General features: G+C 41.2%; 1 protein-coding gene and 1 long non-coding RNA gene across 8 annotated transcripts; one reads left to right on the top strand and one right to left on the bottom strand.

Moving 5' to 3' along the window:
* Window positions 1-5,352: 5,352 nt before the first annotated feature.
* Atp1a1 (ATPase Na+/K+ transporting subunit alpha 1) lies at window positions 5,353-33,255 on the bottom strand. Its single transcript, XM_004853808.4, has 23 exons — window positions 33,003-33,255; window positions 23,189-23,299; window positions 22,637-22,696; window positions 20,757-20,963; window positions 20,069-20,182; window positions 19,631-19,765; window positions 19,333-19,450; window positions 18,628-18,896; window positions 17,920-18,118; window positions 17,521-17,630; window positions 15,820-15,954; window positions 15,138-15,330; window positions 13,559-13,734; window positions 12,380-12,516; window positions 11,611-11,761; window positions 10,860-11,028; window positions 10,566-10,720; window positions 10,097-10,220; window positions 8,746-8,891; window positions 8,503-8,633; window positions 8,247-8,348; window positions 6,077-6,168; window positions 5,353-5,707 (listed from the first exon to the last, which is right to left on the bottom strand). The coding sequence occupies exons 1-23, from the start codon at window positions 33,012-33,014 to the stop codon at window positions 5,679-5,681; spliced, it is 3,075 nt and encodes a 1,024-aa protein (XP_004853865.1). The 5' UTR covers window positions 33,015-33,255; the 3' UTR covers window positions 5,353-5,678.
* A 6,543-nt stretch (window positions 33,256-39,798) lies between these two features.
* Window positions 39,799-95,117, top strand: LOC147827745 (uncharacterized). 7 transcript variants are annotated; one of them, XR_015452052.1, is made up of 6 exons: window positions 39,799-40,898; window positions 60,233-75,245; window positions 91,186-92,090; window positions 92,194-92,298; window positions 92,828-92,983; window positions 94,070-95,117. It is a non-coding gene; the product is annotated as an uncharacterized LOC147827745 (long non-coding RNA). The 7 variants fall into 7 exon arrangements; XR_015452049.1 differs by having other exon boundaries at window positions 60,233-66,747; window positions 74,839-75,245; window positions 91,186-92,983; XR_015452050.1 differs by having other exon boundaries at window positions 91,186-91,222; window positions 91,894-92,983.
* The last annotated feature ends 49,062 nt before the right edge of the window (window positions 95,118-144,179 follow it).

Genomic DNA, 144,179 nt, shown 5'->3' with positions numbered 1-144,179 from the left:
CAAATACTTTACCTACTAAATCAGTCGCGTAACACAATCAAAGTTAATTTTTCACATACACCAAAGTCCAACATGGGTATTCCTTCCACACTGCCCTGCTGTGAGCAGCAAATCAGAGCCACCTCTTTTATCTTGGGGCTCACTTCCCCTAGGGTAGCAATTCTCAGACTTCATTGTGTACCAGAATCACCCAGACAGCGTAACACACAGTTCTCCAGAGTTTCTGATTTGGTGTGCAAGTTCCCACGTGTCGGATACTGCTGGACCAGGACACATTCTGAAAACCACCATCTAAGGTGCCTGGTGCCTGGATCCCATTCCCAGAGATTCTGATTTAGGTGGGCTAGGTGGCAGCCTGAGCATCAGATGTTTAAAAGTTCCCTATGTGATTTCAGCGTGTAGCAAGGAAGAGAAACTGTGTTAAGGGCCTGGCCATTTCTTCCTCCATTCAGCTGGCAGGTGTGGAAAGAAAATGATCTGGTATGGAATGGAGTGTGGAGCCCGGGACCTGTGGTCAAGCTGGGTGCTCCAGAACAAAAGGGAAATGGTTTATTAATAGCTAGTAAGTTGCTCCCTGACTACTACTTTATTGTTTTGTTTTGTTTGTTTTTTTTTTTTTTTTATAGAACTGGAGTGTTAACCCAGGGCCTTGTGCTGAGCTGTATCCTCAGCACTTTTTTTTATTTTTTATTTTGAGTCAGGATCTCTCGAAGTTCCCCAGGTTGGACTCAAACTTTTGATCCTCCTATCTCAGCCTCCCAGTGTGGGGATTATAGGTAGAATAAGTATACGTAGATGGATGCCCAAGTGTATGGACCCTTATGTGTCTGTGAGCTTACATTAGCAGGTAGGAGCCTCTGGCCTTAGGGTGAGAAGGTTAAAGTAAAAACTACCAATGGCAGGATGGGATGCTTTTATGTCCCCAAGTGGGAGGCTGCTTGCTAGGGTGGAAAAACCCAAGGCTTATAGCTCTGTGCTCAAACATTTCCTTAGTCACTTTGAACAAGTTGCTAAACTCTGAGCCTTTTTCCCCCCTCTGCAAACTGGAAATCCTCCATCTATCTATCTATCTATCTATCTATCTATCTATCTATCTATTGCATAGGATTAAATGAAAGAAATGTAAAGCACCAAAGACAAGGCTATAATCAGTAGTATTTTTTGGGGGGGTACTGGGAATCGAACTTGGGTCCTTGAGCTTGCGCAGCAGGTGACGGAACCACTGAGCTAGATCCCTGGCCCTGTAATCAGTAGTATTTGTTCGATGAATGTTGGTGGTCTTCTCTTAGAAAACTTAGCTGACACCAGTGGTATGGGAACTGCGGCGGGTGGCCTGCCGGGAGGGACTCTGGGCTTCTCTCCTGGCACACCCACTGGGACCAAGGGCTGGCTTTGAGTATTTTGCAGCCCTATCTTTAGGAGAGAACACACTCATGGAAGACTCATATTGTAGTAAAGCAAGAGAGTATATTTTATACCAACTCTAACCTTCGCTGCTCTTCCTGTTTCTCACAAAAACACCGCCGTTCTCTGGTTCGCGGCCCCTGTACCAGCTCTCTACCATCAAAGCCAACACTTCTTCAGCACCGAGATGTGTCAGGTCCAAAGCGCTGGCATCTCACACTCCAAGCCCAGCTGTCTGGCCTCGAGGCAGACTTGCCCACCTCTGCCACTTACCTCTGTGACTTCAAGCAAGCTACTTCACTTCTCTGAGCCTCAGTTTTCTCTCTTGCAAAGTGGTCATTGCTTAGGACATTGCCTGGGCTGTAACACTCACTGTGTAGTAAGCAGTTCCTTTATGTGGGAGCAAGTTTCCTCCATTAGTGGGGCTCTTGGAGTGCCGATGTGTGCAGCGGTGAGGGAGCTTTCGTTGAACTTTTTTGAAGAACTAGGCACTGGCCAATTCTTTCCACATTTTACTTCATTTAATCTCCACAGCAGCCTCGTGAAGTAGGCATGGAGGTCACCTCCACTTTATGGACAGAAAGAGAGGCAGAGTCAGGCAACTTGCCCCATGGCCTGCCTGAGCAGCCGAGGAGCCTGGCTCATAGCCACTGCCAAGATGCTGCTCTGCAGGCACAGTGGGGAACAGTGAGGAAGAGCCAGCACTTGAACCCTGTGCGCTCCAAACCCGCGCAGCCCCTCCAGCCAGTCTGGGTGCCCAGGAGGCCCCGTGGGCTGAACACCCGCGCAGCAGGCTGCTGCGAAGCTGGCCTTTGCCCCTGAACTGCATGGCATTGTGGACAAGGCTGCGCCCCTCTGGCCTTTTCTTAGGGCAGCAGTGTTGGCTGCTGTGCTAGGTGTGATGTTTCCTCTGTGAAGCACTGTGCTGAGTGCTGGGGATAAAACAGAAAAGCACCGACAGGTTCCCTGGCCTCCCAGAGCTTGCAGATTAATTAGCAGGGCAGAACTGACACTAGTGATTACATAGCCAGCTGAGGAGTAGCAATAGTCAGAATTGGGTACAGGGGGCTAATCAACTATCTAACGAGTGACTCACTGTACTGGAGGACGGGGAGGGTCTCTGGTGAGATCACTTGAGCTCTGGCAGGGACTGAAAAGCTCTGGAAGCCAAGCAGGGCCAGAGACCAGTGTCCTCCTGGCGTCTCTGTACAGATCTTCTTTTTGTTTGCCTAGGTCCCTCACTCAACTCTACTCCATCTAGGTCTACACATGACTCATTCTTAAACTCTGATTTCAAACTTCAGCCTTGACAGAAGGAGAGGCCCAAACTCAGACTGGTGGCAAGCCTGAGCACCAGATTTCCCCTGGGGGAATGTGAGCCCTGGGCCAAGAAACAGACTTGGAGCGAGCATGCAGTGTTAAAATGATGACTGCTTGGGCAAAAGCCAAACAAACAAAAAGTAATGAGTCCTCACTTTCTCAACAAACACTGACGCTGCTAGATGCTGGCGAGTAGTCTGGTCCTTGTCACCACGGTACTCACAATCTACCTGGGAATCCGCAAACAAACAAGAATACAAGTGCCACAGTGAGAGGTGCAAAAACAAGGCCTCACTGAGCGCTCTCCAAGGAGGAAAACCTACTCGGTGTCCAGAGGGTGAGCGGCATAGTCAGGTGAATGAGGCTGCAGGAGAGGTGGGCTGGGGGTGTTCCAGGTGGACTTGCAGGACATAAAGGGTGTGTGGCATATTGGGCCATGTACCAGAGTCTGAAAGCATGCACAGAGAGGGGTCTAAGTGCACAAGGGCCAGAGGGCCAGCAACTTTCAGGTTTTTGGCCTGAGCAACAGGGTGATGGTTGCCACCAGTGTGCTCACGCTTGTGGGCCCTCAAACAGGCTTGTCCTTTTGAGTTAAGACTGAATTGTGCTGTGTGCTTTCTGAACAAATGTTGGTGTCCAGGGCAGAACCAGATGGATAGGTCTGGGGCTCAGGAGTGAGGACCAAATTAGGGTTGGAAAGGATCCCAGGGCTAATATGAAGCAGGGAAGAGAGGGTTGAAAACTTCTCTGCGGAAACGAAAGTCAAAGCGTAGGTCAAGAGGAGCTGGGACCTAAGGAGTGGGCATGAACAATGCCAGAAGGACAAGGGACTATTTCAGGAAGGGAGCGGTGCATGGTGTGGGAGCTGTTGAGACCAAGGGAGGGCAAAAAATACCCATGGATTAACAGTCAGGGCAGTGGTGACCTGGGCTACACAATTCCAGTGGACTGTTGGAGATGGAGGAACTGGGGGATGCCCGGAGGCTCCCATGAAGGAGGGGAAGGTGGGCCACAGCTGAAGAAAGGGGTGGGGTCAAGGACTGAGGAGATGGATGATACTCAAATTGAAATGCTGAGGACACACCAGTAAGGAAGTTGAGGGCTCATATGTTGGAGTGGCTGAAAGGGAAGGTAGTCCAGTCTTTGAAGGGCATTGGTCAGGACAGTTCAGATGCACCTCTGTGGAGAACAGACTGTTACTGAGGGTCACCACAGGGACTGCTCGTCACTGTTCTGGAGTGACTCGGTTACTGCTGACAGGGTCATGTGACAGTGGGAACGCAAACAGGTAGAGCTAGGCCCAAGCCCTGTTGCCTGAGAAAGCTCTGAGAGCTGGTTGTAGTGTTTATGCCTGAACAGCAGGTCACTTAGCTGCTTTTTCTAGATCAGATGAAATGGAAAGGGCAGAAATGTTCTGGGTGAAAAAGGGATGGGAGGCTCCTTTCTGCCTCCCTCCTCCCATGGTGTTTCCCAGAAGGCCCAGGCTCCGTAGCGCAGTTGGAGGGTCCCCATCAGGGCCTCGGTCTCAGGTCTCCACTTCGGGAAACACCCCTGGCCTTCCTCAGGGTAGCACATTCACCAGTCACATCTCCAGGGTGCCAGAGGGCAGACCCAGGAGGCAGAGCCTGGGGCTGTGCCAGTCTAAGGGTAAGGGTGGCCCCCTCCTGTCATCACAGCTGTCACTGCAGGGCAGCAAAGCCCTGAGGGATGTAGTCACATCTCCAGCCTTCTAATCAGGTCTTCCCCTTGTTTCCTTAAAGATGCCCTGGGCGTGGGCAGCATCCCGAGTAAAGTGCCCCAAGAGGAAAGAGGGCAAGAAGCCAGGCAGCTCCTCTTGGGTCCTGCAGCCGGGGCTGGGGCTGCAGGGAGCGGCACCAGGGTTCGGAGTCACCCCACTCCCTCCCCTCCAACAGAGCAGCACAGCAAGAAAAAAGAAAAAAGCTTTTCAGAGAAAATGCAAGGATCACCCTGTTGATAACAATCACTGCTGGTGCCAGAGGTAAGTACGCCTGGCCTGCTCCATGGAGGGTGACAATCTGCAGTGACAGCCAGCAGGGAAGGTAACAGGACTCCAGAGGGATTAAAGACAGGAGAAAGCAGGTGTTCTCAGAGGTGACCCTGAAGCAAACAGATCCCCTCTACCCTTTCTCAGGCCTCCTGGCACACATCCACATCTGGAAATGGTGGAAATGAGCTCTCTGAAGGGAAGCCCCTGTCTGTGGGGGTGTTTGGTGGTCCAGCAAGAATACCTGAGGCCTGTGGTTACAGAAGGAAGCCTCAGCTAAGGCTCATGAGGCTGAGGGTCAGAAATCCCTCTGGTGAGGTTTTGCTCAGAAGTCGGAGCCAAGGCAGCAGGGAGCTGCAGGCATGGCACAGAGGGAGGCAGTGCTCAGAAGAGGGGGGGCCCTCACCTGCTCCAGTCCAAGAGCTCCGGAGGTTTCCTCCTAACCCCAGCCGTCACCGCCACTGCAGTCAGTTACCTGGAGAACTTATTAGCACCCTGCTGATGAGCCTCAGGGGGTCTGGGCTGGCTGCCTAAGGAGCCCTCGAGCCCTCGGGGATGTTGACAGCCAGCATCTGGCCTGGGGCCCCACGCCCAGAGACCCACACACTGGCGCCCAAGACAAATTCCATTATAATAGCCATCTTTATTTGTAAAAATCCAGATATAAAATGTATTCTTTCAAATCTCTCCATGTTTTCCTTTTTTACAAAAGCAAAAAAGCACATAAAAACCTTCCCCGCTGTCATTCCCGTGGATGGATGTTTCAGGCAGCCCTCCCACCCCCTATTATAGCTACATGCTTCATTCCAGGACAGCTGGCTTCCCCCACATGCTCCGGTGCTTTCCTACCAGGGTAAGTTTCTGGACTCCGGGACTGAAGTACACAAAGGGGGGCAGGGGCAGATGCAGAGTGTGCGGCTCGATGCTCGGCGGCGTGCAGGACAGGGGACTAGTAGTAGGTTTCCTTCTCCACCCAGCCTGCAGGTGGAAAGAGAAAGACAAGCCAGGGATGAGGACCCACCTGCAGGTACTGGGCTGGTAGGGTATTACAATCAAATTCAACATGGGACCTCAACTGTGGTCCATGTAATTCTTGTCAGAAATACTGCTAATTGGAAAGACGGTTTAGGTTTCTGACAAGGTGTCACTGTACTACATTCAATTTGCACTTTCAAGTCTAGAATGTGCTCAAATGCTGATTGAATCCCACAAGCTGAAGATGTGACTGCAGCAGCTTACAGGAGCCTCAGTGATCAGACCGACCACTCAGGGAGCCCAGACCCCTCAGGAGTCAAGGGACCCACAGTCCCATCAGCCCCTCCAACCACAGTTACAATGCCGAATTACCGCCAGGGCGCCGCCTGATGATGAGCTTCCTGACTTCATCATACACGAAGATGAGCAGGGAGTAAGGGAAGGCACAGAACCACCAGGAAGGTCTGGAAAGAGAATCAGGCACCAATTTATAGACACATGAACACAATTCAAAGGAAGAAAGAAAAACCACACATCACTAGGAACGTGACAAGGAAACAGTCAAACTAAGTATAGTCACTGCTGGCTGAGTCACTAACAGAACAAATAAAATCACCGTAAGGGCAGGCAGGCAGGCTGCTGCTGTGCGCCCAGGGCGTAGAGACACAGACAGCGGCCCGTACACTTTACACCAGCAGCTCTGCCTGTCTAGGGTTTGCTTTTCACAGGATTTGTTTTATAGGATGACTTGAGTACATTTTCTGTTGACAAGAACAGATGACCAGACACTTTCTTTCTTCCCTTCTAGAATACTTATGAAGCTGTTACTGCCTGCACTGGTCTCAGGTCTTGGCATTTAAAGACAAAGAACTGCATCAAAACAAGTTTATTCACCTAAATTTGGTCTCTGACAATGTAATTTGGGACAATCAACTGTATGTTCTGATTCCCTGACGGCCAGGACAGAAAAAAACTGAGCCCTAACAGAGGATGCGTGTCTTCATGGGGCCTGGAGGCCGCCAGTTCCCAGCCTGGAGGGCTCCGGCAGACTCTTCCTCCCTCTATGTGTCCTCCATAGTGGTGAAAAGGTGGTCTCACTGAACTCAGCCAACAGAGGAACCAAACCACCTTCCACAGCTGGGTAGGACCTGCCAGGAACAAGTTGTCTAGTGGTCACAATGGATTGATGTGCCCAGAAATGGAATGTCCTGAGGCACTGCCCCCATTTAGTGTGATTTTTTCCCCGCAAGCTCTCAGGATGCTCTATATCTCCTACCCCACCCCCAGCCCTGTAAACAACGGCTTTGGCCACTTGGCATATCTTGCCTCTGATGTATGCCAGCTCTGTCCAGGGTACTGGGAAAACAAGATACTGTGGCCCAAGCCTTAATGATTATAATATAGCGGGGAGTAGAAATGGTAATGCCAAAGAAGAGATACAACTGCCCAGGGCCAAGAGGGCAAGATCACATGGAGACGAGCTCCAAGGAGACCAGCCCTGAGGGACCATCAGGATAGAGGAAGGGCAAGGGAAAGTCCAGGGAAAGGAGGGAGCGTCCTTACCAAATACATGGGCAGAGGGGAAGAGAATACTGAACTCACCACAGGCATGTGTGGGAAGAGAAAGGCTAGGCCGAGAGAGACAGACCCTAGATACCAGTCTCCACCTTGCACCACAGCTATGTACACACAGCCAATAAGGAGGGCAAGAGCCAAGAGGTTCTGATTAGTTTAAGGGTGAGATCAATGAACGGAAGTGCTGGTAGTAGGTCAGTTGAGAGATGGTCCAGATGGGTGAGAGCAAGGCAGCAGGAATCTGAAAGTCTGATGCACTGCACTTGTCATATGGGTCCCATGTTCAGTGACTTAGCATGTTTTAATCATGTGATAGCTGCTTTAATCTCAGTCAGTTTCCAGATATCACCAAACACTCAAGTGTTTCACACAGACACAGAGCTATGGTGAACCTTGTATATGAAAATTCAACTTTGACAGAAGGGCCAAGTCATTTGGTGTGTTTAAGGACAGTCTGGATTGAGGGGAAGACTAATGATCTGCTTCCCCTGACCCATTCTATCCATGACTAATGACAAAGCACAGTAGGAGAGAGCTAGATTTGCTTCTTGTGGGAACAGAGGATTCAGAGCCCCAGAAAGGTGAGGGCTTGTGATGGGTCATAGTGACTAGGATAAGCAAATCAGGATTTGAGCTTGGGTCTCCAAAGCCCAAGACAGCCTCAGGTGGCCTCTAAATACAGCTGGACTATGGCTGTAGAGGACCTGAGGACTCAACATGGTAAGCTGCTGGGCAATTCCAAGGAACCAAAAGCCTGTCTGGCCTCACCTGGGACCATATTCTAGGTCTGGGCAGTAGTCATGCTAGTCTGATTTATGTTCAAGGACAAGGTTTTCCCAACTTTGTAATCCACAGGGATTTGTGTACTTGGCACTCTACATTCTGAATTAGTACTCATGAACATCATGAGGGGAAAGGTGGGCTACTATATTTCCACACTTCTTGGAAAGAGGCTCTATTTACTTACTTGAGGGGATACATCCTAAGGGCGACACCCATTCCAGGGCAGTAGGAAAGGAAAGCAGCAAGGGCTGTCTCTTCAAAGAGGCCAAATATTAAGATCTTGTTCCTAAAAGTCAAGAGAGAAAAAACCTTCAAAGATGCAAACAGAGAAGTTTTTCTTCTAATGCTATGTGTTAAATGGCAGAGCTTTTTGCAAAGGGTTTACAAATCACCAGGCTCTTCTTTGAGTAGGAGCCCTTGCCGTGACCTTCATTACTCACTTCATCCCCTGCTGGAAGACGGAATTCCTCCTGGTCTTACAGATGATCAAGTCGGCCCACTGCACCACCACAATACTGACGAAGAAGGCTGTGTGGCAGGTGAACTCCACAATCTTCCTCTGCTCGTAGGTCTGCAACGCAGAGTCACATAAACCTGGGCTCTTCATGCTTGTGGCCAGCGGCACTGTGGCCAGTCTCCTGGGACCTGGACTGGCACTAGCCAGGCAAGAAGCCCTCACTCACCCACTGCTGCCCATAGCTGTCTTCCATATCATTGATCCACCGGTCTTCCCAGTCCAAACGGAGCCCCAACAGGTGAATTGGAAGGAAGCCATTCTCAGCCATAATCACAAAGTAAGCGAAGAAGCCCCCCAGGGCCTGGATCATACCTAGGACACGGGCAAACGCACCTCAATGCTAGAATCTCATGCAAGGCCATCTCCACCCCCTTTATCTAATCGCTACGGCAGCTGAGAAGTCACAAGGTCTTTATCACTGGTTGGGGAACTCTTAGGGTAGAGATGCCTGGCCACTTACGGACTAAGAGTGATGGGATGGAGGACCCTGCGTGCACTCTGAGCTCAAGGCCCTCTCTATTTTGGAATCACTTTTTAGAGCTTAAAAAAATGACACATGGGCCTTGTTTGTAAAACCTCCACTTCTCTTACTTGAACATCTGCTTCTGTCAAGGTATAACCCTGAGGGAAAATCAACTTCCTTTTCCACCATTCAAAAAGTTACACACTGCCTGTTTACCAGCCACTGTGGCATCTTCTGACCCAACACCTTTCCCTTCACTCTCAAGACTCTTCTCTGCTGTCATCCAATACAATCACAACACCCTCACTTCCTCAGGCTGGACCCCAGCCTGCATATCTTGAGGCCTGGTTAGGGTTCCCCGGAGGAGGTCAGCACAGGCTACCAGGCAGTTACTCAGTGGGCAGCATTTCCACGAGGCACGTATCTGCTGTACTTCATTCGATCTGTTCTGTTATCACAGCACAAAGGCAAGAACAAGTGCTTACAGAGGCTTCCCTGGGTTTCCCTGAAGGAGGGCAGGCAAAGGATTTAAAGACAAAATATTGATTGGCCACTTCCTAGACTTCCTATCGGCCCATCACACTCAGGTGTTGGCGGAGACATCAAGCATGAGATGGGGGTTTAGCCAAGACCACCCTTTGGTGTGACCTCGTGACCCAGCTGCCAAATCCACATATTTCTTCAGCATTCAACTCTCCAATCAAATTAGTGACAGGGGAGCCACCTTGATGAGTTAATAATACAAGTAGCTCCTCAGCACCACGCCTGGGGCTTTGCAGGGCTCCATGAGAAAGAATAAGTAACCCCGGGAGAGCTGAGCCCAATCACAGTGTGACTGCACTTCAGAACTAACAGAACTATCATTTGCCAAAAGCTCACTGGGAAGACAGTGAAAGGTTTCTTCTCATGTGGAAGAGAATTTTTAAGAACTCCAGGCTCAACCTGATGTCATCGATCACACTGGATCTGAAGTCTCAACTCCCCCTGAACCTGGGGCAGACCCAGCACTACAGAGCCTCTGAATGAGCTGGCTCTGCTCCGCATGGTGGCTCACCGATCTGTCCATAGGCCATGCTGATCAGCCGCTCATTCACTAGCTTGTCGGTTTTGGGGTTTCTGGGCTGTCTCTTCATGATGTCACTCTCAGCTTGCTCATAGGCCAGTGAGATGGCAGGGACCTGGCGGGGCAGAGAGGGGACTTAAAAGTTATCAATACAAAGCACCATGGTCTTTGTTACAAAATTCTTATCCTCTCTTTTTAAAATCTGTTTTTTAGCCCATGAGATAATATTATAGATGTCATTTTTTTAAAAAGCCAAATTATGCAAAAGGGAAGAGTCCTGTTGCTAAGCAAGTGTGGACTTTTGCCTTGAATACTGATTCTTTCATGCTGAATACCATTCCTCAGAATTCTTCACAACACCAGCTTCAGCCTCGTGGGTCCCCCAAACAAGGTGTGAGTGCGAACGCCAGCACACGAGGGCATTACCACTACCTGACGTGTGGCTGTGACATCCACTTACCATGTCAGTGCCCAAGTCGATGCAGAGGATGGTGACAACCCCTAGCGGTAGTGGAATGTTTGCAATAATAAATATCAGGAAGGGGGTGATCTCCGGAATGTTACTGGTTAGGGTGTAAGCAATGGATTTCTTCAAGTTATCAAAGATCAGACGACCTAGGAGAGCAAGATTTTTTTTACTACCCATCTTAAAGGGAAAGAGTAGAAACTGAACACATGCAGTAGGGGCAGAAGCAGACGCTAAGTACGTATCTGGACAAGTGTTTGGTGAACACTTTATATCCAGTGCTCTCACCTTCCTCTACTCCAGTCACAATTGAGGCAAAGTTGTCATCCAGAAGAATCATGTCAGCGGCTTGTTTAGACACATCGGAGCCAGCAATCCCCATAGCAACCCCAATGTCCGCTTTCTTCAAAGCTGGAGAGTCATTGACACCATCACCGGTGACGGCCACAATAGCACCCTGCCGAGAAAAACAAGGAAGGTGGTTAATAAAACCTGTTTCTTAAAGTGATGGAAATAAGGGACGTTTGCCCTTACTGGGCATGACTACAGGAGCCGCTCCTGTCCCACTTCGTTCAGATGGAGTCTCAGAACCTTTCAGCCAAAGCCCTACACCAAATGACAGAAAAGAGAAGACAACAAATGTATTCTCCTCATCTATTAACGAGGAAGGGTCACTCACAGCAATGACTTTGGTGAGAGGCATTCTTGGAAATACCATTCCTCTGTGCACACCCTCTCGGCTTTTCAAGGTGGAGACAGAATCTCCTGGTCATCCCCATCTCCCCTGTTGATACTGTGGCCCCATATTGTTATTCCAGAGCAGGCACCTGAGGTTCAGGCTCGGGGCCACCTGGGGACCTGCGCCATCAAGTGCTTCTGTGATACTGAATAACAAGTCGCCCTCCTTCCTGTGCCTGGCGGCCCCTCCTGACATATGCACACCGAGGCTGACGAAGCCAGGTAGGTTCCACCGGAAGCCCAGGCACAGAGGTCCCCAGTGCCTGCTGCGGCCTGGCCTGGCCCGGCTTGGCTCACTGACCTGTCTCTGGCAGCCTTCCACAATAAGAAGCTTCTGCTGCGGGGACGTCCTTGCAAACACAATCTCAGTGTGGTGCTTCAAAATGTCATCTAGCTGCTCCGGGCTCATGTCCTTCAGATCACTGCCATGCAAGACACAGGCCTTGGCATCTCTGGAATTGGGACCAAAAACACAAAATGGTTATCTATAATTTCCCAGCATGATGCCATCACCTCGAGAGGGACACACTGCAAACACGTCCTAAACTGAACACACAGAAGCAACTTTCCCCAGTCTCAGGGCTATTCTCTGTGCAAGGCTTTACCAGCTCCAGAGCATTTTCATACAGACCACAGAGTCAGGGATTCCAGCTACCCCTGGGACAGGCCTATCATCTTCCTTTCTCCATCTCTACCAGACACACTGAAACAATATGCAGCAAAGCTAATGAAAAGCCAAACCTCCCTTATCCCCCAAGTAGGGTGAGGTCCTAAAACTTAATGAAACAAAAACGAAAGAAAACAAAGATGAAACTCCTTTATATATTTTATGTTATTGCCAATTTTTTTTCTCCTTTTGGCTTGAACTGTCTAGCTAACTGTCCTCTTCTCATTTTATTGTGTTAGCATGAACCTGGAAATCCTCAAGGGGCTAAGTGCTGGGGAGCATAGCAGTAAACAGCATGAAATCGGGAGTGGACTTAAGACTAAGGAATTTATCACGACTTCACCAGTCCTGAGGCACTCTGAACAGGAGTGATGAGAAGGCTAGTTTGAACTTCCTGCCTCACCTGGGGTTAACCTGGCTCACTGGGATGTTGAGGCGGGCAGCGATGTCTTCTACAGTCTCGTTGCCCTCTGAGATGATGCCCACACCTTTGGCAATGGCTTTTGCTGTGATTGGATGGTCTCCCGTGACCATAATGACCTGAAATAAAACATAATCATTTACTGAACATAGCAGCCAAGCAAATGACCTTAAAAAGTCTTACATGCGAGTAGGTAAGAGTAAACACAGTATTAAGGGCTTGTGAATACCAAATATAAAGCCAAGAAAGTATTAATTTGGCAAAAATGTAAACACATGAATTCACAGAAAAGAAACAAAAAGCTAATATACAGATTTTATCTCGGTACACAGGGATATCACACTGTATACACAGCATCTATTTTTGTATTTACAGTCACATAAAAATACTTAAGTTTACTAAAACTAACAAAAGAAAAAAACCCAACAAAACAGATAAAAATCCAATGCTAGTGGGACTGTAAGGGAGCCACAGGTTGCCAGTTAGCATTTTCAAACTGGCCCCATTTTGAGAAACAGTACTATGTAAAAAGAATTCAAAATTGTTGCTACTTTTTCTGAACCAGGGATTATACTTAAAAGAATATACTTTAAAAGAAGTACAGTAATCAAAGTGTCGGGAAAATAATTTCTGTCAAGCTTTTCATGGCAGTATTACTCATGAGAATGAAAAAATGGAAACAAATCAAATACCTACAGGCTTAGGACACTTACATATTCAGTACTTAAAACAGAAGAATGCCATTTACTGCACAAGTATATTAGATTAATGCAGGCATCTCCGAATTGAAAACCACCTTGGGGCTGGGAATTTAGCTCAGTGATGCACCTGCCTTGAAAGTGCAAGGTCCTAAGTTTGAATCCCGGTACCAAAAAAGCAAAAACAAAAACAAAAACGAAAACAAAAAAAACCTTGTGCTATTTTTCACTTTGCTTAATTTATTTAAAAATTAGCATTTTTTTCTCCTCTAAAACCTCTCACTCTATTTACACCACCATTTTAGTACTATTTGATCTTTTTTGGTTGTATCTAACGTTTTGGAGATGAGAAATTAATAACTCGAGGTGAGGAAGACAGCGGAGCACCTGGGGCAATCAACAGTCACAAAGTGGAATGTCCCAAGGCCCAAGAGACGAAGCCAGGGAGGCAGGTGAGCGCTACCTTAATTCCAGCACTTCGGCATTTGCCCACAGCATCAGGAACAGCAGCCCTGGGCGGGTCAATCATGGAGATGAGCCCAACAAAGCAGAGATTATCCAGAGGGAAATTCACTTCATCAGTGTCAAACTGGAAGCCTTCGGGGAACTGTTCGTCGGGCAGAAGAAGGTGGCAGAAACCTACAGGGAAGACAGGGGGATTGTGAGGATTTCCAGGGCTGCAGGGGACAGAAAGACCACTATAGCCTATTGCCCCTCATCCCTGCCTTCTGCTGGATGTTTAGTTTGGACTTTTTTTTGTATTAGGAATTATTTGAATGCAGGGGTTCTCTACCACTGACCTGTACTGCTCACTCCTCGTCCCTCCCTTTTTTAGATTTTATTGTGAGTCAGGGTGTTGCTAAGTGGCCCAGGCTCGTCTCCAACTTGTGATTCTCCTGCTTTAGCCTTGAGTAACTGGAATTACAGGCATGCACCATAGCATCTGGCAGTCTACAGTATTTCTTAAAAGTCTACTTCTATAACAGAAGGAAGGTTTTAACCTTTAGGAATAATAGAGAGTTATCAAAAGAAAAGAAAATCCAAAGACAGAATCATTTACCAAGGAATAGGAATATTTAATGTGGGGAAGAAAGACTGAATTGCTAACACTAAGTCTGTGCATCAGCATATCGGGGTTTTAGATCTGTCACTGACAGTAAGCTACTTAGCTTTAGCAAACCACTGAAGTATCTGTCTCAGCTGCTCTTGCTGGGAAAGTGGAGGCCACATCTCTGCTCGCTTGTTCATCTAACCAAAATACATGACTGAGCATCAGTGTGGGGATTCATGCTAGCCACTCTGAAGGTCTTTCAGTTAGACAGACAGCTGAGGCAGGCACACCATGGTTACATGGGCAAGGGTATGAACAAGAAGATGAGACCAGGCAATCAGTCCTAAGGTATCCAGTCTAAGGAGAACAGTAAGGATCACATGAATAATGAATTTGCATCTGTTAATACACAAACTATTGTAAATAGCACTTTTCAAATATGTTGGATAGTGGGTAAAAAAGCTTCCAAGTCTCAGTAGCTGTCAGGGTATAAAAGAAAACATTCAGCCTAAAAGTTTACTGCTAGCCTTGTCTGTTCCCATGGAAATGCACAACTATTTTAGGGTGCTCAGGAAAGGACTTCAGTCTAAGTGTACGAAGAATTAATAATTTTAATTTAATTAATTATAGACCATGGCCACAGCAACAAGGGTTAGATGATAAAGCATCTCTTTCCACATCTAAAAAAAAAGAAGTGACCAGCCTGAGACCACAGGTCTAAGTACAAATCAGAAGCAACCCAGCAGGACTGTTTGCCACAGCCCAACACATTGGTCATTGCTTTAGGACTTACTGTTTTCAAAACAATAAATAAGACAATAAGTAAATCAGTAGGATTGCCCCAGAAAAACTCAGAGGAAGGTAGGCAGGCTTGCAGTTAAGGTTAATGGGGTCACTTGTGTCTGTCCACTAGGCGGGGGGGGGGGGGGGGGGGGGTGTGCTCGGCAGAGATGCACCCGGCTTTCCGTCTGTCAGCAAGCTGCCTGCATACCCAGCACTCGCTCTCCGAGGCCACCCAGCTCCAGGTAGGCATTCTGAAAGGCGTCCTTCAGCTCCTCATCCAGGGGCTGCTCCTTGCCATGGAGGAGGATAGAGCTGCAGCGGTCCAGGATCCTTTCTGGAGCACCCTTCATCACCAGGAGGTGTCGGGGCTCGTTCGTGTTGGGGTTCTTATGAATGGATAACTGTGGAGGAGAGTTCAGATGGAAACATCAGATGCTAGCTGTGTGTGACAGTCCATGCAAGAAAACTGGGCTTCACTACTTAGTATTTGTTACAAAATAAACCACCATTTCCTCTCTGAAATTTGAAGTATCTCATACTTCATGACATACTTTGAGTGCTACAGAGAAAAATGAGCACTATGACATATTCATGAACCGCTATGTGAACACCAACACTTTTATATGCACATGTGCACATGTAAGATTCTCCCAAAGGAGATATGGAGACAAAGGGGTTGGTACAGCCTTTCGTATGTATATGCACCTGCTCACACTTCCCATACCCACTCCCCCTATTTCAAACCATAAACAGGTATTCAAATGGCCCGGACAAGTATTTTGGAAGAGGTTTCACTTATACTATTGATATTCAAATAATTGGGGACCTTATATATTATCATGGGTAAAATTTAACATCAAACTTAAACAGCCACTGCAGGACCTCCGGACCTGATACTTGTTGGTGGAGTTGAATGGTATCTCGACGATCTTGGCATATCTGTCTCTCATCTCCTTCACAGAGCCACAACACAGCTCAATGCATTTTAACAGTGCCGACTCAGAGGCATCGCCTGCAACTGCCCGCTGTAAGCAGAAATCATCTGTTAGTTAATCCATGAAGGCTTCCCTGAGGCATCACTGAGAAACAGGAAAAACAGAATGTATTACAACTTTGTCAGAGGTGGGAAAGAGCAGGGGAGGAGGAAGCAGCAGTACCAGGAGTCAATGGAACTCAGACCACTGCTGTTCAGTGCCTCAGACTCCAACTCCCCCCACACATCAGCTTCTGCTAAGAGGGCACACGACGGTGTCACCTGTCCTATCCTAACCTATTCAGCCTACTTCCAGATCCCCTGTCCCTGTGATAGTCAAAAAGTCAATGCTATTCTGAAATGCATATTTGTGGTTATGAACGTGAAAACACCAAGGAAGAAGTAAACATTTATAACACCCCTCACTATCCTAGAATTTAAAAGAAAATGGCTTAGGGTCTCAGGACTTGGCACAAACCGTCTGTAAGGGGGCCAAGTAAAACTTGATATAAAGTAACACTCACACCTTGACTTACTAAAAACACTACCAGTTGTAAACGACTTTTATTCAGGAAAATGTTTTGGAACACACAAGGCTGTGCATGCAGATGAGCAAAAGAATACTCAGAGAACAGCGGCCCTGAGTAAAAAGAAAGGTGGCCACGTATGGTGAGAAACGGAAAGTAAGTGAGGATCACTCTGAAGAAAAATCAAGTATTAAAACAGAATGGGGCTGCTGCCCTCCCCTATTCCAACCTTTTAAGTTTTGGGGTAGTAATGTCACTGATACTAGAATCCATCTTCTGCTACCTTTCTGGGGTTTCTAAATCAGGAAGGACTCGAGACTTGCAAGGCACAATGCTCAAAGCCTAGAGAATTTCCACTTTGAGGTAAGGAAGAAACATGAGGCAAACATCTCAAATATTAGCCCCAAGACAAACAGCATCACTCTTAAGTCAACTGAATGTCACGAAAATCTTTTCAAGGAATAAAGGTGCCCCATCTTCACAAGAGAAGCCCTCTCAGTGACTCCTACGCCATACTTGCTTTGGCAAAATTCTTACTGAAAACTACCACAGGCAGCCCGGCGCCTCACATGGCTCTGTCCTCCTGAGGACTCTGCTCTCATGATCCCTGTGAGACTTCGAAGGCACTAGGGCAATGCAGGAAAATCTTGGTCATTTCACACTGCGTGAGAATTCCATGCACTGAGTTTACTGTTCCCTGATCTTATTTCTGCATCATTAGTAAACAAGCTAAGAACAAACAAGGTAAGAGAAACAGTCAAGCTCTTTAAGAAAATAAATGGCTTAAGGGATTTACTGGAATCTAATGTTTCCTAATACGCAAATATGATCATTGAGTCACTAAAGCTATGTCCTCAATGTTTATTATGTCTTCTTTTTCCAACCAACAGATCATGGGCACTGAAGGTACCTCACATCTACAACCATACAATCCACACAGCAAAGCATCGCACAGTTCGAGAGTGAAATGAGTTGACAGAAACACAGGCAAGGTGCTGCTCAGAAAGCACATTCCTCTGGCAGTTCCTGTTCGGTGGACCCCGCGCCCCCGCCAAGCGACCTACTGGCCAACAACAACTCCTGAGCATTACCTTAAGAATAGGGACGTTTTCCTGGTTAGCCTGAAACACTGCCCTGTTACAAAGACCCGCAATTCTGGACAGAGCAAGCCAGGTGGCTGAGGTCTTGTCGAATGTAACACCTAACAGGAAGCAAGGAAACATGACAGGAAAATGACATATTAACTTTGAATACTATGCTACAATCTCAGTTCTATTAAAGTCTTATAAAAATCTGATGCACTTGCTATATCTTGCTTCCTAGTTATTGTAGCCAACCTAGTTTTAGACATCTTTCTGTCAGGATTCGAGCAAAATAACTTTTCTACTGACATACAGAAAAATCTGACTTCATCAGATGATTATAAAAAAATGTAAGAGCTGTCAGCAACGGGAGCAGGGGTAATAGCGTGAGGGAGTCCCTGGTCTCACCACTCTGATTCTCTGTCGTATCAGCTTCGTGGATTTGATTGTCAAACCACATGTGGGCCACTGTCATTCGGTTCTGCGTCAGAGTGCCAGTCTTATCCGAGCAGATGGTAGATGTGGACCCCAGTGTCTCCACAGCTTCTAAGTTCTTCACCAAGCAGTTCTTCCGTGCCATGCGTTTGGCAGTAAGCGTGAGACACACCTACCGAGACACGAGGGACAAGATCATTCAACCGGGTCGGAATTCTGTACCAACTCCGGCTACACCCTCCTGTGGGAGGCATGTATCCCAAATTTCATCTCTCCAATCTTCTTCTGAAGTCTGAGGGCATAACAACATGTATACGAGTTTCCTTCCTACCCCCACCAAAAAAGCAATGTCCTAAAAAACAAAACAGAGAAAGAAAACCTTGCCAGGATTTACCACATTCTATTCCCAACGAATCCACCAGTTCTTCTTTCTCCATTACACTCTTGTGGATCATGTGTGTGGTAATTTAAGAAAAAAATGTATGTTTGGGGTTTCTGAATAAACATATGCTGAGGTCTTTCTAGTCAAAGCTTACCACAAAACACAGCATGGAGGAAAAAACATAGAGCAACGTGAATGAATAGACTAAGGTGGCAACCCCTCATCAGAGGTACTGGACGAGCCCTGCACCTCGAAAGCTAAGCTAGAGAGGCGACCACAGCCCTGCCCGTGCCTCTTACCGTGACAGTGGCCAGCAGACCTTCCGGCACATTGGCTACGATAATGCCGATGAGGAAGATGACGGCCTCGAGCCAGCTGTACTCCAGGATCAGAGAGAGAATGAAGAAAGACACGCCCAGGAACACAGCCACACCTGTGATGATGTGGATGAAGTGTTCGATTTCTGCAGCTATGGGTGTCTGGCCTCCTTCCAGCCCAGAAGCCAGGGTAGCGATTCTTCCCATCACAGTGCGGTCCCCGGTGTACACAACAATGCCACGAGCAGTGCCTTAAAAAAAAGAAAGGAAAGAATTGTACCAAATTGTACCAAACTAGAAAAACCCTGCAGAATTTGCACCGTGACATAGGATGGTTTCAAAAAAGGGTAAAACACATTTGTAAAGGACCAGCACCATGGCTTTATTTGCTGTTTGTTTTAAACCAGAGATATTGGCAAAGAGATCTCTGCCCACTGGCAGGGCAGCAGAGGGCAGCAGCCCCAGTAGCAACACTGGACTGGTGCTGTCAGTACCAGAGGCACTGCCGGGGTCTAGGGAGGGGGCAAACCAGCCACCAGACTTCCCCTGCCACCAAGTAAACTACCTCTGCTTGGTGCTGACGAAATGGAGCCAATGAAGAAAAACTGTGCCTCTGGTCTTTTTTGTTTTTATTAACACTCACAATAAATACCATGTCATCCTTCAGAGTTCCTGAAAATGGTCTACCTTCCACACAGTTGGTTGAAAAAAAGGCAATGTTCCTCGTCTCCAAGGGATTATCATTTGTGAAATCCGGAGACCTAGTCTGGGGTTCCGATTCACCAGTGAGGGAGGAGTTATCCACCTGTGTGTGAGAAGAGTAAGTAGCATGTGAATACATGGGCTATGTAACGGGCTGCTGTGCTCTCAACTGCATCTGCCCAAGGGCAGAGCTGGCTACAGGAGGTCACACAGCTAGCACATGCAAGGCCCCGGGTTTGATCCCCAGCACTGAAAAAAACAGAGAAAAAGGAAAAAAGTCTACCTTGCAGCCATTTGCAGATATGATTCTGAGATCAGCAGGGATTCGATCTCCTCCTTTGACTTCCACCAGATCCCCCACCACAACACCTTCTGCATTTATGCTCATTTTCTCACCATTTCGAATCACAAGGGCTTGCTTTGGAAAGAAGAGTTTATACCATTAAGTGGATAATGACAGGGAAAAGGGAATGACCAAAACCAGAAAAGCAAATCGCAAATGATCTACACTCCTAATTTCAGGAATACACAGCAGAGATATTACCCATCTTTTGATTTATACAAGACACAAAAGCTTGCTCAATAGTTATCTAAGAGATAATCCTCTCAGATAGTGTGCCTGCTTTTTGGGTTGTGTTTGAATGGAATCACTTCATAAACCTTAACTGTCAAGTCAGGGGCTGTCAAGTCACCTGATGGGAACGGACAAAGCATCACATACCTGAGGGACCATGTTTTTAAAGGAATCCATAATCTTTGAACTTTTAGCTTCTTGATAGTAGGAGAAACAGCCAGTTATGATGACAACAGCAGACAGCACCACACCAAGATATAACTGGAAGGCAAAAACAAGATGGGACCGATGGCTCTTAGGAGAGAAGTGGGAACATTCGAATCATTTTTGACCAAGTGAAAACAGAAAGATCCAGGGTTCAGAAATACAGAACGCATGACTTCGAATTTGTCATTTTAGGGCCCATATACCGGAGGGTCAGAAATGGAGTCAGATGCAGACTCTTAGTCACTAACTCGATAGACTTGTGGAAATGCTCTGGATAAATCTTATTTCTCCTGCTATATTAAAACAAAGGTATTTTTTCAAACAACTTGTGGCCTCACAAGAACAGCTGCCAAGGTGCAGTGTGCCAACATGGAAAGCTGTGCTCCGCCATCTGCTAAGTGGCAGACAGATCTGGGCCAGTACCTCAGCGGACCTGCTTGTTCCCAGCAGCCACCCGCAGGTGGACGGCTCACAGGGAGCCCTGAGTGGGAGAGGGAGGGAGGGAAAAACCTCCCCAGAGGAAAGCGGGAGGGACAGCTGGGCCTGGACGACAGCAGCTGCTATAATTGAAAATAAGTCGTGGAAAATGAGAGGCCAAGATGACACTGTGTGTGGACCTACTACTCACATTATCATTTGATGGCATCTCTTCCATGCTTAAGGTTTCAATGCTATAGGCCAAGAAGCAAAGAACTGCTCCAATCCACAGTAACATCGAGAAGCCCCCAAACAGCTGCCGGCAGAATTTGACCCATTCCGGAGTAGTGGGAGGGGGCGTGAGGGCATTAGGACCATCTCGGGCCAGGATCTCAGCAGCCCGGGCAGAGGTTAAGCCCTGAGGAGTACAGAAATACAAGTAAGGTAAACTGCACCAGCATGTGGAAGGTAACACACTTTTGAGTTTGCCGCAACACTGCAATAAAGGATTCTCGGACAAAACACAGCTGCCAAATTTCTCCATAAAGAATTTTTGGTTCACACAAACAAGAAGTACAAATTTCCTGAGGAACACCCCACATCCCCATTAAAACTCTTCTAAAAATGATCCATGGACAAATCTGAATCTAGCCTGGTTTTTCTAAGTTTTAGATCACAGGACATGTGCCAAATTACATTTTGACCTAAAAGATACCTGTTTTGATGAATCCATTCAGTCTTGCAGATTAAGGGCTTTAAGTTATCTGTGTACTAGCTCTGTCAGGGAAGGGGAGAAATGCTCTATAAACAACAGAGGAAGAAAAGCTTTCTGTAGAAATCCAAAGTCTTACTGGATTTATAGACAAGTTTTAAGGACAGAATTTTATTCTTAGGATGGCCGTAATATGTATGTCTCACTGCTGAGTAGCTTGAACCACCAGTCGTACATGCACGGCTGCCCTATGCTTGACTGAACCACTTGTTCAAGCTGGTGGGAATGTGTTAAAAATTAACCCGTTTAATTCTCATGACAACCCTTTTTAACCTATTATTTACCCTATTTATAAGTAAGGCAATAGACTTGCATTTGAGTAACTGCTTTAGCTCACAGAGAACACACCTCATCAAATTCTAAGAAAAACTTAGGTGAGTCAGGCGTGGAGCTGCATGCTTGTAATCCCAGTTACTCAGAAGGCGGAGCAGGACAACTGCAAGCTCAAGGCTAGCCTGGACAACTTATTGAGACTGTCTCAAAATAAAATTTGAAACAGTGGCTCGGAATGTAGTTCAGCTCTTCCCAGTAGGAGCAGTGGGACATGATAGGTGAAGGGCTTATAGCGGCCTGGCCCACAGTAGGCACAGAGTAGCTGACAGCATGTCACTCTGAGCTTGGCCAAGGCGCCCTCTCTGAGTTCGGATGTCTCTGCCCTCGGGTCTTCTTACAGCCCTCGATGCCGTACTACTGAAACAGTGACACTGAGAAGCTTGGGCTGCCAGTCATTCCTCAGACTCTTTAGTGAGTGTCTACAAATATCAATCCCTTCAGATTTGCTTTCATGTTTGTAGAAAACATAACATCAAAATTCTCTAGATAATAGGGGTACAACACATTTTTTTATCAAAAAGTTTCTTTGAATTTTGTGAAAGTTTCAAACAAAGGATGGAATAACCAAGGTTTTGACATGTTTCAATGAGCTGGCTGGGAAAAGCTTAAAAATTTAAGTTGTTGAAAATCCAACTATCTGAAGTAGTCATTTCAATTTAACAAATGTACAAAAATAAAGGGAACATTTGTAATCAAAGGTCTGGGAATGAGCATGGCTTTGGGGCCAATCTCAAGTCCTCATACTCCCCACTGCTTTGCACCTACTGTAAAAAGGGAAGAAGAAGAATAACATCCTCTTTCAAGAAGTTTCAGGAAAAACAAATGGCAGCATGCAAAAGCCCGAGATCTGTGCATGTCACATAGTAGACACTCACATGGTGGCTGTCACTACACTCTTCCTAGAACCCCCAAGGCCAGATCATGACATGGGACAAAATGTAATAGGAAAAACTAGGATTCTATACAAGTTTCAAACAAAAACATACTCGGCTCAAGTCTGTTCCATATTTACGATGAAGTTCATCAAGGCTAAGTTTATGGTCATCCTATGGGAAAAGAGAAACAGAACAGAATTAAAACATTATAGCATGAAAAATAAAGGATAGAAAGCATCCACATTGCTTATTCTTATCATTAGGCAAATAAGCACAGTTTCTCTTTACTTGGGTACATTTTTAAGCTACTGCCTGATAGCTTAACAACCATAGAGCTGTCTCCCAAGAGTTCTTCACTGGCCACAGTTAATACTGGTGATAGAGGTCCATTACTGCCTGCCACATGAAGTCTGCGAAAACCAGCTGCTCTTAGAGATCTAGAAAGACCTCATTTGCCTCTGCGGTGGCCAGACAGCTCTAGAAGGTTAAATGTATGGAAGCCTCTGGGGCCCGCAGAGGTTCGACCACCCATGTTCAGCATAACCCTGAGCCCACGAGGTTAGCCAGACCTTCTGCAGACCTTCAACAACGTCAGACGGAGGGAAGAGCTTTTCCAACCCTCTAATAGTACTTTTCAGAACAAAAAGCTTCTTCCCAGCTTACCATAGAAACTTCTTTCTTCAGTTCATCCATATCCCTTTCTTTCTTGGCCTTTTTGTTCTTTTTGTCATCTTGTTCTGAAACTGCTGCGGGTTCATATTTATCACGTCCAGCCTACAGGAGAAAGTGAGAAAGGGGTGGTTGTGAACTATGCACAGCACCTGAAAACCAAAATGGGGGATGTTGCTAGTTTTGAAACAGTCAGTGGGATAACATTCATGAAAATGTGAGAGTGCAGGTTTTGTGCACCCACTGTTAATGCTGCCACCATTACTCAAGATGCACCTGAAGGGGCCAGGGATTTAGCTCAGTGGTTCTGCTGCCTGCCTTGCAAGTGCAAGGACCCAAGTTCAATTCCCAGTACCAAAAAAAAAAAAAGATGCACCTGAGGGTCTTCCATGGGAGGGCATGAAGGGCAGTGGGCAAGTCGTGCAGTTACATAATGGCCTTTTGCCAGAGAAACTTGCATTTGGGTGAATGCAGAGACTCCCTTCCTTCACCCTTCTATCTTCCCCACTAGAAGACTGAAACTGTCTTTCACATTACCAACTGGGATACCCAGACCAGTACTGAGGAGTTAACTTGTTCAAGTCCTGGGCTCTACCACTCCCCAGCTGTGCATTCCTGGGCAAATCACTAGCTCTCAGGCATCAACTTCTTCTCCAGCATGGAAATAAGAACACTACCAACCTCATTTGGTATTTCTGAGAGTTAAATGGTATATCTAAATGCTTTTATATTAAATTTTTTTCATATTGTAAAGATAGCATTAGGTATCAAGTGTAAGTATCTTTAGTGTTCATATCAGAACAAGGACCTTTTCCTCTACTTGTATTAAGTCAGCCTAAAAATTCCTAAAATTCTTTGAGACAAAAAAAAAAGAAAGAAAAAAAAATCCTCACTCCATTCAGAAGCCTGAAAATAAAATCCCCAAAATGAAAGTCACTGGAAATGTTTTGACATAAGCAGGATATAGGAAATGCATGTGCACTATCACATAATTCACAGGATCCACCTACACTTCTTGAAAACTGGAAGAACTTTCAGAGAAAATCTTGATTCTATAGTTTAAATTTAGATTGTTCCACTCCCCCAATCCATTCAAATGCTTGAGCTGATCTACAAGGAGCCCGAACGGGGTGCTTCAAAGTCAGTTCAAGGAGCACAAGAGACCTGGCCTCCTACTCCCCAAACTGCCTCCCATATCTACAACTGGGGGGGGGAGGAGGTATTAGTAATTTTCCTAAACGGATGATGATAACAGTGCTATTACTATTATTTTGTGGCTCTCTACTAAGGCGATACCTAGGAACTTGTACTTAAGAGTATAATTTTATTGTGCTGAAATGAAAATAGTACATGTGTTCCAGTCATAACTAATACATGCTTTTTTTTTTTTGGTACCAGGGATCAAACTCAGGTCCTTGTGCTTTCAAGGCAGGCGGCGGAACCACTGAGCTAAATCCCCGGCTATAACTAATACAGCTGCAAATAAAATACAATTCATTTGAATTTGAAAGACTTCAACTTTCTACTCCATATTAGTGGGTGTTGGAGATATTTATATTAGCTACACCATTCAACTCTTGTGGCCATTGGCAGTGTTACTTGACAAATAACATCCAAGAGAGTTAAGGTACTTCAGTTTTCATCTTATCAGTTCAGAATGGTGCAGGTCTAAAGATAGTTGACATTCTTGACATTCTCTCCACTGTGGAACAACCACATTTGTAAGTGCCTCTTTAAGTAGAGCTCTTGGTTCCAGAGCTAAAATGAAAAATAATCACATGCAATGAAAGCAGAGACAAAACAAAAGGGAAAGACAAGAGCTTCTACCTCAAAGGAACGAGTCTAAAATCTCTCAGCCTCATCATCTATATGCTTTGATTATTCACAGACATCCAATATTTTCTACTCCAAAAGAAGGGAGAATTATTGAAGTAGCTAGGTCTTGGACACCTTCCAATGTTTTATCACTGTTTATAAAATAAATGTCTTGCTTGCAAGCTCTATGGCTGGCTATCAATGGTAAAGTTAGCTGGAAATCTGGATTCCTTAGTAGCTCCCCTTTCTTTACCAATTCCTGTTCTATAAGGCATAGTTTTAATGAGGTCTTTTTTGCAAGGTATATGGAAAGTATTAATATGTGAAACTGCCTTTTCTTCATTTTTTCACTAGGCAACTTATACAATTCAGTTCTTCCCATGGGTTAAACAGGAATTTAATACTAGCCTATCCTGGGGCGGTGGGGGTTAAGTAATAAATACCTAAGTTCCTATAAGTCTCAATTATTACAATTTCAAAGCTGAAAAGGGTGTGTGTATTTTTGTGTTTGGTGTGCAGGGTGAAATGGAACGGAGGTAAAATCAAGTGAGACATTTTCTTTGGGGGAAACGAAAGTCATGGCAGGGAGGGATGAAAAATATGGTGCTTCCTCAATGGCCTCAATGGCCCCCACTCAGTCCCCTGGGTGCTGGGGACGCAATTCTTACTTTCTCAGCTAGAGGACTCAGATTGCTCCCCCTACTCCTACAGCAAATGGGGGGGGGGGACCGCCCCACACCATGCGCCACGACGGCACCTCTCTGAGTGTCTCTGAGCAAAAGTACAGGGATAGGGACAGGGCCAGGGCCAGGCGACACCACCCACAAAAGGGCTACTGGTGAAAATGAGGCAAGCTGGGTTAGGGGTTTATCCATTCTGATTCAGGAACTGAGAAATCACAGCAAGGGCAAGGACTCGCCCAGTGTGGCACAGTTTAAGGCCGCGTCACCACTTTATCCTGGCTTCCTAGGGATTCCATCCTCTCAAAAGATTTGCTATAAATTTTACTACTATTTGATCTGGGTAGAGGGAAGAAGATCTCAGAGATGGTAAGAAAAAACTGGACAGGAGGAACCAAGGCTAAAACATGTACAAAGCTGTCATCTAAAAATCTCGGCAGACACAATGAGGAACATATGCCCAAGGCTGTTCAGAATGGAATAAGATGCGCCTTCCTCTTCTTCAGTAATTCATCACTTAAAAGGAGAAGGATGGCGGACAGATATGACAGCTACAGAAAATTATTAGCCAATAAGGAGGAAAGAGAAGCAACCACAAAAAAAGCACAATGTAGTTTGGGAAAGGGGCTTCCTTCCCACAAGTGCAGTTCTTGGGGTCTGTGTAAGCTGCGGCTGCCACCAGCACTGCCCCACAGCCTTCTTACCGTCCAACCACCACCCAGCAAGGCAGCTTCTGAAGCTTCCTCAACTAGGTGTTACTGACATCCCCACCGCATCAGCATCAGTCCTGGGGGCTGAAGGGAACTCTGAGATTTTAGACTTCTGCAATTTCCAGTGAGTATGGATGAACATGTCTAGGGAGTACTTAGAAGCCTGCCTTTCCCCTCACTCTGACAGATCTACTGATGGTTTTTTTATACCTCAGCTCCCAGTCATTTCAGTGCTACCACCTGCCAGCTACATGACCTTCAACAGTTTGCCTCAGTCTCCTTGTCCCTTACAATGAGAATAACACTTGGCACAAGGATGGTCTGGTTAGTCAAGGAACTGACATCAAAAATGAAAACAAAACACCTAAAAACTGCACTGTTTCCAAAACCTACAAACAAAAGCTTCTGACTAGCAAGACAGGCCTCCAGGATGGCAACAGTAACTGCCCTGAATGCAGCCCAATTCACAGCTGGCCAGGAGGATGGTAAGAATGGAACCTCTGAGCTCTTATTTGGCAAATTCCACCCTGGCAGGGAAGCTGAGGGATGGGTTCAGATTGTGATGGTTGCCCTACAGGCACTGCCTTGTTTGAGATCCTGTTAAAAGGGTGAGGACTGGCCGCCTTTCCTGAATCATATGTGATTAAATTATTCAACAGTTACATAAATAAAGGTACTCTCCAAAGTACTTCACAAAAGTTATTATAACTTGGTTCTAATTAACTTACAGATTACTGCCATTCCTCACTTCCTATGAAAATTCCTTAAACCTTTATGAAAACTATACCTTATTTGGGGTATTTTAAAATTTTACTTGATTTTCAAGAAGTGATCAAATCCAGTTTATGACACCTTCATCTGCTCCTAAAACTAAGTGGTTTAGTTGGTATACAAAGAATTTCTTAGCCAAGGATCTGCAAGCTACAAGATGGCTGGGCTAAGGGCGAACAGCAACTGTCAGGACACTGAGACTGCTCTCCGGGCCCAGATGACACCAGTGCAGAGACGTTCTCAGCAGAGGATGGGCCCAAGGGCTCACCACGCCTTCACGCTCCTTCATTCGCCCAAACACACACTGCAGAATATCCTCTAGCAAGGCCAAAGCCGCAGGTCCTTTGTGAGCCTAGCTGGATATGCCACACTTGGCTTGCAGCCCATCCGCCACCAGGGGTCAAGGGGACGGAGCGACAGCTCCTGGGTTGCCTCATCCCAAAATAAATGTGAATTACCTTCCTCTCTAATCCACCTGCATGCAAATTCTCAGCAAACCTGCCATCCCACCTTACTTGCAGGCTGCTTCCATGGTCGTTTGAAAATAAAAATTCTGCAATGTGTAAAGAATCAGTGTGCTTTACATTCAGTACCTCTTGGGCCGGGGATTTTAGCTCAGTGGTTCTGCCGCCTGCCTCGCAAGTGCAAGGACCCAAGTTCGATCCCCAGTACCAAAAAACAAAAAACATACATTCAGTACCTCTTAAAGATGTACTTTGCTTTACCAGTTGTTAAAAACAAAAGGACCCCCTCCCCTAATTTTTTCCATGGGATGGTGCTGCCTCTATGTTGAGCACCCAGAAGAGTAAAAACTTTGGCTTATTTCTTAATAACCTCTACTTGCCACCCTTTCCAATTTTTTGCCAGATTACTCTGGTACAAGTTAACAAATTATGAGGGGATCTAAGCAAGTCCCACTAACTCTGATCATTCCTTAACTGGTAACCTGAAACCTAAGCTAAGAAGTAAAATGACTGCAGTCTGAAAAAGGTAAAGGCATCTAGGGCCTAAAGAAATACAACATGAGCTGAAATACTAAAGCAGGTATGGTGCCCTGGCCCTGGAAGCATCACGGGGAAGACAAAGGAAAAATACAAAAGGATAAGCCCCTAAAGTGCCCTAGGGCCCTGGATACCATCGTCATAACAGACTAAAAATACAAACACCTAAGCCCACTGATCACAAAACATTATCAGGCCAAGCAAGGCAAATCTCAAAGATAAAGCTCAAACCACCATAAATCAATTTTTCAGATCGCCAACAGAGAACATGGGATAGCTGTTACTAAATAGGGGTTGGATAAAACCAGATAGAGAAATAACGTCCAGGTATATTACATTACAAAGTCACAAAGGAACGGAATAAAGTCTATTGGACAAAAATCCTTTGGCTGAGGACTTAAACCAAACCAGAGAGAAAATGTGTGTGGGGGGGGGCGCTCTTTTCTCGCTGACAGAAACTGCTATCCCAAACATCAGTCAAATATAAATGTGAAGAACTTTGTGCGGATTCTTAGCAGATTTCAGCACAACTAATGAGGTGAGTCATATGCAAAGAACAGTCTCTCTGACTCCAGCCAAAGAACACACTTCCTCTCACACTTAATTCATAGCAATGTGAGAAAGTTCAGGCCTGACTTTCCTATGAATCCTTTCCCCAAAATATGTAAGTGAAGGAGAATTTGAGAAAGGAGTTATACACACAGCAGATTTTAAAGTCTTCTTTATTTCACATTATCACTTACAGGACACGTATTTTCGGTCTCATTTAGAACTAGGCAGTGCTGGCAGGGATGGGGAAGCGTTCTGCCTAGTACTTTGCTGTCCAAACCCAGCCACTCTGATTACCCTGAGCCCATCTGATCTGACACTCGTGTTTCTTCTTTTGGGCCGATGGCTGGCACAGGGCCCTGGGCAGCTGGAAGAGGGCAGCCTAGCTCCCACATCAGGCTCCTCCCATCACAAAAGGCTGAAAAGGCCCCTCCACTAAGGCTTCAGTGAAAAGCAATCATGGATAAGGTCTTTCACTGGAAAAGTGAAAGCAGATGGAACCCTAAAATGCTACTAAATAGATCTGCTTACTGGGCAGAGACAGCAATTTTCAGCAAGATCAATGGACATTTCCCCTTTTTTTTTCCTTTGAAGGGCAATTAACAGTATGCCCTGTTATTTCCAACCTTTAACATTAATTTTTTCAGGGGTAAGGAAAACTGTTCTCTGGCTTTGAAGAGGCTTAAGACTAACTGGTAAACAGTAAACTCTGCCTCTGAAGGCCTGATGTTCTCGGTTCCAGTTACTGTGTAAGCCCAGCAACAATGGTCACACTGCACACTGGCACGGCACACACTCCATAAACAGAACAGATTACTCTGCTGGGGTGAGTATGTACCCCGAGGCCAGACCAGAGACTGGAGGGAGCTTCGGGGTGACTGTTTTCAAGTGAAGCAACTATTTTAACTTTTTGATATAAAATCCTTCATAGCTATTTAGGCAAAGCCTCTTTCTCATTTTAAACTTTTAACATATTTAAAAAGAACAGCCTGATTTGAAGAGAAAGTCACTAGTCTGTATAGTTCCTGCTAAAATAATCAGCAAGCAATGATTTCAAAGGGTACTGGAACACATATGAATGCCTAGTTTTTTATTGTGCTTTAAAATGTTGAATTTGCCTTTCATCTAAAATGTGATTTAGGGCTGGGCATGATGGTGCATGACTGTAATCCCAGCACTCGGGGGGTCTGAGGCAGAAGGATCACTGAGAGCTGCCTAGGCTGCAGAGTGAGTTCAAGGCCAGTCTGGACTACATAGCAAGACTCTGTCTCAAAAAACAAAACAAACACACACAGAATAAAAGGTGATGTAGGGCTAACACTCCTGAGAATCTGTATATTCTAAGTTTGAAACCTCACCTGGATAATGGGGGGCACTTGCTTTGTGGCTGCTCTCTATATGCTCAGGGTTATGATGCAGAGCTCCCTTTCCCAACCTCCCGCCCAAAGCTGAATCACAGTGTTACAAACTTACTGGCCAAGAAGACTGCAAATGAACAAACAGTAGGCTACCCAAAGAGGACACACACCCTCAGGAGAGGGTGCAGAGAACCCAAGAGGCCAGAACTGACAGGCAGGGGGGAGGCGACGTCAAGCCCTCTTCTCTGCCCCCCAGGGAGTCACCAATGCCTCCTGCACCCACTCCACTTGCTTCTGGCCAGGCCCAGCAACTCTGCACTAGGACCCTCCCTTACCATGTTCTGAGTCTAAAGTACTAGGTTTATAGCAGCCAAAGGATATTTAGTCACACTTTCAACTTGAGCACCAAAAGGGCAGCTGGATAATTTTACCATACAACCAGGGTTTCTGCTGACATGTGTATCCTGTGTGCAACCGTCACCTGAACTTTTTCCCTACTACTCTTTAAATCTCTACCCATAAGCTATGATTTATTTTCTAGGTAACTAAGTTAATATTCAAACCCAAAACTGCAGTGAAAGGCTCCTAAGGCCCCCTCCCCCGTCCTTTATAAACTTAAGAAAACAGTTTCTCATATTTCTAAACAGTTAACGTGTGTACCTTTGGTGAGCTACTCAGTGGTGGGTGGCAGGCCTAGCTGAGGACTTAAGCCAAGTCACTGGCTAAAACACCCAATAAGAATAAAAGGGACAAAATCCTATTTCATCCAGGAATGATTCAGCAAGAGCTGTTCTTTCGTTTTCCTACCAAATGCTTAGGAATTCGATTTTAAGGACATAAAAAAATCACCTGAAATATCATCAAATCCTAAGCCCTACAGGGGGAAGAAATTAACAATGACCTTAACAATTAGCTGCCGACACACGCGCTTCCTGGTAAAGTTAACCAATTATCAGCAGGGCTTTAGTCACCACTCCACCCACATTTTAATCCTCATGTGGAAAAATCCCAACATTTCAGCATGAAATATTCTGAACATTTGGACTATCACAATAAGTAACCAGAATGGATGGACATGGACACACACACACACACAACCCAGTGTTCGATGTACCAGAATACACAGAATACTAAGTATTATGACAGGGAGCATATTATCTTATGTTAACCACAATCTTGTGTCTGCCAATCAGCAGACATTCTACTAGGATTCCTGAAGACATCTGGGTTGACCCTCCACTAACTACTCAAAATGTGTCACTTCTGTGGTTGTGTGGGGTTATGAGACATCTACATATATGTACATTAGTTACTCAAAACCTGTCTTGTCTACGAATTCAATGTCACAATTATCTGAAGAATAACTTAAGAGCTCTGCTGTAAGATAATGGTTAAGGAATAAATGCAGGTTTAGGCTTGAGGGACCACGGGCCATTCAAAGTCTATTCTGTCACTATTCTGTCATTTGACCTTGAGCAAGTCACCTCACCTTCACAGGCCTTCGTATGTATGCATCTATGATTTCTAAAAAGAACGAGCTTTAAAAGAACTGCTTACAGGAATGGCCTAGGGTTTGATGGCGTGGTACAAACACATGCCACTCACTAAACTAACCCAGGACCCACGGTGGAGAACAAGGAGGTTACCTGGCCTGGTACAGCCCTCCCCTTTGAAAAGTGACACATGCTGTGCATTGCTACTAGCTCCTATTCTCCCTACCCGGCCCAAGCCTTTCCAATTACTGCCTTTAAAATCCACAGTACCCAAAGCTCGAGCCCTCCCTCTGCCCTCACGACTGTTCACAGCCAGGCAGGGACCTGAAGACTTGCAGAGAAAATAGTGGATTCTCTCTCACTTGTATTCTCCTGGTCTGGTGCTTCTTAATCCCATGAATTGGTACTTTTCAGGTCATCCTGGGTATACATATGTATATATATATATTTCTCCCCCAAATGGACTTGGACTCCGGGAATCACTTAAGTGGATATATCGGGGCGTCACAGTATCAGGGTGAACACGGCCTAGTGAGCGCTCCACGCCTGCGCCATTCACTCTTCTGGCCCTAGATCCCTCGTTTCCTTCGGGGGCCACTTCTGAGTGAGTCGGTGGTGCTGGAAACCGGCAAGGCAAGGCCTTCCGACCCACAGCCTCCGGTCCTTTGCCAAGGCTCACGGTACCCAGAGGCCCTGGTGGGTCAGCCTGGGTTTCTTCAAGGCCGGTCCTCCCAATAAACCTGTACACCTCCCCACGGCGAGACGGCCCCAGATACCGGGTGCATCCCGCCGCCGAGAGCGGCCATGACCGCTCCCAGAAGTATACCTTCAAGGCCTCCTATCTTAGGGCGGTAAGGACACACCCTTTCTGGCACCGGCCCGCCCGCCGGGCTACGCGGTAAGGGGAAGCCAGTTTTTATTTTCTTTTTTCCTTTGGGGGAGGGCGGCCGCCTCGGCGGGGAGCTGGCTAAGCCCCAGCGCCTCCAGGAGAAGAAGCCTCGACTCGGAGGCTGCCCCGCCGGCGCCGGGCCTGGGCGGGAGCGGCGGCCCGGGAGGGGGCCCGGCGGAGCGCCCCGGGGGAAGGGGAGGAGCGCTCGTCCTCTGGGAACAGAGGGCGGAGGGAAGGAGGAAGGGGAGCCGCGAGGTGAGGGCGAGCGGAGGGGAAGGCGACCGGCCCGGGGATGCGGCCGGCCCGCTCCGCCCCGGGGCCGCCAGCGACCTCCCGCCCGGCCCGGCGCCCCGCGGCTCCCGAGCGCCGCCCCCGGAGCCCGCGGCCGCGAGCCCTCCCCCGTTACCGCGCTCCCTCCATTTCCCAAGTGCGTCGCCTTCTAACCCGCACCGCGCAGCGCCGCGCCGCTTCCTCCTAGCGGCTGCCGCCGGACGCGGGCGCCCTCTGACTTCCCCTCTGCCCCCGGAGCCCCGCGCACTCACCCCCTTCCCCATGGCGGCGGTGCTGCACCCGGCGCGCGGTCCTGTCGCGGGAGAGCGGAGAACAGAGCAGTTCCCGGCCGAGCGAGTGAGCGAGCTGGGCCGGGGGAGCCGAGAGGAGGGCGCTAGGGCTGCCGCGGGGCGGGAGGGCTGATGCCGCCGCCCAGGCTGCCGCCACCGGGGCCGCTACCGCTTCTTCTGCCACGTGTCCACCTCCTCCCGCCGCTGCTCCGCGCCCCAGACCCAGCCGCAGCTCGAGCCTGCGCCTCCTCCTCACTTCCTAAAATATGCAACCTGCGTGCAGGCCACGCCCACGCCGTACACGTCACCGTTACCGGAGCAACCTGACACCGGCCTCCGGCCTGGCTCCGCCCCCGCCCGGAGGCGGGCCCGGGGCGCGCGTGCCCCCGCCGCGGGAGAGCGGCCGGGACCCCCTCGGGTCCCCGTGGCCCTGCTCTCCCGCCTCGGCCGACCCGCCCGCTGTGCCCGGCACCGAAGGTCCGCCGCAAGCGCGGTTTGGTCTCACACCCGGGCTCTCCCGGTTGCTGCCTACCGGGCACAGAGGCCTCGCGCCGACAGGCTTCTCCAGCACGTCAGGGCTTCCTCGGGGACCGAGGGACGCGCCTGGGTGGGGAGGGGGCTCGCAGGTGACAGCAGCTGGCGCGCGCTGAGGGGGGAGTCGGGCCCCACGCCCACCTGCGGATGGTCTCCGTCAGCTCTTCAGGCCCACTGGTGCCTGCTGGGACCTGGGGTCCTCTTTCCCACTTCCCACTCCGCTGGGAGAAAGGATCTGAGCAGACCTTGCCAGAGGTCCCAAAGGGAACCCCCTTCCGCCTTCCTTCTAGACGCCAGAATGACAGTCCAGAGGGCGACAGTGAATTCATTCACATCACTGAGTGAATGAAGACTGCCTGTCCATCTGGGCGAGTCTACTTTTAGGGGAGAAAACCCTGAAACCCTATCTCCAGCAGGAGAAGGTGATTCACGGGAGAGACATTTGAAGAGTTATCTGCTCCTCCATGCCTCGCACCCATGCAGAAGCACGTCCCGCAGCGCAGCCCGGGTCCTCACCCTCGCCCCAAACACACTCCACCCCATCCGGCCCGGTGCCACAGGGCTTCCCTCACTATGGCTTCTGCTCCTTAGCAGAGACTGCAGTGGCTGATGGGCTCCAGAGTTTAAAACATAGTATTAACAATCTTGTCAGGGACTCAGGTGCACCGGAAAAGCACAGAATTCACAGGAGAAAGACACTCGGCGTCTCTGAGAATTCTTAGGACAAGCAAGGAAAATATTAACTTCCTAAGCAGGTTAAAGCCGACCCCAACAACTTCAAGTATTAATTCAACATGTACAAATAAGGATATGAAGCATGAAAAAGACCGAAGAGGAATAATTAGCAACTGTGTGATTAGTTACATCTCTAGGATAATTCGCATCTCTGTGGAAAGAAACTGTTGCTTATAGGAATCTCTTTCCTCTTGCCAAAGAATGCATGGTTGAAGGCTCATGTCTTCTCCAGTCATCAGCAGACTTGATTGAATCAGTCCAGGCCACAGAGAGCAGAACTGTAAACAGAAAATTATGACTGCCAGAGGAAGAGCACCCAAATCCAGAACAGACATTTGCTTCAACAGAAGGTTAGAGATTTGTTATCAAAGCTCTAGAAAATGCTTCATTTATATGCCTGACAGATCCCATTATTACTACCCTCTGGGTAGCTTGCTAAAGATCTCTTTGTTTAAGATGAATTATCCCTTGGGCCTTTGTCTGAATGAGAAAAATACAACAGCGACAACAAAATGTAGAAAGCACAAGTCTAAACAATATAGGTTCCTCCTACCAGTTGATCTCTTACCCTTCATAAACAAATTATCATTTGTTCATTCAACAAAATAACCCTGACAAACCAAGGGATTTCCAAATCCTCTAGAGCCCTTGCTTTGGCTGAGGCAGGCTGCTAAAGGAGGACCCCAAACTTCAGCTGTGTTCTAGGGTGGAGAAAGGACAAAAATATCAGAACATTAACTAAACTATATTTTGCATTTGGCTCCACAGGTAGTTTTACGAGTACAAGGTCCTGGAATTTTTACATATCTGCAAGGCAAAGAGTGGGAAGGTGGAGGATTCTTTCATGAGGCCACTCAACAAGAGCTTGAGGGAGGTGGGCCTTAAACTGTAAACTGGGAACCATCTTCCTACTTTTTTTTTTGGTACCGGGGATCGAATTCGGGACTTCATGCTGAACTACTGAGGTAAATCCCCGCCCCTGTCTTCCTACTTTTAAGGTTTGGTCTCTGAGATAGGAGCACCTTTCCACAGGAAAGATTGATGGGAAGAATCCCTGCCTGGCTGAAATATGGAGCCCTGGAAATTGCCACAGAACCAAGAAGAAAATAAATCAGGGTCAAACCTGAGGTGCAGGCCTCAGAGGCAAGAGAGACTCCATGAAACATAGGTAATAAAAAATAGAAATGTTCTTCTCTCGAAAAGGGTTCCTTGGGCCAGGGATGTAGCTCAGCAGCACAGCACCTGCCTGGCAAGCGCAAGGCCCTGAGTTCGATTACTGGCACACACACACAAATGCTTCTTTTCTCCTCTTAGCAGAGGTTTCTAAATAAAACTTTAGAAATCAAAGATTGAACATTCTCCTCATTTTATGATGAATAAACTGAGGCTCTGAGAATGATTAACACTGGACATTCTAAGGAGAGCGGCAGGACTTTTAAGTACCTCTTCTAACTCCCAGAACAGTTCAGGGGATGAATATGGATTCTAGAAGAGAAGGAAAGCAATGACTCTCCATTATTTCTTTTCCTGTTAGGTCTTTTTAAGATCCTCGCTTGGGGCACAATTAAACTGCCTGGCCCAGAGACTTAGCATTTACAGACCTCAAGGCTGATCACATTATTGAGTTCCCAAGATCTTTTTCTCCCTTATTCATTTTATTTTCCTCCTTTTCTGTGACACACAGGCAGTGTGCCTCAGTTGCCATTATCATCTCCGTCATCTACCACTTTGCCCTAAACACAGGCTTCCAAATAGCTGGATATGATGAAAAACTGAAATTAAGACATAATTTTAACTCTAGGTCAACATACAATTCCCTAACCCCAAAAGAGTTCAAATTGCGGGGAAGACTCGAGCACTTTATATGGTTTTCCAGTATTTTTGCTAAATAAAACTCCAAATAGACCAAGGACCACTTTACTTCCACTTACCTCAGAGACCAGTGCTTCATGCAGTTCTACTGACTAAAGAAATTTTAAGCCACCTGGCAACCAATCTCACATATAAAGATTGGAATTTTAGAGGATAAAGAAAAAGGAGAGAGAGGCCAAGTTAATAAGTAATTTAGCTTCCGTTGTCCAAATAGCTCAAGTTGAAAGATGTCCCTGTGCCAACAAATCTCAGCTTTGGGTTTTTTGATGAGTCCCTTCCAGCTTGAGGTTTGTCACCTGATGTGGACATGGAAGTAGAGGTGGTGATGGTGGCAGGAGGTGATGGTTGTGGTGGTGAAGGTTCATCAAATCACAGTATCCCAACTAAATGCTTTCTTCAAGCAATAGCATTTTCTTCATCCATAGAAAGATTTTTTTATCTATAAAAATTATATAGTTTAGTAACTATATCATTGTGATGCTCTGAGGAATAATTGATACAATATATATGAAACATTCAAACATTACCTGTTGTACAGTAACTACTCAAAAAGTGTAAGACATTATTTCACTTCCAAGTTCCTACTCAGCCCGGGAGACACAGAGGACAAGAAAGGATGAAGGAATTTTTGGTCTAGAGCAGGAGAGAGTGAGATCAGAATCTGCTTTATGCTGGCCGTCCTCTTCCCCCACCAATCTCTCCTCCAATGCAGAACCTGAGAGCTGAAAGCCAGCCAACTGGGGGCACCAAGGTGGGTGGTAGAGACCAATGAACGTTCCACCTGTCCAAACTGGTCTGGTTATTACCAAATCCCAGGCGAGAACCAGAGAAATAAGCCTACTGAAACATTGCAGCGGTAGCCCTGCGGAGAGGTTTTCATCTTCAGAGTAAGAAGCCTGGAAATTCAGCATCTGCACTGCAGGGGCTGATGCTAACCTGGGGTGGCAGGGAGGAAGCATTGCCTCTGAGTGCAATTTAAAACCTTTTCTCGTTTTCCTTAAAAGGAAAAAAAAAAAGATACCATCTGGTAATGCAATCGTTAATTAGTGAGGGAGAGTTATTCTAGCTTCCTAAGAACAGACCCCAGAGGAGGCTGAGTTTCAGGCCCTTCACTTCTGTTCCAGGAATAAGCAGCCACGCCGGCTGGGCATCGCGCTGGGCTGGAGCTGCAGGGAGCTGGCAGAGGCCAGAGATAGGCTTCCCTCCCATGGCTCTAATCTCATAAACCAGAAGTGCTCAAACTCAATGTATTCTCTTGCCCCTCTCATTTTTCATAACGGAAAAAAAAAAGTCCCAGTAAAGTTTTGAATTAAGAAACAGTTGCCATCTGGGTAATTGAATTCTGCTTGAAGCAGGCCACCTGGTTCACATCAGCAGCTCTCGGCAAGTAGGGAAGTGTCAGCTAAGGCCCTGCGTTGATTTCTAAATACAGGCTGGCATTCCATGAGCCACAAAGAAACTGTCAATTTCAAAACAGTGCAAACCATTTTGTATCAGGTTACCTCAATGTATGCTAGATTTCTTGGGCTGCAGACTTTGAGAATTACAGCAGGAACACTTGCTCTTGTCCATTCCCAGCCCCGCACTGCCTTAAGAAAACAAAATCTGAAAAGCCAGTTCCTTTTGGCTTCCTGTTTGGACATCCATGTCACAGAAATATGTGTGACTTAAATCACCTTGCTCTCCTAAGGATTCAAGAGGCTGAGTGTTTCCAGCTTCTCAAATATTGAAGAGGGGTGGGCAGTTTGAGAGGAAAGTCTAGCCCGACCCTTCTCTGCTGCTTTTGACATTGCTGGCCACTCTTGGGAGGCATGCTAGTGCAGCATGAACCATGTGCAGGATTTGCAGTCCTGTCCCCCAACTTCAGACTCCGCTATGTCAAGAGAACAGCAGCTAGGAGCTTTGCATGCAGCTCACCAGCCAGAGCTGTTTGGGCCAAGTGCATCTTCCATGGACATGTGCAGACAAAGCTGAAGTCAGAATGGCTTGGCTAGGACAAGATACAGCAAGAAACAGTGCTGCCTTGCACTTGAGTGGCTTTGAGCAACTCCTCATGCTTATGAGCCCATTTCTTTCTTTCCTTTTTAAGTATATGTACTGCCGAACTGAGCAGTCTGAGCACATTTCATATATACCTGAAATGTTTATGACAGAATCAACTGTAGTTAGGAGCCCTTATTTGATTTCTGAGTTGGGAGAGGAGCTATGCATTGGATAGAACTCTCACTCACAGGCAGTTTGGGTTTTAAAAGAACACTGAACTTATGGAATGAAGATTCTACACCAGAAATAAGCTGGCCCAACCTCCTCCTTTGGGATGGAATCGAGGCTGGGAGGATACAGGAGCTTTCCCCAAGGTAACAGAGCTGCTGCTTAAGGTCAGCGATGCCCAGCCCATTCCTTTCCAATGCAGCAGGCTGCTTCCTGAGCTTTAGGACAACTAGAAAAGAGTTAATTCTGAAATCAGAAATGTTTTGCTTCTAAACCAAACAGAGAATGAGGGTTATCCAAAACAGGTAATTTAAAAGATCAGTTCCTTTAAAGTAAAATTTTCCGTAATGCCCTGGATATGTACATATATGCCCATCTTAAAAATCCCACTTCACATATTTCTCAAGAAAGCTGTATCTGTGAACACACACACACACACACACACACACACACACACCACTGTTTTCAACATCAGAGAATTCAAAGCAACATGATGTTAAAGTAAAATTAAATTAAAAATCATTTGCAAGATTTCCGGGCTCATAGGAAGACTCTTCTCCCTCCAAGAACATAGGTGCCACATCACACGTGCATGGTGGCTCCCCAGGTTACTGGGCGATGCTACTCAGCGCCATGTCATGACTGTGTCATCTGCGACAGGAACCCGGGAGAATGGAAGGAGCTAGAAGGAGAATTCTGAGGGGCAATAACTTGAAGACCTGGATGTAAAACTGGAGCAAGGCTTAGCAGATACTAGGGAGAGAGCGGGGAGTTGGACGTAGTTAAAGGGCCTCATGTTACCAACGTCTAGTCCCAGAAGTCTCTTTTATGCTCCTTCAGCCTCATGATCTCTTTTCTTAATCCAATAAAGGGCATTTGTTTAAATTTGAAAAGATGACATAATATTATTTCATCCACAATATCCTGTCCTCAAGCATTTAAGTTCATGAATTTCCTTCTCAAAACTAATTTCGGTCTAATAGGGCTCTTTCGATATTGGTCTCAAATCACTCATATTCTAAGCCCCTGAAATGTTATTGTCTCTTTACCCTCTTCTTTCTCTCTACACGGACAGTGTCTTAACTGTCCCCATTCCTTCTCCCATTCTTGTTTCTCTCTCTGATGCCATAGCCTTGCCGTGGCCTCGGTGCAGAATAGTCTCAGATCAGAGAGGACTCTGTCTTCCCACACTGGGATCCGTGCTTAGTGTGCAGAAAATCAGATCCTCCTGCTCTGGAATAGAGTATGGGGTGGTGCTGATTCTAGTTCCAGTTGCCTGAGAGAGAGAAGCAGGAAGGAAATGTGAGTCCCAGTACCGGAGAGACAAAGGCTGTTGTCTTAGCAGCACAACTTCGCTTTCAATATAAGTATCAGAGATCCCTTTGGTAACTTCAGTAACTTCATTCATCTTTTTAAAAATGCTCTTCATCCCATATCCCACTGATAACAAAAGGTTGGGTTTTGTGATTTTTTTTCTAGGTGCTGCCCACAGCCTCTATGAACACAAAAACAGGTTTCCTTTGGAGGGATTGGGACATTAGAAATATATAAAGTATCCAACAATACTTGATTCTCATTGTAGTACATTTCTGGAAACCGCATGGAAAGTCCTAAAACTGATCTTACCCGTGGGATCTGTGTTATAATTGGATGTTGCATTTTTGACCGAAGACTTGGCATCAGATAAATCACAGATACTAAATATGTCATAGAGGCAAAGATTCACAGCTTAAATCAGTAGTTCCCAAACCTTGCTCAACATTAGAATTGTCAAAGGAGATTTGGAAAAATGCTGTGGCTGGGGCTCCACTTGGGACCAGTTAAAGCCAGATCTCTATGAGTGTGCCAGTTTTCTTTGTTTGTTTATCGAGAGCTCAAACTATAAGCAAGAGATAGTTGTGATGCGGCACTTCAAAAAACTACAAGAGCCACTTGAAAGTAAATTACAACTTTTTAAAATTTTTCCAAATGCAAATTTAGAGATCCTCCATTTAATGAATAAGTCATCTCACCTGGCAATAAGATACTGGTTTTTGCATACACTGTCCATCAAGTCAGAATTTGAACTAGTGTCCTTAGGGTACAATGTCCTAAGGCGGATGACTGGTGAGTTAATCAGTATTTATCAGGATTCTACAAGTAAAGTCTGTGTTAAGGATTCTTGAGTAGCCTTTGGAACAGAATAGGCATAGTCCTTGTTCTCAAGTGTTTGAGGAGAGAAGAGCATGGTGATTTTGAAGTTAGGTTTCTCCCAATTTAGGGCCACAGAAATGTTGCCCTTTGCAATAACAGCACCTGTGCCTGAAATGATCTCAACTGCATGGATCCAATTATTTGAAAATTGTGATAACTCACAGGCACATCTCAGCACTCTTCCCTTTCTTTGGCAAAAGGTTAGAAAGCTGACCAGGGGAAGAGGAGCCCAGACTCTGGGCTTCCTTGAGGTGCATTCAGTGGAAAGAGAAAAGCAGCCTCCAGGGGACCTCAAGGAGCAGCCCTGAGCATTTCTTCCTAGACACTGTCTAGGTAAGTGGATGGGGTGGGGCTAGCCCTGCTAAGCCAAGGGTGCTTTTTCTTTCAGATTCTGGATCTCTGCCACAAACCATGTGACTATAGGCAGGGCATTTTATGATACTTTAGTATTTTTGTTTTAAGATAAAGCACTAATGTCAATTTCCTACTTATCTTAAAGACACCTTAAAGATAAATTACCTTGTATTGAAAAGATATCTGATCATTTTATAAATTCTTCCTGATTTAAGAGTGACATATTGATTAAATCCACAGATTACAGAGAAATTGTTACAAAACCTAAGGAAGAAAATAAAACTCAAATGTACTTGTAATCCCATATTCATTATTTTAAACATTATGAAACACAAAGGAAGAGCATTCTTCCTGTGTAGTTTTTATCCTGTTTTTCTATATGTAAGGTTATACAATGAACATTTCTGCATATCTTAAAATATCCTTTAAAACACATTTTGTAGCTGCATGATATCCAGTTTTTGACAGTACTATGATTTGTTTATTCCTTATGAGGTATACAATATAAATGTTTAAAATACATGGGAAAATTAATAATCTAACAAATTTTCCTTCAATTATTTTCCAACAGTACATTTGGAGATTTAAAAAATATACAGACATCAGTAGGAAACAATTTCAGGAGCACAGAAAATGAGATTTAAGAAATAATCAAGAGCAATTTTATTTTTAAAAGGTCAATTTGCTTACAAAGGAAAGAGAGAACATGCAATAAATGCCCATAACTTCATTTCCATTGACTTCTGAGTGGTAATTTTATCTTTAACACCCCCTACTGGTTTGCTTTATGGGTTTAGTGTTATCATTTTCTTCTCCTTTTCCATGTCCTTCACCTTCTTCCTCCTACCCCGCCCCCTCCCCTCCCCTCCTCCCCTCCTCTTTCTTCCTTTTTTTAAAAAGGTGATTTCATTAGAAGTCTGCTACCTCTTTATTCTAGCCCGGAAAAAATAAAGCAAGGGGATCAGGTGTAAAGAAAAAAAAACAATTGATTATAACTTCATGTAAATCTTTCTCCCACATCCTCACTCACCACATGTAATGAAGAGAGGCTAAAGAAGCCCAAGAGAATCAGATCTCCCCAAACTTTCTTTTAAGAACTTTGTAACTCTCTGCAGTACCCATTCATTCAAGACTATTGGCATGAGTTCTATATCTCACATTACTTCAACATAATTGTACAAAGATAAACCAGGAATGTGTAGATTCACAGGCACTTGGGGGTCAGTGTGGGTTCCTCTTTCTTATTGTGAAACTTCCAGGCAGACTGATTTGACTTGTGCTCCTGAGATAGCACTCACCTAAGCAGTTCTTTGTTCCACTAATGGACTTTGTGGCAAGTTCCATCCTTTCACTTTCCCTCCCATTGCAAAGGTCAGCAAGCGCACTTGTACACTGTGAGGAAACAGAAAATAGCTAGTACTCCACCTCTGCTAGACCCAGGCTCCTTCATTCATCCAAATGGCATTTCTTGAGTGTTCCTGGCACTTATCTAGGTGCATGAGCAAGACAGATCAAGTCCTTCTTCCTATTGAATTTGCAGCCTTATGGAAGAGATGAGTAATAACAAACAAATAGATAAATAAATAAGCAAAATGATGTAAGACTAGCCCAAAGAGGAACAGAAAGCGGGGTGGTGTGACCGAGTGACTTAGAGGGTGAGGGGAATTATTTTGGAAGGGTACTTGGAGAAGGCTGCTTTGAGGAGATGCCCAGTCATTGACCCTGAGTCTTTCAACACGGGCACTGCACGCCTGTTCTTCAGATCTTCTCTGGCCCTTTTCTTCCTGCCCTAGATCTCGTGGCTTATTCTCACGTTCTTCCCTCTGTCTTTCAGCCATGAAACCTGGGGAAGGGTTTGTGGGGCTTCCACAGCAGGTCTTAGGCAGTGATGGTGAACCTTTTCGAGCTTTCAGGGATACAAACAGCTGGCTGAGGCACACGTGCAGTGCCATAGGTTTGCCACCACTGCCTTAAGGCATCCCACTTCTTACAAATCCACACTCTGTCATCATCTTTCAGCCCAGAGTGTCCATTGTGGGAAGGTAAAAAGAAGTTGGAAATATGAGGCATTTCTGTTTGTTTCAACCATAGTATTTCCTCCTTATCTGAGGTTTCATTTTCTGAGACTTCAATTACCTCTGGTCAATTGCAGTGCAAAAATGTTAAATGGACAATTTCAGAAAGAAATGATTCATGAATTTTAAATAACTTTTCTTACTATATGTCATAATTGTTTTATTTTATTGTTATTGTTGTTAATCTCTTACTATGCCTAATTTATACATTGAACTTTATCACTGATAGTTACATATAGGGAAAAAAGTATATGTAGGGCTTGGTACTATTGGGTTTTCAAGCATCCACTGAGGGGCTTGGAAACCTACTCCCCTTGGGTCAGGAGGGGTCACTGTATACATGCTTTTAATATGCACAACGTTTGCATTTAAATACAGCTAACTGGATGGTCCTATTTGGGATTCTGCTGAAATTATCTCTGTGCAGAGGAAGAGTTATCTCACCACCCACAGCAGCTCCCTCCTCTACCCAAAGGAATAGATTCCGGGAGAGAATGTTTCCAGGACTACTTTGGGAAGTCCAGGGCCAGCGATGGTCTTCTAGGTGCAGGAGCTTCTCCTTTCAGCCATGACTAATGAATACAGTGTTGTTTAGAGACACAGTTATCCATCGTCTCTGATCTCCTTGGCTGGAGTAAGTTCAGTAATAATTCTTAATCATTGGGAGTAATTTTCAGAGTTCATGATTCTTTTCTCTCACTGCTCTTCTTTAGATTCAAATAGCGAGTCTTGGCTCCCTATGTCAAATTCTGTGCAACACACATCTATTTCCTCAGTGAATTTTTGTGACGACCTCATTCGTCTGTGTTACAAATGGTGAGACTCAGGGGAAATCAGAAGTAGAGGAAGACACACTCAAGCCCCCTGATTCCGGTTCAACAGGGGCCCCTCTGGCTGTAGCTCTCTCCTCTGTACATGTGCACACAGCACTGAACGACACCCTGTGGAGAGTAATGTAGAATGCAAGGGGCAGGTAGCACTCAGAGAAGATCCCAGTCTCATTGGGCCACTGGTTACAAAAGAACCCTAAGGTTGAAGGCATTGAATGTACATGATGTAGGTATTAAACGTGGGTTCAGACAAGAAGGTGAGTCCGTCAGGTTTTGGCTTCTTCTCCTCAAAAGCAACTCTGAAAAGGCCACAGGAGTACAAACAGGAAAACTACATACATTCCCTTTAAATATCTATATATGGAGATACAGTTTACAAGAACCTCAGTGTCTACAATGATACCAATAAAGAATATGCAGGACATTAATTGAAAGTTTAGCTTTATTGATCTATTAAAGGAATAAATAAAAGGCCTAAAGAAATGACTGAGGCAATTTAATATTGTTGTGATATTATTTGCCCCAGATTATTTTATATATTTCATTATGATTCTAATCAAAATCACAGCAGGAATTTCTGGAATTACGATGAACTGATTTTAAATTTGTATGGAAAAATAAAAGCTCTTGAGTAAGTAGCTCTGAAGAAGAAAAACAAAGGGATGGGATCATTCTACTAGAAAATGAGACATTTGTGAAAGAGTAAAGTTGTGACACAGAAGTTTAGGCACAGAATATGTAGAGACCAATGAAGAGAATGGAAAATTCCCAAATCAAACTACACATCCATGAAAAACAAGTACGTGAGACAGTTTAAGAAGCATGTAGAAAATGCATAGGCTGTTTAGAAATACTTTGGAGGCAAGTCTCATTATATGAAGAAAAATACAGTTCCATCCATATTGAACCCATTAAAAACTCAGGAGATAAATATACATATATATATATATATATTTTTGGTACTGGGGATCGAATTGAGGACCTTGTACTTGTAAAGCAGGCGCGGTGCCACTGAGCTAAATCCCCAGCCCCCAAATGAATTAATATTAAAGTGTTAAAGGAAAGCTATAAAGCTAGTAGAAAAGGTAAGGGATATCTGTCTGCCCTTCGGTGGTAAAGGAAATCTTATATAAAGCCCTAAACTCAAGCTGTCAAGAAATAAATCAATACATTTCACAATAATCAAAAATGAGTTAGGTTCAATGAGGGACATCACAGACAAAATTAACAGTGACAAGTGACTGGTGACAGTCTAGAAGATATGTGCAATGCCTAAAACCTTTCAGGTATTAACAGCCAGAATGCACTGGAAATTAATGCCAGTCAGCAATTAAAAAAAGAAAAAAGTAATTAGAAAAAGGCAATGGACATGCATAGGCAATTCACATAACCTTTTGAAGAGATGGATGTTCAATCTCACCGGCAATCACAGAGCACAGCAGAAGACTATTAAGACGGCAGGTACTTCACCTGCATCAGATGGCAAAGATCATAGAGTCAGACAATACCGAATGCTATGAAGTGCAAGTTGCATCAATGCCTATGTGCTACTGATATGGGAGGGCAAACTACTACCGCTCTTCTAAGGAGCAATATGCCTACGCTTACAGCCTATAACTTAGAAATCTCCTTTTTTGGGTACATATGTCGGAGAAGCTGGACAATTAAATAGAAAATGAAAATTTCTCTTTATGGACATTTTCTCTGACTGGCATGGAGAACAGTGTAAATATAGTAAATTCACAAAGATGTTCACCCAGAAGTGTTTTCTTGGATAAGTGTACACCTGGGAATATGTAAATATGTAAGTTTGGTTTGTGCATTTGGTAAAATAGCATGCATCAGGCAGGAATATTAAATTAGATTTATATGTAGCATATGGATATCTCTCAAGAATATAATGATGGAAGATTAGAGTAACAAACCAAAGAAGACTTATATTACAATGTTATTATTATTTATTGAATTTGAATTTGAATTTTTAAATTTTTAAAAATAGCCATATAAACTTTCTTTGAAAATTCGATTGAATTGGCATATGCTTTTGGTACATAACAATTAGATTTCTGTGGGGAACTGTTGCATACATAGACCATATCCTAATCATTTTTACTTAGCCTTCCCCCTCTGCCCTCCCTTCTCACCCTTTCCCCAATTCCCTTCCCCTCTCCTCAAAGTTTACCTTCCTGTTTCCTACTGTCCTCCCTCTTTTATTTTGCTCTTTAAATTATTACATACGAACACTTTCTTATGCATGTACAATGACTAAACAAACCTAGGCAAGTTGGACTGAATGGCTTAAATATATTCAACTTGGTGCTGGAGAGTGAAATGTGGAGATGAAGTGGAGAAAGTCAAGGACAGAGAAGGACCCTTCACAAACTAAGAAAGATGCGCCAAGGAACTGGAAGGGGAAAGCCCAGATTGGTTTGGGAAGACCCCTGTTATGGATTGGGTCTAGATTTCCCCCCGAAGCCTCATACGGTCATAGGTGAGTGAATAATAATTTTGAGAGTAAACTTAGAATAAAAATGTGACAGGAATCCCTCCATATGACATATCTGCATTTCAAATGATATTATATATATTTTCTCTTCCCAAAACTCTCTGTATTTTCTTAAGCAGAAATATATTAAAAGTGGCCATTAATATGGAGTAAAGTTGGAATAACTTGGATTTCACTTGGAATAACTTTTCAGACAACAAATATATATGCCTATCCTGATTATAGAAATGGATCTTATAGATCTCTTACATTAGTTTTATTTTTGAGGTGCTTCTTTCTATCAAATTTTCATGTATCATAATTGAGTGTTTTTAAGGGATGACTAAGAAAGGAATCTCCTGCAATTATGAATTCGTTTTGATTCAGGAAAGATAGAAATTGGAACTGTTAAAAAAATCCACCTTCTTGGATATTTTAACATCCAAAAACAAGTTGCGGAGTAGATAAAATGAAATGAGAAAATTGAGATGAGATATTGTTTTTATAGGTAATAATGTCTAAACTTATAAAAATAAAATTCAACTGAGAAAAATATTAGCTCCAGCATATAGGTTCAATAAAATTAATTGTCCAATAGAACATGCGAGAAGCTGGCTTCACAATAGTCATCGAGAACAGGATCTGGGGTATCCAGTTCACCACAGGCTCACAGTTAGTGGTGTAATGTGTCTGCTGGAAAGTCAGCCCCACATTCTGGCTGCTTTAGGAGAAACGCAGAGTGCAAGTACACACAGCATTGCTCCCTGTGCTCTGTGCTGGCCACATCACCTGGATGATTATGCCCAATGATAGATGTCAAGATCTTTTTGAAAAAATTTAATTTGATTGGTACATTTCAGGTATACAATATAATGACATTCATCATTGGAAATTTGCACCTTTACATAATCTCTCTTGGTTCTTATTTTTCCCCCTTCCCCTGCCCTCCCTTCAACCCCTCCACCCCTCCCTATTTACACACACTTTGTTTCCATTTTTTCATTTTCTCATGTTAATTCCATTTGCTTCTTTCCTTTCCCCTACCCCTCCCACTTCCCCTTTGCCCCTTTTCTTCCTGTTTCACATTATCGATTATACCTTTTAGTCCTTATTTACACTTTCAGTTTCTCACACTAGAGAAACTATTCGGCATTTATACATGTGTGTCCTATTTATTTCACTTAAGAGTATTGCCTCCATGTGCATCCATTTAGCTGTAAAAGTCTCTACTTTCTCATTTTTTATGGCTGAGTAGTATTCCATTTTATTAAAAAACCACATTTTCTTTAATCCAGTCTCCAGTTGATGGGCATTTGGGCTGTTTCCAAGTTTTAGCTATTACAAACTGTGCTGCTATGAACATGTAGCACATATATCACTGTGGTATGATTCTTTTAATTCTTTGGGGAAGATCCCCAGCAGTGGAATAGTGGGGTCAAATGGGACTTCCAGTCCTAGTTCTTTGAGGTATCTCCATACTGATTTCCACAGTGGTTGCACCAGTCTACACTCCCACCAGCAGTGGAGCAGGGTTCCTCTTTCCCCACAGCGCCACCAGCTTTTGTTTTTAGTTGATTTCATGATAGCAGCCATTCTTTCTGACGTGAGGTGGAATCTCAGGGCTGTTTTCATTTGCATCTCTCCAATGACCAGTGATGTTGAACATTTTTTCTTATGTTTATTTGCCATTTTTACTTCTTTGTGTGAGAAATGTCTGTTTAGATGCCCATTTTTGGATTGGGTTTTTGTAATTTGAGAGGTCTGTTTTTTTAAGTGTTCTTTTTTTGGTATTAAATTCTTTTATTGGTACATTGTAGGTATACAACACATTTACATTTCTCATTGGGAATTGTACCTTTACATAATGCATCTTGGTTCTTATTTTTTCCCATTCGAGCCCTCCCTTCACGCCCTCCACCCTTCCCTATTTACAAAGACTTTATTTCCATTTTTTCCATTTCTCATCATTTTTCCTTTCCCTTCTTTCCTTTCCCCTGCCCCTCCCACTACCTCTACCCCTTTGGACCTTTTCTTCCTATTTTACATTATCGATTATTCATTCTAATCATTGGTACATTTTAGGTATACAATATAATGACATTCATCATTGGAAATTTGCCCCTTTACATAGTCTCTCTTGGTTCTTATTTTTCACCCTTGCCCAGCCCTCCCTTCAACCCCTCCATTCCTCCCTACTTACAAAGATTTTGTTCCTATTTTTCCATTTTCTCATATTAATCCCACTCCCTTCTATCCTTTTTATTGGTTGATTTCATGATAGCAGCCATTCTCCCTGGAGTGAAGTGGAATCTCAGAGTTGTTTGCATTTGCATCTCTCGAATGACCAGTGATGTTGAACATTTTTTCATGTATTTATTTGCCATTTCTACTTCTTTGTGTGAGAAATATCTGTTCATTTCAGATGCCCATTTTTCGACTGGATCTTTAAATTTGGGAGGTCTGATCTTTTTAAGTTCTTTATAGATTCGAGATAGTAGGTAGACCTTTGTCTGAGGAAGAGCAGGTGAAGATTTTTTCCCACATTGTGGGATGTCTCTTCACACTGCTGGTGGTTTCTCTTGCTGTGCAGAAGCCTTTTCGTAAGAAGAGATCCCATTTGTTGATTGTTTGTGCTAGTTCATGGGCAACTGAGGTTTTGTTCATAAAATCTTTTCCTACACCCATGTCTTCAAAGGTTCTACCTAACCTCTGTTCCAACTGGTACAGAGTTTCTATTTTAATATTTAGATCTTTAATCCATTTTGATTTTAGTTTAGTGCATGGTGAGAGATACAGGTCTAGTTTTAATCTTTGGCAAGTTGAAGCCCAATTTTTACAGCACCATTTATTAAAGAGGCTATCTTTCCTCCAGTGAGGGTGTTTGGCTCCTTTGTCGAAGATGAGATGGTTGAGTGTGTCTGGCACTGTTTCTGCATCTTCTAATCTGTTCCACTGGTCCTCAAGTCTGTTTCTTTGCCAGTACCATGCTGTTTTTATCACAGTAGCTTTGTAGTATAGTTGCAGGTTGGGGATTGTGATACCCCCTGCCATGTCTCTGTTACCTAGAATTGCTTTTGCTATTCTGGGTCTCTTCTTGCTCCAAATGAATTTTTGGATTGTTTTCTCGAGGTCTATGAAGTATGCTGTTGGGATCTCAATTGGAATTGCATTAAATCTATATAGCAGTTTTGGAAGTATGGCCATTTTCACTATATTAATCCTTCCTACCAGGAGCAGGGGATGTCTGTCCATTTTCTGATATCATCTTCAATCTCTCTTTTCAGAGTGCCACAGTTTTCAGAGAAGAGGTCTTTGATTTCTTTCGTTAAGACGATTCCTAGGTATTTCAGTTTTTTGGATGCTATTGTGAAAGGAATTATTTGCCCCATTTCTCTCTCAGTGAGTCTGTCATGGGTATAGAGGAAAGCTATTGATTTTTGTATGTTGACCTTGTAACCAGTTACTTGACTGAATTTGGTTATGAAGTCTAGAAGTCTTTTGGTGGAGTTCTTAGGGTCTTCTATATAGAGTATCATGTCATCTGCTAATAATGACAATTTGACTTCTTCATTACCTATCTTTATTCCTTTTATTTCTTTCTCTTGTCTAATTGCTGTGGCTAATGTTTCCAGAACTATATTCAACAAGAGTGGTGATAGTGGACATCCTTATCTTGTTCCTGATTTTAGTGTGAAGGATTTCAGTTTTTGACCATTTAGTATGATATTGGCTGTTGGTTTTTCATAGATGGCTTCTATCAGTTTGAGGTAGAGACCATCTATTCCAATTTTTTGTAGGATTTTTATCATAAATGCATGTTGGATTTGTCAAATGCTTTTTCTGCATCTATGGAGATAATCATGTGGTTTTTGTCCTTGGCTCTATTGATATAATGTATTACATTGATTGATTTTCATATATTGAACCATCCCTGCATCTCTGGGATGAATTCCACTTGATGAGGGTGTACGATCTGCTTGATGATCTTCTGCATTCTGTTTGCCATTATCTTATTAAGGATTTTTGCATCTATGTTCATTAGTGAGATTGGCCTATAGTTCTCTTTTTCAGTTGGGTCTTTCTCTGCTTTGGGGATCAAGGTGATGCTTGCTTCCAGGAATGAATTTGGGAGTATTGCTTCCCTTTCAATTTCATTGAAGAGTTTAAACAGTAGTGGCAGCAGTTCCTCTCTAAATGTCTTGTAGAATTCAGCAGTGAAGCCATGAGGGCCCGGGCTTTTCTTAGTTGATAAGTTTTTAATTACATTTTCAATTTCATTGGTTGATATTGGGTTGTTCAGAATTTTTAGGTCTTCTTCGTTCAACTTTGGTAATTCATATGTATCTAGGAATCTGTCCATTTCTTCTGTGTTTTCCATCTTATTGGCATATAGCTTCTCAAAGTAAGTATTGATGATCCCCTGGATTTCTGCTGGGTCTGTTGTAATTTCACCCTTTTCATTCCTAATTGCATGGATTTGGGCCTTTTCTTTCCTTTTTCTGACAAGGTTGGCTAAAGGTTTGTCAATTTTGTTGATTCTTTTGAAGAACCAACTCTTGGCTTCATTGATTTTTTGTATCGTTCTCTTAGTCTCCATTGCATTGATTTCTCCTCTGATCTTTATAATTTCCTCCCTTGTATGAGCTTTGGGGTTGTACTGTTCTTCTTTTTCTAGAAGCTTGAGGTTCAGCATCAGGTTGTTTAATTGGGCTCGCTTGGTTTTCCTAATATGCATATTCACTGCTATGAATTTCCTTCATAAGACTGCTTTCATTGTGTCCCATAGATTCTGATATGTTGTATTGTCATTGTCATTTAATTGAAGGAACTGTCTGATTTCTTCTTTAATTTCCTCTGTGACCCATTGGTTATTCAGAAGTGTGTTGTTCAATTTCCACGTGTTTATGAAATTTTTTTAGTTTCTTTTGCTATGGATCTCTAATTTCATCGCACTATGGTCTGATAATATACAGGGGATAACTTCAATTCCTTTACACTTACTTAAACATGTTCTATGTGTGAGTATGTGGTCTATTTTGGAGAATGACCCATGTGCAACTGAGAAGAATGTGTATTCTGATTTTGTGGGGTGGAAGACTCTCTAAACATCTGTTAAGTTCATTTGTTCAAGAGTTCGATTGAGTTCTAGTATTTCATTACTTATTTTTAGTCTAGTTGATCTATCTATTTGTGACGGTGGGATGTCGAGTTCCCCCACTACAATTGTATTAGTGCATATATGACTTTTCATGTCCATTAGTATTTGTTTTATATAGTTGGGCTCACTAGTGTATGGTGCATAGATAGTTATGATTGTCATCTCTTCCTCTTGGATTCTTCCCTTTACAAGGATGCAGTGTCCTTCTTCGTCTCTCTTAATCAGTGTTGGTTTGAAATCTATTTGATCTGCAAAGAGGATAGCTACTCCTGGTTTTTTTCGGGTTCCTGTCGCATGCAGTATTGTTTTCCACCCTTTAACTTCCAGTCTATGAGTTTCCTTTTGAATTAAGTGTGTTTCTTGTATGCAGCATATTGTTGGATTTTGCTTCTTGACCCATTCTGCCAGTCTATTTCTTTTGATTGGTGAATTGAGACCATTAACATTGATGGTTATAACTGAAACGTATTGACTTGTCATTGCCATGACTTTTTCTTTTTGTTGGGTTCTCCCCCTTTACATTTAATTTCTTGTCATGCCAGATGGGTTCATTCTACTTTGCTTCCTGGGGTTGTGATCCTCAATGTCTGTTCCTAGGATATTGTGTAAAATTCTTTGGAGTGCTGGTTTGGTATTCACGAAGTTCCTAAGGTGCTCTTTGTCATGAAAGTATCTTATTTCTCCATCCATTTTGAAAGATGGTTTTGCAGGGTACATCAATCTGGGTTGGAGGCTGTTTTCTTTTAGGACTTGGAATATGTCACTCCAAGCTCTTCTTGCCTTGATGGTTTGTGTTGAGAAGTCTGCTGTGATTCTGATGGGCTTTCCTTTGTATGTGATTTGTTTCTTTTCTCTGACTGCTTGTAGAACTTTGTTCTTCTGTTGAGTTTCTGGAATCTTAACAATTATATGCCTATATGTAGATTTTTTTTGATCAAGGCTATTTGGAGTCCTATATGCCTCACTTATCTGTATGTCAAGCTCTTTCCCCCTGCTTGGGAAGTTTTCTGCCATTATTTTTGTGAAGAGATTTTTTATGTCATCTCCACTCTCTCCTGTTTCTTCATTGAGCCCAATCAGTCTTATGTTATTCTTCTTCGCATCATCTAGCAGCTGCTGGATTGATTTCTCGTGTTCCCTTATAATTTTGAAGCAATTTTTCTTTTCCTGGTCACTAATTGCAATCTTATCTTCTATATCTGAAATTCTGTCCTCACATTGGCTCATTCTGCTGTGTAGACTTTCAGTGGAGTTTTTCATGTCGTGGACATCTATTTGCATCTGTTTTATGGATTCTGTTTGTTTCTTATGTTGGGATTCCATCATGTTCCTCAGCTCCTCTCTAGATTTATTAATCATGTCTTGCACTAGGGGCACAATTTCTCCTGTTATGTGAGAAATTATTTCTGATTTCCTTTTTTCCAGATCCCCTTTTGTTGCCAGTTCAGTGGGTCCAGGTGGTTGAGTATCAGAGTGTTCCATCTCATTTCCCTTTGTGGTTGCTGTAGGTGATCTGGAAGTCTGGTTTTGAGACTCATTTATGTGTTTTCTCATTTCGACTGGGGTGGGGGGCTGTTAGCTCCTGCACGGATTACCTCCTCTGAGCTGGGTGAGGTGGGACAGGGACCAGGAGCAGCAGTAGGGATGCTGACCCAAAAGCCCTTTCCTGTGGGCTGGGAGCAGCAGAAGGGGTGGTGGCCAGGAAGTCCCTTCCTCTGGACCAGGAGCAGTGGGACAACGGCTCAGAAGCCCCTACCTCTGGGCCCGGAACAGCAGGACTCAGTACCTTGGTCTGGTGGTCTGGTGTCCTCTGCGTCTTTGTAGTGTGGAACCAGGTGGCTGCCTGTCTGCAGCAGAGTGATTCGGTGTCTTCTGCGTGACTCAGGACCTTGGTAGGGCATGGGCAGACCTGCCTGTCTGCAGCTGGCTAATCTTTTTAAGTTCTTTATAGATTCAAGATAGTAGACCTTTGTCTGAGGAACCGCAGGTGAAAAATTTTTCCCACATTGTGGGTTGTCTCTTCCTCTGCTGGTGGGTCCTCTTGCTGTGCAGAAGATTTTTAGTAAGAAAAGATCCCACTGGTTGATTGTTTGTGCTAGTTCATGGGCAACAGGTTTTGTTCATAAAAACTTTTCCTACACCAATGTCTTCTACCTAACCTCTCTTCCAGCCAGTTCAGCATTTCTATTTTAATATTTACATCTTTAATCCATTTCAATTTTAGTTTAGTGCATGGTGAGAGATATAGATCTAGTTTTAATCTTTGGCAAATTGAAACTCAATTTTTCCAGCACCGTTTATTAAAGAGGTTATCTTTCCTCCAGTGAGGGTATTTGGCTCCTTTGTCAAAGATGAGATGGTTGAGTGTGTCTGGCACTGTTTCTGCATCTTCTAATCTGTTCCACTGGTCCTCCAATCTATTTATTTGCCAGTACCATGCTGTTTTTATCACAGTGGCTTTGTAGTATAGTTTCAAGTTGGGGGTTGTGATACCCCCTGCCATGCCTGTATTACCTAGAATTGCTTTTGTTATTCTAGGTCTCTCCTTGTTCCAAATGAATTTTTGGATTGTTTTCTCAAGGTCTGTGAAGTATGCTGCTGGGATTTCAATTGGGATTGCATTGAATCTATATAGCAGTTTTAGAAGTATGGCCATTTTCACTGTGTTGATCCTTCCTGCTCAGGAGCAGGGAATGTCTTTCCATTTTCTGATATCATCTTCAATCTCTTTTCAGAGAGCTATAGTTTTCAGAGAGGAGGTCTTTGATTTCTTTTGTTAGGTTGATTCCTAGGTATTTCAGTTTTTTGGATGCGATTGTGAAAGGAATTGTTTGCCCTATTTCTGTCTCAGTGAGTCTGTTGTTCATGTAGAGGAAAGCTATTGGTTTTTGTGTGTTGACCTTGTATCTAGCTACTTTACTGAATTTGAATTTGAATTTTTTTTACTGAATTATTACTGAATTACTTTTATTAAGACTAGAAGACTTTTGGTGGAGTTCTTGGGGTCTTCTATATACAGTATCATGTCATCTGTAAATAATGACAATTTGACTTTTTCATTTCCTATCTTTATTCCTTTTATTTCTTTCTCTTGACTAATTCCCATGGCTAATGTTTCCAAAACTATATTGAACAGGAGTGGTGATAGTTGGCATCCTTGTGTTGTTCCTGATTTTAGTGTGAAGGATTTCAGTTTTTGACCATTTAGTATGATATTGACTGTTGGTTTGTCATAGATGGCTTTTATCAGATTGAGGTAGAGACCGTCTATTCCAATTTTACGAAAAATTGGAAAACCCTAAAGAGGGTTTTATCATAAATGCAAGTTGGATTTGGTCAAATGCTTTTTCTGCATCTATTGAGATCATCATGTGGTTTTTTTCCTTGTCTCTATTGATATAATATATTACTTTTATTGATTTCCATATGTTGAACCATCCTTGCATCCCTGGGATGAATCGCAGTTGGTCAGGGTATATGATATTCTTGATGATCTTCTGTCTTCTATTTTCCAGTATTTTATTAAGGATTTTTGCATCTATGTTCATTAATGAGATTGGCCTATAGTTTTCTTTTTTGGATGGGTCTTTCTCTGCTTTGGGGATCAAGGTGATGCTTGCTTCCAGGAATGAATTTGGGAGTATTGCTTCCCTTTCAATTTCACAGAAGAGTTTAAACAGTAGTGGCAGCAGTTCCTCTCTAAATGTCTTGTAGAATTCAGCAATGAAGCCATTAGGATCTGGGCTTTTCTTAGTTGATATGTTTTTAGTTACGTTTTCAATTTCATTGATTGATATTGGGTTGTTTAGAATTTTGAGGTCTTCTTCATTCAACTTTGGTAATTCATATGTATCTAGGAATCTGTCCATTTCTTCTGTGTTTTCCATCTTATTGGCATATAGCTTCTCAAAGTAAGTATTGATGATCCTCTGGGTTTCTGCTGGGTCCATTGTAATTTCATCCTTTTCATTCCTAATTGCATGGATTTGGGCCTTTTCTTTCCTTTTCCTGATAAGGTTGGCTAAGGGTTTGTCAATTTTGTTGATTCTTTCGAAGAACCAACTCTTGGCTTCATTGATTTTTTGTATCGTTCTCTTAGTCACCATTGCATTGATTTCTCCTCTGATCTTTATAATTTCCTTCCTTTGTATGAGCTTTGGGGTTGTCCTGCTCTTCTTTTTCTAGAAGCTTGAGGTTCAGCATCAGGTTGTTTAATTGGGCTCGCTTGGTTTTCCTAATATGAGTATTCACTGCTATGAATTTCCTTCATAAGATTGCTTTCATTGTGTCCCATAGATTCTGATATGTTGTATTGTCATTGTCATTTAATTGAAGGAACTGTCTGATTTCTTCTTTAACTTCCTCTGTGACCCATTGGTTATTCAGAAGGGTATTGTTCAGTATCCATGTATTTATGAAATTTTTTGAGTTTCTTTTGCTATGGATCTCCAATTTCATCGCACTATGGTCTGATAATATACAGGGGATAACTTCAATTCCTTTACACTTACTTAAACATGTTCTATGAGCGAGTATGTGGTCTCTTTTGGAGAATGACCCATGTGCAGCTGAAAAGACTGTGTATTCTGATTTGATGGGGTGGAACACTCTGTAAACATCTTTTAAGTTCATTTGTTCAAGAGTTTGATTGAGTTCTAGTATTTCGTTGCTTATTTTTTGTCTAGTTGATCTATCTATTTGTGACAGTGGGGTGTTAAGGTCCTCTACTACTATTGTATTAGTGCTTATATGATTTTTCATGTTCATTAGTATTTGTTTTATACAGCTGGGTGCACTAGTGTTTGGTGCATATATGTTTATGATTGTCATCTCTTCTTCTTGGATTGTTCCTTTACAAGGGTGTAGTGTCCTTCTTTGTCTCTCTTAATCAGTGTTTGTTTGAAATCCACTTGATCTGCAAAGAGGATAGCTATTCCTCCTTTTTTGTGGGTTCCTGTTGCATGGAGCATTGTTTTTCACTCTTTAACTTTCAGTCTATGTGTTTCTTTTTGAATTGTGTTTCTTGTATGCCACATATTGTTGGGTCTTGCTTCTTGACCCATTCTGCCAGTCTATTTCTTTTGATTGGTGAATTGTGACCATTAAATTGATGTTTATAACTGATACATATTGACTTATCATTGCCATGACCTTTTCTTTTTGTTAGATTCTCCCCCTTTGCATTTAATTTCTTGTCATGCCCGATGAATTCTTTCTTCTGGGCTTCCTGGGGTTGTAATCCTCATTGTCTTTTCCTGGAATATTGTCTAAAAATTTTTGGAGTGCTGGTTTGGTATTCATGAAGTTCCTGAGGTGCTCTTTGTCATGCAAGTATCTCAATTCTCCATCGATTTTGAAAGATAGTTTTGCAGGGTGCATCAATCTGGGTTGGCAGTTGTTTCCCTTTAGGTGTTGGAATACATCATGCCAAGCTCTTCTTGCCTTGACGGTTTGTGTTGAAAAGTCTGCTGTGATTCTGATGGGCTTTCCTTTGTATGTGATTTATTTCTTTTCTCTAACTGCTTGTAGAATTTTGTTCTTCTGTTGAGTCTCTGGAATCTGAACTATTATATGCTTATGTGTAGATGTTTTTTGATGAAGGCTCCTTGGAGTCCTATATGCCTCACTTATCTGTATGTCAAGTTCTTTTCCCCAGCTTGAGAAGTTTTCTGCCATCACTTTTGGGAACAGTTTTTTTTATGTCATCTGCACCCTATCCTGTTTCTTCATTGACTCCAAACAGTCTTATGTTATTCTTCTTCACATCATCTATTAGCTGCTGGATTGATTACTCGTGGCCCCTTACATTTTTAAAGCAATTTTTCTTTTCCTGGTCACTAATTGAAATCTTATCTTCTATATCTGAATTTCTGCCCTCACTTTGGCTCATTCTGCTGCATAGACCTTCAGTGGAGTTTTTAATCTCCTGGAAATCTGTTTGCATCTGTTTTATGTATTCCATTTGTTTCCTATGTTGGGATTCCATTATGTTCCTCAGCTCCTCTATTTTTTAATTTGTGTCTACTCTAGATTTATTAATCATGTCTTTCACTATGGGCACAATTTCTGCTCTTATTTGAGAAATTATTTCTGGTTTAATTTTTTCCAGATCCTCTTTTGTTGCCAGTTCAGGGAGTCCACATTGTTGAGTATAAGAGTGTTCCATCTCATTTCCCTTTGGGGTTGCTGTAGGTGATTTGAAAGTCTGGTTTTGAGTCTTGTTTATGTGCTTCTCATTTTGACAGGGAGGGGGATGCTGCTGGGGCCCCTGTGCCTCACTTCCTTAGTGCTGGGAGCAGTGGTACAGCGGCCTGGAATCCTCCTCCTCTGTGCTGGGAGCAGTGGTATAGTGGCCCAGAAGCCTCCTCCTCTGCCTCAAGATCTTTTTTAATTAACAGTTTTGGTTGTTATAAAAATAATACATACTGAAAAAAAGGCATACAAATGCTCAATAAGCACAGGGAAAGAGGCTCAATATTATTAGTCATTAGAAAATGAAAATCAAAACCATAATTAAATACCACTCTCCTCCCACCATAATAACTATAATAAAAAAGGACAATATCAAATATTGGTAAGAATGCAGAGAAATGGAAAAACTGATACATTGCTAGTGGAAAAGTAAGATGGCGCAGCTCTGTTGGAAAAACAGTTTGGCATTTCTTAACAAGTTTAACACAGACTTACTGTGTGTCTGTCCAGTTGTATGCTGAAGACTAGATTGTAGCAATTATTGTTCAGATCTGTCAATATTCTAACATTCATTGAAGTATATACACTTGGGTGAATTTTACAGTATATAATTTGTATGTCAATAAAACATTTAGAGGGAGGGTTTTAAAATATAAAACATATTCATCACAAAAATTCCATTCAAAGTTAGGAGAAGAAAACAAACAACAGTAGACAAACATAAATAAACAAAAATTGCCCAAATTCTATCTCCCAGAAAAGACCAGTTAATTATGAGGAAATAATTATTCTAGGTATCTTTCTGTGCCCATTGTCAGGAAGAAGGAGTGAGAGAGAGACAGGTGAAGAGAAAAATAAATTTGCAGAGTAGCATCATACTGTATGAACTATTTTTTCTATTAAAATATTAAATCAGATTTTGCTTGAATATAATGGACTACATGTAATTTTTTTTTTTTTTTTGGTACCAGGGATTGAACTTGGGACCTTGTGCTTTCAAGGTAGATGGAACCACTGAGCTAAATCCCTGGCCCTAGGAGTCATATTTTTAAGAGATGACTAAGAAAGGAGTCTTTTGACTCAGACTATTTTGGTTCATACTCTGCTACTTGCAAGTTAAAAGACCCTGGCAAGTTCTTAACCTCTCTGCTTCTTAGGCTCCTCTTTTCTGCAGATAAAAATAGGTCTCTCACAGATTTGTTGTAAGGATTAATGAAATAATTCATGTAAGAAGGTTAACAAAGGGCTTCACACAGAGAAAACATTCAATAGGCATTGTTGGTTGTTTTAGTTACTTGTCTAGTTGCTGAGACAAAATACCTGACACCCAAAATTAAGGGAGAATGGTTTATTTAGCCCACAGTTGGTAGAGGTTTCAGTCCATAATCTGCTGGCTCCAAGGCAGAGTGGAACATGGCAGAGGGACAACAGTTCATAGGGGGCAGAGGTAACAAAGCAACAAAGGACCTTCATTGCATCTTTCTGCCCCTTTTATTATCCAGGCTACTTAGGGCGGGTAGCACTCACACCCTTAATCCTAGTGCCCTTGGGCCTAGCACTGCACCATGAATCAATTACAGTGTCACACAGTCTAGACCCAGCCACCTCTGAAAAAGCCCCACCTGTGACCATATGAGGCTTTGGGGGGATATCCAGACACAAGCCATAACACTGGTTTATAGTAATTATTATTCCAACATCTTTAAGATATGCAGAGTAGAAAATGCAGGATAATGGAAAAACTAAAACCATGTCATTCAAAGAATAGTTGATGGAATGGTTCATTTGGAAAGAAGGAGAGGGGGAAATATTATGACTCTATATTTGAAGGCCAAAGGTAATCTCTAAAGTTATATTGTGCAAATAGCAATCAAAACAAAGCGGAGTGGTTGACAAGATAGATACCTCCATCCCCAAAGATGTCCATATGCTAGTCCCCAGGGTCCCAGAGCTTGTGGATATGTTACCTCACATGGTAAAATGGAGATAAAGAATAATCTTGAACAATCAAGTTTGACCACATTTAATCACAAGGGGCCCTCAAAGGGGGAGGCAAGGGAGTCAGCCATAAATAAGAGGACACGTTGGGAGTGGCAGTGACAAGGTCCAGAAATCAGGGACAGAAGAAAAACTGAGACAGAGAAGAAGGTAGAGGGAGGTCAGAGAGAAGAAGAGAGGAGGAAGTGCTGTGTGTCTGACCATGCAGATAGAGAAAGGGCCATGAGCCCAAGAATGCAGGAAGCCTTTAGAACTTGGAAAGGGAAGGAAGTGAATTCTCCCCTAGGGTCTCCACAAGGAACACAGCCCTGACAAGCTGGGACTTCAGAACTTCTGACTTCTGTGATGCATTTTGAAGTAGTTGTTTTCAGAAACAATAAGAAACAAATGACAAAAGTTATACACGGTGTGATCAACATATACAGTGAATGTTTACATTTTTAAAATTTTACAATAAAAGACATATCACCATCAATCTACCTGAAAATAGCCCCCTTTGCTTCAAACACACTTATCCCATCATTATTGCTATTTTCCGAAGCAGTTCTGGAAGTCCTCTTTTATGTCTTTACAAGATATCATAAAGAATACAGTGAATGCTGCTGCTGAATGCCACCCAATGGACGAGCAGGCTCATCGAAACATTAGTGTGTCCCCATCCTCCTTGTTTACTGGATCTGGCACCAGGAGACTTTGGGCTGTTCCCGAAGTCAAAAGGACAATGAAAGGTAAGTGTTTTGGATCAATTCCAGAGATCAAATCAGCCACCACAGACAATTAAAGACACTCATGAAAGAGGACTTCCAGGACTATTTCAGAAAGTGGCAAGAATGGTGGGAGAAGTGAATTCAAAGTAAGCAGGTTTATTTCAAGGAGGATTAATGACAATATATCTTTTAATAGAATATAATTTCTAAAATTTAAACAATCACTGCAATTTTTCATCATATCTCATACAATTAATATCAGACAAAATAGATTCTAAGCCAAAAAATGTTACTAAAGAGGGATCTTTTCCCCCCAGTTTTTCTTAGTGTGGTCAAATGCACATAACAAAATTTACCATCTTTATTTTTAAGTGTTACAGGTCAGTGGTGTTAAATATGCTCATAATGTCATACAACCATTACTACCACCCATCTCCATAACTTTTATGTCTTGTACAACGGAAAGTTCCTACTCATTAAGCAATAATTCACCAGTCCTTCTTCCTTCTAGTCCTTGGCAATCTCCAGTCTACTTTCTGTTCCCAAGATTTATCTACTCATAATATCTCCTATGAGTGGAATCATAAAGTATTCTTTCTTTTTTTTCTCAGCATAATGTCCTCAAGTTTCTTTCATGTCATAGCATGTGTCAGAATTTCCTTACTTTTTAAGGCTGAGTAATACTCCATTGTATGTATACATCTCACTGCTTATCTATTTATCTAACAATGAACACTTGGTTATTTCTACATTTTAGCTACTGTGAATAATGCTGCTGAGCATATGGATATACAGATACATCTTTGAGATGCTAGTTTCAATTCTTTGGGATAAATACCCAGAAATGGAATTGCTGAGTCATATAGTAATTCTATTTGTAAGATTTTGAGAAAATGCTATACTGGACCATTTTAACATTCCACCAGCAGTATACAAGATCTCCATTTTCTCCACCTCCTCACTGACACTTGCTATTTTTGTTCCTTTTCTATGGTAGCCATCATGATGAGTGTCTTGGGGTGTCTCATTATAGTTTTGCTTTGCATTTCCTAATGATTAACAGTGTTGAGCATTATTTTCTATGCTTTCTGGCCATTAGTATATCCTCTTTGGATGAATGTCAGATCAAGTCCTTACCCAGTTTTTTAGTTGGATTGTTTTGTGGAAGTTGAGTTTTAGGAGTTCACAATATTAATTCCTTATCATATATATGATTTATACATATTTTCTTAATTCTGTGGATTGATTTTCACTCTATTGATATTGTCTTTTGATTTTCAAATTTAAAATTTTTTTCATCAATCCCATGTGTTTATTTTTTTTTTTTGCTGCTTGTGCCTTTGGGGTTACACTCATGAAATTATGGCCAAATTCAATGTTGTGAAGTTTTGGATCCATGTTTTCTTCTGAAGGTCTTACAGTTTTAGGTCTGATATTTAGGTCTTTGATCTATTTTGAGTAAATTTTTGTATATGGTGTTAGGCAAAAGTCTGATTTTATTCTTTTGTGAGTGGATATCCATTTTTCCCAGCACCGCTTGTTGAAACAGCTTTCTCAATTGAATAGTCTTGGCATCGTTTTCAAAAGTCATTTCACCATATATACAAAGGTTTATTTCTTGACTCTGTTCCATTCAGTTAATATGTATGCTGTCTTTGTGCCAGTACCATGCTGTTTTGATTACTGAAGTTTTGTAGTAAGTTGCAGAATCAGGAAATATGAATCTTCTAGCTCTGTTCTTTTTCACGATTGTTTTGGCTATTCAGGGTCCCTTGAGATTTCAAATGAATTTGAGTATGGGTTTTTCTGTTTCTGCCTAAAACTCCACTGGGACTTTGACATAGCTGGACATTGCTTTGGGTAATACTGATTTTTTAAGATTATGAAGTCTTGAGTCATGAGCATGAGCTTTGTTTTCATTGATGTCTTCTTTAATTTTTTTCAGCAGTGTTTTGTAGTTTTCATTGTACTGTTCATTTATTTCCTTTATTAGTGAATCCTAACTATTTTGTTTCTTTCAATTTTCATATAAATGGAATTATTTTTATAATTTCCTTTGCAGATTGTTTGTATTTATTGTATACAAATGCAACTGGTGTTTTTGAATTTGTATCCTACTTCGTTAAATTTATTTATTAGCTATAATGCTGTTTGAAATGCTAGGATTTTCTGCATATAAGATCATATGATCTGTGAAAGAGAATTATTTTCTTTCTTTCTTCTCAATTTGGATGCCTTTCATTCTTTCCTAATTATTCTATTGAATAATTATTCCTAATTATTCCATTAATTTTCCTAATTATTCTATTGAAAACTTCTAGTACTATATTGAAAAAAATGAAAAAAATGGGGATTTTTTTTTTTTTTTTTTTTTTTACTGATGTTAGATGAAATGCTTCCAGTCCTTGATCATCGTATGTAATGTTTGCTCTGGTTTTTTAAGTATGGATTTTATTATGTCGAAGTGGTTCTCTTTCAATTTCTAAGCTGTAGAATATTTTTATATAAGCGAGTATTATTGCATTTTGTCTAATGCCTTTTCTGCCTCAACTAAGATCTTCATTTGATTTCCCCCTTCATTCTGTTAATGTGGCATATTATATTGATTGATTTTTCACACACTGAACCATCCTTGCATTCGAGAAATAAATGCCACTTGGACATCTGAATTATATGCTTTCAATATGCTGGTAAATTCAGTCTGCAGTATTTTATTGAGAATTTTTCCATTGATGTTCATAAGGAGTATTGTTCTATAGTTTTCTTGTGATGTCTTTTTCTGACTTTCATTTCAGGGTGATGCTGGGTTCCTAGGATGAGTTAGAATGTATTTATTTTTTCCTATTCCATATTCTGGAAAAGTTTGAGAATTGGTACTAGTTCTTCAAATATTTGGTAGACTTTACCATTTTGTCTAGTGCTTTTCTTTGGCCAGAGAGTTTTGATTACTGATTTAATCTCCTTATTAGTAGCCATGTTCTAATTTTCTTTTTTGTGACCTAAGCTTGTGAGGTGTTATTGTTTCAGTGTTTGTGTCCCTCCAAAATTTAACCTTGAATGCAACAGTACCCAGAGGTACTGTTTAGCAAGTGATTAAGCTGTGGAACCTCAGACCTGGGCTGAGATTAGCATCCTATAAAAGGGCTTAAGGAGAGAGTATTTTTCCTTCACATCTCCTTTTGTTCTTCTCTCAAGGCAGGACGCTTTTCATCTTAGAAGGACAGAGAACCAGCATCTTGATCTTGGACTTCCCGACCTAAAAACTGTGGGAAACATATTTCTTTTCTTTATAAATTACCTAGTCTCAGGTATTTAGTTACAATAGCATAAATTGACTGAGATAGTAGGTTTTATGCTTCTAGGAATCTATCCATCTAATTTGTTAGCACAAAATTGCTCACTGTACCCTCTTATAGTTCTTTTCATTTCTATAGAGTTGGTAATAATGTTCCTATTTTTATTTTAGCAATTTTTTTTCTTGGTCCATCTATTTAAGGATTTGTAAATTTGGTAAATCTTTTCAAAGAAACAATTTTCCTTTTCAATAATTTTCACTGTTGTTTTTCTCGTCCACTTGATCTCTTCTCTAATCTCTATTATTTCCTTCCTTCTGTGAGGTTTTGAGTTCTAAAGTTAATTTGTTTTGACAACTTTTTCGGTTTTTTATGTATGCATTTATAGATACAGACATTCCCCTTTGCACTGCTTTTGCTATTCCTCCATTTGTTTTGCCATGTTGTATTTTCATTTTTATTTATGTTTAAGTGTTTTCTACTTCCTTTGTGATAAAAGCAGAGCATTTTATCAGGAAAAAGAGTCAATCCATTAGGAAAACATAGCCATCATAATCATGTATGTATACCGAACAGCAGAGCCTCAAAACACATCAAACAAAAACTGGCAGAATTGAAAAAAGAAATAGATGGTTAAACAGTAAAAAATGGAAACTTGAACATTCCACTTTCCCTAATGACTAGAACAACTAAGTAGAAGATTAATAGGAAATATAAGATGTAAGCAACTTTGAAGTAATAGGCTTATTTAACTCATAATTTTGGAGGTTCAGAGTCCAAATGGCATAGCACAGATTCGGTGAGGGCCCCCCTCCTGACAGCATATAGCATTTGGTGGATAGCCATGGTGGGAGCATAGGTTCTGGGCAAGCAAGTGACCACAGCTTGATCCAGGAGCAGAAAGAGAATGAGAGGGCTGGTGGGGTCTCATAATCCCTTTCAAAGGCACTCCCCTGGTGACCTAAGGACTCTGCAGTAGGTCCCACATCTTTGAGGTCCAAAGCACCACCCCATACTCCTCAAGCCACCAGGAAAAAAAACATTTAACATAAGAACCCCTGGGAGAACCTAATGAAACAAACCACACCCAAATTATGGCAAGAGCTATAGCCTGGTACTCTGTTCTAGGCATCAGTCCATACATGCAGTCAGTCACTCAATTTGTGCAACTGTATCCACCAAATTCCACAAATATTTACTCAATATGGAAGTAGTATCTGGCTCTGCAAAGGGAGATGAGGCTCTAGTGTGGAGTATAGCAGCCTCAGTCTTGGCCTTTTTCTCTACAAAGGCATCACAAACTAACCCACCCAGCCCTGGATCCATGGCCTCTTCTAACTTGTTTCTCCTTTCTGTATTTCTCTAGGTAGATCGTCAACCAAGCCCCACCCCAAAGATCCTCCTTGACTTTTCCATAACCCCATGTTCAGTCCATCACCACACTTACCAGTGTCAACTCTTATCACTCAGGATTTTTCTCCATGAAATGTACTTTTAAAATGTATCATGTACTTACACTGGAATACAGCTAAGCAAGGCAGGGGTTTGATGGCTCCCTTGGTGGGCACCAGGCTGAACTGCTATGGTTGCAGCTATTTTCCTTTCTAGCTGTACTGGGAGCCTGTGAGGGGAGGCACCACAACTTACATCTTTTCCTACCCCACAGGTCTGAGCATGGGGCAGGACACCAAGGTCTCAAAAGCGTTTGCTGTGAGCTGGCTTCCTCAGTCCACTGGAGAGACCGCTTGTCCACAGAGACCATAGGCACGGTGGCTTGGACTTACATTCCATTCAGAAGCCCATGAAAATTAATTTCTTTTAAAATCAGGAAAAATGAGCATAGTATAATAAAATTAACATATATAGATGAATGAGTTCAGCCTGGGTTATATTTATGTCATGCCAGCACAGCTACAAAATACAATTTTAATATTTTGTCTTTTTTGTTATGAAAGAAAGGACCTAGAGAGGGGAAAGTGCCTAGGGTCCCGGAAGTGATAAAGGGGCCTGGTTCTCAGTTTAGCAGCCCCTCATTGCCATGGAGTCAGAAGCTTCTGGACTTATCAGGGGCTACATAACTGTAGTACCCTTTCATTTGCATGCAGAGAACTCCAAGAACTGCATGTTCTCTGCCTTGTCCTGCTTCTCTTTAAGACTCTAGGACAAGAATAGCCCTGAGGCCTTTTATACTGGTTGAACTGAAGATGATTTTAAATTTAAGAGGCTGTAACTTCAAATATCGGAGATAAGATGAAAAAAGAAATCCAGACAGCCTGCTTTAATTCTATCCCAACCAAACTTTTATTTCAAAGAACTATTTAAAGGACCTGACATATGTGAAAAACAAAACTCTTTTTTTAAACCTTCATGGATATGACAAAGAGCCTGAAACAAGACCCTCTCCTTCCTGCAGAGCTAGCTGCCCTGTGAGTGGCAAGGGATGGGCCATGCAGGAAGGATGGCCTTGCTTTGCCTGTCCCAGGGCCATCTGTGGCACAAATTGTGTGCTTCCTGGGTGCCCTGCAGGCTGCAAGCATTTGCCCAAAAAATCAAATTAAACCTCTGCAGTCTTGAAGAGGGATGTCTCCAAAGGACATTGCAGACCAGGCAGTGTGTGTGTAATGTGCGGTGGGGAGGGATGGGACAGAGCAGGTTGGGAGGCAGGAAGATGTTGCTAGGCAACCAGCCTGGTGCCTTTGTAAATGTGGCTATGTTTTGTTTGAAGCAGCTGCTGGCAGCCATCATCTTAAATTTCCCTCCTCCTCCTCCTCCTCCCCTTGTCTAGTACACAGACCTGGGTTGTAGCTCTCAGACAGGTCCTGGGAGGATAGAGCAGGGAACTTGGAGATATGGGAAAAAATCAAGTGCATGGAAAGGTAAATAATTCACAGGACAGCATAGACATGCTGGAAACTGGACATTTATATCTACTGACCAAGATCTTAGTTAGGCAAGTTTGTTTAGTCTCTCATTGTGAAGCTGGGCACATATGTTTTTTATAGAAATATGGTGAAGACCAGAGAAAATGTGTGCAGAGAAGGCAGTGCGGGACCTGGAAACAGAAGATTCTCAGTGATTAGTGGCACAGTGGTGAGTGAGTAGGCACAGGCCTCTGGTTGCCTGTGTCCTCATCTCGGCTCTTCCACTTAGCTGTATAACTCTACGTCCTTTAAAATTTCAGTGCCTTCATGGTTTTTTCATCTATGAAAGGGAGGGGGAATAATACCTATCAGGATTGTTTTGAGGATTAACGGCATTAATAATGCAACGTGTTTACAGTAGTGGCCGGCATGAGGCAAGCACTCACTGCACATTATCAATTATTTGCAAGCCCACATACAGTGTGTTCATGTGCATCTGCAGAACAGGTGAATGGTTGCTAGAGGAGCCAACTTGCAGTATGCAGTGTTTTAGGTTTCAATTCTGACCTGCAGAGACAAGGGATGAGGTTGAGACTTTAGTGCTGCGTAGATTGAATAAGAGCCTTTGTAAAACCTGGGTTCTTTAATACGGTGTGTGACTTTGGATAGGTTACTTAAACCCTTTGGCTGTAAATGACCACTTTATAATGAGGCTACCTAATTAGTACAAATGGGCTGGCTGAATACCCTGCTCAAGATTTTGCCAGGCTGAAGTCAAGAGTTTGGCTGGGTCTTCAGTTGACATCTGGACTCTTGGGTTTTCTTCCAAACTCAATCCTCTTATGGTTGCAGGGCTAAGGTCTCTTGTTTGCTTGTGGGTTAGGAGCTAGAGGTTACTCTCACTCCAAAGGTGCCTGCAACCTTACTATGTGTCTCTGTCTGTCTATCTTCATGCAATCAATGATGCAGGGAATCTTTTGCATGCTTTGGTCCCCTAACTTCTATCACCAGCCAGAACAAAATCTCTCCTCTCTCTCTCTCTCATTCCACAAGTAGGATTTATTTTCTTTAAGATTCTAGAAATTGTTTTTGCTTGCACAATTTGTTTTTCTCTTTTTGAAGAATTCATGTGACTAGGACAGGCCCATCCAGGTAATCTCCCTATTTTAAGGTCAACTGGTCTAGAACATTAATTCCATTGGCAAAATTCCTTCACAAAAGTACGCACATCAGTGTTTGACATAATAATTCCAAGAAGCTATCTGTATGCCAAGGCTGAGAATCTGAGAGGGCCATCTGAGATGCTGCCTGCCATGGCCTCTGTACACCTCATCTTAATTCACTGAGGCTCCTATCACAAAATACCTTAAGCTGAGCAATGTATAAGCGACAGATATTTATTCCTCACATTTCTGGAGGACAGGAATTCTAAGGTCAAAGAGCCAGCAGATTCAATGTCTGGTAAGGCCTTGCTCTGCTTCATGGATGGTACTTTTCCACAAGCCTTCTCCTGGCAGAAGGAATGAATGGGCTTTCTCAGGCCTCTTCTGTAAGGGGACTAATCTACATATGAGAGCAGAGCCCTTAGGACCTAATCACCTCCCAAAGGGCCCATCTCTTAGTACTATTGTACTGGGTTTCAACCTATGAATTTTGGAGGAACACAAATATTCAGATTGTATCATTCCTATTCCCCAGATTCTAACCTTCAGGGTCTCAAGCATCTTGTGTTTCTAGATTTTTTTTTTTTTTTTTGGTACTGGGGATCGAACTCAGGTCCTTGCGCCTGCACAGCAGGCGGCAAAACCACTGAGCTAAATCCCTGGCCCTGTTTCTAGATTCTTAAAGAGTATCTGGTAAACATTTTTTCTTAATAAATACTGCTTGAGTCAATTTAAAAAATTTAATTTTCTCTATTTTCTTAGCTTGGTCACTAAGGAGGCTGTTAAAAGCAAAGGACAGTATCATCTTGGAGTTAAATGTACGTAGAGAAATCTCTCAGTCATGGCAGGAATCCACGTATTTATAGTGCTGTGTTCATCAGATCACATCTTCCTGGTTCTAAGCTCTTTATTCTTCATAAGGAACCCTAATGCTTTTGCATTACCTTTTTGGCTGACTTGGCAACCTGCTGACGCATATTACATTTTTGGTTCACTTAAAGCTTTTCTGCACTAACTGGTGTTGCACTGGGGCAGGATTTTGTGCTGCTTCCTACTCATTTTCAGGGGCTCTGACCTATTTACTGTTTCAGCTTGTTGTAGAACTAAGAAATTCCGACTGTATTACTCAATTTCTTTGCTCTTCTATCTAACTGTATAACACCTGAGAATATAATAAGCACATTTTTGTCTTTGTCTCAATAGTTCATAAAAGTATTGACTGAGGCAAGGCCAAGTTCAAAGCCCTGAGGTGTATTACTTTTTTTCAACTTGACAACAGTGATTTAATCAACACTTTGCAGAAAGATTGTTCAACGTGTAATGAACCAATTTTTACTTTTATTTCTCTATATTTCTACAAGCATATTATAAAAGACTTAATTAAATGTTTGGCTGAACTGAAGTTATAAAGTAAAATGCCATTCAATTATACTCCCAGGCATACAATATGAATCTTTTGCAATCAGGTCCATCCACTTGTCAGGGGATTTTCTTCCAAACTCTTATATGCTATGCTTTGGAGTACTTCATATTGTTTTAGCACAGAGACACAGATATCCTTTAATCTCCTGATTTCATTGGTTGCCTTCTAATATTTTTTCAGTAACATGATTCTAATAGCCTTTAATTGCTGATCTGTAAACTGGCAAGCATTTCCATTTCCTGTCTGAGTGGCTGATGGGAATTTCCACTTGGAGAGGAGATAGCTGTCCTGACTTGTGAGGATTAAAGGTTGGGCTGTGGGACAGAAGCAAATGATATGCCTTCTTACTGAAAGGATTCTCATGGAGGGACATGGCTCTTCCCCATGTTTTTCTCATGGATCAATTATTAACACTTGCAGTTTCTCCAACTCTCCTTAATCATCACACTTTAAGGAAAACAAAATTCCTTTCTTCACAGGAAAAGACAGGAGCTCTGCATTAATCAGCTTTCCTTGTCACTGGGACAAAAATACCTGACACTCACAATTGAAAGGAGGAGAGGATTATTTTGGTTTATTGTTTCAGTCAATGGTCGGCTGGCTCCAAAGCAGAAATGGCGTGGTAGAAAGGCCTGGCAGAGGAAAGTTGTTCCACTCAAGGCACACAGGAAGCAGAGGGAGCAGGGAGGAGCTGGGGACAAGAATGCATCATTCCAGGTCACACCACCCCCTGACCCACCTCCAACCGGGCCCCACATTTTAACAGCACATTCAGCTGCTGAACTCATCGATAGATGAATCCACTGATAAGCACAGCACCTCCATGATCCAAACACCTTCCAAACACATGAGACTTTAGGGGACATTTTAGACCGAAATCATAGCAAACTTCATGCACTAGAATTTCATGTTAGTTCACAAGGTTTTCCCTCAGTGAAATACTGAACTGTTCCAAACTCCTCAACAGACCACTGATGTCATAAGGACAGAACTGTGCTTTACAAGATCTTAGAAGGCCCACAAACTTAAAAGGTGGGAAGAGAAAGAGAGTGTAAAAATAGTTAGCCATGATGTGTTCTAAGGGCAGAATGGTGCTGCACAAGTTCTTAGATGGTCTGAGAATTGGAAAGGGCAGAAAGGAGAGTGCAGAGAAAGTCAATGCTCCCTGTCTTCTGGTATTCAAACTCTTTTGAATCCCCTACCACCCTGTGCTAAGATCAGTCTGTGTGACCAACAGATTATAGCAAAAGTAATGCTATGTCATTTCCAAGGGTAAGCCAAAAAAAAATTCACTGCAATTGCATGTTGGTTGCTGTTTCCTTCTGTGACAAATCACTGTAGGGGGAGGCAGCTGCCTTGGAAACATCCCATAGAGGCCTGTGTGGAGAGGAACTAAGACCTCTGAGCACTGGCCAATGAAGGACTTCTCCAACAGCTGTATGAAGGACACACCAATCCTGGTCAAACCCTTGTTTACTGCAGCCCCAGGCTATGATCTTGATGGCATCTTCCTAAAAGATCCTGAGCAGAGCACCCAGCCAAGTCACCCCTGGGCTCCCAGTCCTCAGAGGACGCATGAGATAATAAATTTTGGTTATGGTCAGCTGGTAAATTTTGAAGTAATTTGCAATGTAACAATAAATCACACATACTAGGAGATAATTAATGACATGCTGGATTTTTTAAAAGAAAAGTGAATAAAATGCTAAGTTCCCAGAAAACAGTGAAAGATTAGCAAATTTCTAAGATTGAACACTGCAGGAGAATGTTCTTTGTGACACAGATACACACAGAAATATAGAGGTAAAAAGTACAAGTGCCCTTCTTATACTCCTCAGAAGAGACTAGCCATATCAGTTTGGGTTTATCTTTTCAGTTCTTTTTCCAATCAATTGTAATCACATACATAATTGTAAAATCTGATTTATGTTCTGTGTACTCTTTGACAAATTCCATTTTATTGTTAAGAATATGTCATAGCTTCTTTCCATGCCAGTAGGATTGGCTCCAATGTAATTGTTCTAATAGATACATTATATCCCACGGTGTGGTGTTCTGTAATTTATTTAAATGTCACTTCATCTGTATTAATTTCTAATATTTTATTAATTAATATATTTTCCCATTATACACTGTCACAATACACAACTTTTGGCACATGTATGAATATTTCTGCAGGATAAACTTCTAGAAGTGGAATTGAAGGTTAAAAGGAGAGTAGATTTAAATTTTGATAGATAATGTCTCATTGCTCTTCATCAGTATTACTCTTATTTCTTTTACCACTAACATGGCCCCACATCCTAGCATCAGGTAATTAAAAATGTTTTTTGGTAATTTGATGGGCAAACATTTGTAGCTTGTTTATATTTATATATTCTTGATTTCCGAGAAGAAATCCACAGTCATTTGAATTGTTCTCCCATAAGTAATATGTCATCTTTCTCAATACTTGCAAATATTTTCTTTGCCATAGTTTTCAGCAGTTGGGTTATAATGTATCTGGATATGGAGTTTGGATTTATAATGTTTGGAGTTTACTAAGTTTCTTGAATTTAGGAATTCATGTCTTTTGCCAAATTTGGGGAGTTTTTAGTCAGTTTTTTTCTGCTCTGCACTATTTTTCCTTCTTTTCTAACACAAATATTAGCAATTTTGGTATTCTTCATAGATCACCGAGAATCTGTTATTTTATTTATTTATTTTTTTGCCCCAATATTTTCCTCTTTTCTCTCTTGATTTTTTTCTTTTTTATGCTACCAGGCATCGAACTCTGGTCCTTGCACTTGTGCAGCAGGCAATGAATCCACTGTGCTAAATCCCCGGCCCCCTCTTTTCTCTTAATTTGCTGGATAATTTCTATTGGTCTACCCAGAGAGCTTTAAAATTTTATTATATTTTTAGTTCTAAAACTTATATTTGGATCTTCTTTGTACTTTCTATTTCTTTGTCGAGACTTTCTATCTTTCCATTCATTTCAAGAGTGTTCTTTTTTCTTGGAATATTTTATAAAAGCTATTTTAAATTTTTGTCAGAAAAATTTCAACATCTGCACCTTCTCAGCATCCACATCTGCTAATTCTTTTTATGTGAGTTGAGATTTAATGATTCTTTTTGTACTAAGGGCTGAAGGTGGAATGAAATCTCTCTAAAAAATGTCTACATCTTAATTTCCCGAACCTGTGACTATGTTATGTTACAAGACAAAAAGGAATTAAGTTTGCAAGTGCAATAAAGGTTGCTTGTCTGCTGACCTGGAAATGGGAACTGTAGACAGCATTATCCAGGTGGGCTGCATACAAACACAAGCATCTTGAAAAGAAGAGAAGTGACCACAGAGCTAGATGTGACACTAGAAGAAGGGTCATAGAGATGTTGTTTTGCTTGCTTTAAAGATGGAGAAAGGAGTCCATGAGACAAGGAATGTAGGTAGTCCCTAGAAGCTAGAAAAGGCAAGGAAACAGATTCTCTCTTAGAGCCTCTGGCAGGAACCAGCCTTGCCAGCACCTGGACTTGTACTTGGTGAGACAGACTTTGAACTTTTAACCCAGAGAACTTTGAAAAATTAAAATTTGTGTGCTCTAAAGCCCTAAATTTGTATTATCTATTCAAGCAGCAACGGATAAGTAATACACTGAGTAATTCTGGATTATATTCTAAATGTTTTGATTATCATTTGATGAGACTCTGGGTTTTATTTACATCTCATCTGAGTATTGTTATTTATATTCTAATAAACAATCAACCTGCACTGATTCAGGTTGAAAATACTGCCAGTCTTCAGTGGCTTGTGGTTTTAATGTCAGTTTTGTTTTCCAAGCCTTTGCAGCTACTCAGACCTTTCCCACGTGGGTGCCACTGGGGGCCAGCCTGGCCCTGAGGGGTGGGGTGTCTGTTCTCAGCTCCTTTTGCATAGCCTTTGGTGTGTTCTCTGAATGCAGGCTTACACATGCACAGCACAGAATGGAGCCCAGGCACCTGTGCAGGATGCTTTCCTGAGCCCCTTTCTGTGCTCTCCCTCATCCTTTCCAGTATACTTCCCATCCCACGGCTCCCCAGGTCCTCCTGGCCAGGGAGCTAGTGCTCCATTTACCTGCTGCACAGGGTCACTACATTTGGGGCTGAATGGTGGGAGAACAGAGAGAAGACTATTCTCTTGGGTCCAAGGCTCCTCCAGGCAGAGTGGAAGTGTTCTCTATGGGCTCCTGCCACCATGGCTGTCATCACCATGCTCCCAGTGTGGCAGGGCTGCCAGGAGTTAAGAGTGGGAAAAAATGGAGAAAATAAAGGAAAAGGAAAACCCATACAGTAGTCGTCTATGCTTTCTGCAGTTAACTGCTCCCTGTGTGGGAAGGAAGGCCTTCTCTGTATCCCACCCGGAGCTCACTTCCAAAGTTTGGGGGAGGGCTGTGGAGCATGGATGGGCAGTCACTCCCTGCTGCCTGAACTGCTCATGGAGCTCTGGTCTTCTCCCCAGCCCTCCTGGTGTGGCTTACCTGTGAGGGCTGCCCAGGGAATCTATGCAGGTTTGCTTGCTGCATTCTGAGTTGAGACATGGTGGGATGAGTTAGCTGTGTGTCCCTGGGAACTGGGAGCCCCTGCCTCTCCTCCTGGCAGCTGCTTGTCCTTCCTGTAGAATGGCTTGTCCTTGTTGTAGTGTGGCTGTCCTTGTTCTTCAGTGAGAATAGGCCAAAGCTCAACATAAATGGATCATAGTGGAGCAACATTGTCATGAGTGTCACTCGCCTGTTCTTGCCTACTGTAGGGCGCTTATTAGCAAGGCTACTCAGAGGTCAGACTCCGCCTGACTATCCCTGCAGAAGGAATTGCAAACAGTTTAATGCAGTTTTATAAGCAGCAAAAGAATCTGTCAAGGATGGCTGAGTTCTCCCTTTGAATGAGAACCACAAAAGTGTTTCATTACATTTTAACATTTAAGTTCGTTACCTACAACAGACTCTTGCCATTCTTATATAAATCTCTTATTCCTCATGAGGAACTAGTGAAACTTTTAGAGTGTGGCTCAGAAAATGTGCTCAAGTGAGCGGTGTCTGCTTACCTGCTGCTACATGGAAGGCTTCGTAGACTAGATTCCTTATTGCCATTTGGGAAAGATTGAAATCACTGCTGGATTCAAAGTCCAGTGATTGTATTTCCAGGGAGGCTTTTCCTCTTTCCTCTGTGCTCTGAGAAGTGCTGGGACTTCATTTTGGAGGTGTCTTTTCCCGTTTGCTTAACACTGATGCTCATTTCCTGACCATCTCTCTGTGTTTTCTGCCTCTTTGTGACTGCTCTGTGAAAGACGCATGTCTTTAAACTCCTTTTAGAAGGAACAGTACCATCTGAACTAAAAACAGCTTCCTCCCGCTGGGCAGAAAGAAGGGGCCGGGATACTTCTGCTACCAGTCAGCATTCCTGTGGGATCATCCTCACCCACTTGTCCTGTGGGGCAGGGTTTATCCAACAATGCTACACATTAGAATCCTCTGAAAATCTTGTTCAAATACACATTCTGATTTCACTGGATTCTGCAATTCTAATATGCTCTCCAGTGAGACCCATACTGCGGAGTCAAGAACGGATGTGTACAGAACACTTATCATTTGCCTGTTAAGAGCTTTACTGCACTAAAGGAAGTATTTTTAAATTTTAGCTTTAATTTAGTTTTTTGTGTTTTTTTTTGAGAAGATATGGGAATGTCACATTGTTTAAAAATGCTTCTAAATTCTTCCAGGACATTGCTTCAGTTGGGTTCCTTGAGAAGCAGACTCTGAGATAGAGATCAGCACTCGGGAACATGTAAGGAAGAGCTCTGGGGATTCCCATCTCTGGAAGAGGCAGGTGAAGAAGCTGAGCTGTGACACAGTCTCCTAATGCAAGAATGCTACTCTGATTGTCCTGGGTGCAGGTTCAAGGGGCTGAGTCTTTATAACCCAGCTCTCCCTGCCATCGGGTGCAGGCTGCCCCAGGACAGGGATGTGAACTTGAGCAAGACGATGCCCCACAGCCTGGCCACTTCCTGTCCAGAGCCGACAGTGGAGGTTATTTGTTGGCAGCATGTCCAGCACCTGAAGGGTCATCTGGTGGAGCATTACCAGGCACACACCTTTGCGGGTCCTGTCTCCAGCATCCCTCCTGCTCGTAAGTTAGCTTGGAGCCCTCTTCCTCTTCTTTATGCTGGAATGAACATCCTCGAATATAATCCCCTCTCACCACCTTGGTCTAGTTGCCAATTAATTGTCAACTAGTGTTGATTCGAGCCTCTAGGTAGATACTTTGTATTTTTAAGAATTTCTAGGATAGAAATTCAGCACCAAAAAGGTTCCATCCCAGGTTTGTTCGTAGTTTCCTACTACATCAGAGGTTCTGATGGGCAAAAGAGAATCTCTGTCAGAGGCTGAGGATGGAACTGAGGCCTGAAAAGAGAAGGACTCTTTTTCTTGCAAGTAACAAAGTAGTGTATATGAAAACCCCATTAAAGGAAGCATAAAGCTGGGAGTGTAGCTCAGTGGTGCAATGCTTACCTAGCATGCATGAAGCCTTGGGTTCCATTCCCAGCACTGGAAAGGGCAGGGGAGGCAGAGAGAGGGAGAGGGGAGAAGGGGAGAGAGAGAAGAAGAAAAAAGAAAGTAAAGGACTAGAAAAGCTGATTTGTGGGGGCGTGAAAACAGGAACAGCCTAGGAAGGCTGTTTAATGATTTAAACTGTGCCTTACAGATTGTGTAATGTGAACTTTAACCTCTGCTAAATAGTCTCTACCCTGAAAGTCCTTCACACTTTAGTACAAATAGTTGTACAGTTGAATGGCTCCTGTGCTTGATGACTGCAGGGCAAGGGGCTGGGGCTCCTGGGAGAGGAAGGGAGAAGGGGCAGGAGCTCCTGGGGCAGGCTGTGTGGAGCCATCTGGCCTGTTTAGATGCTTTAGACAGTGATGGTAGAGAGATGCCTAACAAAAACGGCAGAAGGAAGCACCCGGATGGTGGCCTGGGAGCTCGCTGGGCGATGGAGCCATGAACCTGTGAGGCCATGCACAGCCCCCTGCTGCCTCCATGTACCACGCTTCCGCTTCCATGTGTCTCCCAGCCATGCTTGGCTGTGACACTTGGGGAGCAAAGCTTCCTGCTTAAGGTGGAGTCCAGAGCCGGAACATTGGGAAATCTCTGAGTATGAGAAATGACGCTACAGAGTATGAGGGGTGGGAAAACAGCCCGATGCCTGGAGCTCACCCATGCCATGGGCAGGAGCTCACCACAGAGGCAGGAACAAGAACAAAGGACACACACGCGTCACAGTGGAGCAGAGGCCCCTTAGGCTGGGAAGAGAGGGTGCAGTTTAACAACTCTGCTGAACAGGCTGAAGAAAATACAAAAGGAATAACGAAAAAATAACCTCGGTTGTATTTTCTCACTGGGGTGGTTCCAAGAACTAAAGTCGTTGAGTGCTAACTAGTCACCTACTGCTGCTCTTCCATGCCTGTTCCCTGTGGCACCAGAATTTTCCATATGCTCAATGGAAATGGCATCTTTGTCTCATCTTTGTCTTCGACTATGTTAATATTTGGGCAATCACCCGAGGCATTTTGTAAGGCATTTGTAAGGGTTGGGTTGGCAGAGAATCACCTCCTGCAGGTAGCAGTGGTGAGAAGTACACAGTATCTGGCAGAGAGAAGAGCCATCTCTGCCCCTTGCCAATCTCCTACAACCTTGACCACATCCCCTGAAAGGTTCACCTGGTAGCTTAACGCACACAAACAGAGACCCATACACAGGGTGGTGCACAGAAAATACCCAGCCCAAACAAAACAATGCAAATCATTGAATGGCTGTAGACCCACACCCTGAAGGATTAAGTACGCCCAGCCCTTGATTTACAGGAAAGTTTATTTTGGCAGAAAGGAGGAGAGAATCCAGATGCATTGATCTAGTACCAAATATCTTTCATACTGCCAGGCCCCATAATTATCCTTCCTCCTTTTCCCTTTCACTAGGTGACTTCAGGCTATTTTTATCTTTTTATGATAGCTGCCTAAATGTAAAGAGGAAGATATTTATTGAGAAACTATTATATACTTTATATATGAATCTAATTTAATGCTTGCATCATTCCATCTGAGAATGTTCACACCCAAGGCAGGGAAGGCTGCCAAATGTGGGATCTTGTTTATTTGTGGTCGTTTGGCCAAGGCCAGAATGATAGGGTTGGCAGTATGAAATAAAGTCTGTGTTGGTGTCTTATTTGTCTCTCTGAGGGAAACCCAGAGAGAAAAGGTGTACTTGTCAGAGCTGGCAATTTTCAAGCCCAGCTCTGATTCACAGCAAAACCTGTCCTCTAGTGATTTTCAACTCTTGGTGTACATGCATATCACCAAAGGAACTTTGGAAAATGCCAGGGCCTGGTCTACCCTAGACCAAGTTGGTCAGTCTCTAGAGGTACAGGTACCTTCTCTGAGCAGTTCTAATGCATCCAGGGTTCAGGATTGGCAGGCTTCCAGAATGCATCTCTCCTGATACAGTACCAGCCCTGTGGTTGCTGCCAGCCCACCCAGAAATGCCCTACTATCTATAGATGCAACAATGAGAGAGATGCTTGAAAGCTTAAAGATCATCCATTTCTAGCCAAAGTGTGCAGAAAAACCCAGGTAGGTTTCTGTGTTAGCTGTATCTGAAGACTTCGAAGGATAGTATTTAAATTGCACTATAAGCAAAACAGCAGGATGGAGAGATGTTTTCTAATTGCTTTGCAATTGTTATATGATATACAGTAGTAGGAAAAACATTGCACCTGGAGCCATAAACATGGGCTGTCGTGCCTCTGTTGGCTAGCTAGCTTTGAGACATGAGGAAAACCTCATTTGGTTCCCTTACTTGTAAAATATGGGTGTAGGATTTGATAGTATCTGAACTTCCTTCCATTTATCTACCACATGGATTATGACTTTGCTACTGTTTCAAAACCTTGTAATATCCACCTAGAAGATGACTGTGTCATTTAATCAGGATTTACCTTAAACATGCTTTTTATCTCCTGATAAAAGAAAAAGCATTGAAACCATGGAAGGCTGGGTTATTTTTTCTGAATAAAAGTGAGGCCAAGGTGGTTTCCCTCCTCTGTATTTCTCATCCCCCTTTAAAGAACAGTATGAGGCAATTTAGAGTCTATCACTGGGCTTGGATGTTAATTATAGGTCCCTTCAGTGACATGTGTGACCTTGAATTTTAATTATTCAGGAGTGGCAAGTAGAGAATTTAAAGTGAGTTGTTGACCCAAGATATTGGAAGCCTCTCTTTTTTCCAAATCAGAATGCATTAATTTGCTTTTTGATGTGTTAAAGACACATTTGTCCCAGAGAAGACTAACTTAGCATGATGGTATAACTGTAATTTAGGCATTATTCTTACTTGCTGATGATGGATATTAGAGGGAATGTAAGAACACAGCTCAACACAGGCTGTAACTGGTTTGGGGCTTATATAAAGGCAGTTACCAAGAGGCCTGCCAACAGCTGCTGTCCTGGGACAGGATCTAGAATACTAAAATAATCATTTCAACCTCTTATTAGAGGCCTGCTAGGCACAGGTAGCAGGAATTGAACTGTGACAACCAGTAGATGTGCTGGATTCTACTGAAGGGTGAGCCATGCTATTTGTTGAGCCATGGGAAGCAGAGCTGGGAGCGCACACTGAATGACATTGGCTAATTCAGTATCTCCAAACTGAGCTCAGAGAACTTGAGGGTCCTGGAGATGTCCTGCAAGAGGCCTCAGAAGGACCAGGAGGTGCTCAGCCAGGATAGTCACTAGAGCAGCCTTGTGCTGCTGCAGCCCAGAGGCCGTGTTTCTGTCTCCAGCTCAGTGTAGGTTTTTTTTGTGAAAATGGCCCATGGCAAACCATAAAAAAAGCAAGTGATGTGAATTCTTCCCTAACCTAGACAGTAATAACTAGCATCTTCTCCTGAAAAGCACAAGTCTTTGTTGACCTAAAGAACTCACAGTAAAGGGTCTTCCAAAACAGTCCTCCCCTCTGCAAGGAGCCATTGCCATCTAAAATAGGACACACTGAAGGAGCCTCTCTTAGTGTTTGGGCCTCCAAGTTCAGCTGCTGACTGACAGATGGGGCCTGCACCCTCCCAGGCAACTAGGGGCAAAATGAACATGGAGAAGCCAAAATTTAGCTTGAGTTCCTACTGACCAACCCCCCGACCCCCTACCCCTGCTTTTCAGACTGCACAGGTCAGAGATGGCTTTTCTCTTCCTTCTCCCTTTATAGAACACTGCCTCGAGAGGGGCTCTCTAGGCCCAGAGCTAAAGGCTCCACATTCCAAGGAATAATCAAAATGGGGATACATTCCTGTAGTTACCTCATGGGTACAGCATCTGAGAATAGTATGTTCCAGCCCCAGGTACTTAAGAGCCTGGATACCATGGCTCCACGCCAGCCCAGGTGGTTCCTGAGACCTGGACAAACCGTTTCTATCTTGAGAAAGACTTTTTGGCCAATTACAGTTCTATTTCAACAGCCAGATGGTTTTAGATCTGTTTCCTGATACCCCCTCCAGCTATAATAAAGATCGGGTATGCCATCAGATTTCTATCTGTACACCATGTTTTCCCCATCTGTGCCCTGTGTTTTCATTCCCTCGGTTTGAACACTTCCTGTGCTTTCCTAGCCTGTGACAATCCTATCAAAGCCTTCCTAAATCTCCACCCCTCAGTGTGGATCTCTGTGAAATCAGGACTGGGGTTGTTTCTTGAAAGAGTTAAGCCCTTGTTTTATTTTCCTGAGAACACATCTTTGAAGGTAATGAAGGGTTATGGATGATTCGGAGCACCCGACACCCTGGTGCAGGTGTGCCTCATCTTTTGCATAATCTGTTCTCTAAATGAGAGTGGATTTTCATGCAGAAGCACATAGTTAAATTCATTCTTTGGTGGAGGGAGAATGGAAATACATTTCAAATTTATCTGTAGGTAGGGACATTTGCAAACCTTGGATTTCCTTAAGGTGAGACAGTTTTCCAAGGGGAGACCCTCCGGCTCTATCTAATATGATTTTCTTACACAAGGTGGAGTGTCTCCTTCTCCCTGTGAACTTCCCACTTGCTCCTCCATTGTCCTGTCTCACCTAGAAAGAACCCAGCCTCTCTTTTAGCTTTCTACATACCTCATCTTACCCTCTCTAGCTTCTCAGGGCATTGGTCTCTGAGTACTTAGAAACCTGCATCAGGAAAGACAAGTGCTCAGGGCCACCAGATGCAGGATCTTGCTGGTTTGTGGTGGCTTGACCAAGCCTTTGGGGATAGGTTTGCCAGTACGAAATAAGAGTCGTGTCAGTATCTTGTTTGTCTGAAGGAAGAGGAAGGGACAGCATTTATTTTTGTAGTGACTCATGGTTCACTATATCTCTCTCTCTGTGGGTGATATCTGAGCATGATAAATTCAAGGAACTCACTTATGCAAAATTCTTTGAGAAGAGATTTCTTTACAGGATGGCCAATTGGGGTACTTGCTTCTCTAGTGACTGGCAACTAACAAGGAAAGCAGTGATGGGATCCCATTCACTTCTCAAAACAACATAGCACTGGCACAAAATCAGGCAAGTAGAAAATGGAGTAGAGCAGAAAACAGAAACAACTCCCTACACCTTCAGCAAGAAGGGGCCAAAACAGACACTGATGAAAAATACAGCCTGTAAGAAGTGGTTCTGGGAAAACTGGATCCCTAGCTCTTGCCCTGTACTAAAACCAAATCAAAATGGTGTCTTGGATTGTGTTTCTGTCGTGTGTCATATGACTGTATCGAAATTTAAGTTAGGCAGAAGTTTGGCTTATGTGGAGTCTGCTAGCTAGCTGGAGTTTTTTTTTCCAGACCACTATTTGTTCAGTGTTGGTTTTGGGATCTTTCTGAAACAAATCACATCCTCTGGTGTCTTGTTGGTGCTTGAGATGTTTTTTTTTAAGTTATATGGAAAAATGTTTAAGTGCTTTTCAGTTTTGTTTTGGTTGAGTTCTACTGTATTTGAATATTATTGTAGGTTTTTTTCCCTTGCATTGTTCTTCTTTGAATGTTTTTAATTTCTGTATGTGTGTGTTTGATAATAAATTTATTTTATAAAAATTTAAAAAAAATGGTTAGAGCTAAATACAGTAATGCCTTGGTTCACAAATGCTTCTATTTTCAAACAATTCAATTCAAAACAAAAGCATTCAGCAAAATTTTGCTTCCACTTTGAAACTCTGCTTTGGGTGACAAACATGACCACGGCCATCTTCCCCACACAGACACAAACGCACCCATCTTCCCCCAAATCATAAGACAAATTAAATTCATAAACCGAGGTACCATTGTATAAAACCAGAAATTTTAAACCGATGGAAGATAATATAGGGAGAAACAATGTCCAGTTAATTTCCATCCTAGAACAGCATGTTTACCAAAGGGACGTCCAGTTGGTTTTCAAGCACTGGAGAGAAAGTTGTTTTCCTCTGAGGTAACCCCTCAAGCATTGCTCTTCTTCATGGACCATGTAACCCCAGCTCTTGAGCTTCTCAAGTCTTGGTGTTCCTCAGAATCACCTGGGGAGACTTGAAACACAGATGGCTGGAGCCACCTACGGAGATTCAGGTTCAGTAGCCAAGCAAGGAGCCTGGAAAGTCGCATTTCTAATAAGCTCCTAGGTTTCTTTACTTCTATGATCCCAGTTTCTTTATTGTTAAACCAGGATAATGACACTTACTTTGCAAGACTGTTGAGCAGATTAGAAAAAGATGAGAAATGGAATACACTCAAAGTACAAAGCCCCTAATTGAAATTTCATAACTAATTCCCACCTTGGGCCTATTACGGTAAGAAGGTGTTGAAGCCCTCTGGAGATGACACCAGAGCAATGTTAAAGAAGCAATGGAAACAGCAAGGCATCTATCTACAGGGAGAAAGTAGTGGGAAAGAAGGAAGTGAAGGTTGTTCTTGAAGTAAAGAAACAATGTGCACAAAAACTCCACAGCTAATTCCAAGAGGTGCCAGGACCTGCACTTGGCTGAAGCCAGGGGTGTATTATATGCACACATGCAGGCCTTGTTAACAAGGGTCTTTTGTGTTATGCTAAGGAGTTTTGGTGCTGTTTGGAAGAAAATGGAAAACCATTGATGTTTTTAAAGTTTATGTCTTGAGTTTATGTGTAAGTGATTGTGATGCAACCTACCAGGGACATGGAACAACAAGCTCTTGGGAAAGAAGATATTGTCAGACACGTTAAATTCAAGGCGTCCATGAGTCACTCACATAGAGACATCCTGGAATAGTTTAATATGTGAATATAGACGTGCTAGATGTAGTGATGACGAACCTTTTAGAGCTTTCAATTATAACAAATAGCCCACTGTGGCACATATGCCATAGATTCTCCACCACTGTCTTGACATATCAACTTAGATGACTTTAGTACCTAGGTAGATGTTACAGCCACAGAAGTAGATAAAATAGGCCAAGGAGGACACATAAATAGGCCAACATGAGACAAGACCAGAGGACAGAATTCTGAAGAACCACAATATCTAAGAGCAATCACCAGTGAAACTCAAGGCAATGCGAGTAATGTGATTAAAAATTAGCAAGATCATGTTAAGTGAATGTACCAATTTCCCAAAACAAACCTCACCATTCTGTATTACTAACATGCTCTAATAAAAATATATATTTTTTTCTAAAAACAGGCTAGGGATATAGCTCAGTCCTCCTTGAGTCCTACTCAGTATAAGGAAAAAAAGAGTTCTATGGACTAAAATGAGGTAAAAATGAAAATTAAAATTTTTAGATGTGGTTTCACTGCACTAAATGAAAAAGCGATCCAGGAATTTAATTGGCTACGTACAGTGTATAATGAAAAAATATTTTCCAACAGGAATTTGTTAGATGTTTTTTCCACTCGTGCTTATAAAAATGGAATCAAAGCGTCCCCAGAATAAAACCATCTTTTGTGTGGGAATAAAAGAAAGAAATTAACTGGAGACTAAACTAGAATGCATGGTTATTCAGGCACATGCAAATATAAGCAAATACACTGATGAGCTTTAGGGAACTCCTCTTCAAAACCATGGCCATAGAATAAATATGATCTTGTTTTGCAAACAATTTAGTCTCCTGAAAAGATCCTTGGGAAAAAATGAACAGAGAGTAGATTGTTCCAAGTAGGTATCATTTTTTTCCCATCCAGATTTTTTTTTCTCTTGGTCCAGTAAATGTCTCATTCCTTAATTTAGGGTTAGAGAGATGAATGACTAGAATTTAAGATGATAGTTTCTCAGGAGGATTTATTTTTGTTCTTAGTTTCTTGAAGTTGGAAGTTTTTCAGTCCCCAAAGCATGCTTGTGTCTCTCAAGGTGAAATTTCAGTCCTATAAGGAACACAGAGGGTGGGCTCTTTATATAAAAGGGTGACCTCCTACTTGTCAATTTATAGAACCAAGAAGTACGTTACTGAGTATGTTAGGAAGTATTTATGGGGAGTCCTTACTACCACCACCATTGGTGAAAATAATAATAGTAATAGCTGTTTTTTATTAAGCATCATTTTATAGATAAAGGTACTAAAATTTAGAGAGGTAAAGTAATTTTTCCCAAATTATATTCTTGGATTGTTAACAGAGTTTTGCATGCAATTCAGGATGAAATAGGATGAAAAAATATCTCCTCTCTTCATTAACCTGTAACAATTAGGGAAAGAGTCAAACTAACTATTGGTGTTCATGAACAGAAAACTTAACCCACTGTAGTTATAGTAGTCATATTTCTGTCAGTAATAGAAATGGCTGATAATTTTGTATGATATTATAGTTGTTAATATTTTTGAAATAGCTTTTACACCCATCATTATGTCAAATTTTTGGAATTTACTAAATCTGCCACTAAACCTCATTATATAATACACTAATAGAGAACCAGAAATATTAGTATAGCATGGTTTTTTTTTGGTGGTGGTGAACCCAGGGCCTTGCACATGCTAGGCAGGCACTGTCTCACTAAGCCACATCCCCAACCCTTTTTACAACTAAGACAGGGTCTTGCTAATTTGCCCAGGCTGTGCATGAAGTTGCAATTCTCCTGAGTAACTAGGATTGCAGTCATGTGCCCCCATGCCCTGGTTAGTATAGCATAATTTTTAAATTATTCAGAGAACTTTGGACATTTTTTTCTATAAGAGCTTTTCACTCTGTAATGTTATGTACTTTACCTTATGCGTTAAACAAATTTAATACTAGGATCAGCCATTTGCTGGGGAGATTCATGATATTAAGAAAGGAGGGGGAGGGGAGGGGAGGGGAGGGGAGGGGAGAAAGGCAGGGCATAGCCTAAGTAAGAGTCCTGAGGGTGATGGGGCTAGCATCCAAACCCAGATCAGGTGGAGCTCCATGCCCATTTCTTTTCCTGCCACCTGCCAACTTGTTCTACTTGGGCCCAGGTCTAGCAGTAAACTGGTGATACTCTCTGCCAATAATCAGAGCTGCAGGCAGCAAAAACTATTTAGGCCATTAGGCAAGAGGGAGAGTAACTGGGAGTCAGGGAGTGACTGTACCAGTTTTCTGTCAAACTCTGGCTCAGTCCTTAAAACAAATCCAAAATGCCTTGATGGTTTGAGAACAAAATCTATGAGTTCCTTTTTCTATTCCCTCTGACAGAGGGAATTAAAAAGCCATCAGCAACATTTGTGATATTTATTGATGCCAACTATGTGTTGGTTTCTATCCAGGCATGGTAAGAGAAGATCACTAAATATTTACGGGGACATTGTAATGTGAGGATATGGAGACAAGCAATGAGAATAAAGGAAGGAAAAGACTGAGTTTCTTCTTTAGGCAGACATAATCCAAGAGGGCAAAATGTGGGAACCCTGTATCCAGGCAAGGTGCTTGCAGTAACCAAAATGCAATGGAAACTCTGGGAGGCATGGACTCCTTCAGACAGCATGGGATGGTGAAGCCTAGGAGAGAGGGAATTGGCCAGGACCACGAAGGCGAAGCAGGGAGGTGGATTTGTGAGATGGGGGAAGGGCTCTCGTCATTCAGGAAAAGGCAGAGTGGTTTTGGAAGAACCATGGCTCAGTATATAAATGTCATACTCTTCACAGTGGCTTCCAACTCCTCACGGAGTTTGGAGCCCTATGGCCTCACCTGCTTTCTCCCCCTTGGGAACCCCAGTCCAGTTGCTATTCCTTCAACACCCTAGGTCCACTGCTGCCTGAGGGCCTTTGCACCTGCCCTTTCCTCTGCCTAAAACACTCTTCCATTGGATATCCTGGAAGCCCACTTCTTCATCTTTTGTGCCTTTAGGTAGATGCCACCTTTAGAGTAAGGCATTTTTATATACCCTGTTTAAAAGCACAATCTGCCTCCTCACCCTAGCATTCCATCCCCATTTCCTGCTTTAGTTCTCTCTAAAATATGATCATCACTGACACACTATGTCAGTGGTTCTTAAACTCGAGAACTGACTGAGCTCTGGTCAGTCTGCTTGTTCAGTCTGCTGGGCCAGACCCCAGAACCCTGATGGAGTGGGTCCAGGCAGGGCCCAAGGATGTGCATTTCTAACAAGTTCCCAAAGGGTGCTGCTGATGCTGCTGGGGAAGCACTTTGAGAGCCAGTGTATTATAAAGGTTGTGTCTGTCACCTGTCTGTCCCCACTAGAAGGCAAGCCGTCTATGACAGGGATTTGGGGTGTTTATATTGGTTCATTGTGGCCTTCCGGTGCCTGGAATGGTGCAGAGAGTACACTCAGCTGGTGTTGAGGAGACAAGTGGACATGGGATGCTGGAAGGTGAGCAGTGAGAGATAAGTTTGAAGAGGAAAGTTTCGGCCATTGCTCTTCTTTGTTTTTCGGTTTAAGACAGGGTCTCGCTAGTTGCCCAGGCTGTTCTCAAACTTGTGAGCTCAAGTGATCCTCTTACCTCAGCCTCCAAAGTAGCAGAGGTTACAGGAATATGCCATTGCAGCTGGCTGAGACCATATTCTCGATAAATTATCATAGTAGCAATATGTTGTTAATATGAATATAATACAGAGAATCAAAACTACCTACCATTTAGTGAATGCTTCCACTGTGCCTGTCCATCCAACAATGAGGCAGGGAGAGACTGTATGGCTTTGCCTAAGATCACAAGTATATCTAGTAGGTAGCTTAGGTTTACCTGATTCCAAAAAGGGGCTATATTATGCTGCAAAGTCATTTAAATTCTGACTTCTAAACTTATCATTTCAAAATAATTGTAGATTTATCAAGGAATTGCAAAGATTTCGGGTTCTTATAAGCCATTCACCCAGATTCCTCTGGGTTAGCATGTTACACAGTCATGGAACATTTATCAAAAGTCAACAATTAAAGTTGGTATAAGACTATTAACTGAACTACAGACTTTATTCAGATTTCATCTGGGTTTCTATTATAATATGCTCTGTCTGTTTCTGGGATCCAATCCAAAACACCATTGTCTACTAATTTCTGGAGACTCACTTTGGGCAGCTCTCAGTGTGGGGTAGAATGAGGTGCTGAGCTACTAGACACCCACAACACAGTGCTGTTCTTGAGGTTCCCATAAGAAGGAACAGGCCCAAGAGGAACAGGATTCCCCCAGAGGGCGGCCGGCTGGGGTGCAGGGAGGCTCCTGGCATTCTGAGAACCATAGGAAGGCAGCCCAGACGTCCAAGAGTGGGCTTGGGAAGGTTTCTTGGAGAGTCAGGCGGGAGCACAGAGTGAAGAGGGACTGAAAACATCTGATTATCAGCAGAAGTGATGGCAGTTGGGGGAAGGAATAGAAAGGGGCTGGTCAGGAGATGCCCAGAACTGAGGCATGATCTATGAGTGTGCAGTACTAATGAGACTATCTTCCAGGGTGCCCATGTTGGGAGGCAAATGTTTGAACTCGAATCTTCCGGCAGGAGTTTATTGATCAAATGCTTATCCTTGGATAATTATCCTAATTGTTATGTGAGGCCATTTTGTTGTATTTTTAAATGGGAAGCAGTAAAGGATAATAATTAATAGTATGGCCTCTGGATGAAAACCATCTGGGCTGGAATTCCACTCAACTCTGCCTTTTCTCAGCTATGTGATTTGGAACTTTTCCTAGATCTCTATGCCCCGTTTCTCCCATCTGTAAAATGGGAATACTAATCCTATCACATATCAGTCAGCTTTTCCATTGATGGAATAAAATAGCTGACAGCTACACCTTCAAGGAGAGGAAGTTTAATTTGGCTCAGAATTTCAGAGGATTCAGTCCATGGTCAGCTGGCTTCAAGACACAAACAACATGGCCAAAGGGCATGATGGAGGAAAGTTGCTCAACTCAGGGCATCTGGGAAGCAGAGAGATGAGGAAAGAGTGCCAGAGTGGAAAGGGCCCAGAGACCAGACGCAGTGCCCAAGATCACATCTCCGATAACCTTCCCAAACACACTCAGAGTGTGCTTTCCTAATCTCCTAGGCATCTCTTAAGCCTAGCAAGTTGACAACCAAGATTAACTGTCACACAAAGTGAAAGTGCTGTAAGAATTAAGTGAAATGATGGCAGTTGCTTAGCACAGTGCCCGCACATGATAAACAGTCAGTGACCATCAGCCATTAGAGTACACGTGTGCGTCCACTTCACATCATGCTTGTATTTCTTACAGGGAAGTCAGGATGCCTGGATAATATTTTCAAGACTTTTCATGTATGTGGCCTCATTATGCCTTCAGTATATTATCATACTCGTTTTGTAGATAAGGAGAACAGAACACAGCAAAGGTAAATAACAAAACTAAGATCTCTTTGTATTCAAGGAGAGAGGCCAAGTTGTTGGTTTAAATTCCCAGATTCTTTATGCCACTACTGGAACATTGACCAAGATCAATTAATGTTAAGGAACAGTTATAAAAATAATGAACAATCTGTTCTTTGGGTCCTATCTTTAGAACTTTGGGCTTTTAGAGGCTTTTAGATTAGCCGTTATCAGCAGTTCTACCCCATAAATATTTTACGAGCTTGCCTCTCTGTGGTGGAATGTCAGACCTGGGAATATTAGGCAACTTACAAACGGAGAATAATTTTCTTTACTGAGCTCCAAAAAGCCCCTGGAATTTGAAAATTTGTCATCTTTCATAAACATTTCACAGATTTGGACATTAGAGTTGGGCCTTAGTTACTAAGCAGACCAGAATCAACCCCTTATGAGACTTTAAGGGGGTTACTTGCCATTTAAGGCCTCAGTTTGTACTGACCTCAGAGTTGCAGAGAGAGATAAAAGACATTGCATAGATCCTAACTTCCAAACAGTGTTCATTAAACATGAGTTATCTTTTCCCGCTCCATCCCTTCATTTCTGCTAGCTATAGTTTATCTTTGACAAAGAAGCAGCATAGATGTACATGGAACTCTAATGTCAGAAGTATTAGACATTAGGTAGAAAGAGATCTCACGAAGTAGTGTGTGGATAGATAATAAATCCAGGATGTGTTCTTCTCCTTTAAAAACTTGGAGAAACTAGAATCACCAATTAGATATTGCAGTTCTCACTTTAAGAATATTTGAATTTTGTTTGTGTCAATGAGGGCTGAAATTTTCATTCCACTAATAACTTCAAATGCCTTAGGTGGCCTGATGTAGTCACGAAAGACAGTGTTGGACAAGTAGGCTGACAGACACCATCAAAAAGTGAATCCTGATATCAGCTAATATATATGCTCAGGCCCTAAATTATCCTATATCACTTACACATCTAAAATGGATTCAGGATGTTTGTCTCAGGGAAATTTCAAATTTTCAAATGTGTGTGTGTGTTAAAGGAACAGCTGGAAAATACTGTAAATTAACCAACTACCAGACTCATATTAAAGAGCAAGGGCTTTGTACACACGCTCATGGGCTGGCCTGCCTTCTGAGCTGAATTGCCAGCTACACATCTTGGAAACACGGCTTGTTCTTCAGTTCTATGCGCATGCACTTACGTGAAAGCTCCCATGTCACTAGAAGGGTGGAGCAGAGAGGGAAGTCTTTCTTTTGTTAAACCCAAGTCATGTAAATTTTTATAATTGTATCACATTTGAAAAAACTTTTACCATTTCTCTCATATATAAACATATTCCATATAAATAAACTGCCTTTGGCATTCTCCTTAGAGTACCTGCCTATAAAGAGGAAATCTCACAAGCTCTGCTCCTTACAACTGCCATTAAAAATGACAACAAAGGAGACTCAGTTTGTTATTGGATGCACTACATTATGAAGTATTTTCTTGATAAGAGGGGACTTCCATTTTGACAAGGTGCTATGAAAACCAAATTACTCTCCTGTAAGTTTCTATATCTGTCATTTCTGTCATTTGTAAGAATTTTCAAGCTTGATATATTTCAAATGCATTTTTAAAAAGCCAATGTCATTTTGGTCTTTAACTCTTAATAGAACTCAGACTAATTATTAGGGCATTCTACCCCACCAGTCCTATCTTTATCACTTGTTTTCTATTTGTTCTTAAGACTTCGGTTTTACTTGTTTGGACTCTTGCAATAGTTCGTTGATGTTTTTGTGTGGTTTTTTTTTTATTACTTGGAATTGAACCCAGAACCTTTGCACTGAACTGTATCCCTGCCTCACTCACTCATTCATTCATTTATTTATATTTTGAAGCAGGATTTTGCTAAATCACTAAGTTACCCAGATTGGGCTCGAACGTTTCATCCTCCTGACTCAGCTTCCCGGAGTGCTCGGATTGCTGGTGTGGACCACTATGCCCCGCTTGTGACCCTCTTGAAGTAGGACTGTGGGAATCCAGGCTTCCTGCCCTCGTCCATCCTACACTTTATAACCATGTCAGCACCCTGTAGCTGCCCTTGAGAAGGCTCTCCCTGTCCTCAAGAGTTTCACTGATTCTTTTTTTGGGGTATCAGGGATCGAACTAGGGACCTTGTGCTTGCAAGGCAGGGGGTGGACACACTGAGCTAAATCCTGGTCCTCACTAATTCTTTTCTAACAAGGATTTCTTTGCCTTTGAGCTGAGACCCTTCTCCCAATACTCCACCTACAGAAATCTTCACTTTTCCATTCAAGCCCAGTGCTGCCCACACCTCTGCATGTAGTCTGTCCTGTTGTCCTCAGCCAGATCACTGTGTCCTTGCATTTTACAGCCAGAGCCCTTTGGCTGGTTCTTGTCCTCCAGCATTCATGAGGGTCACCCTTCACTGTGGTTGTAGATTTGTCTCTCTCCCCTAGTGGATTATATTTCTTGAGGGTTTGCCTTCCTGGACTCCTGGAAAGTCAAGGCACATGATTGGTGGGTTTAGTATTAGTGACAAACTTCACCACTGATATTTAACTTAACAGTCATAGTAATTGCATTCTTGCCAATGACTGGTTTTGGCAGGTACCAGATAGAACTTTCGGTGATGATGGAAATGTGGCCACTGTGACTTAGAAGCTTTTACTTGTATTGAATTTGGATTAATTTAACTTAAATCACCACATGTATCAGACAGTGTAGGTCAGGTAACAGTAGGTGACTCAGTTTTTCAATTAAAAAATACGGAGTCAGTCCTTCCTCCCACAGGGTGCTGTCACACTTGGGTATGGTGCCCAGGACTGTGGGGTTTCCTCACCTCAAGGGTACAGTGGGGACAAAGCCATATGGAGGGAGGACAGCAGAGGAACAATGGAAAGATCCTGAGCTGCTGGCTCAGTGAACCCTGGAGCTGCCCTGCCTTGGGACTGTTCGGTATGTTCAAAGGGATGATTTCCTCGTTATATAAGCCATTTAGATTGGTGTTGTTTGTAAATTGCAGCCAAAAGCATCAAAATTTATAGTGCTATCATGCTAAATTGAGCAGAAGGAGGGAGTAGGATATACTGTGTCTTCATGGTATTTTTGGATATCTCATAAAAACTGGAGAAAGGAATGCAAGAGAAATATGCAAAAGGAAATGGTCATGGAAACATTACATATCTAAAGTCTGAGCTTGTCTAAGCCAATAAGTTGGATGTGAGAGTTGTCACTGAATAGAACAATGAAGAATTCTGCAGAGGCTATCTGTGGTTTTGGCTTAACCAGGACTTCTTGTTCGTTACAGAACTCTGTTTCGTGTGGAGCTATTCCTTGTATTTCAGGTAAGGGTGGCCCTACGTCCCCCGGTTACAGGGATGGGCTGAAACAGGAGTCAGGCAGTGGGGCATACCATTCCTAAAGCCACAGAGAAAGAGGCATGGGAATTTTCATTAATATTTGATACACGAATGTACACATTAAGTACTACATAGATGTACTGATAAACTAAAAAAATTGGTACATGAACAATATAGACACTAGAAAAGAGGAAAGGGGCATCCTTTTTTTTTTTTTTAAACCCTGTGGATATGGGACATAAGATTTAGAGAGTCCTTTGAAAATAAAGCCAATCTCTGAATCTGTTTGGAAACTGGGCAGAGCGACAGGAGAGACAGAACCCTGATTACCCTATCTGAGCCCCTGGCTGCAGCCATGGCCAAAGCCAAAGTCCACTTTTAGACTTCTGATGCACATAAGCACATTGCTCCCAGACATGCTAAAGCCAGTTTCATAGACTTTCTTTCTATCACAGTGGAAAGAGTGCTAAACAGATGCAGCAGAGAATTAAGGCAAGAGGGAGGCCCTGGATTTATTATCAGAGTAGGGTCAAGTGTAGAAGCCTGTGTGAGATAAGAACTTTTAAGGTGTCACTAGGCAGCCTAAGGCAGTAGGCTGCAGCCTGGTAAGTAGACAAATACAAATTTGGGACAAACTGATCTGCTTTCAATACCAGCTTACCTGCTTACTAGTTTGCTAAATCCAAGAAAGGCAAAATTCTGGGTCTCAGTTTGGCCGTCTATGAAATGGGGAAAAAACACCTACCAGCAAGTCATTTCTGAGAAGCAAGATGCTGTATGCAAATTCCCTGAACAGAACTTGGCAGACTGTGCTTGCTTAGGAGCTCCTGGTTCCTGGTACCGCGGACAACAGGTATCAAAGTTCCTACAACAAAACTGTCCTGCTAACACTGCTAACACTGCTTGGATTTTCTTTTCTCCTAACCACCTTTCTCTTTTCTCTCTTTCGCCATCAGTTCTAGTGGTTTCAATCAAAAATAACAACTGCCCATTATTTGAACATGTGCTCTGCTTTCATGCTTTACACACATCATCTCTACTCTTGACAGTAATAATTCAAGGTAGGTGGCACCATGCTACTGTTTCAGTGTGTCTCCTGAAGTTCATGTATTGAAAACTCAATCCTCAAATTTATGTGTGCATGGTATTTGGAGGTGGGCCCTTTTGGGGGTAATTAAGATCAGAGGAAGTCATGAGGACAGACACCGAAGATGGCATTAGCAGCTTTATCAGAAGAGGAAAAGGCCTGAGCTAGTGTGCTTGCTCTGTGGCATCTTGTGATACAGGAAGAAGGCCCTCACCAGAAGCTAAGCAGATACCAGTGCCAAGCTCTGGTCTTCTCAGTCTCCAGAACTGTGAGCTAATTAGACTTCTATTCTTTATATCTTACCCAACCCCATGTATTTTGTTATAGCAACATAAAACAGACTGAGATGCACCACCATATTGCAGGTTAGCAGACACTAATTTAGAGAGATCAGTGACCTGTCTACATTTTAGGATAAGGCCAAATCAGACACTTTTAGCTGTAACTCATGGGGGAGAAGAATCCCTAGTGTCATTGTTTATTCTTAGAATTTTCTTTCTCAGGAGAATTATGAAAGACATACAATTGTTTTGAATTTCAAACCAATTTACCTGTGTAACTAAAGAAGTGGTAAGATGCTCAGTAGGAAAAAGTGGAAACTGACCCAGTGAATGCCAGAACAGAGAGTGGATCCAATTACAGCTCTCCCTGGGACACAGGTAAGATGATGTTCTTGGACTTCACACAGGCTGATCCAAAGTGGAGATCTTAGATGAAATTAATTTAGATTAAATCTGAAAGGAACTCTTTAGGCATTGCAGAGCTAGTAATGAAATTTGTGTAACTTTTCTTTTATTATTACAAAAATCAAGCCCAGACATTCACTATTGTCATCCCCCTTCCCCTCCACCACCCTTCTTTATTTATTTTATAATTTAGATGATCTTATTCTGATTAGCTGTACCATCTTCATTGGGACAAAAATGAAACCTTTGTTCCTGTGGAAATACAAAAACTGCAAAGACATGTCTGAGGAAGGCAGCCTCTCTATAGCAGAGAAAAATTATTTGTCTTTACTGCTGATAGCAACAATAGGGGGTTATTTCAGTAAGTGGAATGGGATGCTATAGCTAAAAAGAATGTGATAGGTCTGTGTGTATTAACATGGGAAAATGTTGACACTATAGTCATACATTAAAATGTTAACTTGCAGAATAACATTTAGAATGCAGGATTTTTTAAAAAAAAGAAAAGTAAAGAACATGAAGGAAGAACACCAACCCTTTAATGAGAAATGGAAAAAATGGAAATAAAGTCTTTGTAAATAGGGAAGGGTGGAGGGGGTGAAGGGGGGGCAGGGGAATGGGGAAAAAATAAGAACCAAGATGCATTATATAAAGGTACAATTCCCAATGAGAAATGTAATTGTGTTGTATACCTACAATGTACCAATAAAAGAATTTAATAAAGTGCAAAAAAACCTCAAAAACCTAAGCCTCAACTGAAGTAAAAAAAAAAAACAAAAAAAACCCACCAACCCTTTATTAGTTGTCATTAGGGTTATTTGGAGTAGAGCAACAGAGGACTCTGACTTTTAGCTTTACACATTTTGACAAGTTGTAAGGTTTAGGGCCTTTTAAAAGTTCTTTTACAATGAGCCAGTTTTATTTCTGTATTCTTAAAAAATTTTAAGTTGAAATTAATGTTGAATTGATGAGTATTCAAAAGGACACACTAAACTACTAAGTAACATTGTAAATATCCCTTTTTACATTCTATGCACTTTGTTGTGTGCTTGTTTGCAGAGCCCAGGACTGTTTTTCAAATGATCAAGTTTTTGAGAAGTTTGACCCTTCCTCTAACAGCCTGGTGGCCTCTTATCTTAACCTGGAAAAATCCCTCCAGGGTATCACAGTTAAAAGCAACTTTCTCCTGGGCCGGGGATTTAGCTTAGCGGCGCTGCACCTGGCTGGCAAGCAAAGGGCCCTGAGTTTGATTCCCGGTACCAAAAAGAAAAAAACAAAAACTGTCAACAAAACCAAGTTTGTCCCATTTGTGAGGTGTCAATATCATGTCTGTGGTCAGCAAGTGGAATTGAAGCAAAACTAAATTTAAAAAAAATTCCTCCCACATATTTAGATTAAGTATTTGCATTATCTCCGTCCTTTAACATTTGTTCTATAGCTGCCTCTTGCCAAGAGCTTGGTGGGTGAGTCCAGGCCTTTGTGCTCAGGGCAGCAAGAATGATGAGTGTCACACGGTGAGACTTGCAGAGCCCCAGACGCTTTCCCAGCACCCGGTGTGTGTCTGCATGGGACACTGGGTGTACAAAAGTGAGGAGCAGGCTACCCGACCCTTACAGGCTTGCAGTCTGAGCAACATAGAGTGAGAGAGATATAATGCAGCCACATGTATATGTAATTTAATTTTTTTCTAGCAGCCACATAAAAACGAAACAGGGAACTTCCATTTCAAATGGAAAGGAGAATAAGAAATGGAGGGAGGGTGAAGGGAGGGCAGGGAAAGGGGATGAAAAGAGAGAGAGAGAGAATTGAAGAAAAAAGTGGAAATAGAGCTTTTGTAAATGCAAAGGGACCAAGAGTTGGAAGGAGCAGGGAGGGATGGAAGGGGCAGGGACAAGAAAGGAATGAAGATATATTGTGTACATGTACCAACTCCCCATGATAAATGTACTTTTCTTTTTTTTTTTTTTGGTACCGGGGATCAAATTCGGGTCCTTGCGCTTGCGAGGCAGGCGGTGGAACCACTGAGCTAAATCCCCAGCACCCCCATGATAAATGTAATCATTATGTACTGCAAGCATGTACTAATAAAACAGAAAAAACATACCTAACTCAGAATATCTGTAATGTTATTATTTCAATATGTAATCAAATAAAATTATCATTGAAATATTTTACGGTTTTTCATACTATGTATTTCACAGTTAGTGTGTATCTTACATGTATAAAATATCTATATTCAGATTAGATACCGTTCAAGTGCTCAGTGCCACACGTGGCTGGTGGCTGCCATATCAGACTGGGCAGATCCAACAGGAAGTTCGGCTTGTGAATCGGTCAGCAGCACTGTACTAGGGCCATATCTAGGACGCTGTGGGGAACAGACTCAAGCACGGAGTTGGATGTGTGGTGCAGAAAGACAGGAAGTCTTCCTAGAGGAAGAGACACATGAGCAGAGGTGGCTGGAGGCATTGCGGGAAGACCATGTCCAGAGGTGCGACGAGCAGGCGGAAGGTGAGTTCAGGAGCTTCAGACAGTCCAGTATAGGCAGAACTCACCACTGTGTCACTAGAGCTTAAAAATAAACCCAGAAAATGTATTTTTTTTTTAAAAGAAAAGCTTTTAATAGAACAAGACTGAGATAGAAAAGGAAGTTTAGAGGAAGAGCTGGTAGAGAAGAGAGGTTGCTTTTTCTTTCTTTTGAAAAATAGATGTATATTAGTAATACAGAATAATAATTGGTTCTGGTAGATTGGGACATTCACATACCATTTTGATTATTTTTGTCCTTGTTTTCCTGAGAGGGAAACTCTTCTATACAAAGGTAAACTTGACATGACACCAGAAAAATGAGGAGCATTTTCCCAGTTGGGAATGGCAGGCTGGGTTTTGCCACTGCTGGGCCCCACAGCCAGACCTTCTGTGCAGTGTGTGGGCTGCAGAACTGCCCCTGGTGGCCTGCTGTGGCCCTGCAATGCTGTGCCTTCTCCTGCTGGGTTGTTGTTCAATATTTACACGAACATGCACCAGAGCTTTTTGAGACTGTGAAATTGAAAAAGATTTTCCAGGGTTTACCCAGAATTATAAGTTCCTAATGTGCCAGAGCCTTGGTGGATGCCACATAAGGCCAGTGAAAAATACAGTCCATGCCTTCTGGGGATGTATCTTCGAGAATCCTAATGCTAAGCGGGCACCACCATGGAAAGGGCACCTCTGCCTGCAGCCCCAAGCACGTGTCCTGGAGGTGGTTATCTGAGCAGGACACCAATGCCCAGGGTGACCTTGGACAAATTACCTGCCTCTTTGAGCATCCTCTGCTCCCCTGTGATAGTCAGGGCTCACATTTAACATCAGAAAGCCATGCTGTTCCAGGCTGTCCCTGCCCTCAGGCCCTAAGGATGACAGCCACACACAGAACACTTGGTCCATCTAACCTTCTGTGAGCACCCTGCTTGCTGAAGCCTGGGAAAATCTGGTTTCATATGCAACCTCATGCAGCACCTGGTACTTTAAGAAACACAATATTGGCAAAATGGATTATGCTTAGAATAATTCCTGGTAACTGGGTGGACCAGCCTGGTGAGACTCTGGGGCACCCTCAATAAGGGCTGGCCTCTGCCTCCCTACCTGACCCTCCCTCCCTCCCAGGGCTGCAATGATAAGACAGCAGAGCAACTGGAGTCAAGCTTGGTCACAGGATGAGAGGTTTGAACCAGCTGAAGCTGCCTGGGACAGCTCTAGTGTATCCTTGCCTTGGCCTGGCTCACTAGGGCTTTAATAATGCAATAATACCATCTTCTGAAGCACACAAAGGCTTTTGGAAAGCAGCGGATAAAAGCCACTTTGTTCTGCTGTTGCCCAGAACAGTATACATCCATAGGTGTTCCCACAGAGGCTGGCCCCTGGTCTGTGGCTGCCCCTCCCAACCTTACTGACGGAAAAGCCATAGATGACTTAGAATGCAAATAGCATCAAAAAAGGCTAGCTTTAAAAAGTCAGCCAGCCTGAGAAGTGCAGATTGGAAAGCTGGGTGTGGTTTCTGCTCAGCTCTCTTCCCAAAGCCTGTTGGCCCCTGCAGGATTCTGCATCCACTTCATCGAAAAGTCATTGTGGGCCCAGTGTGATCCTGAATGCAGCGGCTCACGGGTGGCTGTGGAGATGAAGCCCTCCCTCCTCCCTGCTCTGTGCTGGGCAGGCTGTAGCAGACCTGCTAGAGGGGCAGACAGAGCTGTAGGACATGCCCTCCCCTTCCCCTGCCCTCATCTCTCTTCCTGCTCCCCGGATGGGGGTCTTCACTGCCATTCTCCTCTCACTTTACCCTGTGCAGGGTCCAAACTGAGAGCTGGGCAGTAGATGGGGGAACCAGATAGACCCTAACACTTGCCTCTGGTGCTGCCAAATAAGACAACAAGCCCAGAAAGCAAAGGGAACACAGCTGGTGCCACAGGGGCAGATACTAATCCATGTGCTTACTGCTCTGTGTGCAGCAACAACAAAGCACTATATTTGTAAGTGCTATATTTGGAGCACTGTTATGAATTGAAAAAGAAAATCTTGGTGGCTGTCCAAGAAAGGAGGGCTTTCCAGAGCACACATGTCTGGTGGGTTTACTTTAACTGGTGGATATTTTAGTTGGTGGATATTTTAATTGGTGGACATGTATTTATCATGTACAACATAATGTTTAAATGTATTCCTATACTGTGGGATGGTGAAATCTAGCTAACCAATGAGTTACCTTCTGGTTATTCCTGGCACAATGTCTGCTGTATGTAGGTCTCTTGAACTTACTCCTCCCATCTCACGGTAATGATGTATTCTGTGGTTAACATCTCTCCATCTTCTCCACCCCCTCAATCACCCTACCCTCTGGTAACCACTATTCCATTCTCTACTTTGGTGAAATCAACTTTTTTAGATTCCACATATGAGTGAGGTCATGTAGCACTTGTCTCTGTGCCTGGCTTATTTCATTTAACATAACATCCTACAGGTCATCCATACTACCACAAATGACAAGATTCTAGCTTTTTTATGGCTGAATAGTATTTCATTATGTGTATATATACCACATTTTCTTTATCCATTCATCCACTGGCTAAATCATGCACTTAACTGATTTCAAATGTTGTGCTTTGAGTAGTGCTTTCATAACGTAGGAGTGCAGATGTCTCTTTGAAGTACTGATTTTATTTCTGTTGGATATATACCCAGAAGTGGGGTTGCTGCATCATACGGTAGTCTTATTTTTTATGTTTCGAGTAACTTCCATGTGGTTTTTGCATCATGGCTACACTAATTTACATTCCCACTAATAGTGTGGAATGCACAGGGTATTTTTTCTCTTTAATTATTTGCTGTGGAAGGGGCAACACCAACCTCTCTTTCACCTTTTCATGACACTGTCAGGAGATTTTCCACTTCTCATGAATGATATGTGAGTGGATCTGGGGAGCAGTCAAAGAGTTACTGAGATCTGTACCCATGCTGATGTGGTGAAGAAGACAGTTACTGCAGATGCTTGCTGAGAGGGCAAGAAGACAGCTGCCCTGTGTCCACGTGTGGTATCTGGGTGCTACATCAAAGTCCTAGGAGGCCCACAGCCTTCATCCTATCAGGCTCACTTAGAACTGATGGTACCTTTATATGGGAACTTGGAGCTGTTTCCAAGGAGCAAGATGAAGCATTTACCACTGGCTAGTGGCTTAGGCATCTCCCTAGGTATGATCAGCACGCAGCCTTCTTGCCCTTCATAAAGAGGGATAAACTGGAGATATTTCTAGGTAAATGCTTGCATCTTGAGAACATACTCTTAAGTGAAATAAAGTGAACACATGTGTACATATCACATTGTTTCTGTGGTGTGAGAAACTGAAAGTATAAATAAGGACCAAAATGTATAATAGGTAATGTGAAATAGGAAGAAAATGTTAAAATAGGAAGGAGCACTAAGGGGAGAGGGAAAGGAAGGAAGGGAAAAGAGGAAAAAAAAAAGGAGAATAGAAAGATAAAATGGAAACAAAGTTTTTATAAATAAGGAGGGGACAAAAGGTTGAAAGGAGGGGAGGGGAATGGAAAAAAATAAGAATCAAGTTATATCATGTACAGGTACAAATTCCATATGACGGATGTGATCATTATGTATATATAAATTGTACCAATAAACTTAATGAATAAAATCTTTTAAAATAATAAAAAATATAAAAAATAAGCCAGGCACGATGGTGCATGACTATAATCCTGGCATTGTGGGAAGCTGAGACAGGAGGATCACAAGTTTGAGCACAGCCTGGGCAACTCAGCAAGACCCCTCCTCGCAATTAAAAACTAAAGAGTCAGAGGATGTAGCTCAGTCTGAATATCCTCAGTGTATGATATATATATGTGGCCCAAGGCAGTTCCTTTTCACTCAGTGTGGCCTGGGTTAGCCAAAAGTTTGGAAATCTTCCTCAGCCGTGCTAACATGTAGTTCGGCTTCTCACCATGGGCTGCTCTGCCTCATGTCTCAGCTCTTCAGCCACACGGTATGCACACATATTCAGCCCATTACTGTGGGACCAGGGCAGCGCTCTGCTGCTCCAAATGGAATGTTTTCCAAAACCTCGATGGTTTTTCAAATATTATGGTGTTTCCTTCTGTTCCAAACTGTTGAGGTCTCCTGTTTTGTATGGTATTGAGCCTAGTCTTGTTCTTGTCATTCATTCATCCATCCATCCATCCATCTATCCATCCATTCATTCACCAAACACCAATTTAGCCAACCTAAAAATTTAAAATGTGCTAATTGTTTTTACTTCTACTTTAGAAAGCGCTCTTTCTTGCTATCCCTGAATAGTCCATGAGAACTCTCTTCTCTACTTCGCCCCCCAGGATGATCTGGGGCCCTGGAATTCTTTTCCTCTATGCTCTGCCTGGCTGAATCTGTTTCGGTTCAGTGGTTATCTTGCAAAGAATAGCATTCAAACACTCACAGGAGAAGAGGGGCAAGAAGTGGCCAAAAGGCTACCCATAGATTTAGCCTGGTGCTGGCAAGACATCAAGTTCCAGGGCAGCGCCCAGGCCTGGTGGCTCTAGCTCCACCGCTCTTGTTTTGATCGAACAGACTCTTTTTTGTGTTATGACCATGAAGTATTTGCTCTTCTACGGACCAACTTGTTCTAGCTGCTACACAGTTTATATTTCTTCATGACTTTGGCTTCCACATGGCTTTGGCTTGTGCTAGGCTTTCCAGTCCCACCTTTACCCCAAGGTAATTCCTGAAGCAAGCCTTTTAGCAGCTGCTTGTGCTGCCAGCTCTCTCTTTTCAGTTTTCCGAATTCACATTCCAAAAGAGAGTCTGATTGACACAGCTCATCTTTTTATGTTGGTTCAAGTTGCCCAAGGATGAACTGTGTCCCTCGGTCAGCTGCTTTTTTTTTAACCTTGGCTGGTGGAAAGGGCTCAAGATCCCTCAGTGGGAATAGAGTTAGGGTGTTTCCACCTGGCAGCTTTGGGTGTGAGCTGGTACACCTCTGTTATGATGCCCTTTAAACGTGGATCAGGTCATGTCTCTGTATTTCTCTTCTCAATTGCTTCATCATTTATTTGTAATTCACTATATTTTTAGTTATTCCTATTGCATTTGTCCTTTGTAACCAAAATAGTATGATTTGGATCTTAAAAGTTCTCCAAAAACCTATGTGCTAAAGGCTTGGTCTCCAGCCTGTGGTGCTAGTGGTAGGTAGAATCTTTAGGAAGCAGGACCTTCTGGAAAGAACTTAGGTCTTTGGGGTGTGCCTTTGAAGGAGACACTGGGACTCCAGCCCATTCTTCCACCTCTCTTTTCTTCTTGGGTGCCATGAGGTGAGCAGCTTTTCTTTACCATATGCTCCCCACCGTGATGTTTTGTCTCACTACAGGCCTAAAAACAAGGGAAACATGCAACCATGGACTGAAACCTCTGAAATGGTGAGCCCAAATAAACCCTTTCTCTTTTTAGGCTGATTATCTCAGCAGTTTTGTCACAGTGACAGGAAGCTAACATACTAGATGATAAGTAACTTAAGAACCTACACTCTTAAAACAGATACCAAGAACCACAAAACCAAGGTTAAATGATTGCTCAACCTCAATTCTTGGTGGCATTATGATATCAAATATTCTTTACTACTATCTTGAAAAGTCATTGAAATATTTCAAGAATTTTAACCTTTTAGGATTTGTTTGTTTTCAGAATATTTCGTATCCAGAAGTGGCAAAAAATTCCATGCCCTAATTTTTAGGGTTGAAAACATGACTGTAATACTCATAAGAGATAGAAAGATTCTTGAAAGGAAGTGATGGAGGGCAGTAGACTTATTGGAGAGAGATTAAAGAAATGGTCCTGGGTGTGGTGGCTCATGACTGTTATCCCAGCACCCAGGAGGCCAATGCAGGAGGATTGCAGTTAGTTTGAGGAGAACCTGGGGTACATAGTGAGTTCAAGGCCAGCCTGAACTACATAACAAGACCTCATCTCAAAAAAAAAAAAAAGAAATGGTAAGTTTAACTTAGAGACTCATTTGGTATAGGAGAAGAGAAAGAGTGTGGAGTCTATTTAAATAGAGTTACCCATGTTTTCATGTTGGGTAACTGTGTGAAAATGAGGAATAATTCTATATCTAGAAAATTGGGCAATGGAGGAATATGACCCATATTTGATATCCATTTAACGTTAAGTCAATAAATATTTACTTGGTACCCACTCTGTGGCAGGCTGGTGATACCAAAATGCATCAACACAGTCCCTACCATCAAGGTGTTCTTTCCAAAGCAGAGATAGCCAGGGAAATAAAAAAATATGATGCAGTATGATAATACTGTAATGAAAAGGGACCTGTGCAGGATATGGTGGTAGAACACAAGGGAAATATTCAAGATGTCTTGGAAGAACACAGAAAACTTAAGAGAGGAGAAGACACTTGGGGAAAGTCATGAAAGATGAGCAGGTGATGGGAGAGGGCATTCTTGCTTTCAGAAACTCTGTTTGAAAGACATAGGATATATGTAGAGGAGTGATAGAAAGTGAAGCAAAAGTCACATCCTGGAGAACCGTACAAGACAAACTAATGAGACTCGATCTTCTTCTCCAGAGAAAAGGGATACTTTTAAGGCTTTAACTATGGTTGTGAGGCGAACAGATTTACAGTTATAAAATGATCACTCTGGTAGCAGTGTGAAGAATGAATTAGAGGAGGATGAAGCTGAAGCAGAGAAGTCGCTTAGGGGATTTTTACCTTAGTTGATCTGAGGAAGTGTAGCAGTGAAGGAGAGAAGACTAGGGAGACATTACAGAAATAGGACCCATGGGACTTGGTGATTCACAGCATGGTGGGAGAGTGAAGAAGGAAGAGTCTTGAATAATTGCACAGATGGTTATAATACCCAAGTCCTCAAATGCTAAAGTTGCTTTTAGAAAATTACTGATATCCACCAGCCTGCTGTTTCCTTGAGGACATGGACTATGTCTTATTTACTGGTACTTTATCCATGCCTAGTGCAAAGTATTGAATGCCCAGTGATTTGACAGTTTGATCATGTGGACTTAAGACCTGGGAAAGATATCGAGACATAAACACCCAGTATTTAGCTTTGAAATTCAAGGGAGAGATCTGAGTAGGAGAGGAGTGTTTAGAAATAATATATAATGGTAAGAACTCACAAAGGGAGTGAGACCAGAGGAGAGCTGAGGATAGGACCTCAGGTAATAGCAATTTAAAGGGAAGATGGAAAGAAGCTATTTGCAAAACTGAAAATGTGTCTTTGAAGCTGAGATACAGAGTATCCAGAATGCACAAGAAGTTAACATGTCAAACATCACCAACTGTCTGTAGCTCCCAAGAAGTGTCACTCTAACTAGCTGGCTTGATCGGGCCTCAGAATCATACACTGCCTTCCTATCAAACCTATCCCTCTAAGAATAGCCCCAGGTTCAAGGCCTCAGTTTCCTCTTCCAAGGAGCTGTAGCATCTCTGTGTGATTGAACCTGTCCTATATTCTACATAGTGCTGTTCTAAGGATTAAATAAGATTATATACATCTGCAGTTCTCAAAATGTTTGGCTTCAGGACAATTTCGTACTCTTAGAATTTGTCAAGAACTCAAAGAAGCTTTTATTTGCATGTGTTTTACATCTATATATGCATGTCAACATTTACCACATCATAAGTCAAAATTGAGAAATTTTTAAAAATAACATTTAAAATTAAACATAAACCGTTATATGTTAACATAAACAACTTATTTCACAAAATAACATTATATCATCAAAAACAACTTAGAGAAAAGAGTAGCATAATTTTATAAATTTGCAAATTTCTTGAATGCCTGGCTTACTAGAAACAGTAAATTCTCTCATCTACATATGCAAATCTGTTATGACATACAGATCATGTAATCCTCAGAAAATTTTACTGCACTCTTGTGAGAAAATGAGAGTTGACAGGAGTAAATAACTTCTTCATATTATTATAAAAATAGTTTTGTCAAAAGACCTCTACACGGAAAACTACAGCACTTTGAAAAAAGAGATCGAAGAGGATATAAGAAAATGGAAAGACATCCCTTGCTCCAGGGTAGGAAGAACCAATATAGTGAAAATGGCCATACTTGCAAAACTACCACATAGATTTAATGTAATGCCAATTGAAATTCCAACAATATACTTCACAGAACTAGAGTAAACAATCCAAAAATTCATTTTGAGCCAGAAGAGACCTAGAATAGCAAAAGCAATTCTAGGCAACAGAGACATAGCAGGGGGTATCACAATCCTCAACTTGAAACTATACTACAAAGCTACTGTGCTAAAAACAGCATGGTACTGGCAAAGAAACAGACCTGAGGATCAGTGGAATAGATTAGAAGATGCAGAAACAACTCCAGACATACTCAGCCACCTCATCTTTGACAAAGGAGCCAACCATCCTCATTGGAGGAAAGATAGCCTCTTTAATAAATGGTGTTGGAAAAACTGGATTTCAACCTGCCAAAGATTAAACTAGACCCATATCTATCACCATGCACTAAACTAAGATTGAAGTGGATTAAAGATATAAATATTAAAACAGAAACACTAAACTTTCTGGAAGAGATGTTAGGTAGAACTCTTGAAGACATTGGAATAGGAAAAGACTTTATGAACAAAACCTCAGTAGCATGGGAACTAGCACAAAGAATCAACAACTGGGATCTCATTGTATTAAAAAGCTTCTGCACTGCAAGAGAAACCACCAACAGAACTAACAGACAACCTACAATGTGGGAAAAAGTTTTTAGCAGCTGTACCTCAGACAAAGCACTACTATCTAGAATCTATAAAGAACTTAAAAAAAATCAGACACCCCAAATTTAAAGAGCCAATTCAAAAATGGGCATCTGAAATGAACAGACATTTCTCAGACAAAGAAGTAAAAGTAGCAAATAAACATATGAAAAAATGCTCAACATCACTGGTCATTGGAGAGATGCAGATGAAAACAACACTGAGATTCTGCCTCACCCCACAAATAATGGCTGCTATCAAGAAATCAACCAATAACAAATGCTGTCAGGGGTATGGGAAGAAAGGAACCCTTCTCCATTGTTGGTGGGAGTGCAGACTGGTGCAACCACTGTGGAAATCAGTATGGAGATACCTCAAAGAACTAGGAGTAGAGGTCCTGTTTGACCCAGGTATTCCCCTGCTGGATATCTTCCCAATAGAATTAAAAGAATCATATCAGAGTGATATATGTGCACTCATGTTTATAGTGGCACAGTTTGTAATAACTAAAGCTTGGAAGCAGCCCAAGTGCCCATCAACTGGAAACTAGATAAAGAAGATGTGGTTTTTTAATAAAATGGAGTAGTACTCAGCCATAAAGAATGAGAAACTAGAGACATTTATAGCTAAATAGATGCATATTGAGGCCATACTCTTAAGTGAAAGAAATAGGGCACACATGTGTAAATATTGAATAGTTTCTCTAGTGTGAGAACTGAAAGTGTAAATAAGGATTAAAATGATTAAAATAAATAATTGATAATTTGAAATAGGAAGAAAAGGTCAAAAGAGGTAGGGGAAGTGGGAGGGGAAGGGAAAAGGAAAGAAGGGAAAGGAAAAATCATGAGAAAAGAAAAAAATGGAAACAAAGTCTATATAAATAGGGAAGGGTGGAGGGGTGAAGGGAGGGCAGGGAATGGGGAAAAAATAAGAACCAAGATACATTATGTGCAGGTACAAGCACCCAATGATAAATGTAAAATATTGTATTCCTAAAATGTACCAATAAAAGAATTCAAGCAAAAAAAATAGTTTTGTCCTTGAGGGCTGCTATGGTTTTAATAACTTAGCCCCCAAGTTCATATACTATTAACGTTATTTGCAGATAGAACATTCAACAGACGATTAGGGTTACTTCAGGTCATAAAGACAGGACCCTCATGATGGCATTAGCAGCTTCATAGGAAGAGGAAAAGAGATTGAGCTAGTATGCTTTCTCTGTCTCACCATGTGATACCTCTGCCATATTATGATGCAGCAAGAAGGGCTTCACCAGATGCCAAGCAGGTGGCCTCACCATGCTCTTGGACTTCCCAGCCTCCAAAATATGAGCTAAATGAGCCTCTGTTCTTTATAAGTTATGCAGTTTGTGGTGTTCAGTGGTAGTAACAGAAAATGGTCTAAGACAAGGATGTCTGAAAGCATCTCAAGGGTGCTCTAAGATCCCCAGACCCCATTTTGCAATCATTGGATTTGCAATCCAAGGGAAACTAAAAACTCCATAAAAGAGTGTTGTGACCATTCTTGATGATGCATGCCTATCATCCCATCTAGCCTGGATGCTGAAGCAAGAGGAATGCAAATTTGAGGCCAGCCAGGGTAACTTAACAAGACCTTGTCTCAAAATATAAACAAAATAAACAAGGCTAGAAGTATAGGTCAGAGCTCCTTGGTTTCAATCCTTAGTTCTGAAAAAAAAGTGTGTTCACGTGGAATATATGAAGATGCATGGTCCGAAAAGGACTCAGAAAGGGGTCTCTTTCATGTGGCTACCATTTGCCTTCAAAGGAGCATTACATATGAGTATCATTGGTTCACATAAGTCCTAAGGTCAAGCGAGGAAGGGGTTGCAGCCCATATATTTTACTTGATCCTTCCTAAGGATTCAATTAAAATGTAAATGAGAATATGTTTTGAAAATGCAGGGTGTTAATCCAAACTCCAGATGTTTCTCAATTTATAATGGGTTTTTTTCCTGATAAATACATTGTAAGCTGAAAATATTAAGTCTAAAATGTATTTAATACAGCTAACCTACTAAACATCCATTTATATTAGCCTATAGTTGCAAAAACCATCTGACACAAAGTCCATTTTATAGTAAAGTATTGAACATTTCAAATAATCTAGTTAATACCTCTAAGACACACTGACAGTACTGTACACTGTATTGATTATTTACCGTTATGATCGAGGGGTTGACTGGGGGCTGTGGTTCATTGCTGCTGCTCAGAATCACAAGACATGTTCTACAGCACATCACTAGATAGGGAAAGATCAAAATTTGAAGTATTATTTCTATTGAATATGTGTTGCTTTCATACCATCATAAAGGTGAAAATTTGTAAGTTGAACCATCAGAAGTCTAGGACCATCTGCAGATCATTTTAAGCTAAAAAATCCTGTTATTACCACATGAACTGATAAGAAAATAACACACACATGCACACACACATACACATAGAGCAAGGGAATATTTTGTGCCAGAAAATATCAATTTCACACAAAAGGAAGTGGTAATGAAGGAACAGAACAAATAATATGTAAAAAATATACAGAAGGCATACAGGGAAAAATGGATAATGAAAACCTACATATCAGTAATTACTTAAATATAAATAGACTAAACTCCAATAAAAAAAAGAATTAGCAAGTGGATTTTTAAAAACCTTAATTGAACTATATGCTATCTATAAGAGATATACTATAGATTCAAAAACATGTATAGGGTAAAGTAAAAGTATAGAAAAACATATAGCATAAAAATAGCATGCAGAAGAGAGCTGGAGCCAGATGTGCTGGCACTAGCATGCAATACCAGCACTTGGGAGGCTGAGGCAGGAGGATAGCTGCGAGTTCGAGGCCAGCCAGGGCTACATAGTGAGTTCAGGGCCAGCCTGAACTACATAGCAAGGCCCTGTCTCAAAACACACACACATACACACACACACACACACCCAGAAGAGAGCTGAGTAGCCATTCCAATGTGAGACACAATGGACTTAGAGACAAAAAAAGTGTGTATAGAGACAAATATATTTTGTAATAAAATAATCAACCATTAGGAAAACATAGTAATTATAAACACATATGGACCAGATAACAGAGCCCCAAAATATATAAGTCAAAGGCTAGCCATTTAAATAAGCCACTTAATAATAATAGGTAGAATCTTCAAGTCCCACTTTCAATAACTGATACAACAACTAGCCAGAAGATTAACGAGGAAATCAAGAACTTGAACACTATAGACCAATTAGACCTGAAAGACACCTGTAAGATATATATTTTTTTAATTAAATTCTTTTATTGGTATATTGTAGTTATACAACACAATTACATTTCTCATTGGGAACTGTACCTTTACATAATGCATCTTGGTTCTTATTTTTTTCCGATTCCTGTAAGATATATTAACAGCAGAATAAACATTCTTCTAAATTACACATGAAATATTCTCCTGGAAATAAACCATGTGCTATGCCACAAAAGCCTTACTGTGCTTAAAAGGATAGAACTAATGCAACATGTTTTCTCTGACTATAATGAAATGAAATTGGAAATCAATAGCAGAAGGAAATTAGGGAAAGTCGTAAGTGTGCAAACATCGAAAAACAAGCTCTTAATTAGCCAATGGCTCAAAAGAGTAACCGCAAAATCATTGGAGAATACTTTGAGATGAATGAAAATAAAGACACAACATAGAGAATCTTATGGATGGAACTAAAACAGTGTTCAGAGGGAAATTCATAACCATTTATTAAGAAAGAAGAAAGATCTCAAATTAAATGAGGGAAATAATAAAGACTAGAGGGAAATTAATGGAATATAGAATAGAAAAGCATCAGAGACAAATCAATGAAACCAAAAGTTGGGTCTCTGAAAATATCAACAAAATTAATCTTTAGCTAGACTAACCAAAGAAAAAAAAGAAAGACTTAAATTATTAAAATTAGGAATAAAAGAAGAGACATCACTACCAACCTTACAGAAATACAAGGGATGATGAGGGAATAGTATCATGAACAACTGCATGGCAATGAATTAGATAAGACAGATGTATAAATTAAGAGAAAGTTAGAAAATACTAAAACTGTCTCAAAAGAAACAATCTAGACAGATTTTTTAATAAAAGATTGAATTATTAATCAAGAAACATCTCCCACATCCCATTTCCCAGATGGTTTCACTAGTGAATTATAGCAAATGTATAGATAATTACTACAAATCATACACATACTCTTCCAAAAGAAAATAATAATAAGAAGGAATACCTCACAACTCATTCTATGAAGCCAGTATTATACTGATAGCAAAACCAAATCTATCACAATAAAACTATTAGACCAATATCACTTATTAATATAGATACAGATAATGCCCAATTTACAATGATTTGACATGATTTTTCACTTTTTCAATGATGTGAACACAACGTTTATTCTACCAAATATGTTAGAGTTTCTACTAAACCATATTTTGAATTTTGCAGTTTGATCTTTTGCCCATTCTACCAATATGCAGTATGATACTCTATCACGAAGCTAGGCAGTAGCAGTGAGCCATAGCTCCCAGTCAGTCACATGATAGGGAGAATAAGCAACCAGTATTCTACAGTGTACTGTGTTGTTAAGCTATGCTGTTTGGCAGGTTAGGTATGTTAAATGCATTTTTTACTTAAGATATTTTTCACTATAAGGAGTTTATCAGGACATAACTATTGCAAGTTGAGAAGCATCTCTACAATCTCAACGAAATCCCAGCAAACTGTATCTGCAACATAAAAAAGGCTGATCACATGATTGAATGGGATTTGACATGTTCCCTCTGGCTGGAAACACTGGTGGTACATGCATGACTGTCCCACTGGGCAGCATGTACCACTGGTGGTTAGTTAAATAACATCAGACAATCAAATTCAAATCATAGCTGCCCAGCAGTGAGACATATGAATTATGGCCCCATTGCAAATATGTTCATCTCAAGGAAAAAAAATAGCTCAACACAAAAATCAACTAATGTAATAGTTGATCAATGGCACAATTGGAAAAAAGTATGTAATCACCTCAATAGATGCAGAAAAATCCAACAGATTTTTGTGATAAAAGTATTTAACCCATTAGAAATAGAAGGGAACTTCCTTCACTTAATTAAAGAAAAACAGACAACAAACAACCATGGCTAACATCAGCTTAATCATCTACTTAGTAGTGAAATACTGATGTTTTCTCCTCTAAGATCCTTGACATGATAAGTGCTTTTATCATTTCTATTCAGTATTGTGCTGGATGCAATATTGGACTAGGATAATTAGACAAGACAGAAGGCATCCATATATCGGGAAGAAATAAATAAAACTATCTTTATCTGAAGATGATATGATCTTGTATATGAAAATAAATTCTAAGGAATGCATTATAAATTTTTAGCACTAATAAATGAATTTAGCAAAGTTGCAGAAGACAAGGTCAGTATACAAAAATCAGTTATATTTCTACATACTTGGGATGAATAACCAAGAAATAAAATTAGGAAAACAATTTACAATAGGATTTAAAAAGAATAAAATCCTTAGAAATAAACTTAACAAAATTAGTGAAAATGTTGTACACTAAGAATAAAACGTTACAAGAAAATATAGAAGACCTAAATAAATGGAAAGCTATCATATGTTTATGGATTGGAAGACTAATATTGCTAAAATGGCAGCATTCAACAGAAATTGATCCACAGAGTCTGTGAATTTCCACTAAAAATCCCAGCCATCATTTTTTTCCCCCATTAACTTTATTGGTACATTTTCAGTATAAAATACAGTTACATTCATCATTGGGTATTGTGCCATTACATGAGTATCTTGGTTCTCACTTTTTTTTCCCCTTCCCTTGCCCTCCCTTCACCCCCTCCACCCTTCCCTATTTGCAAAGACTTTGCTCCCATTTTTTTACTTTTCTCATATTTTTTCTTTTCCCTTTTTTCCTTTCCCCTACCCCTGCCACTTCCCCTACTCCTTTAGACCTTTTCTTCCTATTACACAAGGTTAATTATACATTTTAAAAATTACAATATAAAGATCTAGACGACATTGCCACAGGTTTTGCAGAATTTAAAAGGATATAGAATGCATATTACAAAAATCTGTTTTGAAATAAATTTGACAACTTCTAAGAAGTACCTTGGAAGACAAATTAATGAAACTAACTCTGGAGGAAATATAAAATTTGAATAGCACCTATTAAAGAAAGTACATTCCTAGCTTGAAAACCTACCTATATGACAACAACAGGCTCATATACATTTAAACTGATAAATTATATCAAACATTCAGAGCAGAAAAAAGAAGGAACACTTCTCCCCTCATTTTAGGAACTCAACATTGTGCTAATCCTAAAACTGGATAAAGATAATAGAAGAAAAAAGTCTGAACATAAATAAAAATTTGTTTAACAAAACAAACTATCAGAAGTCAGATCTATCTGTATGTAGAAAGTGGTTTTATTATAGGGATGGCAGTATTGGTTCAGCATTGGAAGATCCACCCCCAAAAGTCATCATTTTAACAAAGGAAAGGAAAAAGCCATATGATCCTGTCACTAGTTGGGGAAAAAGTATTGGACTAAATTCTACAGCTGTTCATGGTAAAAGCTATCAGCAGACTAGAAGCAGAACAGAACCTTTTCAACAGATCAAAGACATGTACTCCATACTTCCAGCAAAAATGCCTTATATGAATGGAGAAGGCACAATGCTTTCTCCCTAAAGTGGGGAACAAGGGCAGATATGCCTCCTCTTCATCTGTCCATTAAACTTTGAAACATAGGCCCAAACCAAAATAGTCTGGCAATAAAAAGAAACAAATAGCATAGGATTGGCAAGGTAGAAGCAAAATCTTTATATGTAGATGAAATGATCATCTATAGAGAAAATACTAAGAAATCTCTAGGAGCCCCTAAAACTTGTATTTGAATTTAGCAGGATTAGAAAACACAAGGTATATATAAAAATTCAGGTGTATGTATACTTGCTATAAATGAAGAATTGGATATTGAAATTTAAAAGTTATGTAGGAGTACAAAGGACCTAGAAAAGTAAAAAGCAAAAGAAAAAAAAACAGTGTTGGCAGATCTTTAGTACCTAATTTTAAGACTTCCTCTAAAGCTACAGTAATCAAGGCAGTGTTGGAGTAAGGAAAGACGTATAGATCATTGGAAAAAACCAGAGAATCTGGAAATAGAACCACACATATATGGTCCACTGAGTTTTGAAAGATTATTTAACATTAACATTTTATAGAATATAAATTCAATTCAAGAGCAGAGGAAAAGATAGTGTTTTCAGAAAATGACACTAGAACACCTGGTATCCATATATAAAATATTAACCTCAACCCTTTATTCCCATACATAAAAATAGCTTGAAAGGATCTATGAACCTAAATATGAAAGACTAAAACTATAAAACTTTAAGAAGAAATTATAAGGGAAAATGTTTATGAATTTAGGGTAGGCAAGAACTTCCTAGGATACAAAAAACATGATATATAAAAGAAAAAATTCATAAATGAGATTCCATCAAAATTTAGAACTTTAAATGACATCATTAAAATGAAAAGTAGTCCTTAAACAGACCATATTTACAATCCATATAACCTATGACCAAAATATATAAAGAACTCTTACAGCTCATTAATAGACAACCCAATTAAAAAGTAGACACAAGAAGATAAATAGCCAGTACAGCACAAGGAAAGGTGTGCAACACTAGAATCACAAAAATACTAATCAGTACAATAACAAGATTGAATTATACACTCATTAGGGAGATGAAGTTAAAAGTTTTAAAAGCCTTGTTCTGGCTTTTTCTTTTTGTTGGATTCTCCCTCTTTGAGTTTAATTTATCATGCCCAATGAATTCATTCTGTTGGGCTTCCCGGGGTTGTGATCCTCATTGTCTTTTCCTAGGATATTGTCTAAAATTTTTTGGAGTGCTGGTTTGGTATTCATGAAGTTCGTAAAGTGCTCTTTATCATAAAAGTATCTTATTTCTCCATCAATTTTGAAAGATAGTTTTGCAGGGTACATCAATCTGGGTTGGAGGCTGTTTTCCTTTAGGGCTTGAAATACATCACTCCAAGCTCTTCTTGCCTTGATGGTTTGTGTTGAGAAGTCTGCTGTGATTCTGATGGGCTTTCCTTTGTATGTGATTTGTTTCTTTTCTCTCACTGCTTGTAAAATTTTGTTCTTCTGCTGCGTTTCTGGGATTCTAACTATTATATGCCTATGTGTAGATTTTTTTTGATCAAAGCTAGCTGGAGTCCTATATGCCTCACTTATCTGTATGTCATATTCTTTTCCCCTGCTTGGGAAGTTTTCTGCCATTACTTCTGTGCACAGTATTTTTTAATGTCATCTTCACTCTCTCCTATTTCTTCATTGACTCCAATCAGTCTTATGTTATTCTTCTTTGCATCGTCTAGCAGCTGCTGGGTTGATTTCTCATGGTCCTTTACAATTTTAAAGCAATTTTTCTTTTCCTGGTCACTAATTGCAATCTTATCTTCTATATCTGAAATTCTGTCCTCACATTGGCTCATTCTGCTGTGTAGACTTTCAATGGAGTTTTTCATGTCCTGGAAATCTATTTGCATCTGTTTGATGGATTCCATTTGTTTCTTATGTTGGGATTCCATCATGTTCCTCAGCTCCTCTGTTTTTTTTATCTGTGTCCTCTCTAGATTTATTAATCATGTCTTGCACTATAAGCACAATCTTTGCTGTTATCTGAGAAATTATTTTTGATTTCATTTTGTCCAGATCCTCTTTTGTTGCCAGTTCAGGGAGTCCAGGTGGTTGAGTATCAGATTGTTCCATCTCATTTCCCTTTGGGGTTGCTGTAGTGATCTGGAAGTCTGTTTTTGAGGCTTGTTTACATGTCTTCCCATTTTCACAGGGTGTAGGGTGCTGCTGGTGCCCATGCAGCTTACCTCCTCTGCCCTGGGAGGGGTGGAATGGTGGCCCAGTAGCCTCCTCCAGGGTGCTGAGATTCCCCAGCCATCATTTTGTTTTGGTTTGGTTTTTCAGATTTCAACGAGCTGGTCCTAGACTTCAAATGGAAAATCAAGTGATCCAGACCAGCCAGAATGATCTTGAACAATAAAAACAAAGTTGGAATACTCACATTTCCTGATTTGCAAACATACTACAAAGCTCCAGTTACCACGAGTGTATGGTTTTGGAATAATGTGTAGACATATAACCTGATGCAAGCAAACAGATTTGCACCAGATATGTGACCCCATCCCCCAAGCAAGGGTGCCACCATCTGAAACTCTAAGCCAGCTCTACATTTTGTTTCCCTTTGGCACAGGGCAGCAGAGGTGAGGACTAACCAAATGACTTGATGCAGGATGAGGATATCCAGTGACAGAAGTGAGCAATCAGACACTGTGACTATTGACATTAAGTCCAACAGTCCACTTGAACTTCCACTCTGTGGTTTGCATTCAGCAGAGAACAGAAGGCAGTTCATGTTTCCCATTTACCAACAGGAGCAAGAAGACACTTTGGTTTGGATGGTAATCACAGTCTTGGGTACCTGGAAGGAGAGGCTTCTGGTGAGAAAGGGCTCATCAAAAAGCCCGCACCCCTAAAGTTAGATAGAGAAAATCATGACTGGCAGGACCCCAAGGCTGCATATCTTGGAAAGAATCTACAAATTCAAAAACACAGAAATTTTTTCCTTGACTGAATTTTTTTTGTTTTTCTATTTTTTATTACTTTTATCTTTCCTTTTTGAGGTATTTTTAGGATTTGTGGTTTTTTTCTTCCTTTTTTTTACTTTATTTTCTCTCCTTTTTCCTCTTTCAACTTTTTTTCTTCCTTGTCTTTCTTTTATTTCCTATATTTTGCTCTCTCCTTGTCATTTTTCTTCTTTTTCTTGTTCATTCCCTCCTGTGACCATTCTCTAACATTATTAATTTCCTTTTAGGAAATTAAGACTCCTGCTTCCACTTTTCTCTCCTCCTTCTCATATCCCATTGACTAGTTTTTCAAAGTTTTGCTTTTTTCATTGTCTGGTTCCACATCCCACCCAACCTTTACTAGTGTAACTACTAAGTTTTACAAACCTCTAGATAGCTAGTTAACTTTACACTATGGCTGTTGAGTACTGTTCTATTGTTAGTAGAAGCAAAGTTGTTTAATTTGCTAGATATTTATTGCAGGTCAAACATTTGCTTTGTCTCAACAGTCATACTATAATTATAGATCTCTTTTCTGTGATTAAAGGTGGTAGATTATTGGTTCTTTGGGTTTATAAATATTCAGTTTGCATTTGATGCTATAAATGGTGCTGATTTTATTACTATAGCCCAAGCGACATAGCTGTTGCTATTAATTGGTTTTCTTGGGATGCCAATATCTGGATTGCCTTGGGGTCATTAACAATACTGTGTCCCATTCCTGGAGAATTAGTTACTGGATTAAATATGCTGCAACCTTCTATCCCAAGTAAATGGAGATGGTTGGATCCCAAGACAGAGGCAAAGACCAATAGCTAGCCACTCCAGAGAACACCACTGAAAAGTAGACATTAAGAATAAAGTTGGAAAACTCACACTTCCTGATTTGCAAACACTCTACAAAGCTCCAGTTACCACGATTGTATGGTTTTGGAATAATATATAGACATATAACCTGATGCAAGCAAGCAGACTTGCACCAGATATGTGACCCCATCCCCCAAGCAAGGGTGCCACCATCTGAAACTCCAAGCCAGCTCTACATTTTGTTTCCCTTTGGCACATAATATAATATAAACAAAGCTTTTCACTACAGTCAACCCACAAGCCTCAGAAAACAAATAAACAAAAAATAGAAACATGAGAAAGCAAACCCACAAAGTGTCTGCAAAAACTTTCAGCTCCCCTAAAGAAGATTCATGGAACATCAAAGGGGAGGAAACCAAAAACCACAGAAAAGAATGATTTGAAATGATATCCGGGGAAATAACAAAATGGATCAATTTAGCATTTAGCAAGCTCACAGAAGATATCAATAAACAGATATTGGGCTAAATAGAACAATGGGTGAGTCTAGCAAAGACACTAATAAAAAGCTAGCAGAGTTAAACGAAATGATGCAAAAACATGAATGACCAGAATAAGAGTCCACAAAAAGGCTCTGAATAGAAATTGAAGATATTAAAAATTCCATCAAAAGTACAGCAGGAGAAGTGACCAATATGAGGACAGAATGTCAAAACTAGAAAAACAGGGTTGTTGTCAGTGACCAGTTAATGAGAGATACCTTAAAAACAACAAGAGAACATGAAAAATGAACCCAACAGCTCCTAGATGATGCAAAGGAGACTAATCTAAGATTAATTGGAATAAGTGAAAAATAAAAAGACAGCACAAATGGCATAAAATACCTGTTTACTGAAATAATATCAGAAAACTTTCTAAATAAGAAAACTTTCTAAAAGAATTTAGCATACAGATAAATGAGACACATAGAATGCCAGTAGCCACAATCAGAAAAGAACCTCACAACAACACATCATAGTCCAAATGGCAGAAATTCAACAGAAGAACAGAATTTTAAAAGCAGCTAGAGAAGAGCAACAAATCATTTATAAAGTTAAAACCATTAGAATTACAGTAGACTTCTCAACTCTAACCTTAAGGGACAGCAGAGCTTGGAGTAAAATGTTTGCAAGCACTAAAAGAAAACAATTTCTAACCAAGGCTGATATATCTTACAAAACTATCTTTCTAAATGAATGGAGAAATAAGATATTTCTATGATAAAGAGCACCTAAAGAAATTCATGATCACCAAACCAGCACTCCAAAAAACTCTCAAAGATACCCCAGAAAGAGACAATGAATATAATAATCACCAAAAGGCTAACAGAATCAATACACCAGGTAGGGTGAGTAGATAAGTAGAAGAGAAAGATGGGGAATCAGCAACAGGAAAATAGTACAATGACAGGAATAAATTAATAGCTAACAGTAATAATTCTCCATGTGAGTGGTCCTATTTTCTGAATCAAAAGATATAGACTGGCAAAATAGATCAAGAAACAAAAATCCAACCCATTTAACCAAAAAGAAACTCGTAGACTAAAATCAAAGGAAGGAAAACAATATTCCATGCAATGAAAACCTGAAAAACAGCAAGTGTATCTATCCTGTATTCAGAGAAAGTGGACTTTAAGCCAACTGAACAAAAGAGGCAAAGAAGGTCATTACATATTGGTTAAGGGAACAATAAAACAGGAAGTTATAACAATTAGTATTTTATATGCATTGAACAATGGCTCACCCAACTTCATAAAACAAGTACTACTAGACATAAAGACCAGATAAACATAAACATTATCTTATGACTTGTGACTAGATGTCCCTCCAAAGCCTCATACAATCATGGGGGACTTTTCAGAGGTGGCTGAATCTAGAGTGTGTGGTGATGGGATCAAGGGAGTGTGATTACTAAATCAGTCCACTGATTGAGTGTGGCATAGTTCTGGCTAGGATTAAGGGCATGAGTGCTACATCTGTCCTAGGGTGGGTAGTCTGCATAAAATATAAGGGAGAGAAAGAGGGCTAATGTGCTCTCATCTACCTGCATGACATCGATTATTTCTCCTCTGCGATGCCCCTCTGCCATGCCACCTGGCCTTGGAGCCAGCTGACTATGAACTGAAACCTCTACAAACCGTGAGCCAAATAAACCTTTCCTCCTTTAACTTTGGATGTTGGGTATTTTGTCTCAGCAACAAAAAGAGTAACTAAGACACACTATTATAGTAGAAGGCCTCAATACCCCACTATCACAAATAGACCGATCACCTAGGCAAAAAATCAACAAATATCAAAGTTGAACAAAACGTTTGAATAAATGGACTTAATATATATATCTACAGTGTTCCACTCAACAAAACAGAATACATATTCTCAGAAACACATGGAACTTTCTCCAGAAGAGACCACACAATAGCCAAAAAGCCAAGCTCAAGTAAATGTAAAAAATAATTGAAATTATACCGTGCATATTTTTTCCATTAAGTTTATTGGTATATTTCAGGCATATAATACAGTTACATTCATCATTGGGAACTTGTACCCTTACATGATGTATCTTGGTTCTTATTTTTTCTCCATTCCCCTGCCCTCCCTTTAACCTATACAGTACATATTATCAGATAATAGGGCAATGAAACTAGAAATCAATGACAAAAGAAAACCCAGAAATTATGCAAGTTCATGGAAACTAAATAATACACTCTTAAATAAACAGTGAGTTACAAAAGAAATCAAGGAAAAAATAAGACAGTTTCTAGAACTAAATGATAATCTCACTACAATATATAAGAACTAATAGGACACAGTGAAAGTTGTCCTAAGAGAGAAGTTTATAGCTGTGAATGCCCATATCACAGAAACAGAGTAAGCCCAAATAAATAACCTAACAATGCATCTCAAGGTCCTAGAAAAAAAAAGAGCAATCCAAATCTGAAGCTACAATGGAGAAAATTATAAAGATCAGAGCAGAAATCCATGAAATTGAAACCATGAAAATAATACAAAGAATCAATGAATCAGAGTTGGTTCTTCAAAAGAATAAACAAAATAGACAAACTCTTACCTAATCTAACCAAAAACAGGAGAGAAAAGACCCAAATCAATTCAATTAGAAATCAAAAAAGTGAAATCACAGTGGACTCTGCCAAATAAAAAAGATAATTAAAAAGTAGTTTGCAAACCTATATCCAATAAATTGGAGAATTCAGAAGAAATGGATGGATTTCTAGGTACATATGTATTACCAAAAGTAAATTAACAAGATTTAAAGGCCCTGAATAATCCAATGACAGGAAATTAAATTGAAGCAGTAATAAAAAAAAATCTATCAACTAAGAAAAATCCAGGTCTGAATGGATTCACTGCTGAATTCTACAAAAACTTCAGGGAAGATTTAACACCAGTACTTCTCAAGTTCTTAATGAAATTAAAAGGAAAGGAGTGTTTCCAAAGTCATTCCATGATGTTGTCATTATCCCGATTCCAAAACCAGACAAGGATCTAACCACAACAGAGAACTATAAAGCAATCTCTTTAATGAATATAGATGCAGAAATCTGCAACAAGACACTGGCAGGCAGAATGCAACGAATCATCAAAAAGATCATACACTATGACTAAGTAGGCCTCATCTCAAGGATGCAAGAATGATTCAACATATGCAAATCAATAAATATAATAATCATATAAATAGAAGCAAGGACAAAAATCACATGATCACCTCAATAGAGGCAGAAAAAGCCTTAGGGAAAAAATCCAATATCCTTTCATGGTGAAAACACTGAAGAAAATAGGTATAGAAGGATCTTATGTCAATCTGAAAGAGTCATTTATGACAAATTTACTGCCAACATTCTATTTATGGGGAATTATGGGGAATAACTGAAAGCTTTCTCTCTAAAATCAGAAACAAAGCAAGGGTGTCCACTATCACCACACCTATTCAACATAGTACTCAAATCATTAGAAACAACAATTAGGCAAAAAAAAGAAAGAAAGAAAAGGAATATGTGTAGGGAAGGAAGAAGTCAAATTATCATAATTTGCAGATAACATAACATCAAGAAAAATTAAATTCTTAGAAATTATCCTAAGGAAGTGGAAGACCTCTATAATGAAAACTACAGTACTCTTAAAAAGGAAATTGAAGAGGACATCAGAAAATGGAAAGACATCCTCTGTTCCTGAATAGGCCAATCCACTATAGTCAAAATGGCCATACTTCTGAAACTGATACGCAGATGTAACACAATTCCAATCAAAATACCAATGCCATTTTTTTTTAAAAAATTCTTTTATTGGTACATTTTAGGCATACAATATGTTTACATTTATCACTGGGTGCTTGTACCTGTACATGATGTATCTTGCTTTTTATTTTTTTTCCCCATTACCTGTGTGCCCTTCACCCCCTCCACCCTTTCCTATTTACATAGATTTCTTTTCCATTTTTTTCTTTTCTCATAATTTTTCCTTTCCCTTCTTTCCTTTCCCCTTCCCCTCCCACTTCCCCTACCCCTTTGGACCTTTTCTTCCTATTTCAAATTATCAATTATTCATTTTAATCATTTTAATCCTTATTTACACTTTCAGTTCTCACACTAGAGAAACTATTCAGTATTTACACATGTGTGTCTTATTTATTTCACTTAAGATTATGACCTAAATGTGCATCCACCTAGCTATAAATGTCTCTAGTTTCTCATTTTTTATGGCTGAGTAGTACTCCATTTTATAAAAAACCCCACATCTTCTTTATCCAGTTTCCAATAGATGGGCAATTGTGCTGTTTCCAAGTTTTAGCTATTACAAACAGTGCCGCTATAAACATGGGTGCACATATATCACTGTGGTATGATTCTTTTAATTCTTTGGAGAAGATACCCAGCAGAGGAATAGCTGGGTCAAATGAGACTTCCAGTCCTAGTTCTTTGAGGTATCTCCATACTGATTTCCACAGTGCTTGCACCAGTCTACACTCCCACCAGCAGTGGAGCAGTGTTCCTTTCTCCCCACACCCCCAACAGCATTTGTTATTGGTTGATTTCTTGATAGCAGCCATTCTTTCTGGGGTGAGGTGGAATCTCAGGCCAACACCATTCTTTACAAAACTGGAGAAAAACATCCTAAAATTCATATGGAACCAGAAGAGACTCAGAATAGCAAAAGCAATCCTGGGTAGGATTGCTGGGTAGGTAGCAAAAGCAAAACAGAGGGTATACAATCTTGGGCTTGAAGTTATGTTACAAAGCTACAGTGTTAAAAACAGCATGGTACTAGCACAAAAGCAGACATGAGGATCAATGGAACAGAATAGAGAATCTAGAAACACCCCCAAGCACAATCAACTTCTTGATCTAACAGCCCTAAGCACATCTAACTTTTGATCTTTGATAAAAGGGCCAAAAACTACACTGGATGTCTCAATTACCTTCTTCATTGCTGAGGGCACAACACCAAACACCCACAAATTAAAGAAGTTTATTATGGTTCACAGTCTGTAGAGGTTTCGGTCTATATCTGGCTGGCTTCAAGGCAGCTCAGCAGGGCAGAGGGACATGGCAGAGGGGAAAGAGCTTATGACACAGTGGTAGGAAGCAGAGAGAGAGAGAGATCAAGGGAGGAAGAAAGGAAGTAGATCCAGGTCACATTCCCAGTGTTCTACCTCCTCCAACCAGGCTTCACCTCCCAAGTCGCATTTAACTATAAACTCATCTGTGGACTAATCCACTGATAAGTTTCACACCTGTAAGATCCAATCACCTCTCAAAGGTTCCACCTATAAGCACATGAGGCTTTGGGGGGTCATCCAGATATAAACCATAACATTCTGACCCTGATCCTCAAAATACTCATACACATTCCTTTATGAAAAATGCATTTGGTCCATCTTTAAGAGTTACCAAAGTCCTAACAGTTTCAGCACTGTGAAAAGCCAAGTCCAGAGTCTTCTCTGAGATTTAAGGCAAACTCTTAGTTGGAAGCTCTTGTAAAAAGTGAAAAGAAAGTTAAACAGAGCCAACATATAAAGGCACAGGGTAAACATTCTCCTTCCAAAAAAGAAGGTATTAAGGATCGGGACCAAAGCAAGACCAAAATTCAGGAAAGTAAACATCAAATCCTGTAGTTCCATGTCCAGCACCCCAATCTGTGCCAAAATGTGAACTCCGAAGGGGTTGGGTGGTCCTGTTTGTTGGTTTTGGCCCTCACGACCTCTCTCTTGGGCCAGCTTCACTCACTCCTTTCAGCGTCCTCAGATGATCCCTGTTCCTGGCTCTTCCAGCATCCTGGGGTCTCCCATTGCACTTTCAGCTTCATCTTCACAGCTTCACCCACTGGCCACACACTAGTCTTCAGGTCTTCTGAAATTTGGGTGGAAGCCTCCTTAACAACACAACTCTTGGATTCTGCATGTACCTAAAACCAGCACCACGTGGATGATGCCAAGGACTCTTGCAAGCTGGAGAACAGTACCCTGGAGCTCTCTTCTCAAAGCAACGTCTTTCATTTTTGCAATTTTGAGCCATCAAAGAGTGAGCCCTTACTGGTTCTTGTGATACTTTCAGACCATCTTTGCAGGCCCCAACTTTACAGGAGCTTCCTTTCTTGTGAAACTCAAAACTTTTTAAATCATTCAGCTAAGGCTTTTGTTCTTGATTCTCAAGGTAGAGCTGGCTAAGGGCCCCAAACAGTAGGCATGCCATGGCCTCAACGTTACACTATCTTGAAATTTCTTCTGCCAGATTAGTCCACTGCCCTTAATCTCAGTGTCCTGGAATGCCTCAGGACAGGAGCAAAATCTAGAAAAATTATCTGCCAGAGCATAACGCATATGGCATGGAGTCCAATTGCCAATGCAGTTTTTGTTCTAAACTGAAATCTCCTCAACGTGGTCTTTACCAGTTATATTATCACCAGCATTCTGGTCTACTGAGATCCAGCCAGAATCTCCAATCAAGCTTGGGTTGTAGCATTCTAGGGCTGCTTCTTCAGCCTGTATCTCCAAACCTTTCCAAACTCTCCCTGCAAGCCAGCTCCAAAAGCTTCTGAACCACATGGTCAGGTAGTGTCATAGCAACAACCCCACTTCTCTGGTACCAAAACTTATATCAATCAGTGTAACTAGAGGAACAGATTTAGTATCATATATATATATATATATATATATATATATATATATATATATATATATATATGGATTTACAAGGTAGGCTTACAATTACCACCTGAAGAGTCAGGTAGGGAAGAATGAAAAAGGGCTGGGGATCCAAAGAATCCAGTCAAAAGTCAAAGGCCTGAAACTCACTGCAGAGTCCTGTGAAAGTTTGTATCATGAAGCCAAAGGGTCTTTGTTGAAAGGCTGAAGGTCTGCACTGGAAGTCTGGAGATATATGTCCAAAGACAGATGAAAGACTTCCTTTTCCTTTCCCTTTTTACTACATTTGGGCTACAAGGCTATTATTTGGTACCACTTACACCTGTGGGAGTCTTCACTCTTCAACAAGTCCATCATCCAGGCACACCCAGAACTGTACTAAGCCAATCAGATGTGTGTTTCATTTTCAGATTGGCACCATAGTTAACCATCACACTGGAGGAAAGATAGCCTCTCTAATAAATGGTGGTGGGAAAACTGGTTATCCACAAGCAGAAGATTGAATCTAGACCCATATTGTTCACCATGCACTAAACCAAAATAAAAATGAATCTAGGAACTAAATGTTAAAACAGAAACATGTAGCCTGCTAAAGATAAATAGATAAAACTCTTGAAGTCACAGGTGTAGGCAAGGACTTTTTGAACAGAAAAGCAGTTGCACAAGAAAAACTACTGAGAATCAACAAATGGGATCATATCAAATTGAAAAGCTTCTGCTCAGCAAAAGAAACAACCAACAAAGTGAAAAGGCAACTTAGAGAATTGGAAAAAAATTTGCGAGCTATTCCTCAGACAGAGGAATATACAAATAACTCAAAATTAATTAGACTCTCCAAAATAGAATACCCAATAAGGAAATGGGAAAGTGAAATGAATAGTCACAAAAGAAATACAAATGGCCAGTAAATACATGAAGAAATATTCAACATCACTGGCCATCAGAGAAATACAAATTACAATGAACAATACTGAGATTCTATTTTAACCCAGAGAGAATGAACATCATCAAGAAATCAAATATTAACAAGTGCTGGTAAGGCTTTGGGGGAAAATGGAACACTTCTACATTGTTGGTGGAAATGTATACTAGTACGATCACTATGGAAAGCAGTATGGAGATTCTTCATAAAAACTAAAACTAGAAATTCATTCGACCCAGCTGCTGCCTTTCTAGGAATCTTCCCAAAGAATTAAAAATATCATATTACAGTGATACATACATATCCATGTTCATAGCAGGAGAATTCATAATAGCTAAGTCTTGGAAGCAGCCTACATGTCCATCAATAGTTGAATGGATAAAGAAGATGTAGAATTCATCTGGAGTACTACTCTTCCATAAAGAAAGATAAATTGAGTCATTTGTAGGAAAATGAATGCACTTTCAGACCAAAATGTTATGTGAAATAAATTAGACGCAAAAGCTTCAATATCACATGGTTTCTCTTATATGGGAAACCCAAACTATAAATAAAGAGCAAAATAAAAGATAGATAATAGGGAGGAGGGAGGTAGATCATTATCAAATGAGAAGGGGATCAAGAGATGGAGGGAGGGAAGGTAAAGGGGATGAAAAAAGGAATTGAAATTTGTTATATACATATGCCAACTCTACCCAAGGAATGTAAACATGTATGGCAAACATATACTAATAAACATTTTAAAAGCACAGCAACTATTGTAAAATATTAATTGTAGAATTCAGGGAGTAGATTAATGATTCTTCATTGTAAAATTCCATGTTTTCTCTGTGTGAAAATTTTTATAAGAAAATTTTGGGGACTACACTAAAAATGGTAAAAAACAAAAAGTAGAAAATAAGTATAAAATATATAGACATAGATCAATGGAATAGAATTGAGAATATTGCAACAAACCCTTATATTTATGATCAATTGATTTCTGATATAGCTGACAAACCAATTTTATCAATAGAGTAGACTTTTCAACAAATTGTGATAGCATAACTATATATCCATATACAAAAGAATGATGTTGGATTCCTACTTTTTTAATGTAAAAATTAAACTCAAAATAGGCTGTAGACAAAAATCTAAGAGCTAAAAGTCTGAAACTCTTAAAAGAAAAGTTATCTGTAGTATTTGTGACCTTGGACTTGGCAGTTTTTAAAGATATGAAATAAAAAATGTAAATATCAAATTAAAACTTATAATACTTAACAAGATATTATCATAAGAATGATAAGTCAACCAGCTAAATGGGAGAAAATGTTTGCAAATCATATCTCTAACAAAGGAATTTTTCTTTTTTCCTTAAATACTTTTATTGGTACATTTTAGGTATACAATACATTTACATTTATCATTGGGTGCTTGTACCTGTATATGATGTATCTTGGTTCTTATTTTTTCCCCATTACCTGTGTGGCCTTCACCCCCTCCACCCTTCCCTATTTACATAGACTTCATTTCCATGTTTTTCCCCTTTTCTCATAATTTTCCCTTTCCCTTCTTTCCTTTTACCTTCCCCTCCCACCACCCCTACCCCTTTGGACCTTTTCTTCCTATTACAAATTATCAAATATTCATTTAATAAAGGAATTTTCTATAAAATACATAAATATATCTTACAACTCAACAAAAAGATAAATCAATTAGATGGGCAAAGGATATAAAAGATATTTCCTCAAAGAAGATATATAAATGGCCAACAAACACATGAAGAGTTACACATCACTAGCCACCAGAGAAATACAAGTCAAAACTATAATAGGACACCACTTCATATTCACAAGGATAACTTTAATAAAAACTCAGAAAATAGTAAAAAAAAAAAAAAAAAGCAAAAGAAAAAAAATAGTAAGGGTTGGAATGGTGTGAAGAAAATGGAATCCTCATGCACTACAGCTTTGAATACAAAATGGAACAATTATGTTGGAAATAGACTAAATAGGATAGTAAAGAATAGAGGAAAAACAGAATAAAGAACTACTCTATTCTGGCAGTTACACACACACACACACACACACACTCACAAAAACCTTTAAATATGGAATTACTATATGATCCAGCAATTCCACTCTAATGCATACACTCAAAAGAAATGAAAACATGTGTCCATACAAAAACTTGCACTTAAATGTTCATAGCAGCATTAGTTATAATATCCAAAAGTAGAAACAGCCCAAATTTCCAGTAACTGATATATGAGTAGATAAAACATAGTATATTAAACAATGAAATATTATTTGGCCACAAAGAGAATGAAATACTTCAGACAATGTTAATAAACCTTGAACACAACATGATGTGGTTCCACTGCTTTCAGCCCAGAGGAAGGGGCTTCTGGGCCGTCATTCTGCTGCTCCTAGCTCAGAGGAGGTGAGCTGCATGGGTGCCAACAACACCTCCACCCTCACCCTGGTCAAAATGAGAAGACACATAAACAAGTCTCAAAACCAGACTTCCAGATCACCTACAGCAACCCCAAAGGGAAATGACATGGAACAATCTGATACTCAACAACCTGGATTCCCTGAACTGGCAACAAAAGAGGATCTGGAAAAAATGAAATCAGAAATAATTTCTCAGAAAATAGCAGAGATTGTGCTCGTAGTGCAAGACACAATGAAAAAATCTAGAGAGGAGCTGAAGAGCATGTTGGAATCCCAACATAGGAAACAAATGGAATCCATAAAAAGGATGCAAACAGATTTCCAGGAGATTAAAAACTCCACTGAAAGTCTACACAGCAGAATGAACCAATGTGAGGACAGAATTTCAGATATAGAAGATAAGAATGCAATTAGTGACCAGGAAAAGAAAAATTGCTTTAAAATTGTAAGGGACCATGAGAAATCAATCCAGCAGCTGCTAGACGATGCAAAGAAGAATAACATAAGACTGACTGGAGTCAATGAAGAAACAGGAGGGTGTGTAGATGACATAAAAAACTGTTCATAGTAGTAATGGCAGAAAATTTCCCAAGCAGGGGAAAAGAACTTGACATACAGATAAGTGAGGCATATAGGACTCCAAGTAGCCTTCATCAAAAAAAAAACCTACACATAGACACATAATTGTTAAGATTCCAGAAACACAACAGAAGAACAAAGTTCTACAAGCAGTGAGAGAAAAGAAGCAAATCACATACAAAGGAAAGCCCATCAGAATCACAGCAGACTTCCCAATGCAAACCCTCAAGGCAAGAAGAGCTTGGAGTGACATATTCCAAGCACTAAAGGAAACCAGCCTCCAACCCAGATTGATGTACCCTGCAAAACTATCTTTCAAAATTGATGCAGAAATAAGATACTTTCAAGACAAAGAGCACCTTAGGAACCTCATGAATACCAAACCAGGACTCCAAAAAATTTTAGACAATACCCTAGGAAAAGACAATGAGGATCACAACCCCAGGAAGCCCAGCAGAATAAATCCATCAGGCACGACAAGAAATTAAACGCAAAGGGGGAGAATGCAACAAAAAGAAAAGTCAAGGCAATGATAAATCAATATGTATCAGTTATAACCATCAATGTTAATGGTATCAACTCACCAATCAAAAGAAATAAACTGGCAGAATGGGTCAAGAAGCAAAATCCAACAATATGCTGCATACAAGAAACACATTTAATTCAAAATGAAACTCATAGACTGAAAGTTAAAGGGTGGAGAACAATACTGCATGCGACAGGAACCCAAAAAAAGCAGGAGTAGCTATCCTCTTTGTAGATCTAGTAGATTTCAAACCAGCACAAATTAAGAGAGACAAAGAAGGACACTGCATCCTTGTAAAGGGAACAATCCAAGAGGAAGAGATGACAATCATAAATATCTATGCACCAAACACTAGTGTGCCCAACTATATAAAACAAATACTAATGGACATGAAAAGTCATAAATGCACTAATACAATTGTAGTGGGGGACCTCAACACCCCACTGTCACAAATAGATAGATCAACTAGACTAAAAAGAAGTAATGAAATACTAGAACTCAATTGAACTCTTGAACAAATGAACTTAACAGATGTTTACAGAGTGTTTCACCCCACAAAATCAGAATACACACTCTTTTCAGCTGCACACAGGACATTCTCCAAAATAGACCACATACTTCCTCATAGAACATGCTTAAGTAAGTGCAAAGGAATTGAAGTTATCCCCTGTACATTATTAGACCATAGTGTGATGAAATTGGAGATCAATAGCAAAAAGAACTGCAAAAATTTCATAAACACATGGAAATTGAACAACACGATGCTGAATAAACAATGGGTCACAGAGGAAATTAAAGAAGAAATCAGACAGTTTCTTCAATTAAATGACAATGCCAATACAACATATCGGAATCTATGGGACATAAAGAAAGGAGTCCTATGAGGGAAATTCATAGCAGCAAATACACATATTAGGAAAACAGAGCGAGCACAATTAAACAACCTGATGCTAAACCTCAAACTTCTAGAAAAAAAAGAATAGGGCAAACTCAAAGCTCATACAAGGGAGGAAATTATAAACATAAGGGCAGAAATCAATGCAATGGAGACTAAGAAAACAATACAAAAAATCCATGAAGCCAAGAGTTGGTTCTTTGAAAGAATAAACAAAATTAAGAAACCCTTAGCCAACCTTATCAGAAAAAGGAAAGAAAAGGCCCAAATCCATGCAATTAGGAATGAAAAGGGTGAAATTACAATGGACCCAGCAGAAACCCAGAGGATCATCAATACCTACTTTGAGAACCTTATGCCAATAAGATGGAAAACAGAAGAAATGGACAGATTCCTAGATACATATGAATTACCAAAGTTGAACAAAGAAGACCTAAAAATTCTAAAGAACTGAATATCAACTGATGAAATTGAAAATGTAATTAAAAACTTACCAACTAAGAAAAGCCCAGGTCCTGATGGCTTCACTGCTGAATTCTACAAGACATTTAGAGAGGAACTGCTGCCACTACTGTTTAAACTCTTCAATGAAATTGAAAGGGAAACAATACTCCTGAGTCATTCCTGGAAGCAAGCATCACCTTGATCCCCAAAGCAGAGAAAGACCCAACCGAAAAAGGAACTACAGGCCAATCTCACTAATAAACATAGATGCAAAAATCCTTAATAAGATTACTGGCAAATAGAATGCAGAAAATCATCGAGAAGATCATACACCCCGATCAAGTGGGATTCATCCCAGGGATGCAGGGATGGTTCAACATACGAAAATCAATCAATGTAATACACTACATCAATAGAGCCAAGGACAAAAACCATATGATTATCTCCATAGATGCAGAAAAACCATTTGACAAAATCCAACATTCATTTATGATAAAAACCCTACAAAAAATTGAAATAGACGGTCTCTACCTCAGTCTGATAAATGCCATCTATGAAAAACCAACAGCCAATATCATACTAAATGGTCAAAAACTGAAATCCTTCACACTGAAATCAGGAACAAGATAAGGATGTCCACTATCATCACCTTTGTTCAATATAGTTTTGGAAACATTAGCCACAGCAATTAGACAAGAGAAAGAAATAAAAGGAATAAAGATAGGAAATGAAGAAGTCAAACTGTCATTATTTGCAGATGACATGATACTCTATATAGAAGACCCCAAGAACTCCACCAAAAGTCTTCTAGACTTAATAACCAAATTCAGTAGAGTAGCTGGATACAAGGTCAACACGCAAAAATCAATAGCTTGGGCTGGGGATTTAGCTCAGTGGTTCTGGAGCCTGCCTCGCAAGCACAAGGTCCCAAGTTTGATCCCCGGTATCAAAAAAAAAAAAAAAATCAATAGCTTTCCTCTACATGAACGACAGACTCTCTGAGACAGAAATAGGGCAAATAATTCCTTTCTCAATCGCATCCAAAAACCTGAAATACCTAGGAATCAACCTAACAAAAGAAATCAAAGACCTCTTCTCTGAAAACTATAGCTCTCTGAAAAGAAGGATTGAAGATGATATCAGACAATGGAAAGACATTCCCTGATCCTGGGCAGGAAGGATCAACATAGTGAAAATGGCCATACCTCTAAAACTGCTATATAGATGCAATACAATCCCAATTGAAATCCCAGCAGCATACTTCACAGACCTTGAGAAAACAATCCAAAAATTCATTTGGAACAAGAAGAGACCCAGAATAGCAAAAGCAATTCTAGGTAACAGAGACATGGCTGGGGGTATCACAATCCCCAACTTGAAACTATAGTACAAAGCTACTGTGATAAAAACAGCATGGTACTGGTAAAGAAATAGGCCTGAGAACCAGTGGAACAGGTTAGAAGATGCAGAAAGAACTCCAGACACTCTCAGCCATCTCATCTTTGATAAAGGAGCCAAACACCCTCACTGGAGGAAAGATAGCCTCTTTAATAAATGATGCTGGAAAAATTGGGTTTCAACTTGCCAAAAATTAAAACTAGACCTATATCTCTCACCATGCACTAAACTAAATCAAAATGGATTACAGATCTAAATATTAAAATAGAAATGCTGAACCGGCTGGAACAGAGGTTAGGTAGAACTCTTGAAGACATGGGTGTAGGAAAAGATTTTATGAACAAAACCTCAGTTGCCTGTGAACTAGCACAAACAATCAACAAGTGGGATCTCTTCTTATTAAAAAGCTCTGCACAGTTAGAGAAACCACTGGCAGTGTGAAGAGACAACCCACAATGTGGGAAAAAATCTTCACCTGCTGTTCCTCAGACAGAGGCAGACTGTCTTGAATCCATAAAGAATTTAAAAAGATCAGACCTCCCAAATCTAAAGACCCAATCTGAAAATGAGCATCTGAAATGAACAGACATTTCTCAGACAAAGAAGTAGAAATATCAAATAAATACATGGAAAAATGTTCAACATCACTGGTCATTCGAGAGATGCTAATGAAAACAATGCTGAGATTCCACTTCACTCCAGAAAGAATGGCTGCTATCATGAAATCAACCAATAACAAATGCTGGTGGGGCTGTGGGGAAAAAGGAACCCTGCTCCACTGCTGGTGGGAGTGTAGACTGGGGCAACCACTGTGGAAATCAGTATGGAGATACCTCAAAGAACTAGGACTGGAAGTCCCATTTGACCCAGCTATTCCCCTGCTGGGGATCTTCCCCAAAGAATTAAAAGAATCATACCACAGTGGTATATATGCACCCATGTTCATAGCAGCACAGTTTGTAATAGCTAAAACTTGGAAACAGCCCAAATGCTTATCAACTGGAGACTGGATCAAGAAAATGTGGGGGTTTTAGGGTTTGTTTTTTTTTTTTAATAAAATGATGTACTACTCAGCCATAAAAAATGAGAAATTAGAGACATTTATAGCTAAATGGATGCACATTGAGGCGATACTCTTAAGTGAAATAAATAGGACACACGTGTAAATACTGAATAGTTTCTCTAGTGTGAGAAATTGAAAGTGTAAATAAAGACTAAAAGTTATAATAGATAATGTGAAATAGGAAGAAAAAGGGCAAAGGGGAAGTGGGAGGGGTAGGGGAAAGGAAAGAAGGGAATGGAATTAATATGAGAAAATGAAAAAATGGAAATGAAGTCTTTATAAAAAGGGAGGGATGGAGTGGTTGAATGGAGGGCTGGGCAAGGGTGAAAAATAAGAACCAATAGAGACTATGTAAAGGTGCAAATTTCCAATGATGAATGTCATTATATTGTATACCTAAAATGTACCAATGATTAGAATGAATAATCAATAATGCAAAATAGGAATAAAATGTCCAAAAGGGTAGAGGTAGTGGGAGGGGCAGGGGAAAGGAAAGAAGGGAAAGGAAAAATGCTGAGAAATGGAAAAAATGGAAACAAAGTCTTTGTAAATAGGGAAGGGTGGAGGGGGTGAAGGGAGGGCTAGGAATGGGGAAAAAATAAGAACCAAGATACATCATGTAAAGGTACAGGTCCCACTGATAAATGTAAATGTATTGTATACCTAAAATGTACCAATAAAAGAATTTAAGGGAAAAAAAAAGAAAACAACATGATGTGAGTGAAAGAAGCTGGTCATAAAAGGCCACCATTGAATGATTGTAAATATATATTGGGCCAAAATACACAAATCCATAGACACAAAGTAAGTTAGTGATTGCTGGAGCTGGAATGGTGAATGACTACAATGGTTAGAGGTTTTGATGGTTATAGAAATGTTCTGAAATTAGATAATAGATATGGTTTTAATCATGAATATATGAAAAGCTACTAAGTCACATTTTTTAAAGGATGGATTTTGTGGTGTGTGATTATATCTCATTAAAGCTGCTATTTTTCTTTTAATGTTGGGTATTTTTGCCTTTATTATCAACACTACCTTTTGTCCTCTTCCACCCCATCCTCCAGATTTGTCATCATAATTCAGACAGTTCCAAGGAATCTGGAAGTTTGCTTCCAAGGAGCTTCAATGTCATGCACTCTTATTTCAATCTCATGCAGCTATCTGATGGAGATGGCCCATGGAGTTAAAAATATCATTGGAAAAAGGGCTTAAAAATGGAGTTTAAATCATGATTCCTTCATTGCATCGACTTTTAGCAAGTCACCTTGCTTTTCTGAGTTTTGATTTTCTGTTCTGACAATAGAAATGACCTTGGCCCTATGCATCTCCCAGGGTCAGATCAGGAGATGCCACTTTGGAGTAAATGTTTACTAAACTGCAAGCACCACAAGAATATTAGTCTTCATGGTCTTGGTCTCCATAGCTAAATGCCAAGATGTACAAATGGTTTGAGAAGATATTATGACCATCTCAGGTGACTATGGTCACAAAACCCCAAGGAAGAACTGTTGTATCTCAAGTCTTACCATAATTGGTGCCTGCAGCTGCCTGGGGATAATGGTGATATTATTCTCCAGTACCCAGGAGATTGCTGTTATTAAGCACATATTCATATTATCTTCCTTTTGAGGATTTTCACTTGTCCAACCTACTCCTTTGCTTTTCTGATTTTGTTTATTTTGGTGTTTAAAGGCATTATTTTTGTTTGTTTGTTTTGTTTTTCTGGTACTGGGAATCAAATTCCGGACCTTGTGCTTGCGAGGCGGGTACAGCGCTACTGAGCTAAATCCCCGGCCCTAAAGAGATTTATAAAGCAGGACATTTTTGAGACTTGGTCAAACATCAATACTTGTGACTTTAAAGGCTTACCCAATAAAATGAACCCCGACTGTCTTCTTAAACTGGCACAAAATACAGCATAGATTATGTCAGCCATACTTGGGTTTACATTTTGTTTCTTCCATTTCCTAACTATAAGACCTTGAACAAACTATATCAACGTTTCTGAGCCTTAGTTTCTTTATGTGTAAAAGAGAGATTTCCAAGTTTACAGAGTTGTTGTGAGGATAAAAACAGACAATTCTTAGCATAGGATCCAGTATATAATAAGGAGTTAATAGATTTAGCTATTGTGACTATGCCTAGACAATGAGTAATCAAGGTCAGCTTCTCAGTTTAGGAAAGAGGGTAGCAGAGCTGGCTTTGGGCCACCTGAAAAGACTAGGATCTGACAGTTGTCAGTTGACTACTCTGCATGAAGGACTTTTCCATATTCTCTGTTTATCTTCACAACTCTTGAGACACAGGGTCTCTCTCTCTCTCTCTTTCTCTCTCTCTCTCTCTCTCTCTCTCTCTCTCCCTCTCCCTCTCTCTCTTTCCCTCCCTCCCTCCTCCTTCCTTCCTTCCTTCCTTCTTTCCTTTTTTTATTTTTGTGGTATTAAGGATTAAACCCAAGGCCTTCTCACTGAGCTACATCCCAAGCCCTCTTTTAATTTTTTAGTTTGAGACAGGGTCTCAGTAAGTCACTAAGTTGCCCAGACTAGGCTTAAACTTGTGATGCTTCTGCCTTAGCTTTTCAGAGTGCTGGGATTACAGATGTCCACTACTGTGCCTGGCTCGAAATAATTCATGCTTACCTGTGACTAAATAGGCTCAGAAAGATTAAATAATTAGTGTAAGATACACAGGTTATTAGCTGTCCATCTGAATTCAGGTTTGACTAATTTTCAATTCAAGGGTCTTTACGTGACCCCAGCCTGTGGCTCCTGATAGTCTTGCCTTTCCTTTCCTTTCATCTCTCACATTAGACCTGCGAAAAACAAACCTACCTTTTACCAAGAGACTTCATCTAGCAAATCTCTCTCCTCCTCTTCCCTCTACTCTCAACTCCAGCCAACCTCTGTGTGAACACTTCTTGGCTCAAATGTCTCAGGCAGAGACTGGATTAGATTGTGATGGAGTACTACAGAAGCAACCCAAGGTGTGGATGAGGGTTGGGGAAGATGAACAAAATCTCTCTAACCTTACTCATCTTTCAAGAGTCACCTGTAGCTTCCTGTGAATCCTCAAGAAGGAATTAACCCTTCTTTAGTTAAATAAGTGATCTGTCTGCTTATTTATCCATCTGCCTTCCAGGCTCAGTCTCTCTCTCTCTATCTATATATCTCTATATCTCTATATAAATTTTTATATATAGATGTATATTTTTTTCAGTCTTTATATATATTTCAGTCTCTCTATATATAATCTATATATCTATATCTAGATCTATATATATATATAGATAGATAGATCTAGATCTAGATATAGATATAGATATTTTTGTACCTGGGATGGAACTAAGGACTTCACACTTGCCAGGCAGGTGCTGTGCTGCTGAGCTACACCCCTAGCCCTCAGTTTATATTTTTCCTATCTATAAATATCTAACCTCAATTGAGAATTATTTAATGGAAGAATCCTTAACACTTTTATGTCATATACCCCTTTGTCAGTTTGATTAAGCCAATGAGCCCCCTATCACCTTGCAAATATATAGAATAGGATACTAATTGAGTATCCCTAATTGAAAAATCCAAAATGCGAAATGCAATGACATGATATCATAAGTGGAAATTTCTATATGTGACTTCATGTGAATCAAGTCACAGGCATGCACAAATATTACATAAAATTATCTTCAGGCCATGTGGGTAAATGAAACACACATAAATTTTATGTTTAGGCTTGGGTCTTATTCCCAAGATATCTCATTATGTATGTGTAAATATTCCAAAATTCAAAAAATTTCAAAATCCAAAACACCTCTGGTCCCAAGCATATTGGAAAAGGTTACTGAACTTATATATGATCATTAATGAAGCCAATTACATTGAAATACTGTAATTAAAATTTTCATAGGATAAATTTGGGTATAATAGGATGTTGGCTTTTTATTAACATATTAAATAATGAGTGGTAGGTGTAATGACTCCCATTAACCAAATGGTTTTTGCTGAATGTGTTAAAGAATTTTTATAGATTCGAACCCAAGGACATTGGAAAGGTTTCCAAGAGATTAAATTGAAGAATGACATAGTAGATTCACAGTTTAGAAAAGTAAAGACCAATAAGTAAAAGACAGATCTGGGGAAAACCAGCTGGGAAGCAGGGAGACACGTGTGCAATGTTCCAGGCATCCAGGGAATGAATGGTTGTGGAAGGGATTTGGGGAAAGTAGAAGTAGACTTGAAATGAAGTCTCATTGTAGGGGATGAGGATTGTGCAGGGAGTGAAGGCTGAGGTCCGGCAAGGAGTGGCTGAGAGCCTTGAGTTTCAGGTGTGGTCTCAGTGTGCCCTCAATGGCATACAGGGATCTGGACGTTGGGAGAGAGAACTATGGTTTTGGTAGTGATGCCCTTGACACATTAGAGCTTGATAGGAAGGGTTGAGTAAGGCAAGGAAACAAAGATGTTCTTGTCATTCTTCTCAGGATGGTTTTTGAGAAGTCTAATACTGAAGGAATTATTCATCATCTGGAAGCAAAGTCTGAACACTCCATTTTGTGATCTACGGATTTCAGATATTGACTTTTGAATTTCATAACTTTCCTCTAGAACCTGGTTGTTTTCTTTTCATTTTTTGACTCCTCTTTTTTCTTTACCCACTTTCTTTCTTTCTCTTTGTTATCTCAAAAATTACTGACAATGCCTAAGAAGCTCTTGTGGGGAAAGTCTTTGAGTACTTTATCTTAAGCAGAGCTGTGTCCCTCCAGGCAGTTCCTGGAGTGCTTAGCCCAAGTGACTGCTTTGATGCTAACAGGTTGTCTGCCTCACGATCATTTAACCAGACCACTCATTTCTTGCTTTTCTTCAGGAGCCCGTTATTTCACTTCGTGTAAAGGTCTTAGAGGTTTAGAGCTGACAGTGCAATTCTTAACATAAGTCTTTTGAAAACCACTTTGGAAATCATCTGGCAGTATCTACTAAAGCTGAACTTGTACATTTGTACATTGGGCAGTTCCATTCCTAAGTGGAGGGCCAACAGGAACATGTATATAATTCATGAAAAATCAATATTTGTAGTTGCACTATTGGTAATAACTATAAATTGGAGATAACCCAAATACTGCTGATCATTGAATTGATAAATAGATGGTAGTATAGTCCCACAATGGACTACTATACAGTGGGAATGAGCCATCTACAACAACACACAAAAATGTGCATGAATCTCACAAATGTAATCTTCAGCAAAAGAAGCCATACATAAAAGAACTTACTATATGACTTCTATTTATAAAAACCAGGGTGAAATACACATTCTCTTCAGCTGCACACAGGTCATTCTCCAGAATAGACCACATGCTAGCTCATAGGACGTGTCTAAGTAAATGTAAAAGAATTGAAGTTACCCCCTGTATATTATCAGACCATAGTGCAATAAAATTGGAGATCAATAACATAAGAAACTGCAAAACCCCACAAATACATTGAAACTGAATAACACCCTCTTGAACAACCAATAGGTCACAGAAGTAATTAAAAAAGGAATTAAACAGTTTCTACTAGTAAATGAAAATGCCAGTACAACATACAGGAATCTGTGGGACACAATGAAAACTGTTCTAAGTGGGAAATTCATAGCAGTGAAGGCCCATATTAGGAAAACAGAGAAAACTCAGGTAAATAACCTAATGCAGAACCTCAAGCTGCTAGAAAAAGAAGAGCATAATGAATCCAAAGCTCATACAAGAGAGGAAATTATAAAGATCAGAGCAGAAATCAATGCAATGGAGACTAAGAGAACAATACAAAAAATCAATGAATCAAAGAGTTGGTTTTTTGAAAGAATAAATAAAATCTATAAACCTTTAGACCACCTTATCAAAAAAAGGAAAGAAAAGGCACAAATACATGCAAGTAAGACTGAAAAAGGTGATGTCACAACAGATCCAATAGAAATCCAGAGGATCATCAATACCTACTTCGAGAACCTGTACTCCAGTAAAATAGAAAACACAGAAGAAATGGGCAGATTCCTAGATACATACAAATTGCCAAAGTTAAATGAAGAAGATATAGAAATTCTAAACACCCCAATTACAATGAGTGAAATTGAAAATGTAATAAAAAATTTATCAACAAAGAAAAGTCCAGGTCCTGATGGCTTCACTGCTGAATTCTACAGGACATTTAAAGAAGAACTATTGCCATTACTCTTTAAACTCATCAAGGAAAGTGAAAGGGAAGCAATACTTCCAAATTTATTCCAAGAAGCAAGTGTTACTTTGATTCCAAAACCAGGGAAAGACCCAACTCAAAAAGAGAACTACAGGCCAATCTCCCTAATGAACATAGATGCAAAAATCCTCAACAAGATACTGGCAAACAGAACACAGAGCGTCATCAAGAAGATCACACACCCTGAACAAGTCAGATTTATCCCAGGGATGCAAGGATGGCTCAACATTTGTAAATCAATAAATGTAATACACCATATTAACAGAGTCAAGGACAAAAATCATATGATCATCTCAATAGATGCAGAAAAGGCATTTGACAAAATCCAACACCCATTCATGATAAAAACCCTACAGAAAATTGGAATAGAAGGTCTTTATCTCAACCTGATTAAGGCTATCTATGAAAAACCAACAGCCAACATCATACTAAATGGTCAAAAACTCAAAACTTTCATGCTAAAATCAGGAACAAGACAAGGATGCCCACTATCACCACTCCTGTTCAATATAGTTCTGGAAACATTAGCCACAGCAATTAGAAAAGAGAAAGAAATAAAAGGAATAAAGATAGGAAAGGAAGAAGTTAAACTGTCATTATTTGCTGACGATATGATACTTTACATAGAAGCCAAAAAAAACTCCACCAAAAGACTTCCAGTCTTAATTGACAGATTCAGTAGAGTAGCTGGATACAGTGTCAACACTCAAAAAATAATAGCCTTCTTGTACACAAATAACAGACTCACTGAGATAGAAATTAGGGGAACAATTCCTTTTACAATAGCATCCAGAAACATGAAATATCTAGGAGTCAATCTAACAAAGGAAGCAAAAGACCTCTACACTGAAAACTATAGCACTCTGAAAAAAGAGATCGAAGAGGATACAAGAAAATGGAAAGGCATCCCTTGCTCCTGGGTAGGAAGAACCAATATAGTGAAAATGGCCATACTTGCAAAACTACTATATAGATTCAAAGCAAAATTGAAATTCCAACAATATACTTCACAGAACTAGAGAAAACAATCCAAAAATTCATTTGGAACCAGAAGAGAGCTAGAATAGCTAAAGCAATTCTAAGCCACAGAGACATGGCTGGGGGTATCACAATCCCCAACTTGAAACTATACTACCAAGCTACTGTGATAAAATCAGCATGGTACTGGCAAAGGAACAGACCTGAGGATCAGTGGAATAGATTAGAAGATGCAGGAAGAACTCCAGACATGCTCAGCCACCTCATCTTTGACAAAGGAGCCAACCACCATCATTGGAGGAAAGCCTATTTAATAAATGGTGTTGGAAAAACTGGATTTCAACCTGCCAAAGATTAAAACTAGACCCATACCTATCACCATGCACTACACTAAGATCAAAGTGGATTAAAGATCTAAATATTAAGACAGAAACACTAAACTTGCTGGAAGATAAGTTAAGTAGAACTCTTGAAGACATTGGCATAGGAAAAGACTTCATGAACAAAACCTCAGCAGCACGGGAACTAGCAGAAAGAGTCAACAACTGGGATCTCATCTTATTAAAATCTTCTGCTGTGCAAGCGCAAGGATCTGAGTGCAATCCCTGGTATGAAAAAAAAAAATCTGCACTGCAAAAGAAACCACCAACAGAGCTAACAGAAAACCTACAATATGGGAAAAAAAATTTTAGCAGCTGTACCTCAGAAAAAGCACTACTATCTAGAATATAGAAAGAATTGAAAAAAATCAGACCCCTCAAATTCAAAGACCCAATTCAAAAATGGGCATCTGAAATGAACAGACATTTCTCAGACAAAGAAGTAAAAACAGCAAACAAATACATGAAAAAATGTTCAACATCACTGCTCATTCGAGAGATGCAGATGAAAACAACACTGAGATTCCACCTCACTCCACAAAGAATGGCTGCTGTCAAGAAATCAACCAATAACAAAGGCTGGTGGGGTTGTGGGGAGAAAGGAACCCTTCTCCATTGCTGGTGGGAGTGCAGACTGGTGCAACCACTGTGGAAGTCAGGATGGAGATACCTCAAAGTACTAGGACTAGAGGTCCCATTTGACCCAGCTATTCCCCTGCTGAGGATCTTCCCAAAAGAATTAAAAGAATCATACAACAGAGATATATGTGCACCCATGTTCATAGCAGCACAGTTTGTAATAGCTAAAGCTTGGAAGCAGCCCAAGTCCCCATCAACTGGAAACTGGATAAAGAAGATGTGGTTTTTTAAATAAAATGGAGTACTACTCAGCCATAAAGAATGAAAAACTAGAGTCATTTATAGCTAAATGGATGCATATTGAGGTCATACTCTTAAGTGAAAGAAATAGGACACACATGTGTAAATACTGAATAGTTTCTCTAGTGTGAGAAACTGATAGTGTAAACAAGGGTTAAAATGATTAAAATGAATAATTGATAATTTGAAGTAGGAAGAAAGGTCCAAAGATGAAGGGGTGAAGGGAGGGGAAGGGGGAAGGAAAAGAGGGAAAGGAAAAATTATGAGAAAAGAAAAAAAAAATGGAAATGAAGTCTATATAAATAGGGAAGGGTGGAGGGGGTGAAGGGCGCACAGGTAATGGGGAAAAAATAAGAACCAAGATACATCATGTACAGGTGCAAACACCCAGTGATAAATGTAGACGAATTGTATACCTAAAATGTACCAATAAAAGAACAACAACAACACAAAAACCCGGGTGAGATGTAGTAACTGGAAGCAGGCTTCTGGACTGTTGGCCATGTTTATTCACCTGCATTCTGATTGCATAAATGTGTTTTGCTCATCAAAATTCAGCAAGCTACAATATATACATGCTTTTCTGTCTATATATTTTACTTTAATAACAATTTAAATAGAAAAAAATCCACAATTTTTATTGGATTAAACTAGTTGCTGCTATCTAACAAAGCCAACCGATTTCATGTACAGAATCCAAAGGGAGTTCTATAACTGGTTTATACAGTGCCAATTACTTCTGATTATCACCTGACTATTTGGCCCAGGTGTGTCAGTCTGTGCTTACCAAGGGCTGGTGGTGAGAACAGTCTGTCTCAGGTGCAAGTGGTAAGGGTACACTATCTATAGGGAACTTAAATAATAAAATGGACTAAAAGTCAGTTTTAAAAAAAAATTATTACAGTGCACTGGCATCCCCCCTCTCCCCTATGGGAATTGAACTCAGGACCTTGCGCTTGCCAGGCAGGTGTGGCGCCAATGAACTGCATCCCGGCTTTGCTCTGGCATTCTCTAACAATATCAAAGTTGACATATCTCCTCCCTTTCCCAAGGAGTAATCTGCTAATCTAAATTGTAAACAATGCTAAGACTGCTGTGGAGCTGGCCTGGACCACTCCCACTGCCCAGCCCTTTGTCAACCACTGCTGAAAATAATGGCTATAATTTTGTAGGTTTATACATTGTATCAGAGATTGGTCCTTTGAGTATATAAATCTTATTCAAACTTCACAGCTGTGTGGGTCAAGTATTATAATTTCCATTTTATAGACGAGAAAATTGAGGGCCACAGAGTTTAAGGAACTTGATCCAAATCCCTCAGCTAGTAAAGAGTGGGGAGGGCATCAATCTAAGATTCCCACTATAAGCCCACATTTCCACTGGGCTTTCCTTTCCCTTGGTTCCAACTGTTGCATGGATGGCTTGCAAATGGCACGTAGATGCTGAAGGTGATAGGGCAAGGAGATGAAGTCATGATTGTTATTTTATTCATTTTCAGGAGAAAGTTCTATGTAAGTATAACTTCCTACCTAAGCTGATTCAGGTAAGAAAATTCTCCATGTGCCTCTTTCCTTCAAGCTTTCAGGAAAGTCTCTGCTTATTGTCTCCCATACCTCATCTACATATAATAATAATGCAAAATAGCTTCGATTATCCCTTTAGGTGAGGAAACTATGGCTTGAGCACTCAAGTGACAAGTAATAATCTCTGAAGGAATCTCAACACTGCCATCCTGAGACGAAAAGAGACCATATTAGCCCCCCACCCCGTTGTGCTTGTGTACCTGCTATAAATGCATAATCATGGGTTTATAAGGCCCAGTGACCATAGCTACAACCCATAACTCCCATCATTCCTCAGCCCTGTGCTTGAGAAATAACCACAGCTCCCTGTGTGTTCTCCAGCCTTGTCCCTAACAGGTAACCACAAGTCCTTTTCACTGCCCCCTCCCGTGACCCTATAAAAGACCTTATAGCCTGTGGTCTCAGGTGCCAGAGCGGTCCCTCTTGGGTTTGTTCTGAAATAAACCTGTCCTGTGAGCTCGTACCTCTGTTTCTTTTCCTTTTTCCTAATGGTCACCCAGTTAAGGGGAGTGTAGGGATCAGCCCCATGCTTATGAGCCTGGGCTCTGAGGTCTGGAGATCAGTGTTGCCTCCACCTCCTGGTAGCAGTGTGGCCTTGATGATGTTTGCAACATCTCTGAGCCATTTTTAGAAATAAAAGAGGTATTTTATAAAATAAGGATTGAAAGCGTGCTTACCTCTGAGGTTACAAACTCAAATGCCTGTGGGAGCCTGGGGTCAGGAGTCCTGGAATGCACCTGAGCAGCGCTGAGAGAAGGTGGTGTGGACTGCGGGCCTGGGCTCACTTGGTCCATCATTTTCTCAATCAGTGTTTCTGGCGCACCGGTGCATTCTAGCAAGGTGCTAACTTCTGAAAATGCAATAATAATGATGATGATGATGATGATGATGATGATGTGCAGGATCTGTGTGTCTTGAGGGAGACAAATATGGAAATAACCAGTGCAAACATGGTACCATAGGATGGTATTTCACGTCCTAGGAACTCATTGGGCTGAAAAGTTTGTCAACAGCCCATGCAGCTCATCTTCTGCCTTTCAGTAGGGCAACCAAAACTATTTCAGCCCAGTGAAGAGTTCTGTTTCAGTGCAAATCCTGGAGAACATGAGTTGTCAGGCCTGGATGTCAAGTCATTTAGCCAGTCAATAACCCTAAGAGCACTTGTTGCCAGCCCTTGTTACTATCCGTGCAGGCCCCTTGTGCCTGATGAAGCCATGGCAGTGTAGATGTGGGCTCAGTCTTGTCCTCTGGAGGTTTGCAGCCTCAGAAAGGCAAGCTAATCTGGACAGACACCTAAGACTAGAGTATCACCCAAGCAGTGTGCGCTGCATTTTTCATGCTCCCTGGATCACCCCACCTGCCTACCTCCCTCTCTTTCCTGCTCAGCCTCACCTCTGCCTTTATTCACTCTTTCCCAGAAAGCACAGGTCAGGAGCCCTCTCACCTGGTTCTGAATGGGCCTCCTATATTGGTGTATTTGTCTTTAGCTCCCCTGAATGAATACTTCATACTGTGCACACATATCTCCATGTGTTACTCATCTGGGCCTCTAGCCACTTGTTTGTGTTTGCTGTTGGTTTTTCGGAAGACATTTGTATTTATTTGTGTGAATGGGAGCAGAACAAGTAGAATACATAAATAGATGCAATAGATCCCTCTTGGAAGGTGGATATGGTCCAGACAACATATTTGCGTGCATGTAAATGTTACAGTGAAAACTATTAATTTGTTTTTTCCAAGGAATAGAGGTTTAATGAAAAGGGAAACCAAAGAAGTATAAACCAGACTTTTATTTATTCATGCATGTTTGATTATTATGTGTTAATAATAATTTTAAAGAACTTCCTTTTTTCAGAAAGATCACTAGCAGCCTATTTGGGTAATAAAAAATTCATGTGAGTTAGAAGTACAGAGAAGGAAATAAGAAAGTTAAAGGTCAGAGCTGAATAAAACAGGAATTAGGCAGAAAGAAAACCTGTATCCCACAGTGAGCTCTTACTTACTGGAGAATGAATGTGGGATTATAAGCTTGTAGTAGGCAGGGTACTTGAACACGTGTTTCTTGTGCTGTCAGTGTTGAACAAGTTCTTTGGCCCAGTCCCCCGTAACCTTGCTTGGTGAGGGATGAAGATGGGAAATGTCCTCTTCTCCCTTTCTAGTCATCTGTGGTCTCCTACCTCACTCTGACCACCTGTTGGATTTTGCTAGTTTGGCTTTTTTCTTTTTCAGGTAAGTGTGCTTTGGGAGTGGAGACTGAAAAATCAGTCAGAGTGGAGCAGGGGGAAAAACACTCATTCCTTTCTTCCCTGCCCTGGAAAGTCTTGGAGAAAAAGAAGCACATCCAAAGGTGGCCAGGCAATGGAAACAAGGTACTGGACAGAGGGCAGGTACAGAGGATGGGCCAGGTAGCACAGAAAAGAGTTGAAGGTGAACGTCACACAGAAAAGCACAAACCTACAGGAGAAAGACCAGACCTTTGAAAGAGACGAGAGCTCGGGGACACAATCCCGAGTGCCAGTGGAGGGCCTGGGGTGGGATTTCCCCTGGCAAGGCCTAATGCTGACTGTGCTCCCATTGGCTCCAGGGTGTGGACCCAAATAGAGGGCAGGGATGGACTGAGCTCCACTCCATGACAAATGAAGCCAGGGCCTTGACAAGGCAGTGATGGATGAGGTTGATAAGATTTGTATCAGAAATAGCTTTCTTGCTTAAGAGAAAGGAGTGTGGCCTATGTAGAGACACGCAGAGCTACAGGAGGGAGATAAGGTGGAGACCAAATCTGCACTTGAGCATGGATGGAGCCTGGTGCTGTTGCAGATCTCCTCACTCAGACCCCCTCCCCCAGGTTCTCATACCTCTAAGGATTCTTCCTCAGATGAACTGGAACTGGTGCCTGGAAGTTTATGGGCGCCCATTCCACATGCTGTGCTTCTGGGAAGGGTGTGGCCGCATGTCTGAGTGACCAGTGAGACTCATAAAATTTGTGGCCACTGTAGACTGTGTTGGTGGCAGGTGGCAGTCTGATTATTGGTCAAAAGCTGATGTTAAAGGGCTGAAGGCTGGGAGGGACAGGGGGCCCAATTGAGAACTTTAGAGGCAGAAAACTCCTTGGATTTCTCTCTGCATATAGGTGACAGCTGACTCCCAGGGTAGGACAATTCGCAAAATCTCAGGATCAAGGAAGATATAAATGTGTGACTAAAAAGTCTTGAGCTACAACATGTTTCTGACTCAGCCTCCTGCTAATGTGGATAATTTTGCTTCTCTCATATCCTGGGGAATTGGAGGGCTTGGAGATTTCTTCCAGAACACCTAGGCTATGTTGGGTTCTTGCCAGGAAAAATAAATAAATCAATAAAAGCAAAACACCACCACTCAAACATCTACGGGCCATACTCACACTATTTGAGAAAACACTTTTTTCTTGGAGAACTCACCAGAGCTGGTTAAGTGGGCCATAGCTCCCTCTGACCAGGAAGCTCCCAGGGTTTCCAGGGCTCAGGCTACTCAGGCTACTCAGCCCTGACTCCTGACCAGTTGGGTCCAGTTGGTTACCAGGATAATATGCCACAGAATGTTGATGGATCATTATTTTTTACTTTTGGAAAAATGTCTGAAAGTCTACAGCCAATTAGATCTTCTTTACTTATTCACTATCTTGAAGATCATCATATGTAAATGGACTGACTACTAGCTTTCTACAGTCTTAAATGTTCCCCTTTGGCCTGCTTCTACAGAGAGCTCGCCCCTAAGGGTAGAACCAGGGAGAACCCAAGCTTTCTGGTTACCCATTCCCCACTCCATAGTGTCCAAACCTGCATGTCTGTGCCTCTCTCACCAAA

Source organism: Heterocephalus glaber, unplaced genomic scaffold, assembly GCF_053883595.1.
Source record: "Heterocephalus glaber isolate CG9 unplaced genomic scaffold, H.glaber_assembly_v1.0 deba00001442, whole genome shotgun sequence".
Taxonomy (NCBI): Eukaryota; Metazoa; Chordata; class Mammalia; order Rodentia; family Bathyergidae; genus Heterocephalus; species Heterocephalus glaber.
Note: the sequence above shows the minus strand (reverse complement) of the source record. Positions and strands in the feature narration are given on the sequence as shown.

What these genes read in the sequence shown, in the direction of transcription:
- Atp1a1 (XM_004853808.4), bottom strand. An exon ending in ACAGCTATGGGCAGCAGTGG is followed by an intron (nt 8,634 to 8,745) that starts GTGAGTGAGGGC and finishes TCTGCGTTGCAG; the next exon opens with ACCTACGAGCAGAGGAAGAT. An exon ending in GTCTTCCAGCAGGGGATGAA is followed by an intron (nt 8,349 to 8,502) that starts GTGAGTAATGAA and finishes CTTGACTTTTAG; the next exon opens with GAACAAGATCTTAATATTTG.